The following is a 144,179-nucleotide window of genomic DNA, read 5'->3' as shown; positions in this document are numbered from 1 at the left end:
TGGGAGACAGCTGTGGTCAAGGCAGGACGTGGTGCGTCCTGCCCGCAGTGCCCTCATCGGTCCCTGGAGGCGCAGAGCCCCACCGACCCTCCCCCTCCTCCAGCTTCAAGCCTCTTCCAGGTCCCCAAATACCCATTACACTTACAGACTTGGGGGGGGGGGGAGGAAGGGGAATAAAGGAGAGGAGGAGCTAGGTCTTCCAGCCTTAGAGAACTTTCCGGATTTGAAAAGATCAACTTTTTCCCAGAAGAAATTTGGAAACTCATTATGAGGGTGGAAGCACTACTTCAAGATGAATGCAAAAAAGGAATGCACCTTTTACTTTAAATTAAAGGGGTTGAAAAGACCTCAACATACAACCCGAGTAGTAAATATAATTTGCCAGCTTGAGGAAATCCATATTAGTTACTAAGGCAACGCCTGGTAAAGTCTCAGCATGTCGGAGTTTGGTATGTCTCCCACACCCCCGCCCCCCCCCCCCCATACACACACCCAAGAAGTCAGGCTTACTGTAGATGTTCAGGGAGAAAGGGTGCAGATAAGGTAACTTGATGCCCGCGATGGAGGGTGGAGAGAGGGGGCGGAGGGGGCCCCTGCACCCGCCTAAATCGGGACCTTTGGCTTTGCACATTTCTAGAAAGGGAACGGAGGGGAGCTTCTGGGTAGCTCTTGCAGCGGTAGCTCAAGCTCTGCCTCCTTCAGAACCCTGGACAGTGCTCAGTCCAGCTGCGGAAACATTCCCCTGCAGGGCCTGGAGCCGACGCTTCGACCAGCGAGTTGCAATTCTTTGACACCCCCCCCACCCCACCCCCAACTTCGCTCTTTTAACCCTCCTCCCTGCGTTCTTTACACACACACAAACACACACACACACACACACACATACACACACACACACACCCCTTCCTTCGCCTCCCACCACCCCTCCATCCTCATTCTCTTTGCCTTGCAGCCAGTGCTCCTGCAGGTATATTCAAACCCGACCGCTTCGGGGGCAGAGGCGCCAAATCTCAGCCGCCTCTGGGGCTGAAGTTGGCTCCCTCTCGTTCCTCCCGGCTCCGTTTCTCAAGGTGAGAGTCGGACAAGAAAGGAGCTAAGGGAGCGGGCGGGGAGCGAGAGCATGAGGTGAGCCAGGCAGGAGGAAGGTAACCCAGGCATCCACGGGTCCCGACGCTTCCCGGGGATGCTGGACTAAAAGAAATAAATAAGCGGGGATGCCTCTGAGATCAAGAGGAAATCCCACAGACTGCAACTATGTCTGCCACTGTGGGTGGGTTTCACCGCCCAGAGGTGTCTGCTTACCTGGGTCTGCTTGGAGAATTGGACTTGAGACGTACCTGAGTCCGGATAGACAGCGCTATGGTCCTCGGGCCAGAACACCACTCGGGCCACGCTCGGTTCGCAGACGCCTCAGCTCTAAGCCAGACGGTGCAAGGATGCGATCTGGGCTGTACACTAGTGCCCTCTTTCTTCAGCACTATTTTACCGCAAGGAAAAAGAGGGAGGGGGAAGGGGGGAAAAAAACAGGTCACCCAAGGCTTGTCTATTATCTCATGCATAAAAATCAGTGTTTGATGGGGGGGGGGGGAACCTAGGGAGAAGTGAGAAATATTAATTCCTCTACTACCAGAGGGTTCTTATAGAAGCTGCCAGATATATGAATAGTCAGATCTGATGAAAGGAGTGGGGAGCCTCTTAGGATGCTTTAGGTGAATATTCTTTGTATATATTTCAAGGACCCAAATACATGTCCTTTCCCTAGAAGTAAAGCCCCTATGGAGGGAGACAGTTAATACATGTGTAGACATTTAGATAAAGTCTCTTAGTAGGTTGCAGGGGAAAGTCTGCATACGGTGAGAGTAGGGGAAAGAGGGGTATGCACATGATGAATCCAGGTAAGCCAAATGAACAGAGACAAACATTGGCTGCATTTTCCAGGTCAAGATGTAACTAAATTAAGAGGAGAGTCAAGTCACATGAAAACAGTGGAGTGAAAAACACTTATCCAAATTCCTCCCAGGCTGCTATCACCCTCCCGACAGGTCTCCAGTGTTGTTTCATTCTGTGTGAAAAGTGGAAGTTAAATCACATTCCTAGGGGAACATGTTGGCTGAGCAGAATGTGTCCCAGCTTCTTCAGAGGGGAAAGGCAAGTGACAGTGTGCCTTTCCACTCTGGCTCAAAGCTTTCTATCTGTGTCATCTGCAGAAAAGAAAGATCAACTTATGTGAGTCCCTTTATAATCACCTTGCTCATGTCATCATTTCCTATGGACTGGTGCCATGTCCATCTGTAAGTGGCAATTCCATGTGGCAGTTTTAAATACTCTTCTAGTGTGTTCCATGAAACTTAGGAAAGAAAACGATACTTCCTGTCAAGGACAGATCCTCTTTCTTGTTCTGGTTCTGGTCTTTTTCCCCAGGTGTCAGATTTTTCTGGACTTTAATTAGACAACATAAAGAGGATAGGATTTTTTTTTCTTTTTCCACAAATAACACACTGAACCAGGTAATAGCCTTTAGACCTATATGTTCTTGGTTCTGGAAGTAATAGTTTGTTTACTCAAGGAAGATAGGAAGAAGTTTCTATCTTCACACATAGAATAAAATGATTTTACTAAATGATTTAGTAAAAAGACCTGTGCTCTTAGGAAGATGTCTGCTCTAAGAAGAGCAAGACAAAGGTGTTCACAGAGCATCACAGTATCTCACTTCCTCTGATAGCCATTTAAGTTCCATTTTAGATAATGCTATTCTAGTAAGATAAGCCCTAAATATTATTTTCTTGGAAGATTTCATAGATACGGTGAATGTACAAAAATTCCTGTGCATATATAAAACATTAAACATGATTTGCAGGATTAGAGAAAGAAATGTCTCTGAAGTCCACATTTAGCCTCAATGTGCACTGCTCAAAGCTGAATATTTTTAATATTTACATAGCTTGGAAAAGAATCTGCTACTAAGAGAATAATTAAACATTCAGATTTATTTGTTTTCAATACAGTCTGAGTAAAAACTGCATTCAGGCTGGCTGAAACAAATCATTTTAAAGAGGAAAAACTTGGGGATTTTGACATAGGAGGTCTATACATATGTATAAAATATATAGCAGAGGTGTTATGAAAAAATTTTAGTTTCAAACATATCAATTAGATATTATCAATTAAATTCATTGATAATTATTTAAGACCAACTTTAGAAGGCACAAAGACAAAAATAAGGCAAAAGGAAGGCTTTGAGAAAGAAGAAACAAGATCAGCTAAATATGCTTTCTCTTTCTAGAAATTTAGACTTTACCAAGGCAGGGAGGATGTAATACATGTACAGACATCTAAGGGAAGTTTCCATTAGTAGGACTAAAAAAACTACTAATACTGATACTGATACAGGCATATATGGTAATCTATACAAGTTCAAAGTATGTTAAAGGTACATGAATCCAGAAATGTTGTCAGTATGAATATTTATTCAGTGCTGGTAGTGTAGAATATTACATTCAGCATGTGATTTGTAGCATGGGACAAAGTGTTATGAGCATTTTGGTTCAGAAAATCTATTTCATACAACATGCAATGGAGATCACACAACAGAATACTCAACATACTCTCTCAAGACAATGATTTAATGTGCTGCTGTAACAATAAACACAACAAAATGCTCATTGTTCTCCCATGGCAATAAAACAGTATTATCCATAAACAAAATTGTGATCATTTTTCTTAGGAATGTATGCACAGTTTTCATTGTTCTCCGATCATAAAGGACATCAGAGAGGAACTGGTCTATATTTTAAATGAGCAAAAGGCTATAAAATTTTCCACATATAATCAGTTAAAAATTCACACTTTTCAAAGTGAGCAAGTATAAGGTTTTTTTTTTTTTTAAAGAAAGAAATGGATAAGTCAGGCACATATTCCAAATTATCGTGTATTCTAGTGGGTGTTTTGAAAAGTAGAGTTTACACAGTGATTGGAATATGGAAGTGAGGCATACACAAGAGGTAACAGACTCATAATTGAAGAGATAGCATTGACTGAAAATAGAAATGGGATCAAAGAAGGCCTTTGTAGAAAATTGATTTATGGAAAATTGATATGTAATGTATTACTAAGGAAATATAATTATGTTCAAGTAGATCAATGTTGTGGAGAGCGAATTCCATGCTTTTTCATAAAATAGCATGTTCCATGGCAATTAATTTAATCTAATGTGACATTTCTTATATTCTTATATTTAACTCATGGGTTCAGCAAGATAACTCAAGTCACAGTGAAATTTTTCAGTTTCTTTATCCAATCTTGTTTGTACATTGCTTAAATCGAGAGAAATTGCTGTCTTCATAGAACGTTATGCTCTGAAGCAAAGGCAATAAAAATTATAAAGTAAAATCTCTTTCCTTTCAAAAACTCAAAATATTGTTACAAAACATGATTGATTATCAGAGTAAACAAAACATTTTAAAAGAACTAAAATAAGCCAAATTTAATGTACATTCAATTGTTTTATTGGTATGATTAATTAGGCTGTAACTATATATGCAGACATAGGACCAAAAGCATCAGTTTCCATGAGCAAATAGAAATCATCAAAGGCTTTGCAGACTCCTGCAGATAGACTAGAAAACATGCATTTTGCCACATATTGTTCTGTCACAACTGTCCAAACGTTTATTTTTAAAATATTAAAATGCAATTAAAGAGAATAAGGCAAACATGATTATTCTGGAAGCACATTTTTGGGCCACAATTATTCCGTTTCATACCCTGCTGTACCCCATTGTCTAAAACAATGTCTGGTTCATAATAGGGGCTAAAATATTTGTTGAATGAATGAATGGATATGTACTCCCTGAACACTAAAAATATCATCTTTTTTTATGCTTTTCTTCAGGAATATCAAAGCCAGGTAGTTTGTAGATATTTCTAATTTATTCTTCATATAATGTAACAGTAATTATTTTGCAACTATTTCTCAGTTCAAGTAACTAGCCTAATTAGTATTAAATCATTTGAAACATATTTATACAACAAACTTTCTTTCACTTGAAGCCCTGAAATTTGTTCCAAATGTGAAGAAACTATTCTCATTGCTCTATTGCATTTGCAGTAATAGCAAATGAAACTTTAAAATTTTTATAAAGGTAAAAAGAAGATAAAACATAAATGGAAGCTCACCTTTGCTGTTGTGGCTATATAATTTGAAAATAACCATTGGAAAGGATTCTCAGAACCATCATATGAGAAGTGTAAAATGGCATATTATCCTAGTCCTATAGAAGTTTTGGAAAATTGAGGCACCAAGAATCTGTTCCTTGCCTAAGTTTAACGAACAAATCAGGGGTAGTGCCACGTCATGCTACCTTTATTCCAATCCATTAGTTCATAAAAACCAATTATATGGACTGAGCTAAGTGTTACTTTTCATTCTTTCCTTAAGCCTTAAACTGATGCTGTCTTCTCAGAAAATGCTTAAGTAATAAAGAAAATGAATTTGAATTTCTTTCCTTTGGGTCTTTCATCAGTTGAGGGCATAAGCATTACAGGTGATCGCTCTATTTGCTTAAAATAGCCATCTTTTATAACAGTTCTAATAACAGCAGTAACCTACTTGCACAGGCTCACACTCAACTTTTGAACAATTAAGAAGGAAACGTATCTAAATTTTCACATCCGATAAAAGCCTTCATTAGAAAAGGCTTTATATTACTACAGTCTCATTTACACAGAAATTAAATGATTATTCCTGTTTAAAAAGCAGTATATTGTATTCCTACCTTCTCTGTAACAGAAAAGCTACAACATGATTATAAACCACCAAAACATTGATCTACCCAAAACACAGCCTTTCTCCTTTCAACTGCTTGGGTCAAAACCTACAATATATCACAGTTGCTAATAGAAGAATGTCTACATTCCTTAACCTGGAAACTAAAGTCCACTGACTGCCGAGGGGGGTTCATTCAAGCAAAACATGGTAACTACTTGTATCCACCCCTTCTCTTCCCTATAGCAAAGTCAGAGGTGAGCAGCTGACCAGAAAAAGAGAACTTTGTATCAAATAGGCCCAAGGAGTTATCAGAATAGCCCAAGGCATGTTTTTGAAAGTTTCCTAGGTAATTCTGATGTGACCCTTAATTGAAAACCACTGATAAAATTTCATCCCATTCTCCTATTCATACTTTCTGCTAACCAAATAAGCCTTGCATTTCCCACTTCAGCTCATACCTCTGACCTCCACGCGCGCGCGCGCGCACACACACACACACACACACACACACACACAGAAAAAAAAGAAAAATTTACCCATCGTTCATTTCTTTTCTATATATTTGTCCCTCTTCAAAATTCATTTCAAATTCAACTTATCCACAAAAGCTTCAGTTCTGAAGGAAATCATGAAAAAAGTGCTTATTTGGCACTTTTATGTGAGATCACACTGTAAAATAATATTGCTAATTTTCTTAACTGTGTATTTTACTTAGCTTCATTCACAATCGCTGTTGTCACTTTAAAAATAGTGACTTCTGCTAGGAATTTATCCAAGGGATACAGGAGTACTGATGCATAGGGGCACTTGTACCCCAATGTTTATAGCAGCACTCTCAACAATAGCCAAATTATGGAAAGAGCCTAAATGTCCATCAACTGATGAATGGATAAAGAAATTGTGGTTTATATACACAATGGAATACTACATGGCAATGAGAAAGAATGAAATAATGGCCTTTTGTAGCAACGTGGATGGAACTGGAGAGCGTGATGCTAAGTGAAATAAGCCATACAGAGAAAGACAGATACCATATGGTTTCACTCTTATGTGGATCCTGAGAAACTTAACAGAAACCCATGGGGGAGGGGAAGGAAAAAAAACAAAAAAAAAAAAGAGGTTAGAGTGGGAGAGAGCCAAAGCATAAGAGACTGTTAAAAACTGAGAACAAACTGAGGGTTGATGGGGGGTGGGAGGGAGGGGAGGGTGGGTGATGGGTATTGAGGAGGGCACCTTTTGGGATGAGCACTGGGTGTTGTATGGAAACCAATTTGACAATAAATTTCATATATTAAAAAAAATACAATAAAATCTCTTATTGAACACTTAAAAAAAAAAAGAATGCACAAACAAATAAAAAAACAAATAAATAAAATAGGTATTCAGTAGTGGAAAAAAAATAAAATAAAATAAATAAAAATAGTGACTTATTCCAACTATATATATATATATATATATATATATGTATATATACACATATATACATAAATATCTATATATGCCATTAATAAATGTATTTTGAAGGATTATGATAGTTATTTAATAAATAGTAATGTACTATTTTTAATATCATTAATCATAGCAAATAATCATCCTTTGAGTATGGATTTAATTTTCTGAGAGTGGACAATTATTACCAAAATTCTTAAATAATAAAAAGTAACCAAGAAGAGAGAGAACTGTGTCTTGTTCACAACTGACTCTCTAGAACCTTAAATAGTAGCTATAACTCAACAAGTATTTGTTGAATAAATGGATAAGTTTTGGATCAAAAATGAAGTGTGATTCTAAATAAATTATATTTCTTTGGCTCTGAAAATAATTCCAAAGAGTGGGCCCAAAAATGTTTCAGCAACTGCAAAATCATTAGCTTTCTGAGGGGAGTAATAATAATTTGGATATAAAAATATGAGTTTATGTATTTTAATTATCATTGTTTTTGGTCATATCTCATGTATGGATTTATTTGGGGGGTTATTTAGGATACAGTGATTAAAATTTAAAACTGTATATGCTATTCAATTTAAGTTCTATTTTTAAATAACATGTAAGGCAATTATACAACTAAAAATGACTGGAAGGAAATTACAACAAAATATTAACAGTTATTAGCTATAGAATGTAGTATAATGGATAATTTCATTTTTTTCTGTATTCTTTCCTAAAATTTCCATAATAAATATGTGTCCATGTATTAAAATGCTACACCAAGCAGTGCCTGGGTGGCTCAGTCAGTTAAGTGTCTGACTTTGGCTCAGGTCATGATCTTGCCGTTCCTGAGTTCAGCCCCCGAGTTGGGCTCTGTGCTGACAGCTGGGAGCCTGGAGCCTGCTTCAGATTCTGTGTCTCCCTCTCTCTCTGCCCCTCCTCTGCTCGTTCTCTCTCTCTCTCTCTCTCTCTCTCTCTCTCTCTCTCTCTGTCTCTCAAAAATAAACATTAAAAAAAAGTTTAATGTTATACCAAGATGGAAAGCAAATCAAACAGTTACCAAAAATCTTCTATAAATGATGGTGGGTTCAAGGAACCAAGTTTACTGGTCACAGCTGTTATCTTCACCTGCCTTACTCACCATCTAAGATATTCCATCACCCCTTCTATGTAATAAGAACTCCTCTGAGCACTGCAGACACCATAGTAAACAAGACATATCCCTGGCCTTCCAGGAACTTGGAGTGAGAAACACAGCTAGTACATAACCAGTACAGAATACTACAGAAATCCTAAAGCACTATGGAACCATGTGGGAAAGGCACCAGTCTTCAAAAATCATAAAGGCTTTCCAGGGAAAGTGACATTGAAATAAAGATTGAGAGACAAGTAGCAGTTACCTAGGTGAAGAGAGGAATAAACAGGCAAAAAGATAGTCCCAAAGAGAAACTGTAATAGTCCAGAAGTAAAGGAGAGTGTGGTGATTTGAGGAAACCATACATGGTTTGGGAAAGCTAATACAAAGTATTAGAGTATGAGGATAGAGGTAAGAATTTCCTTTGAGACAGAAAAACATGATGAAGTGATCTGTAAACCAAGTTAAGAGTTTGGAAAGATGATAGCAAATAGGCCTAATAAGGTTGAAATTGGTGGAGGAAGGATAAGTCACATCATTATATTTAAGATTTAAAAAAGTGACTCTGATAAAATTGAAATTATAGACGTCATCAATGTGAGAAGCCAAAAGAACAGTTTAAAAGATGCTGGACAATTAAGTTCTTTTTTAGAAGAAACCAGAGAAGAATATCTTTGTAAGTTTGTGGTATGAAAAGATATCTTACATACAAAATGCAATAACCATAAGCTTAAAAAATTGAGAAATTGGACTTCATCAAAATTTAAAACTTCTGTTCCTCAAAAGACATCAGTAAGAAAATGAAAATGCAAGTTATAGACAGTAAATATGTGACAGACATAGAGATAGAGATGTATGTGACAAAGGTCATATACCAAGACTATGTGCATAACTCCATATCTGGTTGAAAAAGATATATCTTTTGAGTATGAGTAATGTACTAATGCTCAGAATTTTCATGAAAAGAGTTGCTATGTATGCTTAATAATAAAGCTGTTTCCCATATTTGAATAAGCTCATTGAAGCCATTCAGATATATTGAACTTATACCAATATAGAAATCCTTCACATGGCCAAATCAGCCAATACAGTTCACCATGGAAGCACTTAACAATCAATACACCATGCTGTATCATTAATACAATTGGGACTATCATATTGATTCTGGTAGCTGGCCCCAGCAAACCAAACCAAAGATTTTGAAGATTGAAACATCATAATTTTTTAGATGTTGTCTGCATTTCTTGCAATTAACATTTTTTTCCTGCTTAAATCTCATTTTTCCTACCCCTGAAGTCATGAAATGCCTGTGGATTTGTTGATTGCTTGAACAGTTAGGAAATTTGTACAGTCTTGATTTTTCAAGCTTTATGTCATAAAAGTCCGAGATTCTAAAAGAGATGTGGGAGTTATAAAAACTATTTATATGGTGATAATGAATACAATTCAATACAAACAATAATAGTTGTTGGTAGTGAAGGTGATGATAACAAGGCAGCATAAAAGAGCCTGGGTACAAGCTCTAAGAAACTCCAAGTGACTGAAGGAGCAGAACCCATCAGAGAGGAAGAGCATCCAGGGAAATACAAGAAAAACTGGAAGGATAAGATGTTAAAGAAGCTAAGAAAGAAGAGGACCTCAAGGAGGAATGGGTGACTTGTACGGGATATTGCTGAAACACACAAATTATGATTAGAACAGAAAAGTGTCCCCTGGATTTAGCAACTTGGGAGGAAATTGGTGGCCCTAGTAAGAGCAATTTTAGTCAAGTGTTGGGAGTAGAAACCAGTCTGGAGTGATTTCTATGGTTAATTAGATATAGAACTACTTGAGAGAATTTACAGACTCATTTTTAGAATTAATAACAGAGTTCTGCAAAGATGTTACACCAAAACCAACTTCTTTCCTACATATTAACAAGTAAGAGAAAAAATCTAATTAAAAAATGTTCTTTAGATCTGGGTAAAGAAGGTAAATCGAACACACTCATTTACTTTTGTTCCCTCAATAAACCTCAGTAAAATGACAATAAAGAGATTTTTGAGGCATAAATCTTTAAGGCAATGAGAATAGGAAATGAGAAAATGGGGGAAGGGGAGAAATAAACTAAAAAAGCAACTCATTGACAAGATTCAAGCAAGTTAAATTTTAAATTGACAGTGAGAAAATCCATAGGCAATTTTCAGTTATACCACAGAACCCATATCCAGAAACTGGAGGCTCCAGCTACCTCTAAAAGTACAGATGAGGGTAAGGCTAAAAATAAGAGAAGTGGTTAAAGTTTAAGATTCAAAAAATCCTCAGACCCCCCCTCACTGACTCCACATAGCCAGTTAACGTAATCCTCCCTCATCCTGCACAGGAGAGAGGAAGGGAAATGGAGATCTGAATGACAGGACCCACTCCCCCTGCCCTCTACTCCTACTCATCTGTCTGAAAATTGGCATACAGGCTTATGCCTTCCATGCAGGAAATTAGAGGATGCTTCTCTGGGTAATCTTATGAGTGATGACTCCTAAAGGAAAGAGGGAAGTATTTTTATGTTAAAGGGCCCTAGGAGAGAAGCCAAGGCAAAGCACCCTGCACCCTGCAATACATGAAGCACGAAGGCTGTTGATTAGCTTTTAGCCATAAGGAGATGAAGTAATTTGCCCACATCATGCAGCTAATAACTGTCATGGCTAGGATATAACTTAAGGCTCTGATTCCTTAGACCATGCTCTTAACTGCTACACTATGCTACTCTCAAACGATTAAGGATGGAGGGAAATTATTGATCATGGATTCATAGTTCTAAAATGTATATTAGAAGAGTTTGAGAGGGTCGGGGGAGTTTGGGACAGTGTAGATGATATTCACAGCAATAATTCATGATAGAAAAGGCTTGCACTTTAGACAGAAGGTGACCATATGTCTGGTTTGCCCAGGACAGACCCAGGTTATTCTTCTTAAAGATTAATTAATGCCTGCTAATTTTTAGCAGCCCCTTTTACCTTTAAAAGTATCCTGGTTTGAATAATAAAGTACATGGTCAACCTGTCAATGACCAATACTCCCAAAAATAGAAGCAAAGCAGAATTTACTCCACAACAGTTTGGAGAAAGAGTAACAAACCTAACAGTCTTCTTCTGTGGCCCAAGGATTACAAGGTAAGGCTAGACCTCTTTTCCCTCCTGTTTAGTGGATGTCATCAAATTCAGTATATACAGCATGACTGTAACAGTGAGAAATCATAATTCATCTTCACAGGAGAGTAATCACCTTGAAGAAATATGGCCCATGCTTTCTGACAAATTTTTATTTCTGCTGGTTCAAATGTATCAGACCTCAAACGTCATAGAATATTCACATTTTAAATTTTGATTGAGATGAGGTTAAATTCTAAAGTGACCTTACTTTGAAAGAAAAAAAAAATCTGTAGCAGTTGTCCCTCACTCTTCCTTAGAATTACTGTCAAAAAGACAAACTCTTCTCATGTTCCTGAATCAATTCAAACTGTAGATGAAAATTGCTCCCTTGCAGCAGGAAACACTGAAAGGAAATGTACCAGGGACATTAACAGAGAAATTTTGGAGGCCATGATTCCCAGTTCAGGTCCTGCAATATCCAAGAATGTCTTTAACTACCTTTTGGAGATTTGTGGTGGGTTAGTGTACGGGAAACTAATTAATTAATTAATTAATTAATGGATTAATATATCAATTGACATTCCCACAAAGAATAAGAAAATATAAATGACAGTATAGTACATAATTAATAAGTAAATACCCACAATTAATTAAGTAAATAAATAATTTAAACATTGTAAGAGAGTGAGATTAAATGAATTTGGAGTGCACTGTAATGTCAAAAATGAATGTGCCACTCTCAATTCAATATGAGATATCTTAGTACCTGTACGGGGAAATTTGTGATATACATACTACAACTGAAAAATCTAAGTAGGCCTAATAATTTATTCCCAAAATTTTATAAATCTGAGGATTGGGTTTCATAAGGTATTTCCTGTTTCAAAGAACCATGAAGTTATTTCAGTTAGTAAAGAGCTCAAACTTCCCTGAGACTTTAAAAGATACAACGCTGAGGTCAAAGATGTTGTTGCCTGTTTTCTCCTCTACGGTTTTGATGGTTTCCTGTCTCACATTTAAGTCATTCATCCAGTTTGAGTTCATTTTTGTGTATGGTGTAAGAAAGTGGTCTAGTTTCATTCTTCTGCATGTTGCTGTCCAGTTCTCCCAGCACCATTTGCTAAAGAGACTGTATTTTTTTCCATTGGATACTCTTCCCTGCTTTGTCAAAGATTAGTTGGCCAGACATCTGTGGGCCCAATTCTGGGTTCTCTATTCTATTCCATTGGTCTATGTGTCTGTTTTTGTGCCAATACTATACTGTCTTGATGATTACAGCTTTGTAGTAGAGGCTAAACTCTGGAATTGTGATGCCTCCTGCTTTGCTTTTCTTTGTCAACATTATTTTGGCTATTCTGGGTCTTTTGTGGTTCCATACAAATTTTTGGGTTGTTTGTTCTAGCTTTGAGAAGAATTCCGGTGCAATTTTTATTGGGATTGCATTGAATGTGTAGATTGCTTTGGGTAATGCTGACATTTTAACAATATTGATTCTTCCAATCCATGAGCATGGAATGTTTTTCCATTTCTTTGTCTTCTTCAATTTCCTTCATAAGCTTTCTACAGATTTCAGCATATAGATCTTTTACATCTTCGGTTAGGTTTATTCCTAGGTAGTTTATGGTTCTTGGTGCAACTGTAAATGTGATCAATTTACTGATTTCTCTTTCTGTTGCTTCATTATTGGTGCATAGAAATGCAATTGATTTCTGTATATTGATCTTGTATCCAGTGACTTTGCTGAATCCATGTATCAGTTCTAGCAGCTTTTTAGTGGAGTCTTCCAGGTTTTCCATGTAGAGTATCATGTCGCCTGCAAAAAGTGAAAGTTTTACTTCTTCTTTGCCAATTTTGATGCCTTTTACTTCTTTTGTTGTCTGATTGCTGATGTTAGGACTTCCAACGCTATGTTAAACAACAGTGGTGTCTGTGGACATCCCTGTCGTGTTCGAGCAATTTCTTGTTTGACATGTCTCCAAAGGCAAGGGAATTAAAAGCAGAAATGAACTACTGGGGCCTCATCAACATAAAACGCTTCTGCACTGCAAAGGAAACAATCAACAAGACTAAAAGGCAACCAACAGAATGGGAAAACATATTTGCAAATGACATATCGATAAAGGGTTAGTCTCCAAAATCTATAAAGAACTTACTAAACTCAACACCTGAAATACAAATAATCCAGTGAAGAAATGGGAAGAAGACATGAATAGACACTTTTCCAAAGAAGACATACAGATGGCCAACAGACCCATGAAAAGATGCTCAACATCACTCCTCGTCAGGGAAATACAAATCAAAACCACACTGAGATGCCATTTCACACTGGTCAGAGTGGCTAAAATTAACAACTCAGGAAATAACAGATGTTGGTGAAGATGTGGAGAAATGGGAACCCCCTTGCACTGTTGGTGGGAATACAAACTGGTAGAGCCACTCTGGAAAACAGTGTGGAGGTTTCTCAAAAAATTAAAAATAGAACTACCCTAAGACCCAGCAGTGGCACTACTAGGAATTTATCCAAAGGATACAGGAGTGCTGATTCATAGGGCCACATGTACCCCAATGTTTATAGCAGTTCTTTCAACAATAGCCAAATTATGGAAAGAGACTAAATGTCCATCAACTGATGAATGGATAAAGAAATTGTGGTTTAAATATATAATGGAATACTACTTGGCAATGAGAAAGAATGAAACCCTGCCATTTGCAGCAATGTGGATGGACTGGCTGGTGTTATGCTAAGTGAAATAAGTAAATCAGAGAAACACAGATGTCATATATTTTTACTTATATGCGGAACTTGAGAAACTTAACAGAAGACCATGGGGGAAAGGAAGGGGGAAAAATAGTTACAAACAGAGAGAGAGGGAGGCAAACCATAAGAGACTCTTAAATACAGAGAAAAAACTGAGGGTTGATGGGGGGGGAGGGAAGAGGGGAAAATGGGTGTTAGGCATTAAGAAGGGCACTTGTTGGGATGAGCACTGGGTGTTGTATGCAAGCGATGAATCATGGGAATCTACCCCCAAAACCAAGAGCACACTGTATACATTGTATGTTAGCCAATTTGACAATAAATTATATTTAAAAATAAATAAATAAAAACAAAAGATACAACACTGTATTTCTAGGATGATTTAAATGCAGATCTCTCCAGCCTGACTCACACCCTATAGTTAATATTCACTTATCAATGTATCTCTCCGCTGTCCTCATGAATTCTACTCTTATTCTTGCCTCTTTATCTCATGCTTGTCTTCTCCCTGCCATGCCAATCTTATCCATCCCAGAAGGCCCAGCTCTGGTTTTATCTCCTGTTTGGAGACCTTCACAAAATATTGATCTGCACTGATTATTGTTTTTTCTCATCTCTTATAAACTGCATCACTCAGATTTACGCCAAGAAAGTATCTATATTGTACATGTCTTACATGATCAAGAAGAATACTACATGATCATGAATTTAAGAATCAGATCAAATTGTATTCTTGTGGCCAATGGTACAGATACATACATATAACAGATTTTTTTAATGTTTATTTATTTCTGAGAGACAGAGACAGAGCACAAGTCAGGGGGCGGGGGGAGGGGGCTGGACAGAGAGAGGAGACACAGCATCTGACAAAGGCTCCAGGCTCTGAGCCATCAGCACAGAGCCCAATGCAGTGCTCAAACTCACAAACTGTGAGATCATGACCTGAAAGGAAGTCGGATGCTTGACCAACTGAACGAGCCAGGTGCCTCATAACAGATTCTTAATAAAAATATGCTTTATTGAAAAATAGTGAGAAAATTCTGAGAACGGCATTGGAGAAAAGACCTAAATGTGGAATGCAAGGGATTTCTGGGTTTCCTTCCAGTTTAAGCTAGTGGAGTGGTTTTTAAGTGCTCCCAAAATTAAACAGCTTTTATAAAGATTCCTAATTTCTTTTCAAAACAACACTTGGCTTCACTCTGCAATTGGGTTCTCAACTTCTGACTCAAATTCAGCTAGTGATTTCACTTTTAGCCCTGATTCTATAACTATACTGACAATTCTATTTTCTTATCTCTGTGGGGATAATTACCTTGTAACAATTACCTTGTAAGTGATTTGATGAGTCAAAGTTCTAATAGCACTGTGAAAAAGGACCTATATAAAGGTGCATCTTCAATGATGCAAATAATGTATAAATAATATGTTTTGTTGGCTTTTAACTGCTTTCCTAACATGTGGATACACAAGTGTATATATACTGTCAACTGACTGATGTATTAGCATTTTACCATAACAGAAATACTGAAAATAGACAATGAGGGGGAAAGTAAATAATTTGAACTATATATAAGAAGAAAATCCATTTAAAAGTTGATTACAAATAATAAATTAGTTACGCATATTACAGCTGAGTTTGTCATTTATATAATAAATTTCATGTATTTTATATGTAACTATTTTTAACGTACCAACCTGAACACTTCAAATGATCAATACCTACTATTATAAAATATTTTCTGAAAAAAATTTAGTCTTGAAGCACATTCATTATCAAAGCATAAAAATTCAACTCTTAAGGCAACAAAATTTGTATACTATGAAAGTATCAATATAAATTCTTTTGCATAACCCTTTCACATTAGTTCCAATTTTGTCCCACAAATAAATGAAAGGAGGTAAATCTTTAAAGTCCTTTTAAACATCCTCAGTGTTAATAGTGTAGTAGCTTGCCGCATTTGAATTGAATTTTCCAGATTCAATCATAAGAACAGAAAATGACTGAAAGAAACCACCCAAAAGAGATAATGCATCTTAAAATTTTAAAGCTGAAAAGGCTTTAATCCCACTCTTATAGTATATTGATGAGTAAGCTAAGGACCAAAGTGGCATATGAAAAAGCTTTTATGTGTCAGAACCAAAAATAGTATGTTAATAATCCTACTCCAAGCAATGCTTGCCACGTCTCTTGATATTCTACTATGGTTCACTCATTCAATAAACACTGAGTACTACTGTAGGCCAGATAATATGTTAAGGGTGAAGGACAAAAGTGTTAAGTTCTTATACTGGACAAGTTTACAGCTGTTAGAGAAGATAAATATTTAAATACACAGGTTCAAGTGTAACATGGTAGATGTTATAATACAAAAGAGGAATGAGCAAATAATTTTGCCTGGGCATAGGGCAATCAGGTAACCTTTCATAACATGATATTTCATTCAGGGTCTTAAAGGATGAGGGCAGCCTTAACAAACTACTTCCAACGTTGGCTAGAAATGACGGAAATTTATTTTCTCACAGTTTTAGAGACCAGAAGTCTGAAATCAAGGTGTTGGCAAGCTCAGTTCCTTCTAGAGGTTCTGAGGGAGACTACATTCTATGCCTCAATCCTAGTTTCTGATGGCTTCTAGCTTATAGATGCATCACTCCAAACTCTGCCTCTGTCTTCACATCACCTCTTCTGTGTGTCTTTTCCCCTCCTCTCTTTTTGAAGGAAACTCACCATCGGATGAGGGTCTCCTCTCATACAGATATTATCTCAAAGTCCTCATCTTAACTACATATACAATGATCCTTTTTCCAAATAAAATCATCTTCACAAGTCCCAGATAAACATATTTCTTGGACAGCCACTATTCAACCCATTCCAGAGACAGCCAAATTTTCACAGGTGAAAAAGTTTGAAAGAATATTCTTAGAAATAATGGTATATGCCAATGCATAAACACCATGAAAGGGAAAGAGTAAGAAGTATAAAATAATTAGGGCGAATCTGGAGAAGGGATGGGAGATAAGGTTTAAACAGCAGGTTGAGGTCTGATTAAGAAGCACCTTGTAATCCAAATTAAGATTTTAAACAAATCAAAACAACTTTGGATGAGATTTCTGTAACAACTTAGGGGTTAGAAGATACAGAAAACTAGAGACTGGGATACTTTAAAACAGGGTTAGCAGGCAAGTTTTTGCTATAAAGGGCCATTGTAAATATTTTAGGCTGTAGAACTATCTCTGCCCAACTACTCAACTCTACCAATGTAGCATGAAAGCAGACATAGGCAACAGTTGAATGAATAAGCGTGGATATCTTCCAATAAATACTCATGGGCACTGAATTTGAATTTCATATAATTTCCATAGGCCATGAAATAGCATTATTTTGATTTTTAAAGGATTTTAAAATATAAACCCATTTGTAGAGATGATGTCAGCAAAAGTGGTGGAATAAGTAATTCCAAGGGCCCATCCTTCCACAGGAACAGCAAAAAAAAAAAAAAACAAACAAACAAAAACAAAAAGAAAAAAAAGAAAAAAACTGCCCAAATCAATTTTGTCAGAACTCTGAAAATTAATCAAAGATTTATAGCAATCTAGTAATACTGAATCAAGAAAAAAAGGAACTTTGGAATGGTAGGAAAGCTCTATGTCATTTATACTTGCTCTTGCCCTGTCCCCCCTCCCCAGCTTGACAGTGATATTGAAGATAGCCTACATCCCCACTATGGCACTTTGGCCCCTGGTTTGTGAAAGAGTCAAGAAGACCTCACTCTCATACAATTACATTTGTCTGTTTTGACCTGTCTGGGGGCTCCCAGAAGGGGTGATGCAAGGTGCTTGATTTTTGTTTCACTTAACTCAGAACTCCTTCAGGTGAAAAAGCAGCCAGCCACTCAGCTGAAAAACACTTGTTCAGAGGCTAAAACCAAACTGCAAGGCAAATGAACAACCCACTGCCACCAAAAGCAAGAGATTACAATAGAGAGGCAAACAATAGACCTACTGAATGCCTGGGAAGAAAAGCAGGGACGTTCTTTAAAATAATAGGGCATTGAAAAGCACCCATGCAAACAGGGAATACAGAAAGTTGCACAGCACACATACCTAGAGTAAAACTTAAGAAGACTTGAGGCCTTCACCTCAGACTGATCTTTAGACTTAGCACATACAGGAAGAAAAGGTGAAGGCTGAGTTGTAAACAGCCTTGTTGACTTGAAGGAGTACCCCCAACACAGAGCAAATCTGCAAGGACTCAAAGACTTTCTATTCTTTTCTTCCACTCTTTCTTTCTTTTACTTTTTTCTTCCTTCCTCCCCCCCTTTTTTTCTTGTTTTGTTCCTTCTTTTTTTTAGCTCCAGGAATTCAAGGAAAATTCTGCCAACACAGCGGCTAAATGTAAGCTAAACAGTACAGAGACTATACACATAAAAGAGTACAGATGTTACAAAAATACTTAAGAAAATTCATTCAACAGAGGCCGGGGACCCGATCTGAGGCTGCTAGCGTAGATTCAAGGTTGTCTGGTCTGGTGGTCGGCAGGGCCCAGCCCAGCATAGCACAGCCCAGAGCAGCCCAGCACAGCCCAGCACAGCAGCGGAGCCCGGGCTGGGAGGGCAGCAGACCCGCCGCTGAGCCGTATTGCAGACCTCTGCCCACACCTGGGGACCCTCTCCCCGCGGTGCCTGCCTCTACCTGGGGCGCCAACACTCTGTCGGCCCACCTCTCTGCGCTGTTCTTGTGCCTCTGCTTCTTTTCTTCCTTACCATCAGTACTTGATCAGAGGGAAAGGAAAGTTTTAAGAAATGCCGATTGCACAATTGCTGGAGCTATGGAAGAAGATCGCGGTGGAGCCCCTGGAAATAGAGACCACCGAGGAGGATCTTAACCTGGACTCGGAGCCCACCATATAAGACACCGTTGAAGAAGGCAAATGTGACTCCGCCTTGCCTGAGACAAAGTCACTAGAGGAGGAGGGCACCGTCAAGGAAATCGACGTCAGCCACCATGTGAGAAGGGTTTGAAAAGGCGGACCCTTTCCAGTTTGAACTGCTGAAAGTTTTAGGACAAGTGTCCTGTGGAAAGGTGTTCCTGGTGAGGAAGACCAAGGGGTCTGACACGGAACAGCTGTACACAATGAAAGTCCTTGAGAAAGCTACCTCGAAAGGAAGAAAAGCCATATTGTGTAAATACCATTTTCCCACATATGTTCTGCTGTGGTGTACTATTTGGGAAAAAGAACATGGAGGAGGAAAGCAGAAGCAGGTTGTATGGCTGCAGGTGGACCACGAGTCATTCTGAATCTTCAGTCACACAGGATTGCTCAGTTTCCATTAAAACGTGATTGGTGGCTGTATTACGTCCCAGTGGCTGGGTGTTAGAATAGAGTCCGATACCTGATGGTAGAACTCTGTACCCCTATCCCCAGGGAAGCGTAAGCACTAAACACAAGGTCAGAATAAAATTGCATCCAAGATTCCCCCCCCCAAAAAAAAATTCATTCAACAAATGAACAATTACAACCTATGGCAAACTATAAAAGCAAGCCCTAAGGAAGGGGAAATATCTGATTCCCAGAGGTATCACATTATAATATTTTAAATGTCCAGTTTGCAACAAAAATTACAATGTATGCAAAAACAAAAAGAAAGCATGACTTAGAAGAAGAATTAACTGATAGTGTCCCTGAGAAGTATAGACATTGGGCTTACAACAGTAAAACTTTAAATCAAGTAGTCTTAAATACCTTTAAAGAACTAAGGAACAGTTGAAAAAAAGGCAAAGGAAACCTTAATAACATTGTCTCAACAAATAGAGAATATTAATGGAGATGGAAATTTTCTAAAAAGGAACCAAAGAAATTCTGAAGCTAAAAAGTACAATAACAAATAAAAATTCACAAGAGGGTTTCCATAGCAGATTTGAGCAGCCAAAAGAAAGAATCAGCAAATCTAAAGTTAGGTCAGTTGAAATGATTTAGCCTGAGGAGCACGGAAGGAAAAAGGTAGGGAGGGAAGAAAGGAAGGAAGAAATGAAGGAAGGAAGGGAGGAAGGAAGGAAGGAAAGAGAATTAACAGAACCTCAGAGACCCGTGGAACACCATCGAGTGTACAGTCATATGAACAATAGGAGTCCCAGAAGGGAGACAAAGAGAGAAGGGCCAGAAAAAATTTTTGAAGAAATAGTGGTCAAAATTTTCCCTAATCGATAAAAGACACAAACCTACATATCCAAGAAGTTGAATGAATTCCAAGAAAGACAAACACAAGAAGATTCACGTGAAATCACATCAAGTATGAGATACTATTCTGAACTGAAGGATGGCAAATGTATGGTGCTATTGCTAAATCTGATCAGTTAATATCCATCACTGTTCTGAGAATTCTATGAGGTCAGTCACTATGTCTGATTACATCCTTAGTTTCGAGCAACATGTCTGGGAGGAAATGGTGAAGTAGAGCATAAGTAAAGTTGAAATACCACTGAGATCAATAGAGAAGGAGCTGGATATGGGAATTTAAAGACAAAATGGGGATTCAACTGAGGGTAAAATTTTTGAAATTTGTGGCACCAATAGACATATTTTTCTCTATTATTGGCCAACAATTTAAGTTAAGGTGATGAAAAGGAAAATAGTTAGAGAGGCAGATGGAGCAAAATGAAGAACTTTAAAATGTACAGGAATTAGGGCATAGGAAGTATAATCAATAATATTATAATAATGTTGTATGGTGACAGATGGTGACCGCATTGATCATGGTGAACACCGAGTTGTGTACAGAATTGTTGAATCACTATGTTGTACACCTGAAACTAAAATAACATTATATGTCAAGTACATTTCAATAAGTAATTAATTAATTGACTTCTAGTGTCTAATTTTACCAGAAGAATAAGATCTTGATAAGGACAAAAAGGCTAAGCACATGTAATTATTTATTATGATAATTTATACAATTTAAAGCTTCAAAAGGGGGAGAAAGAACTTGTAAAGAAACCAACTCTGTTAAAAGAAAGTTACATGTGGAAATATAGCCCCACTCCTGAAGCTTAGGTACACATAACCTAAGACTGAGGATGATCCAGGAGAACTGAAGAAAAATGGTTACTACTACCAAGAGCCTTGCATCAAGTAATGAGACAGCAGTGTTCTGCTGAGGAGGGAGCAGGGAGAGTGACCTCCTCAGAGGCAGAAGTGTTCCAGGCCTGCTGAAAGCTGAGGGCACAGCCGTAATACAGAGAAAAATGCTCCCTCATTCCAGGCCTCACAACAATCACAAGAAAAGACCAATCCCCCCTGAGCAATATGGAAACTGTAGTTCACTGAAGATAACTAGGGCAATAACAAAACCCAAATCTGGCTTAGCTCCTGACTAATTTAACTCAGTCTTCTGTTGACAGAAAAACAAGTGTGCCTGTTCTGGGTAAAAAATTACTTACCTTAATCTCTGCTGTTCTTTTACCTATAACGTCAAGTATTCAATAGAAAATTACTAGACACACACATAAAAGCAAGAATTACCCAGTGTCTGCCAATGAAACAGTAAAAAGAAAGGCAACATAGAACAAACAAATTAGAGCCTTGGTGGCTCAGTTGGTTAAGCATCCAAATTCAGCTCAGGTCATGATCTCATGAGTTCAAGCCCCACGTTGGGCTCTGTGCTGACAGCTCAGAGCCTGAGGCCTGCTTCAGATTCTGTGTCTCCCTCTCTCTCTGTCCCTCCCCCATTTGTGCTCTGTTTCTGTCTCTTAAAAATAAATAAATGTTAAGAACAAATTTTTTTAAAAGAACAAATTAGTATGCATTCTGTGTTTAGGCAGTTCTGTTTTTGAATCCTAGATTTTCTGCTGACTTACTAGGTAATGTTGAGCAAGTTACATGCATCCATTTCTCCAACCTTAAAACACAAATAAGAACAGAATGAAATGATTTTCAAGATTAATGAGACTGTGAGCGAACAGTGCCTCAGACTGCCTGTCATATAGAAGGCACTAAAGATGTGATCGTTGTTATAATAGAGAAAAAGTTTAAAGTTATATTTTATTCTTATGGTTATATTTATAGAAAACAATAATTAGATTGAAGTATTTTTAATATAAATTATCACATATGGAATACCTAAGTATAGAGTATCTTCTACCTTTAACAAAGTCCTAAAAAGGATCTATGCAAATCATAACCAATTCTTTCATAACCCAGAATGGTAACCAGTCCTTTTATATTCTCCTCATGGATGCAAAGAGTTGAAATGCTTTATTGACAACAATGCAAAATTATGCTGTTGAACTGATATAACCTAGGAAAAACCAAATAATAATAATGATGATGATGGTTTTATTAGCCTAGGTGGCCTTACTATAGGGAAACAAAATCCCATTAGACTTCCTTTAAAATATTAAATTTTCTAGTAGTCCTTGAAATAATCTTTGAGATCTTCTAGTGTTCCCCGGATCCCTGGTCAAGAACCACTGCTCTAATAAACTCTAAGGAGTATGCCTTGCAAAATCAAGTCATTTTAGTGCTAACCAAATGATAAGATAATCCTAGAAAACTAAATTATATAAGGGTGATACCATTACTCTGTTTAAAACTTTCGAGGTTTGCTATTCAAAAATAAGTAAAGACTCCAAATTTAAGAATGAAAGGTTTAAGAACAATGTGAGGGGACATCACCACGAATGGAACCACCACAAATAAGAACTGAGACGATACCTAAGAGTGGATTATGGTCAGTCAGAGACTACCTGAGAGGGAGAACAAAATTTGATCTTGGTTTGAAAGGATAAAAGGGACATGAATTAGTAAAAAGATATAACAGAAATGCCTTCCAGATGGGCCATAATATATCTGGGGGGCAAAGAGGCATTACAGAGCTGAAAAATAAGATTAGCTCAGAAGAAAAAGAAGACATATATTTGGGAATAAAACCAAGTGTTGGTATGACTGGATAGGTCATCAGTACTCTCTATTGCTTCCCAGAAAGTTTATACCTAAATCATCATAACTGCTTTTGTTTGTTTATTGTTCATTTGTTTACTGTTTAGGAGTTCCAAATCAGAAGTTTCACAATATGCTAGGAGCCTGCTCCAGGCTTTATAACAAAAAGGCAGTGAATGTCTCTGAGGTACAAAGGAGTTGCAGTTGGCTATTTTCCCCCACACGTGTAATTTTGTTCTGCTTTGTTTTTGCCAATTACAGATTTCAACACAGAAACAGCCTGCTAAAGAAAACAGCTTGGGGATATACGTTGTTCTTAATGACTGGTTACTAAGTATTTTCAGATCTTAATGTTGGGTCAGGTCCTTAATGTAATTATTGATTTCACTTTTAAGCTTAAAAATAAAAGGATTACTGTGCACTTACATATCCATCCTGTATCCAAGTTATTAAAAATCTTGTTATTTTATGAGCCATGTTTTAAAGCATTCTACTAATATTTATAAATGTCTGTTTCAATAGGAAATGTTCAAATTTTGTCTCAGACATAATAAGGCATACCACCAGAAATTTCAGGAATCAGTCCAGTAAATGACTAAAAGGAATATATTTATCCATTCATTTATTCTTTCAGCAAATATTTATTAAAGGCACACACACACACACACACACACACACAAACACACACACTCACACTTACACACACACACATGTATATTCAAAACTTTTGGCAGTGATCGTTGACTATCAAACCACGTTTTCAGTTTTAATATGCTGATCTTGAAGAACTAGAAATAGCAAATAAGTGGGTATTTAACTCTGACTAAAAGCCAGTTGATCTTCACTCTTTTCAAAATTAGGTTATACATTATATTAACAACATACATCATTCCCCTTCAAAACAGGAAACTACAATGGAAATGTCAACTTAACTTGTGACTGCATTATTCTCAGATAACCCTTACATTCAAACACAAAGTTAGGAACCATGAGAAAAATCCCAAGGGTACTTTGTAAAAAAAATAGTGTAATGTTTATCATAGATGATACTCTTCTTTTGGTAATCAAAATGGCTACTGTAACTTTATTTCATCCAAATTTTCATTTTTTATACAACCTCAGGAAACTTATCATTGGCTCTTCAGCAAGAATGTTGAGGATATTGTTGCTATAGTACACAGTGTTCTTTTGAGACACTCAGGGGACATCTCTTTATGGTTTTAGTATTCGTGATGGCCATATTTTTCAGCAACTACTTAACTTCTATATTATAATTCCTTTTCTTTAAAGTTTATTATTTGAGAGAGAGAGAGAGTGGGGGAGGGGCAAATAAAGAATAAGAAAGAAACCCAAGCAGATTCCATGTTGTTAGTACACAGAGCCCAATGTGGGGCTCAGTCCCATGAACCATGAGATCAGGACCTAAGCTGATACCAAGCATTAGACGCTTAACCAACTGAGCCACCCGAGCACCCCCATATTATATTTCCTTGAATCACAAACAGAAATATGCTTCTGCTTCGCACTGGCTTCTAGAAAACTCAAAGTTAAATCTGTTATTGACTCATAGCAAGTATATAAGGAGAATATATGCTCCATAAGAATAATGCTTACTTCATGAGTAACGTTCTAGAGTATTTGGCTAAACATTGGTATCCTACTAACTACATCAATTCTCCGTAGTTAAATTCTCTGGTGCCTTGCTTTTACCATTGACCCTTACTGGTTTTAAATAATTTGCTGTACTTTACTATCAGTTTTCTATTTTCTATTTGAGCTCATAGCTAAAAATAAATTAATTCATATGTATCTAAATACTTTCATAAATACACACACACACACATACTATAGTGCAGACATGACAACTGTGTACTTGATATACAGTCACAAACATATCTATGAGACTAGTTTATTAGACAGTTCACTGAGTTACAAGATGACATAGTTGTTTTGTTTGTTTTTCCAAAAAGCTATACCAAATCTCTCCCTCTAGGCTTCCTTTTTCTTCTGAGGAACTACTCCCTCACCATAATAACCAGATTATATAATTTTTTAGCTACTTTAGTTACTAGAAGAGTCTAATCTCAGGGTTTTTGAATTTTATTTTTTTTTTTTTATTTTAGAAAGAGAGAGCACATAAATGGGGGAGATGGTCAGAGGGAGAGAGAGAGATTGAGAATCTTGAGCAGGCTCTGTGCTCTGCACAGAGCCCAATGCAGGGCTTGATCCTACAATCCTGGGATCATGACCTGAGCCAAAATCTAGAGTGGGACATTCAATTGACTAAGCCATCCATGCACCCCTCTAATCTCAGCTTTGTTGACTTAGTCTTCTTAGTTTTAAATTTTTAATTACATATCTGATTCAAAGACCTTCTTATACCCTCATCCTAACCCAAGTTAGAGCTATGACTCTAGAGGCTTAGATTTGGAGCAGAAGTATCTGCTTTTCACAAGCCTCTCACTTCTCTTGGCCTTTTCACTATTCTGATTCTTCCATCATTGAATATACATGAACTAGGTGAGGAGTGGAGCCAAACCGCATAGGGTCACTGCTTAGGGCTTGAGTCTAAGATACATGTTCCAATTGTACTTTACCAGGAGTTATTGAAAACCTGTATGATCATTGATAATGTGGTTCTTGGATGCTTATTCTGCTAATGTTTCTTAGATGTATCTGTTACTTGCACAGACACCTAGGGAAGGGCGGGGGGGGGGAGGTGAAAAGAGATAATCTGGATTTTTTGAGGCTCCTAGCTGAAGGACCACCAAAATAGCACCATTAACCTCTAACAATGTTCATACAACTATTCAGAACCATTGGGTACAGGAGTCTACAAAACCGACCTCCATAATAAGAATGTATGCAACAAGAGCCAAGAATAAGTAAATAATGACAAGTAGTTTCTGTGAGTTCACCTGATCATTTGTGCACATGCTACCAAATAATTCAAGAATTCAAAGAAGCAGATGTGAATGGATATCATTCAGGAAACCAAATGCCAAGCTCCTTCTTGCCGCCATCACAATCTTCAGGCATTCTCTCTCCCCGCCCCCACCCACCTTTCCTTAGCCTTGAGGAGAATGAAGGATAGTCTTTCTTCACAAACACTGCATTTTTCCAAATCCCACTTCCTACTTCCTTATAATGACTATGAGTGATAGGACAGGTGGGGGCATCAGAGCCTCTTCTCAGAACTGGCACATATCAACAAGCCCTAAAGAACGACAGCTAGCCCCAACTGCTGATGAGTATGGATTGTAATAGGTGGAATACTTTTTGTTTTTATTGCCAGCTTTGGGTCTTAGCCATAATTCCAGGACAGCAGAAAAAAATATTTCTCAGTATCATCTCAGGTCTTCCCTAACAGAATCTTAGTTGTATTCAGATAGCTGGTTAAGATTCCTTAATTTCAGGAATGATAGGCCTTTTTGCTAACCTTAGAAAATGTCTCATGATTAATATAAACTTGTCACAGAAATCCCATTATTCCATTCTCCTTCATTGGGTACTCTTCCCTATATTCCTTGGAGATAGAGGTGGCCATATGACAACAGTCATATTTAATGAAGCGTAAGATAAAATCTTCTGGAAAGCTTTGACATAAAATGTTGTTCCCAGTGGTGCCTGGGTGGCTCAGTCAGTTAAGCATCTGACTCTTTATTTCAGCTAAGGTCATGATCTCACAGTTCATGGGATTGAGCCCAGGGTTGGGCTCCATGTGCTAACAGCATGGCGCCTGCTTGGTATTCTCTCTCTCTCTCTCTCTCTCTCTCTCTCTCCCCCTCTCTCTTTCTAGCCCTCCCCAGCTCCCTCTCTCTCTCTCTCTCTCTCTCTCTCTCTCTCTCTCTCTCTCTCAAAAAAAAAAAAAATGTTGCTCCCAGATGAAAAGATAGTCCTTACAAGAAGTTTGCATCCCAGCCCCTTCCTTTCTACCCAGGATACTGGTTGTGTGGCCCTGCTTCCTAAAGCAGTGGCAACCATCTTGAGATCATGAAAGGAAGGCCAATGGAAGCATGGAGATGCTCACAAAGTGCAAGGTTACCCTTGGGCTGTTGTAGCTGCTATAGCCAACCTGTAATCATCTTTTCCAGATTTCTTGCCTTTATTATTTAACCTAGGCTACAATCCATCAGGAATTGTTAATTGCATATCAAACCCCTGATATCTGATAAAATTTATATTTTAAAAATGTACAAATTGTTAATGGCCATGAATTTTTATTAAAAAAAAATTATATTTACCTCCGGACAATTTCCTCCCAGATATTAGGACAGCCTGTCTTGACGACAATCTCTCTACCAGTGTGAGGGGCTTTTAAATACTGCTTTCTAGAATAATTATTCATTGGTCTCATTATTTTTAATAGCTATGATTTCAAAAGATTGGGAATAAAGTATTATTTTTCTTTAAAAAAAAAACTAAACAGGGCCACCTGGGTGGCTCAGTCAGTTGAGCGTCTGACTTCGGCTCAGGTCATGATCTCGCGGTCTGTGAGTTCAAGCCCCGCATCAGGTTCTGTGCTGACAGTTCAGAGCCTGGAGCCTCCTTCAGATTGTGTGTCTCCTTCTCTCTCTGCCCCCACTCCTCCTCTCTCTCTCTCTCTCTCTCTCTCTCAAAAATAAATAAACATTAAAAAAATTAAAAAAAAAAAAAACAAACTAAACAGTTTCTTGTCAACTTATTAGACATCTAGTTCCTATGGTTGGAGCTAGATATGCAATGAAAAAAATGAAGCAAAATTTAAAGGGTGTTACAAATAGAAAAATTAGAGATAAACATTATAGATTCATTCATTCACTCATTCATTCATTCATTTATCTTTTTTAGGTAGGCTCCATGCCCAACACGGGGCTTCAACTCTTGACCCTGAGATCAAGAGTCACACATTCCACCACCTGAGCCAGTCAGGTACCCCAGAGCTAGACTAACTTTTAGATAAACATATCACATTTTTAAAATCCTGTAATTTGAACATCTGTCCTTGCAGATATATATAGATGGTTAAACTTGGGAGAAACTGCTACATGGCATTAATTGCTGTTATTATTTGCTGAACAGGTAAACTTAACAACAAAGTCTTTTAGAATAGCTTATAAGAACAGTTTCATGCCATGTATACTTGTGCAAGGAAAAGCTTTTTTTAAAAATAAATGTAGTCCATCATATATGTGAAGAGAACAATAGAGTTGTTAATTTGTTATAGTGATGATATATTTTCAGCTTATGTTATTTTCCATGTTCTCAGTGATTATTTAAATATATAATTAATATCTTTCTGGCAAACAATACATCTTCTATATCCAGATTTACTTTAGAAACAGAGGAGCATATTCCTATAGCCTGAAATCTAATTCTTTTATATTTAATCTTCCATTTACTACACACGTTTCAGATACAAATGAGGTTTATTTGATTTTCTTAAGCTGATTAAATGTTATAGATGACCATAGTTGAATTTACAAAACACAGCTTTCTTCTCTTTCTGCCCAAGGGAGATATCTATGTCCTTCAGTTGTTCCATAGTCTAGTCTAGTTATTGTAGCTAAAAGTAAACCGTTATTGCATGGTGGGAGATTTAATCTATTCAGGGAGAAATAAAATATTTCTTTGCTTACACAGGTTCAAATAGCTTTGTTTCCACAGATTTATAGGACAGATATTTTTGATGCTATTAATCTCATGCTAAATTTGCTGATATTTCAAAAACAAAATTGGTTTGGTATTTTCTTCTATTACCACTAAGGAATCATTAGGCTGTGCATCACAGGATAAACGTGCACATTCCAAAAAAATGCCCCTAGTCTTCTAGTATATCTATTCCCATTCATTGTCATTCTCAAATTGCTTGCATGAGATTTTCGCTATTGGACACTCAATGAATAAACCTCATATACACAAATCTGGGCATGACTTAAAAAGTAAACCAATTTTTCTCTTCCTTAAGTGATGCCTAACCAATCAAACACTATGTTCTCTGATTATAATGATCAAAAAAGGAACAGACATAAATTGTGACTTAAGGCAATGCTCATTTTTCAATGCCTCCTTTATCTCATCTCTGAAATCATTCTTTCTATTTTCTATAGCCCCAACCAACAAATCACTAATACAACTGGTCACTTGCACAAACACACCTGAGTATAATGGATTTTTCAGGGTCACTGATCATCAAATATGTATCCCTTCTCTCCCAGTCCCTTAGGGTTCTACTGTCCCTGGAGAATCTCTTAACACTGGTTATGGAAGAGCTCCCGGGCCATTTCCATATTATTAGAACCTCCTAAAAACAAAGTAAGTGTATTTTAAAAACTCTAAGTTGTTATGGAAATATAAGCAGCCATTGTCTTATTCTGTTGGCTTTCTGTAACAAACTACAAGAGACTAGGTAGCCTATGAACCATAGAAATTTATTTCTCTTAGTTCTGTAGGCTGGAATTCCAAAATCAGGGTGCCAGCACAGCCAGGTGAGGGCCCTCTCCCAGGTCACAGACTTGTGATTGTATCCTCACATGGCAGGAGCAGTGAGAGATCTAAGTGGAGCCCCATCTATCCCTCCGTGAGGTCTTCACCCTCATGACCTAATCACCTCCCAAAGGCCCCACTTCCTAATATCATCACCTTGGGGGTTAGGTTTCAACACATGAATTTTGAGGTCATACAAACATTCAGACCATAGCAGCCACTGTTGTTCTTAATTCAACAACAATCAGTATTTACTGAGTGACTACTATGTGCCAGTCACTTTTCTAAGTGATTAGAATACGTCAGTGAACTAACTACACACAAAAATCTCTGATTTTACCTTGCCATTTTGCAACAACATGGATGAACCTTGAATAAGTCAGACAGAGAAAGACAAGTACTATATGATTTCACTTACATGTGGAGTCTAAAACACAAAACAAAAGAATAAAGAAACTAATAAAAAATAGAAACATATCCATAAATACAGAGAACAAACTGATGGCTGCCAGAGGGGTGGGGGAATGGGCCAAATGGGTGAAAGGGAGTGGGAAATACAAGATTCCAGTTATGGAATGAATAAATCACAAGGGTGAAAGGTACAACACAGGGAATATAGTCAGTGATATTGAAATAGCATTGAATGGTATACACCTGTGGTAAGCATAGTATAACATATCAACCCGTTGAGTCACTATGTTGTACATCAGAAGGTAATGGAACATTGTGTGTCAACTACACTTCAATTTAAAAAAATAAAATAAAATAATTTTTTAAATCTGATTTTTTTTTACCAGGAAGAAACAAAATAAATATTAAACACAGTAAGCAAGTAACTTATACACATCACAAGTGCCCTGGTGAAAATAAGAACAGCAGATTAGGGAACAGAAGTGTAAACTGAAAATAAAGAGTGAGATTTAATTTTAAATGGGATAGTCAGGGGTGCCTGGGTAGCTCAGTTGGTAAAGCATCTGACTCTTGATTTCAGCTCAGGTCACAATCTCACAGTTCATGAGATCGAGCCCCATATCAGGCTCTGCACTGATGGTGGAGACTGCTTAGGATTCTCTCTCACTCTCACTCTCACTCTCTCTCTCTCTCAAAAATAAGTAAACTTTTTTTAAAAAATGGGATAGTCAGGCGTCATTGTAAAGATGACATTTAAACAACGGTTTCAAGGAGATGAGCCCTGAAGATACATAGGAGTATTACAAGCAGAGGAAGCGTCCAGCAAAGGCCCTAAGGTTTGAGAGTTCTCAGTATGATTGAAGACACATAAGGACATAAGGCTGGAAAAAAAGTGAATGAGGGAGAGATAAGTAGCAGATGAGGTCAGAGAACAAACAGAGAACCAGTTTATATACAGCCTGAGAGGACCTTATAAGGAATTTGGTTTTAATTCTGCATGAAATGGGGAGTCATTGAACAGTTTTGAGCAGAGAAGTAGCATGACCCGACTTATGATTTAATAAGATTACTGTAGCTACTTTGAGAAGGAGTAGGGAGGCAAGAGTGGAAGCACTGAGACTAGCTAAGAGACTACTGCAATAATACAGACAAAATACAGTGGTGGCTGAATAGGCCAGGCTGGTAGCAACAGAGATGGCAAGAAATGATCAGCCTCTTAATGTATGTAGAGGCAATATGATTTTCTGAGGGAATGAATGGAGGGTGGAATTAAAAAAAAAAAAAAGAATCAAGGACGAGCCTAAGATTTTTGGCTTGACAAGCAATTCTTGAAAGGATGGAGTTGTTATCAATAGTGACTCCCAGCAGGCTTCAAAAGTTGCCTCATTACCAGGGTTTGGAACAACTTTTGGCTATTGTTTCTTATCTAGCTTCTCATCTCAAACAACATATGGAAGAGTCAATTCTACACATGGAAAATGTAAAAACATGGAATAATTTCTAGAGTGACAGGAAGGTACAGTGCCCTCCAAAATCCCCCACCTATTGTTTGTATCTGGAATCTACACTGTTAGAACCCTTCTTAAAGGTTTTGAATACTATTACAACACAAATGACCACAAAGACAGATGCCATTTAAGTTATCAATCAACAAATATGTTTATAGCTTTGTATGCAAGAGTTATCAAAGAAATACGGGAAAAAAACACTGGAAGGGGCCTTCTCAACTGTTATAGTTTTAAAATAACTAACCTGAAAGACAAATTATGGGACTTGTATAGGTTCATAAAACTTGCTGGGACAAGACATGAGACTAGAATCCAAGTCTCCTTGTTCCTAGTTCAGTGCTTGTTCTGGGTAGATTTGTTCGAGGAACAGAATGAGTAGTGCAGAATGGATCCCTATTTGGGAAGACAGTGGTGCTGAAGGCAGGGATGGGCACCAAACGCAAGACAAAAATTATTACAAGTTGTACACTTTGAATATACACAATGCATATATGTCAATCATACCTCAATAAAGCCATTAAAAATAAACAATAAGAGGAAATAAAAATCCCTCCATCTCTTAGTGTATCTCTCCACTTACAAAGAACTCCTAAAAATAAATTACACTGGATGATCATTTCTCATCACTGTATTAACTCTTCAGCCCACTGAGAGCAAGTTCCCCTTTCACCACTACTTAAATTCCTCAAGCAAAGTCACTAAAGATCCCTGAAAAGATCCAGGGGATCTTTTTAGCTCTCGGCATATTTGATCTCTCTCCAGCATTTCAGTGCTGCTAACTCCTCCCCCAACAATAAAACTCTGTCCTCCCTTGGTTTCTGTGACTTTAAGCTTTCTGGGCTCCCCATCTTACCACTCAGCCCACATATTCTCAGTCTCCTTTGCAGCTCTTGCTCCTACACTTGCTCTTTAAACAGTGGAGTTCCCCAGAGTTCTAATCTTGATCTTTATCTCTTCCTCCTTTACAAGCTACCTTGGAGTGATTCCATCCTTTCCCTTGATTTCATCTACCACCTATGTGCTCATTTCTGTCTCCAGGCCAGACTTTTTCTCTAGCCCCATGCTCATGTGGCCATTCATTTAATCATTCAACTCATCTAAATTAAGTGCCCCTTATGTGCATATCTATCCACAGACATCTGAAACTCAACAACTGAAACTGAAATCATCTTCCTCTTCAAACTGTACTTGCTGATGTACTCCTTATCTTTATAAAAGACACTACCCAACTCACAGATACTCCCCTCCTCTCCATTCCTACTGATATTGCCTTAGTCCAAGGCCTTACCATATCTGAACTCACCAGCTGCAGTGGTGTTCTAATGGTCTCTCTACCTCAAGTCTCCCATCCATTCCATTCTAAATAGCATGACTAAAATTACCCAGTACACAAACCTGACCATATCATTTCCCTGACTGCAATCATTATATGCCCCCCATGTTGATAATGTAATAAATTCCAAATGCCTTATCCAGGTACAAAATGTGACCGATAATCAAACTCTTGGCTACTCCCCCATTTTATTTCACTTCTTGTTCTTCCCTCATCACGTCTTCACTTTCTCTTTTCATCCCATCTATGGCCAACAGTCTGCAATTTCTTCAAATAACCAAATCTGCTTTACATTTCCAGGACTTGATACTTAAGGGGCTCCTTTTACTTGAGGATACTTTATCTCTTTGTCTACCTGGGACATATCCATTAATTCTTCAACACTCTATTATCCTTTCCTCTATGAAGCAATTTCTAACCGTCCCAACAAGTAGAGTTTGTCATTCATTCACTTGTGCCCTCACAATAATCTACACTCTATCATAGTACATGCAAAAGTTCATCACACTATTTTTAACATATGTCTGTCTTTTCTTACTAGACAGTGAGAATATTGGCAAGGATTCTACGTCATTCATTTTTATATTTCCAACAGTTTAAAAATCTTTTGACCCACAATTCTGTAAAATTTTCACTAAGCAAAATTTATCATATGTAAAATTTTTTAAAAAACAAGGATTCCTGCATATGTAGCATCTTTTTCCAAAGAAATAAATACTGAATTATATACTCTTAAGAACCAAGACAGATATGAGAAGATATTTCAGACATGGAGGAGTTGGGGTGGGAGGTGGTGATTTCTATACCCTTTAAGTTATTCTCACATTACCAGTGCTCCTACTGTGTCTGCCCAGGATATATCTGCCTCATGGACTTCATAAATTTTCCTTCACATTATATTGGCAGTAATGTGGCAGGCGAGAGAAGTCAACTCTGTACAGAAATTGGCCTCTGTTCTGACCTTTTCTGTGGATTATTTGAAACCTCATTCAAAGTAGCAAAGCTTCCTATAACTTTCAGGCAGGGTCTCTACGAAGCCACAGCATTTTCCTTCAAAGTGTGGGTGAGGACAATTTTCCTATGACTTGATCCCACAATAGCAAGGCACTCAAGTTATTAAATTGTAGGAATTTAGACTGTTAGAAAACCTGTCGAGACTGACTTTTTGATAACTGCCACAAATGATTTTAATGCCTTTAAAAAACACTCTGAAACAGCAAAAGAACCCATAAAGAGATAACGCAATTAAACACTTTTTGTTGCTTCCATGTTGTTATATTTATCTCTAATTAGAGAATAAAGCATATGATACAGAGAATCTAGAAGCAAGGTTTATTTACATCTTCAAACATAGTTTTTTTTCCCAACATTCATTTCCATATCTTGGATTTTCTAATGACTGTCACTATAGAAATATTCCATTATATTTCCTGTAAGTGTGCACCATAAAAAGGATGAAGACGATGAAAAACCTATTAACTAAAACTGGTCCTTTAGAGCAGAGGAACTTCAATAAACCTGAAGAGTTTTCTAAATGCATATCTGTACTCAAAATGATTGAAAACACACGTCCATAAATTTCTATTTTACATAAGAGGATGCCTCTTTTGTAATCAGGGCAATAAGCACTAATGATTTAAATTTATCTTAAATACTTGATTAAATATCTCACTTCTGCAAACACATACATTATAAATTACCCTCCTCGATGATAAAAAAAAAATTGTACTTTTCAGTTTGATTTTAACATGAAAAATTAAAATCACACTCATCTGGAAAGAAATTGAAGAAATATTCTGCACAGGAGAAAAAAGACATTAAAGTAATAGGACTCCTTCATTGGTTTCTGTAAAAACAGAGAAAACACTACTTACCATCCCTTTGTCAAACAAAACATAGAAAACAGCTTCTTGTTCAAAATATTAGGGGCAGGCAATGCATTATTGCTATTGTCATACTGTTTGGCTAAAAATTTCTTCTGCATAGAAAATTATCTTTCAAAGGATCAAAATATAATGAAATATATAATACCTAGTTGATTACAAATGAATCATTTTTTATAAGAACAGTTCAAATTGTTAAAATTTCTCAATGATCAGTCTTTTTCTTCAGTTTTATTGAAGTGTTGACAAATTTAGCGTATGTATTTAAGGTGTACAACCTAATCATTTACTATACATATACATTGTAAAATTATTACTACAATCAATTTAATTAACATAGTTACATAGTTACTATATTTGGGAGCAGTGAGAACAACTTAAGATCAACTTTCTCAGCAAATTTCAAGTATACAATATATTACTCATTAAAATGACCATGCTCTACACTAGATCTCTAGAACTAATTCATCCTGCATAACTGAATCTGTAAACTCTTTGAACATCTCCCCATTTTCCCCATCCCCCAGTTCCTGGAAAACACCTTTCTACTCTCTGCTTTTAAGAGTTCAAATGTTTTAGATTCTGTGTATAAGTAAGATTATGCAGTATTTGTCTGTGTCTGGCTTATTTCACTTACCATAATATATTTCAGGTTCACCCATGTTGTTGCAAATGGCAAGATTATTTTCCATTTTAAAGCTGTGTATACACACTTAGGTTGTTTTCGTACATCAAATATTGTGCATAACTGTGCAATGAATGTAGGGATGCAGATGTCTCTTGGAGACACTAGTTACATTTCTTTTGGATATATACCCAGAAATAGTATTGCTGGATCATATGGTCGTTCTGTTTTACGTTTTTTGAGCAACCACCATACTGTTTTCCATAATGGTTGTACTAATTTACATTCCTATCAACAGTGTACCAGGGTTCCTTTTTCTCCATATCCTTGCCAGCACTTGTTATCTTTTATCTTTTTGATAATAACCATTCTAACAAATGTAAGATAATATTTTATTGTGGGTTCAATTTGCATTAATCTTATGAATTGTGATGTTGAGCACCTTTTCATATACCTGTTGGACATTTGTATGTCCTTTTGAGAAATAAGGTCCTATTCAGGTCCTTAGCCCATTTTAAATTGGGTTATTTGGGTTTTTTGCTGTTGAGTTGTTTGAGCTCCTTATATATTTTGGATATTAATCTCTTATCAGATAGATGGTATGTAAATATTGTCTCCTATTCTGCAGGTTTCTTTTCCACTCTTGATCATTTCCTTTGCTGTGCAGAAACTTCTTAGTTTAATGCAGTCTTATCTATTTTATTTTTGTTACATGTGCTTTTGGTGCCATATTTTTTTTAAAAAGTCATTGCCCAAACCAATACCAACAAAAATTTTCCCTATGTTTTTATCTAGTAGTCTTACAGTTTCAGGTCCTATGTTTAATTCTTTAATCCACTAAAGTTGATTTTTTTACATGGTGTGAGAGAGGGGTCCGGTTTAGATCTTTTCCATGTGAACACCCAGTTTTCCCAACACCATTTATTGAAGAAACTATCTTTTCATCATTATGTGTTCTTAGCACCTTTGTCAAAGATCAGTTGACCATAAATTCATGGATTTACTTTGGGCTGTCTATCCTGTTACATTAGTCTATATGTCTTTTTTATGCCAATACTATACTGTTTTAATATAACTTTGTAATATATTTTGTAATCAGGAAATGTGATGCCTCCAGCTTTGTTATTCTTGTTCAAGATTGCTTTGGATATCCAGGGTGTTTTGTGGTCCCATATGAATTTTAGGATTGTTTTTACTATTTCTGTAAAGAATGTCATTGGGATTTTTATAGGGATTACATTGAATCTATAGATGGCTTTGGGTAGAATGGACATTTTAGCAAAGTTCAATCCATGAACCCACAATGTCTTTCAATTTACTTGTGTCTTCTTTAATTTCCTGCATCAGTGTTTCATACTTTTCAGTTTACAAGGCTCTACCTCTTTGATTAAGTTTACTCCTAAATATTTCATTCTTCGTCTTGCTGTTGCAAATGGAATTTATTCTTTCATTTCCTCTTTGGATGGCTTATTATTTTGTGTACAGAAATGTGATTGCTTTTTGTATGTTGATTTTGTATCCTTCACTTTACTAAATTCATTTACTAGTTCTAATAGTCTTTTGCTGTTGAGTCTTTAGGGTTTTCTACATATATGGATCATGTCATCTACAAGGAGAGATCATTTTACTAATTCCTTTCCAATTTGGATGCCTTTTATTTCTCTTTTCTTGTCTCATTGCTCTGGAAAGGATTTCTAATACTACATTAAATAGAAGTGGTGAGAGTGGGCATTCTTGCCTTGTGCTGGATTTTCAAGGGAAAGCTTTATTAAATATGGTGTTAACTATTGGCTTTTTCAGCTGGCCTTTTTGTGTTGAAGTAAATTTCTTCTGTATTTATTTCCTTGAGAGCTTTAATCATAAATGGATGTTGACTTTGTGAAATGCTTTTTCTGCATCTATTGAGAACATCAAATTATATTATATATTTATTATATTATTAGCAGTAGTGTTCTATATTGTTATTAGGTTATTTGAGGATTTTCTTGTTTCTTAATGTAGGCACTTATTACTATGAACTTCTCTCTTAGAATTGCTCTTGATGCATCCCATAAATTTTGGTTTGTTGCATTTCCATTGTCAATGTCTCAAGATATTTTTTTATTTGTCTTTCGATTTCTTCTTTAAACCATTTGTGGTCAATAACATGTGACATATTTGTGAATTTTCTGGTTTTCTTCTCTTATACTATCGTGGTTAAAAAAAAATGTTTGATATGATTTCAATCTCCTTAAATTTATTAAGATTTCTTTTGTGGCATAATATATGATCTGTCCTGGAGAATGTTCCATGAGCACTTGAGAAGAAGGTATCTTTTGTTGCTTTTGGATGGAATGTTCCTGTATATATCTGTTAAGTTCATCTGGTATAAGGTGTCATTTAAGGCCAATATTTTCTTATTGATTTTCTGTCTACATGATCTATTCATTGATGTAAGTGGGGTATTAAAGTTCCTTACTATATTTTACCGTCATTTCTCCCTTTAGGTCTGTTAATATTTGCTTTCTATATTTAGGTGCTTCTATGTTGGGTACATATTTATAAATGTTATATTCTCTTGTTGGATTGACCTCTTTAGTCATCATGGAATGCTCTTCCTTGTCTCTTATTACAGTCTTTGTTTTTAAGTCTATTTTGTCTGATATAAATATAACTACCCAATTTTTTGGTTTCCATCCACAAATAAGATCTTTTTCCATACCTTCACTTTCAGTCTGTGCGTGTTCTTACATCTGAAGTGAATCTTTCTTGTAGGCATCATATAGATGAACCTTATATTTTCATCCATTCAGTCACTCTATGTGACTTGATTGGAGAATTTAGTTTATTTAAATTAAAGTAATTATTGGGGTGCCTGGGTGGCTCAGTCAGTTGAGCATCTTACTTCAGCTCAGGTCATGGTCTCACAGTTCATGAGTTCAAGCCCCGCATCAGGCTCTGTGCTAACAGAGAACTCAGAGTCTGAGCCTGCTTCAGATTCTGTGTCTCCCTCTTGCTCTCCCCCTCCCCTGCTCATGCTGTGCCTCTCTCTGTCTCTCAAAAATAAATAAATGTTAAAAGAAAGAAAGAGAGAGAGAGAGAGAGAGAAATTATTGACAGCTATGTACTTATTGTCATTTTGTTAGTTGCTTTCTTCGTTTGTGATTTGATTACTTTCTTTAGTGATCTCCTTATTTCTTGTGTACCTACTATAGGTTTTTGTTCTGTGGTTCCCATGAGGCTTATATATAACAACTTACAGCTATAACAGTCTATTTTAAGTTGATAACAACTTAAGTTTGATCACATTCTAAAGTTCTAGTTTTACTCTGTGCCCCCCCATGTTTTACATTTTTGATGTCATATCTTATATCTTTTTATCTTGTGCATCCTTTAACTAATTGTTGTAGTTACAGTACTTTATCAGATGGGTCTATTGCAAATATTTTTTCCCAAGCTATGGCCTGTCTTCTAATTCTCTAGATATGTTATTTTGCAGAGCAGAAGGTTTTAATTTTAATGAAGTCTGGCTTATCAACTATTTGTTTCATGTACGTGCCTTTGGTGTAGAATCTAAAAAGTCATCATCATATCCAGCATTATCTAGGTTTTCTCCTGTTATCTTCTAGGGGTTTTATACTTTTGTATTTTACATTTAAGTCTATGATTCATAGAGAGTTAATTTTTATAAAAGTAATTTTGGTATTTCTTTTTTGTTTTTTTTCAATTTTCTTTTTTTTAATATTTATTTTTGAGAGAGAGAGAGAGACAGAGTATGAGCGGGGAAGGGACAGAGAGAGGAACATAGAATCTGAAGCAGGCTCCAGGCTCTGAACTGTTAGCCTGATGCAGGGCTCGAACTCCCAGCCCAGAGACTGTGACCTGAGCAGAAGTCGGACGCTTAACCAACTTAGCCACCCCGGCACCCTGACTTTGGTATTTCTAAGGTATAAAATGGGTTTCAGTTTATAACATCATGGCTATAGGAAGTAAGGGTTTGATTTATGTGAGCTTGCTTTTTAATCATCCAGAAATCAATTAGGTCATACGTTGGAGTTTATCTACTCAAGTGGTTCCTAAATATCTCTCTTTATTTAAATTAGTTTCACTACAATTATATGAGATGGTTGGATGGATTGGTTTGTTGTTTAAAAATTAACTCTCAGGAGCAAACAGTCAACACAGGAGCAAACAGTTAACAGTTACAGCATGTGGATATGATTGATCATTATATACTATTACTGTGTAGTATTTAAGGTTTTAATTATATAAATTTATTTAAGGGCTCAAAGAATAAATAAAAAATTCAACAGAGTTTAAAGGAGGTGAAACTCAGATCTATTTTCGACATTACCTCAAGAACTGACCTAACCAATACACCAGTGGTAAGGTCTGAGCATGGTGCTACCCTTCTGGTGGATGGAAGCTTTGGAAAGACTCTATTCTCTGTTAAGTATCATTTTATGCTACTATGACCAAGGTTGAGATTTTAGATTCATTCTGAAAGTGTTTCATAACTATTTTTGTACTTTACAATGACACCTGATAGTAACCCTTGAAATATTCAAAAGACATTTATTTGTATTTTTCCAAACCTGCATAATAAATATTACTTGTCATAAGCATCAGTAGAATCATCTACAATATTCCTGTTGCTTAATGCCTAGAGGCCGTATTGAAAAAAATCAATTGGAAAAGAATATTAGAACAAAAGTAACAGTTGGGAATGGAGAGTGGAAAGGGCCATGAAAGGGATCAATGGTACTGATTATGTCATCCTCATTGAGAAACACTGAATATAATCTCACATCTTTCCTTACCTAACAGACTCAGCTTCAGCCTTGCTTTTACTGCTCCTTGCTTTTACTTAATTTATAAGCATTGCTTTATTGACAACAAAGACAAACAGAAAGAAATGATGAATTACCTTCTCCTTAAGTCACAAGTTCATGTCCAGTGCAGCTTTTTGTGTACAGTTTACGAATTTTGTTTTACAAATTATGAGAGGCAGAAGGGACACAGCTTGAGTTTTCATTTTTCAGGTTGAGTTTTCAGCAGGGGAGACAGGACAAACTTTGCAGTTTGAAATAAATCCAACCTGCAAATCATTGTGGGAAAATTAAATTGAAAGTTAATAATTAGACTTATCCACAGCCAGCCTGAGGAAAAGCTGTGAGGTTCTACACATGAAGATTTGTGTTCAGGTCACACACCGCCTGCCCTTCAACATATCCTGTTCACACTACAGCAAAGCATGCATAATCCCTCTGATACCAGTTTTTGTTTGTTTGACCTGGCATCACTCCCTTGGTCACAGCTGATCACCCCTGCCAGAGCCAATTTTGCAAGACTGTGTTTCTTTCACTCTCTGTTAAAACTACACACATTTTTAACAATGGCCTTCGGCCCTTGCAATTCACTCTGGAATAGTTACTTTGACCCTAATACTCTCATTTGGTCAGGAGGAGAAAAAGTAGTCTGAAGACAGGCTGGTAGTGGAGGAAATGGCAAAAAAAGAGTCATCTTTGGCAAGCCTCAGTCATACTGAGTGGCCATTATCTTCACTTCCAGAGAGCAGGCAACGGTGAGCAGAATAAGGAATAAAGTTCTCAAGCAATTTTATTAATGATCTATTAAGGAGAAACAGTCCTGGACCCGAATGATCCTTATTGTTGATATACATAGCCCTGTGTCAGCAAATAATTACAAACTTTTTGCCTTCATTTTTTGCAGGCCAACCCAGGAAGTCTGGTGATAATTGCTTATTTTTATCTGATAGCCAAATACATGACTTAGTAATAAGAGGCAACGGCCTACACAGAATAGTCAAGGGAGCTCTATATCCTCTTGTCTCTCAGAGCTAAACGGTGGCAAATCACCAAATTTCTCTGACTCTCAGATTCCTCTTCTGTAAAATGAGAATTTTAAATATTTTAAATATTTTAAATTTTAAATTAATTTTAAATATTCCAAAATTCATGAAATTTTAAGTATTTCATAGAAAAACGAACATGAAAGAGCCTTGCAAAATAGAAAGTTCTACTCAAAAATCATCAGTTACCTTGTTTCTACCCAGAAAGGGAGTTAAATTTGCTTTAACTCATCTATTCTCTCTCAACCAGTCTTCCTCCTTAAGACCAACTTATTCAGGGGCTCCTGGGTGGCCCAGTCAGTTAAGCATCCAAATTCAGTTCAGGTCATGATCTCAAGATTGGAGTTCCAGCCCTGCATAAGGCTCTCAGCTGTCAGCACAGAGCCTGCTTCAGATCCTCTCTCTCCCTCTCCCTCTCTCTCTCTCTCTCTGCATCTCCCCTGCTTGTGCTTTCCCTCTCAAAAATAAATAAACGCTCTCTCTCTCTCTCTCCAAAAATTAATTAGCATTTTATTTAAAAAAAGGGGGGGGGGCATCTGGGTGGCTCAGTTGGTTGAGCATCCAACTTTGGCTCAGGTCATGATCTCACCTTTGTAAGTTGGAGCCCTACTTGGGGCTCTCTCCTATCAGCACAGAGCCAGCTTTGGATCCTGTCTCCCTCTCTCTCTGTACCTCCCCCACTTGTGCTTTCCCTCTCAAAAATAAACATTTTTTTTTAAAAAGAACATTAATTTCCAAAAAGATGACTTTAATTAAGGATATGGCTATAATAAAGCTACTGTCCCCAAAAGGAACTTGATGTATAGCTTTGGTCTAGTGAGACCACACAGGAAGCAAATGATCTGACTGCCATCACATTTATAGTTTTAAGAAGTAGTTGAACTCTACAAACACTGGGTAGTTCACTTATTGGTTTGTATCTGGGTTATACTTGTGAAATGGCATTAGATCATTAGTATCTGAAGGGTGGATGAACTCAGTTTTGTAAGGGGTAAAAAGGTGTCTCACAGCTGGGAACTTCCAGATACCTAAGTGCAAAAATGAACCATATTTTCTAAAATTAGCTCTGGTGATTCTGATATTGCAACACATTACTCCATAGAGAACATTTTTCAAAGAATATACAGGACACTCTGCAAATATAGGATTGAATACACCATTGGAATATTCAATAGGAAGAATTTTGTTTAACTGTAACTACTGAGTGATAGTGCATAGATTCCACCTCTATAGTTAAAACTGCATTTCTGCACACTTACAACTGAATCTCTGTAGTTTAATATTTGTACAGGCTAACAATAATTATGTCTGTAGAGATTCATTACCCCAATTAAGGTGAACAAAGATGAAATGATGCTGTGTTTATTTTCACATGTTTATGTCTGGCACCAGTTGGACTTAGCCAAAGTATGAGCTTAATTCTCTGCTCCAACGGTAAGAAGTGACATAAAAATACCAAAGATAACCTTTTACAGCTCAATATACATCTAAACGTGAGTTTCAGCTTGCACGTCCAAAAGAAAGGGCCCATCTTTTTGTACTTAGTAAAATGATCGGTTCTCCAAAGAAGTCTGCTTGCCAGTACAAACGCTCCAGCATTTGTACTCCTTTTTCAACTTGCCTCATGAAGCCTGGGAGAAGGTAACTGATTTCCACCTAATTTTACCGGGTTTACTTTATGTAAATGGCTTCTTTCAGGCTTAGAAGTCTGTGATGAAGTTCTGTATTGTGTAGGATACGACCACTCTGAACTGTCTGCAACCACAACAGATGTTTTCTTAGACAAGAACTTACTTCTGTGCTTCTGACCACACATGCCGAGACTCCCCTTTTTGAGCATTATGCTGAACCCTCATTAGTACTCACTAGTCATTGAGTGCCTGATGTTTCCTGACGGTCATGTTACAAGCTCTTGGCCCTGAAGCCTCTCAGAGTTATTCCAGTTAACTAAACGTACGCCTTCACTCATGAGAAAGAGGCTACCTCTCGGAGAGAAAAAGAAAAAAAAAGAAAAAAAAAAAAAAAAAAAAACTAAGATATTGGAAGGCCTGCTTCAGTACAATACATGTAGTTTTTCTCTCCTCTTAAACTACTTACTCACTTTTCCTGAGAAGCCTTTTAAAATAACTTTTCTGACAGAGATAAGGTTCATCCATACCTAGATAGCAGCTGCTTTCTAGAAGCAATAGCAAAGGTGCATTTGCAGAACTCTCTTCTGCCTTTTTATTAAATCCACCAATCACTCCCATCACTTGCTTCAAGCGGAGTACCGCCCCTTCAGCGGGGAGCCCCGCCCACATCTAATATCTGCTTAGAGCCTCGCCCCCTCCTTAGAGGTTCCAGCCAATCCTGTACTCCTAATATCTTGGGGCAAAGCTATCGCGAGATCCCAACGTATCCTCTGCGAGACTTTAATCGTGTGGACTTGCGCAGAAGCGACGTATGAAGCTATTGCTGGAGAAAAGGGGCGGGGCGCTCCGACGTGCGCGTTCACCTTGACCCTACGCTCCAGCGCGCACCCGGTAGCTGGGACCTCTGGTTTCTGGGCCCCCCGGGAACCCCAACACAAACCAGCGTAAAGCGCGCGTGCCCATCTCAGACGGGTGTTCGGTGGGTGGTGAATGCTTGCCCGGGACTTGTGGGGGGCTTTAGTGGAGCCCCGAGCCTTGGTGCAGAGTGTCTCAAGAGGCTTGGAGAACCAGGTAGGCTCTTGGATGATGGGGGGTCAGGGGTCAGAGGTTGGGGACGGAAGACGTCTCCAAACGGAGACGGAGGTCCCTGGGAGAGAAGAAGTAGTTGTCTGGAGTCTAGGAAGCTAAAGGGCTGAGAGAGAACCGCAGCGCGAGTCTCCCCGACCCTTTCCCATCCCAGACTTGGGGGCCTCTGGACCGCCACGGCCCCCCAGGGAGAAGGTAGGGCCGTGGGAAAGGAGGCTGTGCTTCTCCCCGGGGGCTGGGGCCCGCGGTGTTTAGATCGAGCGCCCGAGGGGCTGTCGCGCTCCTCGGCCTCGCGGTAGCTTGTTTGCCGGGCCTGCTGGGAGCGATCTGGCGCTGACAGCCCAGCTTTGATTCCTTGAACCGCTTTTGAGTTTTGGAGGAAAACGGAGTAGGTATCGCCATTCCTAACACAAACGCCCCTGGAGGCTGCAACTGGGCAGCTGACTACCTAGCTTCTAGGTGCGCGGGGTTGTAATGTGGTAAACGGGAGGCGAGGCTTCTAAGTTAGTCAGAAAGTTCTCAGCTACCTTTAGAGTCAGATTAATTACATTCGCACTCACAACCACCCTTGCACGTTGTACATTTTGGCTCCGTGGTCGCTGCTAGGTTTATGAACAGAGATTTGTTATCTGATGATTGACTGTCATTGTCAGATATACAGTGTTTTAAAATAATGGCATTAATCTCGTGACTTTTTTCTAAGTGACTGGACATTAGCCAGGAGTTAGAAATCCTAGATGTTGGTTTATGATCAGAAACCATGCTGGAAGCTGAGTACTATTGAGCATTAGCGAGATAAGTGTGCCTGTACTGGATAACCTGCTCTTTCTAGAGCTCCCCAGGTCGAGTTAACCAATAAGCTAACAGTTGAGAATAAAATAGTTTACTTTTGAAAGATGCTATTGTGTATATGTCCTCTTTTTGCCCAAGCCTAAAAGAACTGCACTTGTAGAATTATTAAAACAAATCTTTTATTAAGAGTTCAGCCTACAAAGATTTGTGGGAACAGAGTGTGCTGGTGAAAAAGCTTCTTACCGGGGCATTTTTTAAGTTTATGTGACATATATTTTGGGGTTCGGTAGATTAAAATACTCTCATCTTGTTGGAGTTATAACTACAGAAGGATCGTGGTAATGCTAGATCATTAAGAGCTTTTCACTAATCAGCAATGATTGGGCTTTGCTTACGTAAGGCTTACCTTGGGCAGCAGGGTGACAGATGTATACTTTTTGCTCCTTATAGCCTAAACCTGGGTCTACCACGGATTTGTCGTAATTTAGGATTTGTAGGTGTCTTTTAATAGAGAGATAATAATTCGGAGAGGAAAAAAATCTGAATTTAAGTTTAATTGGTAATCGTTTGTTACAATGTCATAGTAACTTAACATTTTATGCTTATTTTTCTAACAGCTGTCTTTGTTTTCTGTCGAAGATATGGGTCAGTCAGTTTTCTCTGTCTCATTCAGGGCCAGAAATAGTAAAGAATAGTTTCACATTACCTATAATCTTCTAGAACGTGGTTAAGAGACTCTTGTCCAAAAAGAAACATGGCACTTTAAAAAGAGGGAGGATATTCGGTATTCAGGGAGTTCAAGATAACTTGTTTCACCTTGTTTTGGAATATCATTTCCATTCTGGCACTGACCTGGCATTGGGTGTACAATGGGGAATAGGATACTGTTTCTGCCCAGCTTTCAAGTCCTTCAAGCTAGAGCACTGTAGCAGTTGGGATCAAGGAGGAAAGGCCCTTAACTCAGCATGCCCACTCATGGAAAGTTTTCTGGGGAAGATTGGGACAGCAACAGACAGCAAAGTGTAAAAGGGCATTTCAAGCAACAGGCTTTTTACATTTAAATGCAGGACTATTGTATAAAGCGTGGTCCGTATTTAAAAAACTGTATATAGGGGCGCCTGGGTGGCGCAGTCGGTTAAGCGTCCGACTTCAGCCAGGTCACGATCTCGCGGTCCGTGAGTTCGAGCCCCGCGTCGGGCTCTGGGCTGATGGCTCAGAGCCTGGAGCCTGTTTCCGATTCTGTGTCTCCCTCTCTCTCTGCCCCTCCCCCGTTCATGCTCTGTCTCTCTCTGTCCCAAAAATAAATAAAAAACATTGAAAAAAAAATTTAAAAAATAAAAAAATAAAAAAATAAAAAACTGTATATAATGTTTTACCCAAACGCTGATATTTAAGAGGAAGCAATAAGAAATACAACGACCAAAAATGGGATTCATGTGGTATGAAGAAAACCAGAAGTATTTGGAATATGACTAGAGATTTATAGAATTTTACCAGTACTTGACTTCTTGGCTTCCAGTTAACATTATGGTTGTAAGTAGTTTCATCAAATAACATCTTCTTTGGTTCAAGAAATTATCCCTGGATAGAAATCCCTTAGAAAAAGAGTCGACCAAAACAATTTTTTTTTTTTTTTTTAAATCATGAATGTGTGCTGGGTTCTGGTTTAACGGGCTGGGGTATACATGGGCATCAGTATTTTTTTTTAAGTTCCCCAAATGATTCTAACGTGTAAAGTTTGAGACACACAGATCTATGGTCCCTGCCACGTTAAAGTTGGATTATTGTAATGTATAGCTTATAGTTCTGAGGGTGATGATAATAGCAGCTACCATTCACTGAATATATGCCAGATTTCCGTTAACTATACTATTGCATTTACAGTATTTTTTTTATATTTATTTATTTATTTTGAGAGAGAGAGAGAGAGAGAGAGAGGGAATGAGAATCGCAAGCAGGCTTTGCACTGCCAGTGCCGAGCCCAGTGTAGGGCTCAAATTCACAAACCACGAGATCGTAACTTGAGCCAAAATCAAGAGTGGGACGCTTAACTGACTAAGCCATCCAGGCACCCCAATATTATTTCTAAGCACAGTCCTGTCATCCCCATTTTACAAATGAGAAAACTGGCACAGAGCGGTTAGATAACTATTCCTCTGCCACACAGTCACTCAATGCCAAAGCTAGAATTAGACTCTTTTCTCCTGTAAGCCACATCGTTTTACAGATGTGAGACTCTATAGCCATTTGTTTTGGGGCTTTCAGGGTTAACAATTCCATAATTACCATGTTATTAATATTAGAGTTGGTGTCATAGATCATGTAACCCCTACCTCATATCCACACTCTTTGTCATGAGCGGTTCTACCCAGTAAAGAAGTACGGTACATTTCCCCACCCCTTGACTTTGGGTCCATTCGTGTGCCTTGCTTTAGCTCGTGGAACCTTGTGCTTTTGCTATGACCACACTTTGAAGAGTACTTGTGTGTTTGGATTTACACTGTTACACCTCACCCATGGCCTTATGCACATTTGTGGGTTGCTTTGCTGGTCCTAAGAGGATTCAAGCCGAGCTGAACTGCTCCTCCAGAAACCTAGCCTAGGTCAGCCAACCCTCAGCTAACCTGCAAATCTAAGAGAATAAGTGATTGCTCTCTCGAAGCATTGAGCTTTGAGATGGTGTGTTATACAGCATATTTGTGGTCATAGTTAACTAATAAGCTGATGAGCAGAACTTTTCAAACTTCCAGAATGACCAAATTCCAGTATTCTAGCCTGTGTTCTGATGAGAATTGGGCAAAGATAAACATACAGGTTATTAGGGGCTTCCTGTATTGTTCTTCCAAGATAATAGAGGAGATATGATGCTTATAGTTAACCATAGTAAGAGATTGATTTTTAGTCTATTACCTGCACATTCATAAAGCAGTCAGTGCTAAGGAAATGGAATTCTCATGATTGACTTAGACCAACAATACTTGATAGCCTTTTTGCAGTTTTGTGAAGGTTTTATATTTGCCCTGTCCAGTGTAGTAGCCGCTAGTCACATATGGCTATTGAGCTCTTAAAGTGTGGTTGGTGAGACTGAGCAGCTGAGTTTATGGTATTACTTAATTTTATTTAAAGTTAAAAAGCCATATGCAGCGTGGCTACTAAGAAAATAAATTTTATTCATTTATATTTTGTTAGTAAATTGCTCACTTTATGTAGACTTTTCAAGTTTATTAGAATAAAGCTGTTCTTAATAATCTCTTATAATTTTAAATCTTTCCTGTATTTACTTTTTGTGCTTTTAAAATCAGATTTATTAAGGGGTGACTGGGTGGCTTAATTGATTAAACTTCTGACTCTTGATTTTGGCTCAGGTCATGATCTCATGGTTTTTCCTGAGTTTGAGCCCTGAGTCAGGCTCTGCACTGGTAAGGCAGAGCCTGCTTGGGATTCTCTCTCTTTCTCTCTCTCTCTCTCTCTGTCAATAAATAAATAAACTTAAAAAAAATGTAAGTGCAATAGTATGGTTAACAGAAATTTGGCATATATTCAATGAGTGGTAGCTCTCAGAAGTATAAATTATATATTACAGTAATCCAACTTTAATGTGGCAGGATGGGGACCAGAGATCTGAGGCACTTCCTAGCCTCTAGTAACCACTAACCTGCTTTCTATCAGTAGGTGTTTGCCTTTTCTAGAATTTCATGTAAATAGAATCATACAGTATATGGTCTTACACATCTGACTTCCTTTGCTTAGCATGATGCTTTAAAAATTCATCTATGTTTTATCAGTAGTTGATCACAGAGTAGTATTCCACCGGTTTATCCATTTACCACGTAATGGACAATTGTGTTGTTTCCAATATTGACTGCTAATAATTGACTGCTATTAACATTCAAATTTAAATCTCTTTTGTGAATCTATGTTTTTAATTCTCTTGGTAGATATCGAGGGGCAAGATTACTAGACTGCGCAGAACAGAACGTTTGTGTTTAATTTTATAAGAAATTGACAAATTTGTCCTTTTAGAATGTTTGAGAGTTCAGTTCTGGCTGCTGTACATCCTGTCTTTTAAATTTTAACCATTCTAGTGGATACATGGTTTCCTATCGTGGTTTGTAGGTTGAATTTGCATTGGCTTAATGACTGATGATGGTGAAGATGTTTTCATGTACTTATTTGCCACTTGTAGATCATCTTTGGTGAAGTGTGTGTCATTTTTTCATAAGGTTGTCTTATGGCTGATTTGTAAAAGTTCTTTTTCTATTCCATATACAAATCCTTCATCAGATGGTATTTTACAAATACTGTGCCCTGTCTGGCTCCCCTCTCATTTTTATAACAGTATCTTTTGAAGTGCCAAAATAATTTTGTTGAAGCTTACTTTATCAATTTTTTTATATTCTCTGCTTTTTGTAACCTATTTAAATTATATTTTTTTGCCTAATCTAATGTCACTTAGATTTTCTCCTGTTTTCTTCTAGAAGTTTTATAGTTTTAGCTTTTGTGGTTCAGTTTTTGATGTATTTCAAGTTAATTTTGACATGTATAAGGTAAAGGTCCAGGTTCACTTTTTTTTTTGCATATGGCTGTTTATTGAAAAGGATATTTTTTGCCTGTTGACTGCCTTTGAATTTCTTTCAAAAATCATTGACCATATGTGTTTGGGTCTATTCCAGAACACTTTATTTTGTTACATTGCTCTATATATCTATCATATACTATTACCATACTGTTTTGATTACCATGTCTGTGTACCGTTACCACACTGTTTTGATTACCATCATTGTAAGTCCTGGAGTCGGTGTAAGTCTTTCAACTTTATTCTTTTTCAAAATTATTTTGACTTTTCTAGATCTTGGGCATTTTAATATAAATTTTGGAATCACTTGTCAGCTTCTGCAAAAATTAAAAAATAAAAAAATAAAAAGCCTACTGGGATTTTGAATGGGATTACTTTGTGGATCAGTATCTAGGAATTGACATCTTGAATCTTCCAGTCCATAAACATTCCAAATTGAAAATATTTCTTAAACTATCCTGAAGCCAAATTTTAATTGTTTATACATCCTTTTCTTTTTCCCCAACTACATTGTTAGAATAGGTGGAATAGGCATCAGCCATCATTACAACTTTATGATTTTTTTTTTAATTTTTTTAACGTTTATTTATTTTTGAGACAGAGAGAGACAGAGCATGAACGGGGGAGGGCAGAGAGAGAGGGAGACACAGAATTGGAAGCAGGCTCCAGGCTCTGAGCCATCAGCCCAGAGCCTGACGCGGGGCTCAAACTCACAGACCGCGAGATCGTGACCGGAGCTGAAGTGGGACGCTTAACCGACTGAGCCACCCAGGCGCCCCACAACTTTATGATTTAATCTCTGTGAGTTCGTTTGTGTTTCATATAGGAATTGGCTATTATTTTGGGAAAAGTTTAGTTTGGGCCTACATAATACAGGCTGCTGTCAGACCAGTTCCTCTTCTGAGATGACAAAGCTTTCTTTTTCTTTTTCTTCCTACATTTTTTTTTCTCTTCTTCCTTTATTGTCTCTGCTCCATTTCCTCTGGTTGCCATCACCACCTTATTCCTTCCCAGCTATTCCTGTTACCTTTTTATCTGCTGATCCACAAAAAGAAATACATTCTGGATTTTCATCTTCCTCTTTTAAAAGAGAAAATATATTTTTCAGAATTTTTAAAAATTCTATAAACTCCTTGGAATTATAAAACAAAAATGAACTTTTGTTGTGATGATTATGAGTTCCTAGAACTCTTCAACTATGCATTTCCAGGATATTTGAGAGATTTACCTTACTGTCTTACTGTTCATTAAATGTATTTTATTTTATGTAGCATGTTAACTTTATTAAATGTATCCATTAAAGTACTGTTATGACCATTAGAATTTCTATGATGCGTGAGATTGTGGTCAATGTGGTCCTTACCTGTATTTGACTTATTAAAAAAAAAAAATTATCCATTGCTTTATCTCTCCGAAGAGTTCATATTGTGTATGTGGGCTGTTAGTTTGTGGTGAATTCTTCATCTGGGAGCACTTTAATACTAAAATCCTCTGTTGGAATGCTTACTTGTTGCCTTTGTCTTCTAGAGTTCACAGTTGCCAACCAAGAAAACTTGAAAATGAGCAGCCGACGGAAACGTGCTCCCCCAGTGAGAGTTGATGAAGCAAAGCAACAGCAGCTTCGCTGGAATATGCATGAAGACAGAAGGAATGAGCCTCTCATCCTAACTGATGAGGAGCACCCCTGCTCAGGTTCAGATTTCTCTTCTGCTCACTGCATCATCCTCGGTGATAGCCTACAAGAAGAAGTGGCTCACAGAGATAAGAAGAGGTGTTTGGAAGCAGTGAGCATCGCAAAATCGGTTGATAAAGAAGAGACCAGTGGCATTCTTTCTCCTCTGTCTGTAAAGCTGAATATTGTGATTTCTCCCTATCACTTTGATAATTCTTGGAGGGCATTTCTAGGAGAATTCACTCTTCAGCTCCTTCCCGAACAGAGTTTAACTGAAGATTTTTCAGAAAGGAGTTTTACACTGATGAGTTCAGAGTCAAGCGGTCAGTTCCTGATTTATGTTAATTCAGAAAGTGAAGATGCAGAGAAACAAGAAAAAGGACTCAACAAGCCAGTCAGTATTTGTGATAATGGTATTCGAGTGGAATCATCTTTCAGTGGTGAAATGCTTGAAGATTTGGGGTGGCTACAAAAGAAGAGAAGAATAAAACTTTACCAAAAACCAGAAGGGAATCACATTATTAAGGTACTCAATTTCTGTGGTGTCTTTTAAGGTTCTTCTGCATTGGGCAGTCCCATTTTGAAGTTGACATAGAAGGAAGGTGTAAAAAGCCAGCAATAAGCCTTTCATCATTAAGTTTCAAAGTGTACTTTATTTTGGGCTTTCAGTAGCTATAAGAAATATATACTTCTAGCTGATCGTTTCCAGGCTGTCCTTCTTCAAGACATCCCGGATTCCTCCCTTCCAGCTCTACTCTCAGTGTCTTCTTTTGGTCTTCCTCATCTCTCCCTCTTCCTGTAGCCGTTCTTTATTGCCCTGCTGGCCTTTTCAACTCCATCTGCTTTGTCTCTGGGATGGTATAATATGAATGAAATGAAATTCTGTTATTTACTGCCTACAGAATTAAGTGTAATCTTGTGTGTAACTCCTTTCTTTGATAGACGCTTGTGTACTCTCCAGCCTTATCCTTTATCACTCTGGTTTTTATTTTGTTCCAGAAATTCCGAATTGATTTGTGTCCTGCACATTTTCTGGCTCTATTTCTGCATCTGTGCTTTTGCTTTCACACTTCCCTCGGCCTGGGTTGTTCCCTTCCTGTTCCCTAATAACTCCTGGACATTCTTTAATATTCAGCTCAGAGTTTACTTCTCGAGGGAGATCTTTTCTTAAACTTCATGGATGGTATTACATGCCCTTCCTCCACAACACTGTACAGATGTTTATTTTTGCCTTGGCCACTTGTAGTGTACTTAGATTTAAAATTTTTCTCCTTCAGTAGACTATGAAGTCATTTTTTCTTCACAGCCTAGTAAAATGCCCCATACTGAACAGATTTTCAGCAAATGAATGAGTAAATTTGTAATTCATTTCAGGCTCTTCTATTTACTAGCCAAGTAACTTTATGTGAATCATTTAATTTCAGCATCTTTCTGTATAAAATGTAAATAATAATCATTCCTTTTACCTCATACAATTGTGTTGGCAATCCGGTGAGACAATGTAAGTAGATGTACTTTATAAACTGTGAAGCAGGTTAATATGCCTTCATGCCAAAACTTGAAAGGATAAGAAATTCTAAAATGTTAAATTCAGGGACACCTGGGTGGCTTAGTCAGTTAAGTGTCCGACTTCAGCTCAGATCATGATCTGATGGTTCACGTGTTCAAGCCCTGTGTAAGGCTCTGTGCTGACAACTCAAAACCTATAGCCTGCTTTGGATTCTGTGTCTCCCTTTCTCTCTGCTCCTCCCCCACTTGCATGAGCTTGCTCTCTCTCTCTCTCTCTGTCTCTCAAAAATAAATGAACATAAAGATTAAAATTATTAAATTCACCTTTGTTAGATTGAAAACTGTGTCTTTTTTGTCTTTCTCACGTTAAAAAACAATTGTATTGTAGCCCTATCTGTAGTTTCAGAATTGACAAAAGGAAAGGAAAAAAGTTGGAAGCATTAGATTGTAATTAATTCTTCCCTGGGCAATGAAACTTTGCAACCACGTATTCCCTCTCCTGGTTGATCATGAAAGCCCAAATTGTGGCTCGGTGATAGGAAGTATGTAAGAATTCATGGCTTGTTTATCTGTGTTCTGTCTATGTTCCCCATAGACTTGATCTCTTCTGTCTTCTTATCCCAATTTGTATAAATATTTAAACATTTCTTGCTGCTATAGTAAGCTAACTCTAGGTGTATACAAGGCAGAGTACAAATATATACAAAAATACATTCTTTGTTACTTATTCCCATATAATGCTGGTTTGGATTCTTGTTCTTTAGTAAAAGAATATGAGACTCTGCATGATTATGGAATCAGGTCCAGGATAATTTAGGGAAAAGAAAGAAAATGCATTTAGTGAGTATATACCATTAGGAAGTTTAAAACTGTATTACCTAGGCTATCTCATAATAGTCTTCTCTCCATTTTGCAAATGACAGTGCTTGGGTCAAAATAAATCGATTACTTTGCCTGTTTTTTTTTAGCTCCTAAATACCAGTGCTAGTATTCAACTTCAAGTCTTTTGACTATGGAACTTCATGCTGCATTGTTTTACCAGAATTAAGCTATCTTACATCAATCAAGATCTGTTTTCCTATACATTGTAGTGTTTGATCTAGTAATGGCAATTCCCACACCAAACTGTGCTTAAGAATCCTGGCATGTGCATCAGAATCTTCTGGGGCAATCTGCATTTTTAACCAATTTAACTGATTATTTTGATACTCATCAAATTTGGAAATCTTTGGCTTGGTAGGTGGAATGGGTGTTCTTATCACCTTATCTCAGGTTTGGTTCCAGGTTGGGAAGTATTTTTTTCTAGCAACTTGAATGGTGCCTTACACATAGTAGGCACTGCATTTGTACAATGAATTTGTTATTGAAAGTAAAAATTTGTGACGGAGATTTGGTAGGTATATATTTAACGATTGTGGGGCATATACTGTGAATACCTTTAAAAACAGTATTAAAAAACTTTTTTTATGTCCTCATGAAGAATGTAATAGTACAATTAATACTATTTTTGTGTTGATTAATCCTTTGTAGGTTGGAATTTATCTTTTGGAAGGTGGCCTAGCAAAACTAGACTTTTTGAGTGATGCAAATTCAAGAATGAAGAAGTTTAATCAGCTTATGAAAAGAGTGATGGAAAAGTTGTACAATTTTATTATTCCAGGTAAACTTAAAAGTTGCTATTACTTAGGACACCTGGGGCTCAGTCGGTTGGGTATCCAACTCTGGATTTTGGCTCAGGTCATGATCTCATGGTTCTCAAGATCAAGCCCCACCATAGGGCTCTGCACTGACAATGCAGAGCCTGCTTGGGATTCCCTCTCCCTCTCTCTCTCTCTACCCTTCCCATGCTTGTGCATGTGCACACGTGCTCTCTTTCTCTCTCTCTCAAAATAAATAAATAAACTTTAAAAATTTGACATTACTTGAGAGTTGTGGGTTTTTCCCAAGTCCTATACATAATAATCAGAAAAACAATAAAACCATCATAAAATTAAACAGCCTCTATAAAATCACTGTGTGACAAAACTACACGTATCTGAAATGCCCCCACTAATTTGTGTCTTTATTTGCTAAATACCGTGCTTAGCCCAGACTAGGTTCTCAAGAAATGTTTGCAGAGTCCATAGAGTCCAAAGGGATCTGAGCTGATTGGAATTTTTGCATTATTCTTGTGCTTTTATTTTGTTATGGCCAGAGATTCTTGGCTGGCCTTATTCCACCTCTCCTTTGCAGTCTGACAAATAATCTCAAGAGCCTGCTTCCCATAAAGACCAGTTAACTTTGCTACTGTTTCTTGCCAAGATGTTGCATCCTTGGTCAGGACTGCAGCTTCAGAGTTATCTGCCATTGGTTCCCAAGGGGAGAGTGTGGATGGCTTGGTGCAGCCCATCAACACTACTGGAAAAACGGCTCAAATTCTCCAAGCCCTGCTCATGGTGGGTCAGCATTATTTCAGATGCAAATTGTAGAACATACTGGAATATTTGGGAAATCACTTTCTAAGCTTGACTGTTGAGTCGTTTCTGTAGTACATTCTTTGCAAAGCTTCATAATACTAATGAAAGTAGGGGCGCCTGGCTGGCTCAGTCAATAGAGCCTGCAACTCTTGATCTCAGGGTCATGAATTCAAGCCCAGTGTTGGGGGTGAAGCCTACGTAATTAAAAAAATAATAAATTACTAATAAAAGTAAATCATTTTGCATGTTGAAGACTTTAAAAGGAGGACAGTCTCTGGCTTCATGATTGGAAGGGATGCTTTTAAGTACATCTAGAATTTTTAAGGGTACGGTAAGAATTATTCTGCTTTTTTAAAAATACTACAAGTTGAACTGTTCAAAGGAAAACATCAAAGGATTTCAAAGGAAAACTTCCAGTTTAGTTATCAATACTAGATTACACAAGAATAGTAAGAATAAATCTCACATGGAGTATTTTTTATTGAAAAAAGTAAATTAAGTATTTTGTGGTACAATCTTCATTCTAGGGCATATGAGGTATGTTCTTTAAAAGTGTATAGGTCTTTTGAAAGAGTTCAGAAATAAATCATAAGCTAAAATGGGTTTGTACATTTATTCAAGATTTTGAGGGGTTTTTTTTTCATGTTCTAGTAGGCACAAAAGTCTCACAGGGCAGTTGTGCCCAACAAATGAATCTGATGTCATTACAAATTTGTATTAATGGCTTACGCCCTTCTCTCTTAGTTGGCTCCTGCTGCTACCAAATGCCTGTCCTTTTTTAGCATAAGAAATAAAATGGGAACCCTTGTCTTACTAGACAGAAAAATTATGTCTGCATATGGAGTTTTTTTATGTCAAGATGTAAAAGTGAAATAGATTATCCTTTTATAAACTGTAAAAGATATTCACATTCAAATGTTTATTAAATATCTGCACTGAGCAAAGCATATGCCAGCTACTCTGAGGAGATATAAAAACAAAAGACAGCCTTTGCATTACAGTTCAGTGCACAAGGAAAGAATACACATAAATGATTGCACTACCAGACAGATTGCAATATATTGCTATATCCAAATAGAAGGGTATTACATGAACACAGGGGAATACATTGATTCTAACCAGGGACAACAAAAGAAAATGCCATGGAAAAAGTTGAACTATCTTGAAGGATAGATGGGTAGGTTTTCGATCAGTGAAGAATTAACGATAGGGCCTTCTACTCCCAAAACACACTGAGCAGGACCCCAGAGTTTGGAAAATGCATAGTATGTTCTTAGAATAAGAATTGCTTATAGTTAGAAAAAGTGGGTTGTTTTGAGTACATTTGTTGTTGGATGTACAGATGTGTTGGAAGAGGATGAAGAAGATTCAGAGAGTGAGCCAGAGGGACAGGACATCGATGAGCTCTATCAGTTTGTGAAGCAGACACATCAGCAAGAAACGCAGTCCATCCAAGTGGATGTCCAGCATCCTGCGTTGATTCCTGTGCTGAGACCATACCAAAGAGAGGCTGTCAATTGGATGCTACAACAAGAGCATTTCAGAAGCGCTCCTGCTAGTGGCAAGTATAAGATGCTCAAAGACAAATTGATCTGAGGGATTTCATGAAAGATAATTAGGAATTAATTATAATTGAATGAATTTTCCTGTGAACAAAATGGTAGTCTAAGAAATTCTTTAAAATTGAAAGGCAGAGAAATTCATTTGTAAGTTCCCTCAACTATAAGCGTTTAATTTTTCCTGCCGAATAAAGACTGCCTTGATTGGAATTTTTTAAAACCAATAAATTTTTTACATGCCTTTCTAACTAAGAATTGCTTTTGGAACATGATCAAATGGGAATCTTGCTAATCATCTGCGAGAAGCTTCACAATTTAATGATGAATATTAGCAACAGAAAGCAAATTTACAGAAGTGGGAGACTGGTATATGACTAATTCTCCTAGGTTTGCATTTATTTTCTTTACTCCACAAAATAAATAATAAAATAAAATGTTATCGATTAAGTGTTTTTGTGAAAGTAAGTTTATCGGAGTCATTTATGCCTTTTTATCACTATCTTTAAAGGAATGGGCAGAAGATGAGATTTTTGCATGATTCTAGGAAGTGAAGTGTTGACCATTTCTCTTCCATTCCGTATAGATTTATTTTAATGAGGTATAGCTCTTACTTGTTTCTCCCGTAGATTCCAGTTTATACTTTTTTAATCCAGCAAATGTCACTTTTTAATTTTTAATTTTAGAAAATATTCATTTATAACCAACATTATTTCTTCCTACTTCTCATCCGTACTCTAAATTATATTGAAGTAATAATTTCACATATCATATCATTTAATCTGGTAATGTCACAGTTTATTTCAATGAAAGAAAGGGTTGCTTTAAACAGATATAAAATATATATGTTATGATGGATTTTTAAACCCAGTAATTCTTTAATACTGCCAAATCTCTCTCCTCTCTTCCTTCTTTTTTTCTCCCTTTCTCTCTCTCTGTTTCTCTTTCTGTCTTGCAGTTGATTCAGATTTGAAACCAACTAGCATTCATACATTGGAATTGTTGTCACTTAAGTTTCTTTAATCCATAGATTTTATCTCTTCACATTCTGTATTTTTTTCTTATAATTTAGTCATTGAGGAAATTGTTAGCTCTGTAGTTTCCTACAGACTGGATTATTTTTTCTCCAAAATGCAGTAACTTTTCTTTGCATAATTTTATTAAGGTATAACTTACTTAGGGTAAAATGCACAGCTCTTAAGGGCACAATTTGATATATTAGGCTAAATCTATGCATCTGTGTTACCAATGACCCAATTAAGACATAGAACTAGATTTTCTCAGAAGGTACTAGCCACACGTGCCTCTTGAGACTTCAAATGACTGCCCAGATTATGTGTTGTAAATTTAAAATATATACCAGATTTCAAATAGTACAAAAAGAGAGGCCAAGTATCTCATTCATAATTTTATATTGATTACATATGGAAATGATAAGGTTTTGTTTATGTTAAGCTAAATAAAATTGTTAAAATTGATTTTGTCTTTTTATATCTATGATACAGTGCTAACATGAAATATTTCCCTCACCTCAGAAAGTTCCCTCATGGCCCAGTCAATTCTCCTACTTCAACCCCTTCAGGAGGCAACTACTGCCACCATAAGTTAGTTTTGCCTGTTTTTGAAACAATTAATAGAATGGCAAAACGCGGACACTTGAGGCGGGGGAGAAGTTGGCCTCTTTGAACATAATGTTTTTTGAGATTCATCCATGCTGCATATAGCAGTATTTTATTCTTTTTTATCCACAGAATGGATTTTGTTGATTAAATCCCATGTGCCATTTAATAGTTATGCTCCCTGTGGTTCCCATAAATTGAAGCTTTTTAATCTTTTAATTTTTTTCATTTTATAAACCCTATGTATCTATATTCCTACTTCACCTGTTAATCCCTAAAGCAGGCAGCAAAATTACTTGCCATTTCACTGGTAGATACAGACATTCTTCCTAATTTGGCAGTTGGTTTAAACAACTTAAAATATTAAGGGAAAGAAATATGGAAGACTCTGGTTGAAATACACAATACTTCAGTGTTTAAGATATTTTTTCTTCAGTTAAATAAGATTTTCCTCCTGCTATCAGACCCCTCTAAAAGGTTAGGTCTGATTTGAGTTAACGTATTAGCCCACAAGCATATGTCTGTTGAGTTATTTAAAGGTTTTCGGCAACTTTTTGAAGGAATTATAGAGGATAAGCTATTTTCCTTCATTGGGTAGGAGTTGTTTTCCTGTATTCATTTTCTTTTCCTGTTAATTCTCTGTGATATGCTGTACTTCGTTTTTCTGCATAACACTTATGTGGAAAATATTGGTGCCCAAAGCAAAGGAAGAATAATTACAAGAATAATACCTGAAAAAAAGAATGAGATCCTAGCCTTTTTCCATGTGTATGTGGCTTCCCGGAGTATATTGACTATTAACTTATTTTTATTTTAACGTGATTTTCTGGCAGAAAGGAAAACAAGCAAAAACTTGTTCTTATGGTTATATTTTTTTTTAGAAAATACCCTGCATTTCTTATGGCAAGAGATTGTTACATCTGAGGGTTTGAAACTCTACTACAATCCGTACACAGGCTGGTAAGGCAAACTTTATGTGCTAGATATTAAAAGTAAATGTTACAAAAACCTGTATGACATTGGTCGCATATGTCTTTAGCCTTGGCAGTACCTTAGGAAGGAATACTAAGTCGAAGTCTTACTAGACTTTATATTTTTATCATTTTTATAGGTAAGACAAATATGAAATTAATAGTACTTGTCATTTTTCTATAATGAATGGAAAATAATGGATTTAAGAAGCTTAGTTACTCATATTTAAAGAGATTATAATTTTAAATAAAAATGTCATCTTTCTATGGACCAGTTCTCATATTTTCATTAGATTTGTTAATTTCTATTATTAAAGTCATAGGAGTCATTAAACATAGCAACATCATAGGTGAATCAGTAGTTATTATCCTCGTTTTTTTCTTCACAGACACAGAAAGAAGGCAGACACACCTCCTTTTATTTAAAGAAGAGAAAAGAACGATGTTATTTACCAGTACCACTCCTGTTTCTGCAGACTCACTTGTCAGCTCAGGCAGTTTTTTGATTATCATGGTTCTTTATTCAGTGACCTAGCATTTCAGATTGTTTCACACTAAAATGTAGTTTAAAAAAACTTTGACTTTTATGGATTTCTTCCAGTTTTCTTTAGGAATAGTATAATTTTTACTTGCCTTCCTGTGATACGTTTTTCTTGTTTTTTCCTTCAGCATCATCCGTGATTACCCAAATGCTGGGCCACAGTTGCTTGGCGGAATCTTAGCAGATGAGATGGGTCTTGGAAAGACAGTGGAGGTTTTGGCTCTGATTCTGACACATACCCGACAAGATGTCAAACAAGATGCTCTCACTCTTCCTGAGGTAGGAGTAGTACCATAGGGCCAAGAAAGCAGGGGACATATGTTCTCAAAAAGCATCATATATTGAACATTTGCTTGGCACTTAAGCCAACACTTTTAGTCTCCTCTGAGGCTAATTAATTGTACTAGTTACTCGTTAACCTCAAGCGGGCACAGAGAATAGGATGTTTGTGACCTGGCAGGGTTTTTGTTAAGTGATGTTGGCCAACTAGGAAAGGGGATATGCTGTCACCAAGATTCCTTCTCGTTGGCAGAGAAACTCATAGGAAAGTACTGTTACCCCCTCAAATGTTTTGTCACTACTACAAGCCTCCATATTACCAGTAAATATTTTTGAAAGTAATTTTTTTTAATTGTACAAATCTCAGGTATGTAAGTCATAGAATCTAATACTTCAAACTTTGTTAAAGGCTAAATAGCTTTGTAATTACATTGCTAAATGAATCAAACTCTGAGTCCTTGTTCTAAAATATATAATTGTGTTTAGAAATACAAATTTTAGAGTTTATGGAGGAAAAAAAGAAACAGCTCCACTGAAGCACATGCAGCTCATAGTTCATAATTTCCGGTAATAAAACCTAAAATCAACACACTAGGTAAGAGTATCATTACGTGTAGGGCTCACTGTGCCCACAACTTTAGGGATAATGTGATCTTCTGGTAGGGTCAAGTTTGCAAAGTTAACCTCGTAGATTTGAGTAGGGAATAGAAAATATCTATTTCGTTGTTAAAAAACAAATGAGTTGGAATATATAGTTTTACAGTAACTTTTTTTGTTTTAATGTTTATTTATTTTTGAGAGAGAGAGAGTTCAGGCAAGGCAGGGGCAGAGAGAGGGGAACAAAGGATCCAAAGCAGGGTCTATGCTGACAGCAGCAGATGATGGGGGCTCGAGCTCATGAACTGCAAGCTCATGACCTGAGTTGGACACTCAACCAACTGAGCCACTCAGGTGCCCCAGTGTTACAGTAACTTCTATATTAACTATATGATTTAACTCTCGGTAACTTCTATGTTAATTCCATATTTAAACAAGCCTTTGAAAAGTTAATTTCAGAAGGGGCACCTGGGTGGCTCAGTCTGTTAAGTGTCTGACTTTGGCTTGGGTCATGATCTCACGGTTTGTGGGTTTGAGCCCCCCGTCAGGCTCTGTGCTGACAGCTTTGAGCCTGGAGCTTGCTTCAGATTCTGTGCCTCCCTGTCTCTCTGCCCACTCACACTCTGTCTCTCTCTCCCTCTCAAAAATAAATAAAGATTAAAAAAAATTTTTTTTTAAGTTAATTTCAGAAGTTTCACACTTAACATTTAGGTAACTTAAGATAATATGCACAGTTTTCAAGTGATAGCTAGCAGTAGCCCTGAAATAAAACATAAGGTTTGTATATGTGAATAGCATATTTAGCTCTTTCTTTCATCATTTTTTTACAACTCTTTTGCATCTCCTAATAGAAGGGTTAATTTTAACAAGCAGCTCCAATTACTGAAAGCAAAGCACTGGGTGACTGTTGAATGTTGTTTATATCAGGGAAAAGTGGTGAATTATTTCATTCCATCACATCAGTCTGGAGGAAAAGTAAAAAACACAGAAACCCCAAATACGGAATTTGAACCAAAAGAAAAAGTTCAGTGTCCCCGTAAGTATGAAATCTCTGAAAGAAAATACCTTTTTGCAGTCATCTTTGTCATAGTTCTTGCATTTCTTATAGGGAGAGATCTTGTAGTTGTTATGAATAGTTGTTTTCATGGTTTATACTTTGTATAAATGGGATCAATTACAAGTCATATTACCTTAACAAAAGTAAAGATTTATTCTTTCATTTGATCGATTCATTCTTTCTCGGTATAGATCTTGTTCAGTCTGTTGTATTTAAATTTCTTGAGCTTACAGCTTACACCAGGCTTGTTTATTCTCCAGCATAGCCACTTCAAATTCTGCTAACCAACAAATGTTTCCTTTACTGATGGTAGCATATACATGGACAATTGTGATAAGTTTTTTTTTCCCCGAATATAATTTTAAATGATAGTTGCTTTGGTAGATTAACAAATTAATGAGCAATTCTTCTTTAGGTTATTTCCATCATAGTATATTATTAATATATTGAGATAATTTTTATTACATATTCTTCAAAATGATATACAGACAACATATCTTCAATAAAAATCTTTTTTTGTCTTAGTTCTCAGTGCATATTATTCTTAATATGTTTGTTTTTTTTCTAATTTCAATTATTCTAAGTTAGCATATCCTTTTGCATATAGCTACACGTGTGATGATCCTGACGGCTGTGAAAGAAATGAATGGAAAAAAAGGAGTTTCCATCCTTTCCATCTATAAGTATGTCAGTTCTATATATAGATACGATGTTCAGCGGAACAGGAGTCTTCTGAAACGGATGCTGAAATGTTTAATTTTTGAAGGTCTTGTGAAACAGATCAAAGGGCATGGTTTTTCTGGGACTTTTACATTGGGGAAGAATTACAAGGAAGAAGATACATATGATAAAACAAAAAAGCAGGTAACAGAACATTTATTAAGTTGCTCTGTGTGATGCCTTATAGAGGGAGTGGACAGATCCCACTTGACACTAAGGCTTTTAGAGACTGAAGATAAAAAACAAACTAGGAAAATCACATGTGCCTGTATCATCTCTTTTCTACCTCCTGAGTGGAAGTTTCATCAGAGTAGAAACTGTATTTTACTAGTCCCAGAGAAGAGTGCTTGGCACATAGCAAGTACTCAATAAATATTTGAATGAATTATTTTGGTGGGTTGAGCATATTGATTTTTTAACGTTTATTTATTATTATTGGGAAAGAGAGAGCATGAGCATAGGAGGGGCAGAGAGAGAGGGAGACACAGAATCTGAAGCAGGCTCCAGTCTCTGAGCTGTTAGCACAGACCCTGATGTGGGGATCAAACTCACAAACTGTGAGATCATGACCTGAGCCAAAGTCGGATGCTTAACCAACAGCCACCCAGGCACCCCCCCGGTGGGTTAAGCATATTAAAGAGTTTAAAATAACACACAAAAAAATCTTTTTTTAAAAAAGAGAAGAAAGTAGGGGTGCCTGGGTGGCTAGTCAGTTGAGCGTCTTACTCTTGATTTTGGCTCAGGTCTTGATCTCAAAGTTCATGCTCAAAGATCCAGCTCTGCACTGGGCTCTGCACAGAAGCCTACTTGGGATTCTCTCTCACCTTTCTCTCTTCCTTCTTCCATTCGTGCGCCAGCACTCTTGCTCTCTCTCAAAAAAATAAACGTTAAGAAAAGAGAGAGAAAAAAAATAAAACGACTCTCTCCTTATCCTAATGTTGTCAGCAGTTAAAAATCTGTTCTGTAGTTTAAAAATATTAATGATACCTTACATTTGCTTAGCTTTTTATATACATTTTCAATCTTTTATGTAAGTTCTCATTTTTCCCATGTCATCTTATAAAATTTTTACATTTTGTTATAAAACTGCTTTTGGGGGGCTATTAATTTCAAGCTTGCTTTAAAAAAAATAATTACATAGCTATGCAAACATAAATCAGGTAAATGGGACACCTGACTGGCTTAGTCAGATGAGATTCTTGATCTCGGGGTTGTGAGTTTGAGCCCCAGGTTGGGTATAGAGATTACTTAAAATAAATAAATAGACTTTAAAATCAATCCATTAATCCAGTAAAGACTAATAACAGTAAATCAAAGTGTGGAGCTACTAGCTTGTCTACTGTGAAGGAAATGACAGATAAAAAAGTTCATTTTCTGGAGTAGGGAGTCTCCCAACATTTTTCCCCAACCAGGGTAGAAAGCTGCATTGAACTTCTATGCTTCTCATAATCCTTCTGTCACCAAAAAAGGAAAATCTTCAATTAGTGCCATTCATGGCAAGTGTCCCAACTCATCTGTTCAACCTCAGGTCTGACATCACTTCTAGGAAGCTCATGCTGCCACCTACCTCCCCATCCCAGCCCCTGTCTGTTTTGTACTCCTCTTAGGCATTCTTGTACCATTGTTTCACTTTTTATTGTTCTTTCTTTTCCAATAGACCTCGTGGAGACCAGGAACTAAATATTCCTCATATTTGTATTGCCAGCATCTAACACTATGCCTGGCACAGAATTGTTATCCAGTAAATAATTTCAGGAGGGGTACAGGTAGAAAGCAGAAAGAAAGAAGGAGTTTATTTGCTAATCGCAGTAACTAATAGATTTTCACTTTCTTTAAATGCTGTATTTTTGTACTTGATATGTTAATTGCCCGAGTTTGTATATTTATGTATTATAAACTATTAGTCTTTTATTGATTTAGACAAAATATGAATTATAAGAGGTTAATGTCAAAATATTAGTAGCTTCCTATCTAATTTTTATTCTCTTCAGCTTTTACTTATACAATAGTAGAGCCTTCCTTTTTAGACCTGTAGACCACAGAGAGGCTTCTTACAGAGGGCAGATTGAAAGCCAGTGATCAGGAGTGATTCTTCTAGTGGGAAAATGGTAGCAAGAGTGGCTATTGGATTTTTATGGAAAGCTTATAAATAAGGTTGGGGATTTAATTTCAGTATTGTAATTATATTGATATAAATTAATTAAATAATATTTTTCATAGGCAATAGGGAGTCCAAGGAAAATTCAGAAAGAATCCAGAAAATCAGGGAACAAAGACACAGATTCTGAATACTTGCCATCAAACACATCTGATGATGATGATGATCCTTATTATTATTACTATAAGCCTCGGAAAAATCGTAGTAAATTCAAGAAAAAGCCTGTTCTATCCACAAAAAAGGGAAAAGGTCAGCCTAATATCAATCTCAGTTCACAAGATCACTGTCCAGCTACCAGTGACTCTGGAATTACTGATGTTACCACATCTAAAAGTACATGTATCTTTGAAATCAAGGAAGAACGTGGAGCAAAGGACCAAGCTGAATCTTTAAACCCTACCGACGGTGATGTGCCACAATCTAATATCAGGAGTCCCTGTAATTCCTCAGATTATCGCTTTGAGTGCATATGTGGTGAGCTTGATCAGGTAGACCGTAAACCTCGTGTTCAGTGCCTGAAATGCCACCTATGGCAACATGCAAAATGTGTGAATTATGAAGAGAAGAATCTGAAGATTAAGCCTTTTTACTGCCCCCATTGCCTTGTTGCAATGGAGCCAGTATCAACACGAGCAACTCTGATCATCTCGCCCAGTTCCATTTGTCATCAGTGGGTGGATGAAATCAACAGGCACGTGAGGTCATCATCTCTTCGAGTCTTGGTAAGGCAGTTTGGACTCTTTAAATGAATAGGAAAATCCCAATTTTTGCTTCCCTGTGGTAATTTTTACAACCTTTATCACTTTGTTGTTTATCCCAAAAATTAATAAGATAGTTATGAAATCAGAATTTGAAGAGGAAATTGAGAATGGGAAATGAAACAGTAGACTCTGTATTCTTTTCTGACATCAGAAGTTCAGAAGTTAAAGCGCTTTGAGTTAAAAGATGTGGAAGCTTTTGAAAAAATCCATCATGTAAATGAAAAAGACTTCATATACACATTTCCACTCTCAGACAGAAAGGCAGCATTGTGTAATAGTAGCTGCCTGTCTCATCTCTACCTCTTAGATCCAGAGTCATCCTTTGAGGCCTCAGTTACATTATCTGTAAAATAAGAATTTACTCATTCAGCAAATATTTACTGAGTACCTGTAACGTGCCAGGAACTGTGCTAAGTTCTAAAATTAATACCCCTTCATAGACTTACTGCGAAGGTTAAATGAATTGATAAAGTGCTGGCACATAGTTCATTGTAACTTACTAATGTTAGTATTTTGTTTTTAATTGAAGTATAGTTGGCATACAATGTTATATTAATTTCAGGTGTATAACAATGAATCGACAATTCTGTACATTATGCTATGCTCACCAAGACAAGTGTAGTTACCATCTGTTACCATGCAATGTTAGGACAGTATTATTGACAACCTATGCTGTACTTTTCATCCTTGTGACTTATTTATCTTATAACTAGAAGTCTGTATTTCTTAATCCCCTTCACCTATTTCACGCACTCACCCCCTCAATTCCCTCCCCTCTGGCAACCACTATTTGTTCTCTGTATTTATGATACTGTTTTATGTTTTATGTTTGGTTGGTTGGTTGGTTGGTTTTTTTAGGGTTCCACATATAAGTGGAATCATATGGGATTTATCTTTCTCTGTCTGACATCTTTCATTTAGCATAATGCCTCTAGGTTCATCCATGTTGTCACAAATAACAAGATCTCATTATTTTTTGTAACTAATATTCCACTGTTTATATATACCACATTTTTTTTATCCATCATCTATCAGTGGACACAGGTTGCTTCCATAACTTGGCTGTTGTAAATAATGCTGCAGTAAAAATGGGTGACTATATTTTTGAGTTAGCATTTCCATTTTCTTTGGGTAAATACTCAGTAGTGGAATTATTGGATCATATAGTATTTCTATTTTTAATGTTTTTGGGAACTTCCATACTGTTCTCCACAGTGGTTGCATCAGTTTACATTCCCACAAACGGTGCATAAGAGTTTCCTTTTTTTCCACATCCTCACCAACACTTGTTTTTGTCTTTTTGATACTAGCCATGCTAACTGGTGTGAGGTGATATATCACTGTGGTTTGATTTGCATTTGTCATTAGTGCTGGTGAGCATTTTTTTTATGTGTCTGTTGGCCATCGGTTTGTCTTCTTAAAAAAATCCCCATTTTTTAATCGATTTTTTTTTTTTTTTTTGGTGTTGAGCTCTGTAAGTTCTTTATATATTTTGAATATTGGCTAATATCCCCTAAATGGATAGATCACTTGCATATGTCTTTTCCCATCTACTAGATTGCCTTTTAATTTTGATGGTGTTCTTTGCTATGCAAAATCTTTTTTATTTTCACTGGTCCTAGCAGTTTACTTCTGTTTTTGTTTCCTTTGCCCAAGGAGATATATCTGTAAATATTTGGCTAAGGCCAGCATCTGAAAGTTGACTGCCTATGTTTTCTTTTAGGAATTTTATGGCTTCAGATCTCACATTTAGACTTTTATTCCATTTTGAGTTAATTTTTGTATGGTGTAAGAAAGTGGCTCACTTTTATTCTTTGGCATATAGTTGTCCAGTTTTCCCAGCACCATTTGTTATCTTTTCTCCATTGTACATTCTTGCCTTCTTTGTCATAGATTAATTAACTATATAAGCATCAGTTTATTTCTGGACTCTATCCTGTTCCATAGATCTGTGTATCTATTTTTGTGCTAGTGCCATATACTTGATTAGTACAGGCTTTGTAGTGTATCTTGATATCTGGGATTGTGATATTTCCAGTTCTGTTCTTCTTTTTTTTTTTTTTTTTTAATTATTTTTTTTTAATGTTTATTTATTTTTGAGACAGAGAGAGACAGAGCATGAACGGGAGAGGGTCAGAGAGAGGGAGACACAGAGTCTGAAACAGGCTCCAGGCTCTGAGCTGTCAGCACAGAGCCCGACGCGGGGCTCGAACTCACGGACCGCGAGATCATGACCTGAGCTGAAGTCGGTCGCTTAACCGACTGAGCCACCCAGGCGCCCCTCCAGTTCTGTTCTTCTTAAGATGGCTTTGGCTATTCAAGGTCTTCAGTGGTTCCATACCAATTTTAGGAATATATGTTCTCGTTCTATGAAAAAATGCTAATGGTATTGATAGGAATTGCATTGAATCTGTAGATTACTTTGGGTTCTATGGACATTTTAGCAATATTAATTTCTCCAGTTCATGAGCATGTTTTATCTTTCTATTTGTCATCTTCAATTTCTGTCACCAATTTCTTACAGTTTTCAGAGTATAGGTCTTTCACCTCCTTGGTTAAATTTATTCCTAGGTATTTTATTCTTTTTGGTATAACTGTAAATGGGATGATTTTCCTAATTTCTCTTTTTTATTAGTGTATAGAAGTATAACAGATTTCTGTACATTAATGTTATGTCCTACAACTTTACTAAATTCACTACTGGTTCTGATAGTTTTTAGGTAGAATATTTAGGGTTTTCTTTATATACTATTATGTCATCTGGTAATAGTGACAGGTTTTTCTTACCAATTTGGGTACCTTTTATTTCTTTTTCTTATCTGATTGTTGCAGCTAGGACTATTCAACTATGTTGCATAAAAGTGGTGAGAGTAGACATCCTTATCTTGTTCTTGACCCTAGAGGGAAAGCTTTCAGTTTTTCACTGTTGAGTACGATGTTAGCTATGGGTTTGTCATATATGGCCTTTACTATGTTGAGGTATGTTCCCTCTAAATCCATTTTGTTGAGTAATGTTAGTATTCTTCACTCCCTTTGTTCTTCCTTCCTTCTTTCCATACAAATATTATTTAAGGTGTTCAATATTTCATCTACTACCATAGACAGGGAGAGAGAACACAGTAATAAGTGAAACCTCCTCTTGGCCATTGAGGAGCTCAGTTTTGTTGGGTAGATAAACCTTGATTTGAATCTAGGCTCTGCAAGTTCTGAGCAAGTCACTTCATGTTTCTTATGTGTGGGATAGGAATAAAAGTAACCACTAATGAGATTGTTGCTGAAGATAGGAGATATAAAGTACAGCATAGTGTCTGAAATATAAAAGGCATTCAGGAAATTATAGCTCTTCTTGTTCTACTTCTTCATACCTCTGTGCTTTTGTACCTACCTACCTACCTACCTACCTACGTACCCTTAAGTCCTTTTCCCCTTTCTCCACCTGTGAGAACTCCTAAATGTTCTTTAAGAGCCAGCTCAAATTTTAACTCCTCTGAATTTACCTTCTCAGCCATAGCATTGGTCTTTCCACTGTGCTATCACTTTCACTTCTCTTACATGTCCCTTCATGATGCTTATGTTACCGGTCTTCTACCCTAACGTGGCTTTCTCTAGACACGTATCTAGACACGTGAGTCTAGATACACATGGAGTGTATCTCATGGCATGTTTTGTACTAAACTAAACAATGGAAAGAACTCAGTAAGGGTGTAAGAATGAATATTTCCATTATCTTTAATGAGCCTTTCTGCAGTAACTGTGTGATTGTTTCCTAGGTATATCAAGGAGTGAAGAAAGATGGTTTTTTACAGCCTCACTTTTTGGCTGAACAGGATATAGTTATCATTACCTATGATGTCCTTCGTTCAGAACTTAACTATGTAGATATCCCACATAGCAACAGTGAGGATGGGCGTCGTTTACGGAACCAGAAGCGCTATATGGCCATTCCCAGCCCCCTAGTAGCTGTGGAGTGGTGGAGGATCTGCCTTGATGAAGCCCAGATGGTTGAATGTCCTGCTGTAAAAGTGAGAATTTCTGCAGAATCTTCTGAGGGCTGGGGAGTAAAAAGAGGAAAGAGATTGAGGAAGTTGTCCATAAAAATATTAATAATCTAAGTGTAATTAACCTACAGTGTTGACATTGGCCAAAAGTTTGTTGCTAAACATAGTAATTTGCTTTTCTCTTGTGCTCTGAACTACATAACCCTCAGGAGTTATTTTGGTACCGTAGGAATTACTGCTTTATATGCAATGCCCATATGTATTTGAATAAGATGGCAGTTTATGTGTGATGCAGATCAAAGTAAACTCTGTTTAGGGACTTCTGCTAGCATTTCTGCTAAGTGGAAAGTTCATCGTGTAGGCTCTGATAACTTTGGGCCAAAGTTGACCTTTTTATCGGAGAGATCATATCATAACAGAAAATACTACTTTAGAAGATAGAGTTTGATTTAGCATTTGTTCATATGTCTTTATTCCATTTTCTTTGGCCACTTTGTAATCTGCACTCAATTTATGAATCTTATCTGTTAGTACATTGGTTCACATCTTAAGGATGGGTGGCGTTGGGGATGTCTCAGTCATTCAGGGAGCCTTTTCATTCTATACATACTTGAACTATTCTTCCTCTTTTGGGGAGGGCTCATAGCAGCCTTCTGCTAATGAGAACCACTGTACTAGAAGATGGCCCATTGAATATGACCTTCAACTTTGAGTGTGATAACTGTGAATAAGAGAGAGTGTGTCTGACCTGAAGCATAGCTTTTCACGGGCTATTCTCAGGAGTAAACATTCCTAATTTCCCCTGCCTTTTTTTCCTTCTCTTTTTATTGCATATTTCTCTCTCATTAGGCTGCAGAAATGGCTCAGCGCTTGAGTGGGATTAATCGCTGGTGTATCAGTGGCACTCCAGTACAGAGAGGATTGGAGGGTAATGTATGGTTTCTTCACATTTTGCCTATATTTGAAAAGCTTGCTTGTTTTTAGGAACAAGTATTTTCAGCCTTTGTTGAAATCCTTACGTAAGTGATTGTACATATATTTCACTCCTAGTAGTTTTAAGCGTTCATCTTTTTAAATGGAATTGGATGGTTTTTGTTTTTATGAGAATGGATAGATGGTGAGTAGTCCCATTGTCCTAAGGTGAACAGTCATTGTGCCCTCCTGAGCAGTGTAGATGCAGGTCTAAACTGAACTCAGAGCTCCAAAATGGTAGGTAGAAAACAGAAAGAAGGTAGCAAGAGAGAGAGAGGAGAAGGAAAAGATGCATAGTCACGATGTTGTAGTTGAAAATGAAAGTCTCATTGGTTTTCTTTTCGTGTTAGAGCAGGATTACTCAACCTTGGCCCCATTGACATTTGGGCCTGGATACTTCTTTTTTGTTGGGAGCTGTCCTCTGCGTCTTGGGATATTTAGCTTCTCCCACTAGATGGCAGTAGCACTGCTAAAACACAAATGTGTTTTAGACATTGCCTATTATCCCCTGGGGGACAAAATCATACCACTCCACCTCCACCTCCATTGAGAACCACTGTGCTAGACTGATAGAGATAAACCAGATTTGATGATTTACTAATTAGCAACAACCAGAGATCTTGTGAATCCCAGGTTGACTACACACTGAGCAAGGACATGAGGCTAGGATATTTTCATTCCATAATTTGTGAGGCCTTTAGTATGTTTCTACAGGCAGGCTGAAATAAAGCCAGGTAGCAAGAACGCCTCCCTCTCCTCCCATCCTCCCCACTCCATGTCTATGTAATATACTTCTTTGTATAGTATACAAAGCACTGGTTTTCAGGATATACGAACCATGGTGACATACTGACTTTTCAGTTGTATGTCCATAAAGAAATGACATAAACATTCAAATTTTTATTTTCCTTATTTGCGAAGTAAGATGTTTTAAGATTAGTTATAATAAAGTATGCAAGCATTTAGCATGGCACCTGGCAGGTATTAAATATTCAGTGAGTGGTAGCTGCTTCCACTGCTGCTTTTGTTGTTCTTATTTCCCATTTATATATTTGTGTATTCATTTTAGCTTCTTCGAAAGTGTTGACTCTAAATTACTTAAGTACTTTGTAGTACATTTATTGGTTCATTTATTCTTTGTGAAGTATAATAAAAAAAAAAAAAAAAAAGACTCGGTTCCTGACCTTCTTGAGCTTACAGCTTAGAAGGGAAGATGTATTTATTAAGTACTTAAGACAAATGTTAAGACTGTAGTCAAGGTAACTTTAATGTATAAGATAAATGTAAAATTCAAACTATAATAGGCTTCAGAAAAGATGTCTCATTCTGTGACATCACATAATAGGGATGTCGAAGGAAGGGACAGCTGAGCCAGGATCTGAAATATTAATATGAGTTAAGTAAATAGGGAAGAATTCTCTATCGTAAAGGAAACAGAAAATACAAAGATGATCTGGCAGGAGGAGCATGGAAGGATATTAGTGTGGCTAGAATACAGAGAGCTGGAAAACTGGAAAACCCAGTAGATTGAATAGGTGGATATAGATCAGACCATGGAGGACTCTGTAGGCCATGATGAATAATTTTATTTGTTTATTTTCTTAAGAATAGTAGGAGCTATTGGAAAGATTTAAACAAAGTGGTTGGGTATCATCTCGTGGTTATATTTGGATTTCAAAAACTCAATCTATTTGCAGTGTAGAGAATGGTTTAGAAGTGGGACAGAGTGGATACTAGGATCTCAGTTGGCTACAATAAGTAATCTAGGCAAGTTGATACTGACACCCTGAGTTTTAACTAGGATTGTCCTGAAGAAATGCAAAAAAGTGGATAAGAAAAAAATTAATAAGGCTTATTCAGTGATGGGGAGATGCCAGGACTTCGAAGTAGCATAACTCCATGTACAGTGACTGTATTTCCTAGTGAATAACACTAGAGGAGAAGCATGTTTGGGCAAAAAGAGTATGAATTTGATTTTGGCAAGTTGAGCTTGAGGCACTTTTGGGACCTCAAAGAAGAGATAGCACATAGGCAAATGGATTGATTTAACAGAAGTACAACTCCATTGATATCTGCATGTAGGCAGTATTTCTTTTTAGATGTTAATGGACTCTCAGAAAGTGTCAAAGTAACTTAATTCAACCTAAATATTTGTTAGGCATCTTCAGAATAAATGTTGTGGGTAGGGACATCACGTTTTTGGAAAAAAAATTTCATGGTTTCTAAAGAGAATATAGCCCAATGTGAACATGTTTAATGCAGAAAAATATTTAAAAAATTACACTGAGCCATAATCTTCATTTAAAGACATAACCACTATCCCAATCTTTTTTATATAAATGTTTGCATGTTTGTCCTCATACTGCATGCATAATTTTATACCTTTTTTTTCACTTAACATTATATTCTAAGCAATTTTTCATGTTTTAAAAATCCATCATAAATGCAAACACTGTAAGGTATAATGTTAAGTGAGCAAAACATGGACTATAATATTGGTTCCCCAATCATAAAACATACAAGTACAACGAAGTAAATCTAACAAACACAAGGCCTGTTGGATTAGAAGAAGATCAGTTTTATCTTAAATACCATACAATTTCCCTCATATGTGGAATTTGAGAAACAAAACAGATGAACATAGGGGAAGGAGGGAAACTAAGGAAGGGCTGAAGCAAACCATAACTATAGAGAACAAACTGAGGGTCGAGGGAGGGAGGGAGGGAGGTGAGGAGATGGGCTAGATGAGTGATGCACATTAAGGAGGGCCCCTGTTGTGATGAACACCAGGTGTTATATGTAAGTGAATCACTAAATTCTCCTAAAACGAGTATTTTTTGCTAACTAGAATTTAAATAAAAATTTGAAAAAAAAAGGAAAAGAAAGGTTTTGTCTTACGGAGAGTACTATATGATTTATTTAATCATTTCTTTATTTGAGTCATTTTTATTCTATATGTTGTTGGCATGAATGTCACTGTGTGGATTAATCTTGTCTCTAGTTTTTTATTATGGTTTTAGTCTTATTTCCCAAAAGTAGAATTACTAGACCAAAAAATGTAATGAATATTGGATCAGTGAATATTCTTCATATCACCTATGTCATTCAGACTTCTTTCCTAATCCAGCAAGCCTTAAATCCAGTAGTCTCATGAGAGTGCCTGATTCTTCTTATGTATCTCTTGATCAGGTGCACACAAGTGAGTCATTTTCTAGTTTTACTTCTGATGGAAATTTCAGACTTTTGGATTAAATACGAGGTTTGTAGAATGGTTACACATTTTAGCTCCTAACACAAAACCTAGTGCAATATCAACAAACGTAAGTCAAAGTGGAATTAACTTTCAGATTCAAGAGTCTATACAATCTGCGTTTTAATTCATGGAAAGTACTATGTGCTGTGTAATATCTATGAAAGCGGTTATTCAAAATAGTAATGTAGAAATATAGAAACAGTTATTCTCAATGTGTTGTTGTTTTTTTTTTCTTCTCAGATCTTTTTGGGTTGGTGGTCTTTCTTGGTATTGAACCTTACTGTGTCAAACACTGGTGGGTTCGACTTCTCTATCGCCCTTACTGCAGGAAGAATCCTCAGCTCCTCTACAGCTTTATTGCCAAGATACTATGGAGGTCTGCAAAGAAAGATGTGATTGACCAAGTCAGTAGCATAAGTTTTTACTGATTAAGGACATTACAAGAAAAGGGAAGCGAGAGCTGGGATGGAAAGTTAAATTTTCAGGTGAAATCCTTTTTTTCTTCTCCCTACAGATCCAGATACCCCCTCAGACAGAAGAAGTCCACTGGCTTCACTTTTCTCCAGTGGAAAGACATTTCTATCACCGCCAGCATGAAGTGTGCTGCCAGGATGCAGTAGTAAAGCTCAGGAAGATTTCTGACTGGGCACTGAAGCTCAGCAGCCTGGACCGAAGGACGGTCACCTCCATTCTATATCCACTGCTGAGGCTCAGGCAGGCCTGCTGCCACCCACAGGCCGTTCGTGGGGAGTTTTTGCCACTCCAGAAAAGGTTTTGTTTTCAATTTCCTTACACTGCAATTGACACTATATTAGTGATAGACAGTGTTTAAGCTATTAGCTTTCTAGCCCCCAGTTTCATTCAGGGTCTTATAAATGAGCTGTTGTCAGTTATTTTTAGCAGTGAGGTTTTTCTTTGGCATGAACCCCATTTATGAAAGAGAGCCACATTCTCAAAATTATTTTCATGGTTTTAAACATTTCTTTTAAAGTTAGGACTATTTGGGGGTTTTATTGTTTTATTCTGTTTTTTTGTTTTGTTTTGTGTATTTTTTGCTGCACTTCAGATATGAAAGGCTTTTGTTCTTGTTCTAATTTTTTGTTCCTACATCAGGGACTTAACTGAATTAGATTACTATATTTTCTTTGTAATTTGTGTCCACAGTATCTAGTCCACTGTTATCCCAGAAATTGTTTGTTCATCAGTCTGTGACTCAGCAACTGGTGTGTTTTGTTTTGTTTTGTTTTGTTTTGTTTTGTTTTGTTTTAGCACCTGGTGTTAAAAAGATAAGGTGTTATTAAAAATATATAGAAAGAGGAATTATATTTTTGTCTTTGCCTTTAAGCAGTTTATAGACAAATAAGGGAAATGACAAAGATTAGTGATTCCTATAAAATAAGGCAAACCTACTTCATAAGAGGTACTTATACATGGCTGTAGACAGTTAGAATATGGAAATAATTTCTATATAAATGGTTAACGTTAGACAGCCTTTTGGCAGCAATGGCATTTGATCTGATCCTTGAAGAATCCTCATTTTTTTTACAGATAAAAAAAAATTCAGGCTTATGGAGATTCATTAAATTATAATGCTAGAGATTCAGACTTAATCTTATCTTCTAACACCCATACTGTTTCAAACATATCGTGTTGGTACTTCATATTTTGGGAAGATTTTTCTACTTCGCTTCTCCATTGACCTAACTGGGAAAAAGTAAAGGAGGATGGGATCAGGTAATAGAATGCTTGCCAGAATAGTAAGAGGCAATTGAGTTGAAAGTGACAGTGGTAAAATGGAAGTGGAAAGAAAGATCCCGAAGATATACAAAGACTCTGTAAGAGTCTGATACTCTTGATCTTATGTGATGTAATATTGGCACTTAGGATTTTCTCTTCAGGAACAATCTACCTTTTCTTTTAGCACCATGACAATGGAAGAGCTGCTAACATCTCTACAGAAGAAATGTGGAACAGAGTGTGAAGAAGCACATCGGCAACTAGTCTGCGCTCTCAATGGCTTAGCAGGCATCCACATCATTAAAGGTAGAAGGTGATTGTTTTGTTATCTCTGATTCTTCTAAATACTTAATGAGGCAGATTAGGTAGAGTAGAAATTAAAATCCCCCAAGGAAGGCATTCTTATACACTACTGATCTTAGTTTAGGTAGGCTCGACCTAATGGAGAGCACTTGTGCAGAACATTTGAAACACCGTCAAAGTTTGCATATGCTTTCACCATACATTTCCACTTGTAGAAGTTTGTTGTTGTTTGGGAAAGGATGTAAACAAAGATTTGGCAATAAATTATTCACCTTAGTCTATAGTAGTGAACAACTGAAAATGAGTAAAATACCTAGAAATAGAAGAATGGTTGAATTCTGACATTCAAGGGAATGCTAGTCATCAATTGACAAAATAAAATTATTTGTAAATTCATTCTTTCATCAAATATTAGCATGTCTGCTCTGCACCAGGTATGATCTCAGTACTAAAGATAATAGAGTAAAGCAAAGTAAGTCTTTGATCTTTTGGACCTTAAATTCTTAGCAAGGAGAGATAGACAAATACACACACACAATGTATATGGATACAGTTATGGTGTTATACATTATACACAAAATTTAAGCACATTAATAGAGAATCTTTTATTTCTTTTCTTTTTTTAATTTTTTTGTTTAACGTTTATTTATTTTTTTGAGACAGAGAGAGACAGAGCATGAACGGGGGAGGGTCAGAGAGAGGGAGACACAGAATCTGAAACAGGCTCCAGGCTCTGAGCTGTCAGCACAGAGCCCGACGCGGGGCTCGAACTCACGGACCACGAGATCATGACCTGAGCCGAAGTCGGTCACTCAACCGACTGAGCCACCCAGGCGCCCCGAGAATCTTTTATTTCATGGAAAGATATTTAATTGGTATTTCCCATCTCTGAGGGATAGTTTTTTATTGCCTAACATCCGGTGTCTTATAGTCTATTATTTCATATATTTTGTACGTTTCAGAAAGGAGGGTAAATTCATTCTCTCATTTTGTAATGGCCAGAAGCAGCATATCAGTGGTTACATTAAATGCAATGGTCTAAATGCCCCAATTAGAGATTTTCAAGATGGATATTTAAAAAAAACAGTATCTAATAATACACTATCTACATGAAACCCTCTTTTTATTTAAAGATACAAATGTAACAGGATGAAAAATGATATGCTATATTAACACTAATCAAAAAAAGCTGGAGTGATTATATTACTGCCAGGCAAAGAGTATTACCAAGGATATAGTGTTATTTTATCACTGGAAAATAAACCTAAATGTTTATGCACTTAAAAGCAAGGCTTAGGGGCTCCTGGGTAGTTGCTCAGTGTATTGAACATCTGACTTCGGCTCAGGTCATGATCTCACGGTTCATGAGTTCAGGCTCCACTTCGGGCTCTGACAGCTCAAAGCCTGGAGCCTGCTTCAGATTCTGTGTCTCCCTCTCTCTCTCTCTGCCCCTCCCCTGCTCATGCTCGCTCGCTCGCTCTCTCTCTCTCTCTCTCAAAAATGAATAAACTTAAAAAAAATTTTTTTAAGAAAACAAAAAGCAAGGCTTAAAAGTAAATAAAACACAAACTGATACAACTATAATTGGAAATAGACAAATTCATTACTATAGTCCAAGATTTCAACATCCTTCTTCCAATTATTGATAGAACAAGAAGACAGAAAATAAGAGGCATGGAAAACTCAACAGTAGCAACTAATTGACATAGTCAACAGTTATAGAACACTGTACCCCACCAAAGAATACACATTCTTTTCAAGTGCACATGGTATGTTTACCGAGACAGAGCATGTTCTGGGCTATAAAACAATTCAGTCAATTTGAGAGCATTCAAGTTTTGAGGTGCCTGAGTGACTTAGTCAGTTAAGCATCCATCTCTTGATTTTTGGCTCAGGTCATGATCTCACGGCTCATGAGTTTGAGCCCCGCATTGCATTGAGCCCTCTTGGGATTCTCTTTCTCTTTCTCTTTCTCTCTCTCTCTCACTCTCACTCTCACTCTCTAACTCTCTCCTCTCTTCACTCTTCTCTCTCTATCTGCCCCTCCCCTGCTCACTCTCTCTCACACTCCCTTTCAAAATAAATAAACATTAAAAAAAATTAAAAGGATTCAAGTCTTAAAAAGTACATTCTCTGACCATAATGGAATTAAATTAGGTATCAAAGATAACTGGAAAGTCCCCAAATAATTTGAAACTAATTAAAATAATTCTGAGTAACCCTTGGGTTAAAGAATAAATCAAAAGGGAAACTGGCAAATATTTTCAAGTGAATTAAAATGAAAACATCAAGAGCTGTGGAATCTTGATCAGTGATTAAAGAGAAATTTATAGGACTGAACACTAACTTAGGAAAAAAGTTGTACGTCATTGACCTCAGCTGATACCTAATTAAGAAACTAAAAAAAGAAAAGCAAATGAAATACCAAGTCAGGAAAAGACAGAAAATAATATATTAATATCAATGCAGGAATCAATTAAAAAGAAAACAAAACCAGTAAAAAGAGACCATGAAATCAAAAGCTGATTATTTGAGATCAGTGGGAAGTTATAATCCTCTAGTCAAACTGTTTAGGAAAAAAGAAAAGACGCAGATTACTGTTAGGAGGAATCGGGAATGAGACAGGTAACATCACTACAGAGTCTACAGATCTTTAAAAAATTGTGAAGGAATCTTATGTACAACTTTATGCCAGAAATTTGACAACTTACATATATGAACAAGTGCTTTAGAAGACACAAATTCCCAAAACCAACTCAATAAGAAATAGATAACCTAGGTAACCTGCATAGCCCTGTATCTATTCAAGAAATTAATTTTACTGTTAAAAAACTTAACCACAAAGTGAATTCTAGATGACTAGAAGCCCAGGTGACTTCCTTGGTGAATTCTACCAAATATTTAAGGAAGAAATAATATCAAATCCATATAAGCTCTTCTATAATATTAAAAAGGAAAAAATAATTTTCAACTTACTTTGAGGCACCAGTATCCTGATTACAAAACTAGAGACCAGTGTCACTCAAGAACATAGATAGAAAATTCTTTAAAAATTTTTAACAAAGTGAATCTAACAATATATTAAAAAAAAATAATACTTTATGACAAAGTAGAATTTATTCTGGGAATGCAAGACTGGTTTACTATTTAAAAATTAATTACCGTTCCCTATCAAAGTAACACCAGCATTCTTCACAGAGCTAGAACAAATAATCCTAAAATTTGTATGGAACCAGAAAAGACCCCAAATAGCCAAAGCAATCTTGAAAAAGAAAACCAAAGCAGGAGGCATCACAATCCCAGACTTCAGGCTATACTACAAAGCTGTAATCATCAAGACAGTATGATACTGGCACAAGAACAGACACTCAGATCAATGGAACAGAATAGAAAACTAGAAATGGACCCACAAACGTATGGCCAACTAATCTTTGACAAAGCAGGAAAGAATATCCAGTGGAATAAAGACAGTCTCTTCAGCAAGTGATGCTGGGAAAACTGGACAGCAACATACAGAAGAATGAACCTGGACCACTTTCTTACACCAGACACACAAAAAAAACCTCAAAATGGATGAAAGACCTCAGTGTAAGACAGAAAGCCATCAAAATCCTTGAGAAAGCAGGCAAAAACCTCTTTGATCTTGGCCACAGCAACTTCTTACTCAACACGTCTCCGTAAGCAAGGGAAACAAAAGCAAAAATGAACTACTGGGACCTCATCAAAATAAGCTTCTGCACAGCAAAGGAAACAATTAGCAAAACTAAAAGGCAACCGACAGAATGGGAAAAGATATTTGCAAATGACATATCAGATAAAGGGTTAGTATCTAAAATCTATAAAGAACTTATCAAACTCAACACCCAAAAAACAAATAATCCAGTGAACAAATGGGCAAAAGACATGAATAGACACTTCTCCAAGGAAGACATCCAGATGGCCAACTGACACATGAAAAAATGCTCAACACCACTCGTCATCAGGGAAATACAAATCAAATCCACAATGAGATACCACCTTATACCTGTCAGAATGGCTAACATTAACAACTCAGGCAACAACAGATGTTGGCGAGGATGCGGAGAAAGAGGATCTCTTTTGCATTGTTGGTGGCAATGCAAGCTGGTGCAGCCACTCTGGAAAACAGTATGGAGGTTCCTCAAAAATCTAAAAATAGAACTACCCTACGACCCAGCAATTGCACTACTAGACATTTATCCATGGGATACAGGTGTGCTGTTTCGTAGGGACACATGCACCCCCATGTTTATTGCAGCACTATCAATAATAGCCAAAGTATGGAAGGAGCCCAAATGTCCATCCATGGATGAATGGATAAAGAAGATGTGGCATATCTATACAATGGAGTATTACTCAGCAATCAAAAGGAATGAAATCTTGCCATTTGCAACTACATGGATAGAACTGGAGGGTATTCCGCTAAGTGAAATTAGAGAAAGACAAAAATCATATGACTTCACTCATATGAGGACTTTAAGATACAAAACAGATGAACATAAGGGAAGGGAGACAAAAATAAAAACAGGGAGGGGGACAAAACAGAAGAGACTCATAAACATGGAGAACAAACTGAGGGTTACTGGAGGGATTGTGGGAGGGGGATGGGCTCAATGGGTAAGGGGCATTAAGGAATCTCCTGAAATCATTGTTTCACTATATGCTAATTAATTTGGATGTAAAATTTTAAAAATTAAAAATAAAACTTAAAAAAATTAACATGATTCACGAAATTAACGGAGAAGGAAAAACTTTGTGAGCCTCTCAATAAATGTAGGAAAGAATTTGATAAAATGCAACATCCATTCCTGAAAAAACTTTCTGCAACCTAGAAATCAAAGATAACTTTCTCACTTTGTTAAAAGACATCTCTGAAAAAATCTATAACTAATGTTATACTTAAAGGTTGAAAACTGAATGTTTTCTAAGATCATGAACAAGTCAAGAATGTCCCATCACCATTTCTGTTCAACACATTACCTGAATTCTCTCCAGTGCTGCAAGACAAAAGAAATAAAAGTTACCAGTTTGAATAGGAAAAGTAAATCAAACTGTCTTTATTTGCTAATATGATTATCCATGTAGGAAAATTACTAGAACTAATAAGTGAGTTCTGCAAAGTTGCATTATACAAGATTAGTATATAAAAACTGATTTTATTCCTATATGCTAGGAATGAATAATTAGAAATTACGATGATACTGTTCATAGTAGTATCAAAAAAATATGAGATACTTAAGCATCAGCTTGAAAAGAGATGTGTAAGATGTTTACAAAAGTCACGAAAACACTGAAAATTACAAACATTGCTGAGAGAAATTAAAGAACACCTAATTATACCATGTTTGTGGATCAGAAAACTCTTTATTGTTAAGGCTAATTCATCCTAAATTGATACATAGTTAATGCAATCAGAATTTTCCAGTCAAAATTTTAACAGGCTATTTTATAGCAGGTGACAGGATGATTCTGAAATTCACCTAGCCAGAACAACTTGAGAAAAGAAAAAAGTTTGAAGATTTATGCTACCTGAGTCAAGACATATTTTAAAACTACAATAATCAAGACAGTGTGACATAGGCATAAAGATAGGCAAGTAGACCAATGGACCAGAATAGAGTCCAGAAATAGTCCCACTTATTTATGTTCATTTGATTTTTCCACAAAGATGCAAAGGTATTTCAGTGGAGAAAAGTTAATATTTTCAGTAAATAGTGCTGGAACAATTAGATATCCATACTCAAAAAATAAAACTTTAACGTTGCATTGTATAAACAGTTCATAATACAGAAGATATGAAAGAAATTAAAAATTCAAACTATAAAACTTAGAGAAAAACACAAAGGATAAAAAAATTATGACTTGGGATTAGGTAAAGATTGATAGATTGGTAAACACCAAAAGTACAATCCATAAAAGAAAACATTGATATATTTATCTTCATCAAAATTAATAAACTCAACTCCTCAAAATGCATTTTTTTTTTATAAAAATTTTTTTTTAATGTTTGTTTATTTTAGAGACAGAGAGAGCCAGAGACAGAATCTGAAGTAGGTTGCAGGCTCTGACTGTCAGCACAGAGCCTGACACGGGGCTCGAACCCACGAACCATGAGATCATGACCTTAGCCAAAGTTGGACACTTAATGGACAGAGCCACCCAGGCACCCCACAAAAGGCATTCTTAAGAAAATAAAAAGATAGGGGCTCCTGGGTAGCCCAGTTGGTTAAGCAACCGACTTTGGCTCATGTCATGATCTCATGATTCAGTTCCTGATTTAGAGCCCCACATTGGGCTCTTTGCTGTCAGCATAGAATCTGCTTCGGATCATCTGTCCCTGTCCCTCTGTTTGCCCCTTCCCCGTGCTTGCTGTCTCTCTCTCAAAAATAAATCAAAATAAAGATTAAAAAAAAGAAAGAAAAAGAAAGAAAGAAAAGATAAGGCATTGAATAGAGAAAATATTTGCAAATCACATATCTGAGAAAGGACTTCTATTCTGAATATGAAAAGAACTCTTAAAAACCAATAATAGAAAGCAGCCCAATGCAAATAGACAAAGTGTTTGAACAGAGACTTCAGTGAATATATAGAGATGCCAAATAAAACATAGGAAAAGGTAGATATTCATCATCATTAGTCATTAGGTACATGCACATTCAAACCACAAGAACACCCTTATATGCCTTTATTAAGATGGCTTAAATTAAACAGATCACATGTTGGCAAGGATGTAGAAACAAGTGGAATTCTCATTCATACAGTGCTCTTGAGAATATAAAATTGTAAAATCAGCGTTCTATTTCAGTTACTCACTAGCCTCATTTCCATGACCTCAGCTTTTATACTAAACTTGCACTAAGCACAGTGCCTCTATTGTTGGAAGCATTCATTCTTTGAGAAATTTATTCTAAATTTTTATGGTAATTTTTCTGGCTATCTAAACTAAAGTGTTATTTTTTTGCACCTGTAGTGAATCACTGAATATTCTGTTCAACAGAGTCTATTGTTATTAATCTGTTACTGTATTTGTAATATAAGATTGCATAGTTTTATAGCTTTTATACCATGACGTTTAAGAGCTTTCTTGTAAGTAATGAGAAAATTACTGATGTAAATGTGCCTTTTTACAAAACTACCTTTAAAACCTCTCTTATAGCTTTGGTTTAGATCATTTGATTTTATTCTCTCCAAAACTAAGTAGAATATAGTTCTTAAAATCATACAAGTATTTCATAATGGTCAGGTACAGTTTTAAGCACTTTTATAATTGAAGATATGTAAATGCTTCTTTATTTCTACCTTCCTCACAAAAGTCATGTATATAGCTCTTCACTGTTAGAACTAAAAAGGCATATTGGAATAAATTCCAATTCTTTTGACCTTCCCACAAAGATTGCTAATCAGTTAGTCTCTTTGAGTACACAGTCATGGAGAGAATTTACTATTTTTCTTGTTTACCTAATAAGACCTTAAAGAAATTAGTTGCCCAGAGAAATTTGTTTCTGTCTAATACAAGGAAATGTTCTAAGCCTCTTTGAACTGAGTGGTCTGTCTTTGGTTATTAGTTTTTCAGCATAACAGAACCAGCACTAGAAAGTGTCCCTTGTCCTGAATACTTGCGTAAAGTTCAGAAGACTCACAGAGGATGAGTAGAAGTAGCTCTAGACAAGAACTGTGAAAAAGATGGGCCTTCTTACTTGCTATAGTTTTTGCACTCTGAACTTAGGTATATTGTGCAAAGTTTATGGATCTCAGTTTCCTTATCGATAAAATACAGGTAGTACCACTCACTTAGCCCCCCTTGAAGTATTATTATTCTTAATGTGAAGTGTTGATGTACATTGGAAACTCGATAGAAACATAAATGAAGAGTGGTGTTAGTAACCATGGTAATATGAAGTAACCTCAGATTCTTACCGCTTCTCAACCTGTTCATATGCAGATTTTTATTATCAATAACTAATAACAGAAAAAAGACATTATTACATATTTCTTAAAAATTGTACAAATATACTACATGCAACTTTATGTACAAATCTTCTCTCAAGGACATTGCCTGAGAAATACTTAATTTAGCTAGCAGTGTTTGCAAATCTGGATTTTCTCAAATTATTAATCATCACCATTATTGTCGTTGCCCTCTCAATTACTAAGTGTGCTTGTGATTATAGTTTTCCGGAATCGATCTAAAATCTTAAAACGATCAGTCCTTTAAAATGTGTAGTGAAAGAGTATCAGGCAGCGTTTTTGTTTTATTTTGTTCTTTTTAATTGAACCATAGTTGAAGCATGATGTTACACTAGTTTCAGGTGTATAACATAGTAATAGGATGGCTCTATATGTTATGCTGTGACCATCACAAGTGTAGCTACCATCTGTCACCATACGACTTTTTAATAGAAAAAAATTTTTTTCAAAAAATTTAACTTTCCTTTATTTCAGCTTAGAAGTAATTAGGCAAAAATTGGGAAATTATGTGTCCTACCTAATAATATTCTGTCACAGTCCCAAATTATTTGAGTGGGATAATTGTGACTAAAATCTACAGAATACTTGAGTGTCACATAAATACATAGGCCTCTTCTTAGAGATATGTGAATAATCAATGTACTATTTAAAATATTTTCAAGTCTTGGGGCGCCTGGGTGGCTCAGTCGGTTGAGCGTCCGACTTCAGCTCAGGTCATGATCTCGCCGTTCGTGAGTTCAAGCCCCGCGTCGGGCTCTGGGCTGATGGCTCAGAGCCTGGAGCCTGCTTCGGATTCTGTGTCTCCCTCTCTCTCTGCCCCTCCCCCATTCATGCTCTGTCTCTCTCTGTCCCAAAAATAAATAAACGTTAAAAAAATTTAAAAAATAAATAAATAAATAAATAAAATAAAATATTTTCAAGTCTTTAAAATCTAGCATCATATCTGAGAAATGATCACTTTCTATAAGCATTTTGTATTATACCTAACATCTTTAAGTATATATTGTTTTATCCTCATTATTGCCCAATGATTAAAGTATTATTCCCATTTCACATAAGAAAACTGGTATTCAGAAGGCTTAGGTGGTTTCTCAAGATTATGGCTAATAAACGACAGAGAATTTGCCCTGAATCTTTTGACTAAAAATTAATTTTTTATTATACTATGTCTTCTTGTTTATCAAATGGACATTTTAAACCTCAATATTATGCTATCTACAGTAAGTTGAAGCTCTTCATCAAAGATTTCTAAAGTCACTAATATATTACTTGCAGATTATCACAATAATAGAAATAAATTTCGTTTTCCCATCTTGATTCTAAAACTGCAATCATCATTTTATTCTATTTTTTTATGACTCAAGCTCAGAGAGTGAATGGATTTCTTCCCTTGGCCTCTTTTCTAGTTTCCTTTTCAGATTTATTACCTTCTTTTCCCTGCTATGAAGTTATGTGTGGTAGAGGATTGTAAAAGGAATGATTCATCTGATTGTTTCTAAGCACTTATATGTAGCATTCTGGAAGGCTCAGTGTGCAGTGGGCTGTGAGGCAAAATACCAAGCTGAGGCCTAACGGGAGGTGTCTTACTGCTCTTTTCAAAAAGCTTCGACTGCATTCCCATTAGAGTTCTTTGTCTTTCTGTGCATGAAAACTTGGTTGATGAAGAGAAATTCCTATCAGAAAGTGCATTAATAAAGGTTATGTCCATTCTTAATTTAATTGTAATTAGTAATTACATTTACTACTTGTAGTTTCCGTTGCTTAATAGTAGTATATTAACCATTTTTGGAGGTAACATTACATATTTGACTTAGAGATTTAATATTTTCCAATATAGAAATCAGACAGTGGAGATCTGACTTCTAAAAGAAATCTGAAATTAAGTGCAAATTTGAGGGATTTGCTTATATTATATACAAATATGTATGATATACAGTGCATATTCTAAGGCCCTCACTGATCGTGCTATTAAAAACGTGTTATTCCAACTTTGTACAGTATGTTTTCTGGACATATTTTTTGGAGAAAATTAGCTTGGCAAGTATCAAATTCAGTACTATTTAGTTTACTTAGAAAAGTTAGTGCCATCAAGTGGCAAAGAATGGGTATTTCTAAATTTGGTTTAAACTTGTATAACTTCTTGAACGTGCATATTTTTGGGTCTTTCCTAGAAAGCATTTTTTTTTTTTAAGTTTATTTATTTTGAGACAGAGAGAGCAGGAGAGAGGCAGAGAGAGGGAGAGAGAGAATCCCAACCAGGCTCCGCACTGCCAGCACAGAGCCCATTGTGGGGCTTGAACTCATGAACCATGAGATCATGACCCGAGCTGACCAAGAGCAGACACTTAATGACTGAGCCACTCAAGCGCCCGAAAGCATATATTTTTTAAATGAACATTTTAAAAAGTATTATAGTGAATAGTTAAAATTCAACTGCTTGTATTATAGGCTAGCCACCTTTAAAAAGTATAGTAATTAAGAAAGAATTAAGTGAATTATTCTTTATAAATAATAGTATAAATACTAATAGAATCTTTTGCAGTCTTTTGAAAAGCTTCACAAGAATCTTCAAAACTAAAAAGAGAGAGCTTCTTGTGTGAAGATAATTGAGTGTTACTCCTACATTATAATGTGATAGTAATTTTGCAAAAATAATATTCTCCTTTATCAAAGTCAATAGAAATTGACTGTAAAATACTGTGAAATGTATGCTTTAGAAAACTTTGTATTTGGTAGCTTGTAGAACTAAGTATAAAGCAATGGTATAAAAGCAAATGTCTTGCACAACAATGTGAATGTACCTAATGCCACTAAACTGCATACTTAAAAATGGTTGATATGGTAAGTTTTATGTTAGGAATATTTTATCATAATAAGTATATATATTTATGTATATAATCAGATTTAACAAAAAGAGAACCAACATAATTTGTATATATATATAATATAAATATAATATGAAATATAATGTAAATATAGTATTTATATATAATAATTTATATATATATATATATAAATATCTTACTGTGGCTGTGAACAAAGTCCTAAATCCATGATATTAATAAAACTAGTTTGCAGTGAAAAGAAAAGAATGTATGTGATGATTATGAAAAAAGTTTTCTCAGCAAACAAAAGCAAAATCCTCTTCTTTTTTTTTGTATCTTGTGATTTTCCTGTTAGATTTTTATTTTATGTCTCAATAATCAGTTTTGAGGTTTTCCTCAGGCAGCAAATAGGATAAGTTCTATTATTCAAGCCATTTAAAATGTTTCCTGTCTCCTTTTATTGAAGCGTCAGAAAATTTTTACTGAAAGAACCAGATAATAAATATTTTAGGCTAGGGACGCCTGGGTGGCTCAGTCAGTTGAGCGTCCGACTTCGGCTCAAGTCATGATCTCACGGTTCTTGGGTTCAAGTCCCGCATCAGGCTCTGTGCTGACAGTTTAAAGCCTGGAGCCTGCTTTGGATTCTGTGTCTCCCTCTCTCTGTGTCCCTCCCATGCTCATTCTCTGTCCCTCTCTGTCTCTGAAACATAAATAAACATTAAAAAAAATTTAGTAAAAAAAAATCTTTTAGGCTTTGAGCCAGAAGGTCTGTTGCAACCTCTCAGCTCTACTGTTGTAATGCAAACGCTGCTATGCTGCTACAGACTGTACATAAACAAATGAGCATGACTGAGTTCCGATACCCTACAAAAATGCAGAGGGTTAGATATGACCTATGGGCCTGTACTTTACTTGATACTTTTAAGTTACTTTATTTGAGTGAGTTGCTACTTATGAATAATAATTTAAAAAATCATTAATTTCAGACTGATTGAGATTCATGTGACCAGAAATGGAAAGAATCCCTAAGTTTTGGAAATGTGGTTTTTCATTGCAAATCATTTGGCCACCAAGAAGAACAATACCTATTAAGAAGAATATATGATTTATCTGAGAATTATGTGCAGGTTGATCATAGTGTTTTGAATATTTATAAATTTATCCTTAATTTCAAACATCAAAATGACTACTAATTGGCACCCTTTAACTTTAGTAAGAGGAAAATCATTTGTCTAAATTGAAAGTTAATTTAGTTTGTTTTTCAGTATAATTTTAAAACATAAATATTTCTGATTGGTGTTCTCTGCAATGGAGTGAACAAGAGCAGCTATCGTCAGCTTTTTTATTGGGATGTTCATATTAAGTGAAGTTTCTTTTCTTTAAAAAGTAGTGAGTTTTAATCATTGTTACATTTTTATAGTAGATCTTTTCAGATACTAGATAACCAGATCACATTGGGAGCGAAATAGATGACTTTCTTGTGCTTTAAATCACCTTAATTCATCAGGTGAGTATGCCGTGGCAGCAGAACTGTACAGAGAAGTGTTGCGTTCATCTGAGGAACACAAAGGAAAGCTCAAAACCGATTCACTCCAAGTGAGTAAAAACTAAACAATTTCAAGTATATCATCCATTTGTTTTTTACAAAATAATTTTTCGGAATATTTAAGAAGATAAAGGGTAACAAAATGGATGGACTGAGCCATAATCTCTGAGGATGAAGTTTTGGATTCAGTGCTTTCAACAATAAGCACTCAAGGTGATTTGTAGATAGATGAAAGTTTGAAAATCACTACTGTTCCGTATGTTCAGGCCATTATTGGCACAAGGCTGACTAGATAAATCTAACCAACATTAGAAAAACAGGTTAAAGTATTTGTGCTTAAAAGAACGGGGTGAGGTTTATCACTTTTGCATATAAATGTTAACACAGTGGCATAGTTTTGACTGAAAGAAGAAAAATGCTGTAAACTAAGCAGTGGAACTTAGTAATAAAACCTTCCCACTGATCTTCTGATTTAATTTTTAGAGGTTTTTTAGGAAGAGTTGAATATTTGAATTTCAACATTTATTTAAATTTTGAATCTCTTCCCTTTCTTATTTCTGTCCAGTGGGTCATATAGACAAGGCTCTCTAGCTAAATGGTAAATAAGGACTACTTTTATTAGTCTTAGTAAGTTTAGATTTGAGTCCCTAATGGGACTTCTTTATCATTCAGAATCTAGACCTTGGGACCCACATGTTCACATGTGCCTCAGTATTAGGAAGAGTTTGGGGGGAAAGAGGAGAAAATTAAATACAAGCCTTCTGTATGGATAAGGATTATAGAATTCAGACCTTGGGTCAGAAGCAAACGTGTTTGCCTCGTGGAAGAAGGAAGAAGTACAAAGAGAACATGCTCCTGAATAAAGGAAATAAAAGTAGAAAAGTGGGCAAGAAGACAGTTAAGTCCAGTGTGCCTGATGGTTCAAGAGTGAAGAGTAATCAGTCAGCCTGTTTCTTCCTTTTGGTCTTAATAATCCCATCTACTGGGAAACCGTGGCCCACTGAATGTTTTGCTCTATTCAGTCAGATTAGCCACTCTGCTCCCTTGGGATAAAATGTGGAAGGGGGTGGAAAGAGGTATTCTTCCCAGTCCACTCCTCCACCTTGTTCAGGAAGCAGTAGAAGTCCTCTTCCACAGACACACACAGAGAAGAGGAGCTGAGTTGCTACCACTTTGTTTCCGTAATGTTATTTACAGGTTTGTTGTTACTACTAAATCGGATAGTGTTGCTGATTGTATTATTCATGTGGCCATGCTGAAAAGACCTAAGACATTTGAAGTGACTCTTCAGAGATGAACTCTACAAAGATCTCTACCATGGCCTGTAATCTGTAGCCAGACACAATAAACCTTTATAGTCTCGAATCACTGGCACCAAGTCAGATGTTACCAGGACTCTTTCTGATAATTCTTTAGCCCTTAGCTGTCTTCCCAAGTAAAGAGTCAAGTTAACAGATAGAAATTACTTTCACTTTATTTCTTCTCACAGCCCTTGCTTGACTCCAGGGGGAGCCTTTAACCAGCTGCAAACTCAGTATCATAGTGAGAAGCCTGGTTTATACTGAATACAGAGATAAAAGATACAGTTTTCTCCTTCTTCCAATAGTCTTTACCTCCAGCTTCTCCCCTTTCCAGCCCTTCAGTTCAACAGATCTAGGTCACAGCTGTGTTTTCCTATGTATTTCATTATGATAATATCATAATATAATTGGTAGGTTCATGCAGACTCATTTCCCAGAAGAGGAGTCAAGTCTGCGCAGTCAGCCTTTCTACTTTACTGGACTTACTTGGCATAATCATATGTAGTTCCATATGTAGACATATGCACGTATAATAGAAGACATGTACCTGTATCAGACATCCTGCTAAATGCATAGGTATATTTCATAAGACTGCATATTTTTAAATGAAGAAAATTTATGCCATTATGAACTAAGACCTTTACTATGAAACTGATTTTGGTTTTCTCTGAGGAAGTTGGTGCTCAAATTGTGTTAGAGGAATCAAGTTTTCAGTGATCTGATCTTAATGTGTTAGTAATCTATATGCTGTATTAATAGTGGATTCGCCCTTTAGAGTCCACTGCATTGGCTCTCAAAATTACTGCCTTTTGTGTGTTTGTAGAGACTTCATGCTACCCATAACTTGATGGAATTGTTGGTAGCCAAGCATCCAGGAATACCTCCTACCTTACGAGATGGCAGACTTGAAGAAGAGGTAATTAATTTTTTATTCAGTCTATAAAAGAATTTTTTTCAGACTTTATCCATCTCAACATTTATCCATCTCATGTAATGTTAATAATCCATCTCATTAACATTTTCTAGGGCATACCACATCTAAATAAAAGTAATGATATTTTTTTTCTGCTGCTTTTATGTTCCAAATTTTGCCTCGGTTGGTAGAGAATTGCATAGAGATTTTGGATGGTAGACAGTTGCAGTACTCCGTATTATGTTGTTTCTCTTGTAATCCACTTGCAGTTATATGGTAACTGCTTTTGTAGATAAGGTTGCTGGTAGCCAGCAGCACATGGAAAGCAAAAGGGAAGAAGGAAGGAAAGGAAGGAAGACGTTGTTGATCTCGTGACAGATCTGCAAAAGATGTGGTTTAGTAAAAATAAAAAGCTTTGCACTTCCTCCACCTTTCTGTGTATTACCTAGGCATAAATAAATTCAATATTTCGGTGGTGTTTCTTGTGTGCTCTCAAAGAAGTTACTTCTGTAGTGAGTCTTGCTTCATTGGAAAGAATGGTACAGATTATTTCACTGTAAATTGTTAATGAGCCTGATATGCTAGTGGCCCCATGGATTTTTACCTTTTTAAAAGTCAGAGACAGCAAAGCTAAAATCAAAAGAGTAGTAGATACTTTTGAAATGAATTGAACCTGTAAGTGGGACCTTTTTTATTTGAATTAAAATACAAAGTGAGATTGTAGAAGTGTGTACAGGCCTTTCTTGATGTTAGATGGCAAATCTAAGTGTTGGAGATTTTGGAGTGAAATCTTCTTCCCTGTGTAGGCGTCTCACCTTACATACATCAGGAATTCTTTGCTTAAATGCCTTCAGCGACAGGAAGCTCTGGGAGGCCGTCGAGTCTGTTGGTAGATAGCTGTGATGATCAAATAATTATAGCCAAGGAATTTTAACAGAAATTAATTGGAAGGTTGTGACAGGAACAAGAAAAATGCATCATGAGAGAAGGAAGAAGAAAAGCGTATCGCACTGTATAGATATATTTCCAAGGAGACCATAGTATCAGTTTTGCCTGACTCCTATAGAATGTGAAACCACAGATCCAAGAAATTATCTACTTCAACCTCCAGCTCTTGCAAATGAAATAACAGAAGCCCAGGGAAGTGGCTAATCCAAAGACATGTATCTGTTCAGTGGAACCTCATGAAATTGCCATCTTTGTAAGTCCAAAGGTCTAGTGTTGACAACTTCACATGGCTCAACCCACTTCTAAGTGGAAACGTTTGGATTTCCTGTTCAGTAGTCTTTCTGGTTTTCCTCCCACTATCCCATATCACCTTTGATCCCCTCTCTTTTTTCATAAAGTAGTTTCAAGAACCAGTTAAATATTTCAGTTAAATGGAAGAGAGTAGAGAACTGTATAAGTTTCCTAGTGGGAATTAATAAGGGCAAAATTTTTCAGTATTTCTTTTGCTTGCAAGTAATGTGATCCTTCTTACCTGGGAAAGTTGAAAGGGGAAGAATTTGTAAATCCTTTTGTATTAGTCAGCTAGGGCTGCCTTAACAAAATACCACAGGCTAGGTGGCTTAAACAAGAAGAATTTATTTCTCACCCTTGTGGAGGCTGTGAGTCCAAGACCAAAGCGTCAGCAGCAGTGGTTTCTCCTGAGGCCCCTCTCCTCAGCTTGCAGATGGCTGCCTTCATTTGTGTCCTCACATGACATGTCCTGTGTGTGCTTGCATCCGTGATGTCTCTCCTTTTTTTCTTCTTTTTTCTTAAGGACACTAGTCATATTGGATTAGGACTCTACCTTTATGATCTCATTTAACTGCATTTACTAATTTAATTACCTCCGTAAAGGGCCCTGTCTTCAATTTGGGGGTTAAGGCTTCACCGTATGGTTTTTGAGGGAACACAGTTTAGTCCATAACGCCTATGTTACTGTATATTCTCAAGTGTTATTTCTAAGCTGAAGTAATTCCAAGAAATTGGAATAAGTAAGTCAGACAAATTCTAAAATGTTGTTTTGTCTCATTTTGAACTACTACTGTTCTTCCCATTCCCCCCCCCCCCCCGCTTTTTTTTTCTGGTTAAAAACTTAGATAGAAATTTGGGAAGCAGACCTTGGGATTTCTTAAATTTTGTGACTTACAGGTAGATGTGATCTCTTTCATATATATCCTAGGAATTACTAGCATGGTTTTTATGTCCTTGACAGCATACTTGGAAGTTTTGTGCTTAAACTGTGTTAAGTAACTTTACATATATAAAATAACCACGTTGTTCTTGCAGCATTATACTGAATTCTTTTCTAGGCCTGGAATGAAAGTTTATATTTGTTTCCTGATTCAACACAGGCCAAACAGCTGCGAGAGCATTACATGAGCAAGTGTAACACGGAAGTTGCAGAAGCACAGCAGGCTGTGCAGCCGGTGCAGCAGACCGTCCGGGAGCTCCAGAGAAAGGTGCGTCCCCAGAAGGCCTCCCCTTACCTGTGCTTGTCTCCGGGAGCGTTTCGGGTTGTGTCTTGCTTTGGAGAAGAACTTGAACTTTCTTATTCATCTTGGAATTCTTAGCACCTAGGATGATGCCTATCCCATAATAAACATATGTTTGCTGTTAGCAGTGTTTGTTGATTGAGTAGATGCGTAGAGTCTACGGCCATACCACCCTGAACGCGCCCGATCTCGTCTGATCTCGGAAGCTAAGCAGGGTCCGGCCTGGTTAGTACTCGGATGGGAGCAGATGCGTAGATAAATCATCCATTTGGAAGTTGTTCTCTTTCATTTTTTTTTTAAGCTCTGATGGGTTTTCTCTTATCTGGTGAGATAACAAGTTGTCTTTTGAAGAAAGTAAAGACTTGCCTCACCTCCTTCTGATCTTAGTGTGTATATTTACAAAATCTTTTCTTTTAAGATGTCAGAACATTAGAAACATGGGTATTTTTCTTATGGAACACGTGCCACTTGTCATTTCTAAATTTTTTTTTTTTTTTAATTTATTTTTGGGACAGAGAGAGACAGAGCGTGAACGGGGGAGGGGCAGAGAGAGAGGGAGACACAGAATCGGAAACAGGCTCCAGGCTCCGAGCCATCAGCCCAGAGCCTGACGCGGGGCTCGAACTCACGGACCGCGAGATCGTGACCTGGCTGAAGTCGGACGCTTAACCGACTGCGCCACCCAGGCGCCCCTAAATTTTTTTATGAAATCAGTAGCAAACCTGAAGAGGAGTCTACACAGAACACACAGTCTTTTTTATTCTAACCAGTTACTCCACATTTTATTCTTCCTAGTGCATTAATTATTTAGTATTCAGGCATATAATTTTGCCAGTTATCGGAGTATTATGGAGTAGAATCTAGTTCAGTTGGTTGAGGATTAGCAGGATGTCTTTATTATGCTGAGAAAGAGACCTGCCACCTTTTCAAATATATACAGTGAATGCTGAGTTTTCATTTTGATAATGTATTTTGTTAGCACAACTTTGTTACACAAGTATATATACAGTAAGTTCTCATTTATCCACAGTAGTCAGGAAACAGGTGGGTATTCTCTTTATGTATGCAAAGGTAGTACACACCCATTATATATAGAGTATACAGTCTATATATATTTCCTTATAATTCCTTGGAAAGTAGCATGCTATTGTTTCCTTTGATTTTTTTCACAGCACCTTTCCCAGTGATAGAAACATAGTGAGTAATGGGACGCCTGGGTGACTCAGTCGGTTAAGCGTCCGACTTGGGTTCAGGTCATGATCTCACGGTTTGTGGGTGCAAGCCCCACATCAGGCTCTTTGCTAACAGCTCAGAGCCTGGAGCCTGCTTCAGATTCTGTGTCTCTCTTGCTCTCGCTCTCTGCCCCTCCCCCACTAGTGCTCTGTCTCTGCCTTTCCAAAATAAATAAACGTTAAAAAAAATTTTTAAAAAACAAAAACATAGTACTGAAAAAACATGAACCGATCAGCTGTTGTCTTTTTTACAGATTTATTCAAATTCTCCTTGGTGGCTGAATGTGATCCACAGAGCAATAGAATTCTCTATTGACGAGGAACTTGTTCAGCGAGTGCGAAATGAAATAACCAGCCACTACAAGCAACAAACTGGGAAGCTTTCTATGTCAGAGAAGTAAGGAAATAGTACAGAATAGAATAACTTTATGAGTAGTGACCCCAAATATTCAGATCATTTGATGTTAAGAGGTGCAATTAAATATCAGAACATACTGTGGTTACGAACATCTGGATTTTACATATTGTTAAGAGTAGATTTCAAACTAAAACGTTAGATATAAGTCTGAAAAAGGAAACCTGTTTTCTATATATGAGTCATCTTAAAATATTCCCCTTTTAGTGCTTTTTTTTTTTTTTTTAATATACTTAAAGTATATTCTTTGTATCTTCATTGGACACACCCAAAGCCAACTCTAAGCAAAGTCTTGAAATAGACTTTGTTTTGGAGAATTGAGGTAAGGCATTCATGCTTCCACTGTGTAACTCAGCCCCAGAGACTAATAACCATCATAGCACCAGAGGGGCCCAGGTTTTGTGTTCTAGAGTTTCCTGCGGTCTCCCCCATCTTTCTCTCTTCTCATCAACGCTCACCATTCTTCAGAGTCTTTGTAGGTAAGTTGGATTATTGCTCTTGATGTAGAAATGGTGAATAATTCTTTCCAAAGACCAAAGTTATTATTTTTTTTTTTTTTTTTCAAAAATAATTCAGTGGTTTAACCCAAAGGAATGTCATTCTAATGTGAGGAATTGAGATGTTGTGGCAGGACTGTTGATTCTAGGGAGGGGAAAGAGAGAGGATCTTTTATTGCTTCTCAGATCATATCCCAGTATAAGGTCAGCCTTGGGATTAGTGTTAGTTTTCAGCATAAGAATATCTTTAAAACATTTTAAAGTGTTTTCTTTTACTCTTTTAAAAGCCCTTCCAAATGTCTACTACATTTTCCACGTGCCATTACTAATTCAGAGGTATAGTCATCCTCCTTTTCACCATACAGAACTTGAAGGCTTCGTTTCTGAGATATATGCAGGACATTATACTCTTTAGTGCACTTCATTTTTCTCTCTTAAACCCAAGAGTCACCATTCCAGGATAAGTTGTCATTTAAGTCGTGATTCATTTTATCCAGTTTTAGAGCTGTATGCTAATGTGTTCTGCCAGCGTTGTGGAATTAGCTGATAAGAAAATATTAAAATTATTTTGAAGGTTTTTTTCTTAAATCACATAGAAACTATTTAAAAGTTGCAAATTCTTGTATATGTGAACATAGTCCTGTTAAAAGTAGGTCCCAGGGCTGTAATGGGACCTATAGGTAATGTAAAACATACCATTTATTACACATTTTTCTCAGAAACATTAGATGTCAATAGAAAGTAAGAAAACACTTCCAAATGTGTAACTTATACTGTATGCTAACTATACTGGAAATAAAATTAAAAAATTTTTAAATGTATAACTTACATTACCTCTAGGTAAGTTAATATTTTCTATATTAAATATACATTCAAAGATTATTTTAGCACTGCTGCTGTGTTTTTCAGTGAGATCAGAGTCTCAGAAGCCAAATTATCCATGTTTGTTTCTTAACACTTCTTAGGAAAGGAAAATTTTAGTGATTAAGAGCACAGGTGGATTCTTGAGTCAGGGTGCCTGTGTTCATATCCCAACTCCCCCACGTACTAGCTCTGTGACCTTGGGAAAGTTATTTAAGCTCTTTGTGCCTTAGTTTCCTCATCTATAAAACCACACAGCATAATCGTGAGGATTAGTAAATTAATATCTGCAAGGTGCTTGCATACTTAAAACAGTGCATACCATTTAGTATAATGTTATTATTATGTGTTCTTTTTAACTTAAAGGATTTACGAGAGAGAATATTGCTAACACTGTTAAATGCTGATCTGTGATCATTTTTTAGTCCCTAGTCGCATAATTTGTGAATACTGATACCTAACCTAATTGTGTTCTTGTATCCCTGTGCAAATTCTTTTAGAAATTATTGAGCACCTGTTCTGTGTCTATTACATATTTTTTAAAAATTTTTTTTAATTTTGTTTTTAACATTCATTTTTGTGAGACAGAGTGTGAGTGGGGGAGGGACAGAGAGAGAGGGAGACACAGCATCCAAAGCAGGCTCCAGGCTCTGAGCTGTCAGTACACAGCTTGATGCGAGGCTCAAACTCACAAACTCTGAGATCATGACCTGAGCTGAAGTCTGACTCTTAACCAACTGAGCCACCCAGGCGCCCCAGTATTACATATTTTTTAAAGATACGATCTAATTCTATCTTCTAAATATTATCTTAATGAGAAGACCAACCCGTGAACAATTTGAGAAATATGATTATGTGTAAAAACTTGAAGATGACAAAGGACTAATATGAATGATATTCTCAATAAACTTCATGGACAGAAAGAAATATTGATTAGTGTTGTAAAATACTGAGGAAGCCTTCAGAAAGGAGAGTGGACTCTTTTGAACAATTTGGAGAAAAGTGTCTATGGCATTTTAGGAAGGAGAAGGATATACTCTTAAGCCAACAAATCCCATTTGTATTTTCATTTTCTGATTTATTATTCTAGGCTTTCTTTCTTGTTTCATAAACCCATTCATACACACCCATACATTTCTTTCCTTAGCACATTTTACTCAGTTTATTAAAAACAGTTAAGAGCATTGTGTTTGGGTTTAACTCCTAACTGCTACATGATAACTTTTAACTTTAATTAAATCATTTTGATTCATTAGGCTTCATCCATAACATGAGCACAATAGTATCTGTTGAGATTATATAGGGAAAGAGCTTGGCAAAGTGCCTGACATCATATAGTGAATGCTTAATAAAATGTATATATATGTAAATAATATAAATATATGTGATAACATACATATATACACATATCACATATATATGTGTGTACGTATTTGTAAACTCTTTGTAGCAAGGAATAGAACTCTTGGCGGTTTTTCTTCTTTTCAATTTTTCTCTTTATTTTTCATCCTATAATTCCCTCTCCATATATAAAACAAGAATTTCAGGAGGGACATTTGTAGTAAATCAGCATTAAAAAAGAAAAAAATGTGGCAATCTTGGTCTTTCAAAGACACCTGAGCCAGAGACAGATTTTGCAGACTCTGTTTTAGGTCCTGAGGACAGGGACTATCGGAATTTTGGTATCTTTTACAGTAAATAACCCAATGTTGTTATACCTTGTCTCCTAGTAGATTGAACATACTACTAAAGTAAATTCACTCAAGGTAGGCTACGTAGAATGTTGCACAATTTCTTTGACACTTTACTTGATGATCATTTTGTGAATTTGAGGAAATTGACCCATTGTTCTTTGTTTGCCTTGTGTGGTGATGCTGGTGATGTGAATCAGGTTCCATGACTGCAGAGGTCTTCAGTTCTTACTTACAACACAAATGGAAGAGCTGAATAAATTCCAGAAGCTAGTAAGAGAGGCTGTAAAAAACCTGGAGGGACCTCCATCTCGTAATGTTATTGAATCAGCAACAATCTGCCACCTCCGACCAACCAGACTTCCTCTCAACTGGTAGGTGACAGGAGAGGTCATGCAGTGAAATGGCATCACTCCATTATGCTAGCGTTCTTCTGAGAGAAGGAACAGTGGCTCATCTAATAAAAGTTTCTTCATTTAAACTCAGACAAAAGTGGAAAGAGATGTATTATTAATGTACTTTTTAAAAAATTCTCAAGAATCACATACTGAAAACTATGTAATATTTTTTAACGTTTATTTTTGAGAGAGAGACGGGGTGGGCGGAGGGGGGCGCAGGCAGAGAGAGAGGGAGACACAGAATCTGAAGCTCGACTGCGAGATCATGACCTGAGCTAAGTCGGACTCTTAACCGACTAGGGCACCCAGGCGCTTCTGTAATTTTTTTTCTTAAATGGCCTATTTGTTGTAAAGAAAAAGTGAAATATAAAATACTAATAAGCCTCTTTTAGAAATTACCTTGTTGTTATGTTTGCAAGTATCTCTCTGATCATTTTTTTTCTTTTTCAGTTGTGTCTTTTGTAAGGCGGATGAATTGTTCACAGAGTATGAATCAAAGCTGTTTTCCCACACGTGAGTTCTCTGATTACCATCAGGAAAGTGAAACCATTATAAGACTTGGTGTTTCGATTTATAAGACTGTGTTTTCCTCATGGAACCTTCCTGTGTTTTTTTTTTTTCTTTAATTACATCAATTCAGTGAACTTTGGCATGTGATCATTTAACATGCTCAGTTTTACTTACATAAAAGTTATTTCCAGGGGCGCCTGGGTGGCTTGGTCGGTTAAGCGTCCGACTTCGGCTCAGGTCATGATCTCACGGTCTGTGAGTTCGAGCCCCGCGTCGGGCTCTGTGCTGACAGCTCAGAGCCTGGAGCCTGTTTCAGATTCTGTGTCTCCCTCTCTCTCTGCCCCTCCCCTGTTCATGCTCTGTCTCTCTCTGTCTCAAAAATAAACGTTAAAAAAAAAAATTTTTTTTTTAAAAAGTTATTTCCAAATACTCATGTCATCTAATAATGTGTAATGGAGGGACAGTTTAGAGGAGTGACAGATTCTCAAGTCCAACACATTGTAACTCAGATCCCTCCCCACTATTGTGGGCGGATTACCTCTCTAAGCCTCAGTATCCTCATTCATGAAATGATAATAAAAACAACACTTACCTCATTGAGTTGTTTATGAATATTAAATTTTAAAATGCACATAATTGCTTAGCATAGTACATGGTAGGAGTTCTATAAAAGGTTAGTTTTCAATATACTTTCTCCAACACAAATTTGAAGTTTTCATCCTGTGTCAAGGATTAAGGTACCCAGTGAATCATAATAGCTATGGTATAGCAAAATTATTCCTATTTTACAAACAGAAATTGAGAAAAGGCTAAGTTCTGGTCACCTTAAATAAACAGATCAACAGTGTACCTTGAGATCATCTTATCATTTTGTTGTGTTTGTTTTTCCATGGTTGGTGGTGGTGGTAGTTTGTGTTTTATATTATGGTAATTCTCATAGCTAGATTTTAGCCTGAACTTTATAGCCATTTTTTATGATGTCAGACTGCTGGTCAAGACACTGGACAAATTTATTATTATGCCTCCAGCGTTTTCAGAATTGCTGCAGTTTTCCAAAGACTTGAAGGCATGATCTTGTAGACATGATATTGAAAGTTATTGATGAAAAGTTACTGACCTTGCTACTCGATTGGCTCTGCCACTAGGACTTTTACCATGCTTGTTACCCACTGACAGTAGTTACTGTTGTTTTGTTCTCGTTTGTTTTCAGAGTCAAAGGCCAGACTGCAATATTTGAGGAGATGATAGAAGATGAAGAAGGACTGGTGGATGATCGAATACCCACCACCAGCCGGGGTTTGTGGGCAGTAAGTGAGACAGAGCGATCTATGAAAGCATTGCTATCATTTGCAAAATCACATAGATTTGATGTTGAATTCATTGATGAAGGAAGTACTTCAATGGATCTTTTTGAAGCATGGAAAAAGGAATATAAGGTATAGTATTTTAATATTTTTTCCAATATTAAGAATTTTTCTTCTTTATATTATTACTATTTTTCTCTCTTCAGTTTTTAAAAATCTGCTTTAGAGACTTGAGGTATCATAATTTCTCTTTCCCTAAAATGTAATGGTTGTTATGAAGAATAATAAATACAATAGTACTGAACAAATAAGGAACTTCTATATATTAAATTACTAAAAGAAAGTCATTATTAAAATGAAATTGAGGGGCGCCTGGGTAGCTCGGTCGGTTAAGCATCCGACTTCGGCTCAGGTCATGATCTCACGGTCCGTGAGTTCGAGCCCCGCGTCAGGCTCTGTGCTGGCAGCTCAGAGCCTGGAGCCTATTTCAGATTCTGTGTCTGCCTCTCTCTCTGCCTCTCCCCTGTTCATGCTCTGTCTCTCTCTGTCTCAAAAATAAATAAACGTTAAAAAAAAAAAAATTTTTTTTAATGAAATTGATATGAAGCCTTTTAATTTAGCTGTGAAAGTGTTTCATTCTTCTTAGCTTGATCTTACACTGCAATTCTGTGAAAGTAGAGTTTTGTTTGTTTTTGCTGTTTTGTTTTGCTTTTGCTCTGTGAGTAATAACCAAACACCAATAATTTTGAAGATTGAAGAACACAGTAAATATTTCTCACCCTACACCACTGGAAACCATTGCAGTTGATAAAGTAGAAAGTGACCCTTTATGTTTATATTTTGATAATTTTATCATATTACAACTTTGCTTGAAATGAGATTCCAAAATTCATTGATTTTGAATTATTCTTTATATTTGGATTTGTTATCCATTATCCTGCTTTGAAGGTGAAATCTGTGAGGAAATGAAAGAACAGTTTTATTTATAATATTATAATTCCTTTTATATATTTCTTTAAAAATCTGAAGGTCTTGACTTTTAAAGCAAGATAATAATTTCTATCCAGAAAGAGAAAATATGTGGTCTGTAGTATCATTTCATATATTTGATAAATTGGGGGATAATACCTTTATAGTTGAAATCATTGATTCATAGTAAATTGTTTCTTCTCACATTACTATTCTAAATGCAAAAGCACATTAACATAGTTAATTACAGCAAGTGATTGGAAGAAGACAGTACTCTGTACAGTATCCAGTTGCCCCTGCATTTTTCCTCTGCGCTTGTTTTGATGACCTCCTGTGTCTGTTTTCTCAGATCCTTGTGAATTTTTTCTCTGTAACACTGCAGACTGAACTCTCGTACAGCAATGCAAATTAATAAGCTACTGTTATGCACGTCAGTTGGGGTCTACCTCAAAGCATAATGTTAGTGAAGAAAGCATATGAAAGATTTTACACTGATACATTTCCATAAATTTGAGAAAAATGTATAACCAAATTATTAAGAATGCGTAGATTAGCATAGCTCCAGTGAAAAGTACAGAAGAGGGAGTCCAGTTCAGAACAGTGGTTAGTCCACTGTAGGGATGAGGGAAGAATATGTGAGGGAAGAGTGATACAGTTGGGGAGGAGCACAGAGGCTCGCCAAGGCATTGGTATTGCTCTTTCTTAAATTGGATGTTGAGTACTCAGTTGTGTATTTTAGTAGTCTCATTATCTCATATATATATATATATACACATATATATACATATACATATACGTATATATATATATATATGTACATACACACACACACACACACACATATGTATGTATATACATATATAATATATGATTTTGAAAATGTGAAATAGTTTATAATGAAAATATTTCTTAAAAAAATAAAGATTCCACCAGGCTTACAATGACCTACGAAGATCTATGGTGCCACCAAGGTATCTTTGGGTGTTCTGTTTCTAAGATTCTAAAGACACCATATTATTCTGTGGCCTATGGAGGTTATTCCGTCATATGTCCTCATCTTTAAAAATGGCCCCAAAATTGCTTGTGTCTTAGACACAATTTAACGAAAAAATGTGTATGTCTTAGACTTCACTGAAGACTTTTGATCATGGCACTTTTCGGTGGTTTTAACCAATCTTAATTATGTGCATTAAATACCACTGTCTTCTTGTTTTCTTTCAGTTGCTTCATGAATATTGGATGGCTCTAAGGAATCGTGTATCTGCTATTGATGAACTTGCAATGGCTACAGAACGACTGAGAGTGCGTCATCCTAGGGAGCCAAAGCCCAACCCACCTGTTCTTCATATCATTGAACCACATGAGGTAATTTGCAAGTAAATCACAGAAAAGAGCACAGCCAATAAGTGTCACAAAAATCCAAGGCCCATAGAAGAGAGAGTCAAGGCAGTGATCTCTTCTTTAAGAATGTGTTTAATCTCTGCTCTTAGTTTAAACCATATAAAAGTGATTGGTTTTGTAGGTTAAAATAGACAAGGAGAGAAATATCCTATCTAACATATGCGTAGAATTTACTATTTTGGTTTGTTTCTCTCCAGATCGCATATTTGTGTTTTTTTTGAGCACCTTCTGTATGTCAGAATCTTAAGGTGGTCTCAGTCAGTTTTTAGACCTGTGTCCTTGCCTCAGTTTTTTCAGAAATAGAAAAAGCTTCTGTAAGAACAATCAAAAACTTTTCTTTTGCGGGGCACCTGGGTGGTTCAGTCAGTTAAGCGTGCAGCTTCAGCTTAAGTCTTGATATCATGGTTCGTGAGTTCAAGCCACCATCAGACTTTCTGCTGTTAGCACAGAACCCGCTTCAGATCTTCGGTCTCCCTGTCTCTCTGCCCCTCCCCTGCTCACATGTGTGCAGGCATGAGCACATGCATATGCGCTTTCTCAAAAATAAATGAACATTTAAAAAAAACCTCTTTTTGCAGTTTTCCTTTGTTAATGATGAACAGATAGTAATAACGTATCTTCTAATAAATCTCTCTTTATATCCCAGGAATAAAAAATGACTCTTCCAACCTTTTCTCTCCCATATTTAAAATATAATTTCCTTTATAATTTTATTCCTTGTATGTGTTTTATCTTTTAAATCTTTTTACTTTTCTAAAGCTTGGAGACTATACTTTAGTTAAACTTAGAAATACTCATTTTTTTCTGTGTCAGCCTTTAAACCATGAATTGTAATTTTTTCCTGTGTAACCAAATTCCTCTTATTTTTATAATCTTCTGTCTGTTATTTTCTACTGGGCAAAAGAAGGACGGGGTGGCGGTGGGGATATGAGTGTGTGTGTGTGCAGGGAGAGGCTGCCTGGGTTTCATAAAATCGCTCTGACCAAAGCAGCAAATTACTTAGTTTTTCTTTATCTCATGGGTATTACTGAAAAATGGTACATAAATAGAATTTGGGTTGATTTTTATCCAACTTCAAGTTTATGGGGAAACTTCGTATTTATTGAAGTTTGTCTTTTGTAGAGCAACATATATAGAGAGAGAGATTCCCTTTTGAAATATCTAGTATCCGTTTTTGCAAATTTGAGTTTTCATATGTCAATGGATTTGCTTAAATAGGACACCCTTAAATTATTGAGGAAGAATTGTGCATGTTTAATAGAATAAAATCTTTCTAAGAGACAGTAAAGAAGTTGTTTTGTTTTGTTTTGTTTTGTTTTTAGGTAGAACAAAATCGTATAAAACTACTAAATGATAAAGCTGTTGCTACATCACAACTTCAGAAGAAACTTGGGCAGCTTCTTTACCTAACTAACTTGGAGAAGGTATTGTGTTTAAAAGATGCTACTTTTTCCCATGCTGTATACCTGTAAACCTTAGTGACTCTTTCCTTTTAATCTGTTAGTCCCACAATTAATGGTACAGCGTTTTGTTTTTAATCAGTCTTTTTTGTGTGTGTTAATTGTATCAGTCAGAACACAAGTTATATCTACACTAGCTACACAGATCACAACAGATGATATTGTGTTATACAGATTCTATAAAGGATGTGTACTGTAGAGTATAGAAGAATGTAAACAGATTGTAGTTCAAAACCTTGAATAGTGGAACTATTACAACATACCTCTAGGCAAAGATTACATTGTATAATCTCTCTCCCTCTCCTCTCTTTCTCTCTCTCTCTCTCTCTCTCTCTCTCTCTCTCTCTCTCTCTCTCTCTCTCTACCTATATATATACGTCTATATATAGATGTATATATATGTCTATATATAGATATATATATATACACACGCATTCCTTAATACATAAATAGACTTTTAATTTGTTATTTGGAATTATAAAATGTTTGGAAGGCTACTAAATCAGAAAATATAACAATGAATTATTTAATGTAATTCAAAACACATTTTCTGAGTTGTGAGCAACATACTGTGTTGGACATTGATGAATGTAATTCCATTTGATTGTGAGAATAAATAGCTTTTGACAGTACCTTCCAGAAAGAGATACAGTAGATTTTTGGATAGGACAAGTGAAGGAAAGCAGTAGACTAGAGTTGGTCCTGAAAACTGATACAAAATACATTTAAGTGGGTCTGTAAATCCCAGTGGTGATAAAATGAAAAGTTGAACATTCATTATAAGTAAAACAGCACGGTGGCTAAGAAGATAGTCTTGGGATCCAGACAGTTCAGGTTTGGTTCTTGACACCACTATTTTCTACATGTAGGTCTTTATTTAAGTTATTGACCTCTCTTTGCCCCATCGTAAAATGAGAATAATAACATTATCTTGCAGGACTTTCTTGAGGACTGTGTAAATTAATATAGGAAGAGTGCTAGAGCAGTTCCTAATTTATTAAGCACTTACTAGGTCTTTGCTATTAATATTATTATATTATTACTAATATTACTATGATGACTGCTGTTATCCTGGCAGGAGAAAAAAGATGGGAGAAAACTTAAAAGTCGGTCTCATGCAAAATGCTAGCACTAGAGAAATAACATTTGGAAAAAATTTCCTCTTATTCCTAAATGTGAGTTTTTTTAATGTTAGATTTCTACACTTTACATGTGAAAGTCAAAACAAAGAAATAGGTAATTGTTAGTTATAGGATATAAATCAGGATATCGATTTGTTGAATGTTTTTTTTTTTTAATTAAAGTTCTAAGTAAGAATATATAATCTGCCTAGAAAACCCAATTCAGCTAATAATATAAGAAAAAAACATTTAATCTGTAAGTGAAGAAAAATCAAATTAAGCTCATACCATTTCCTGCCACCAAATAGGGAAAGATTATTAAAATAACATTCCACGGGGGCACCTGGAATGGCTCAGTTGGGTAAGTGTCAGCTCTCGGTTTTGGCTCAGGTCATGATCTCATGACTCATGGGTTCAAGCCCTACATCGAGCTCTGTGCTGCCAGCACACAGCCTGCTTGAGATTCTCTGTCTCCCTTTCTCTCTGCCTGTCCCCCACTCATGCTCTTTCTCGGTCTCTCTCAAAAATAAATAAACCAAAAAAAAATCTTTAACACTCCACAGTGGTGAAAGGGCAGTGAATGGATATTTTGTGTATTACCAATGGGAATATAAATTTATACAGCCCTTTCCCGAAAATACTTGGACATATATGAACAATTTTAGATAATTCATATCTTTTGACTCAGTAATTCTTAGAACTTTTCCTGAAACAGAAATTTGGGGGGTAAATTAGATATGAGGATATTTATTGCAACATTACACTCACTCTCTCTCTCATAATAAGAAAGTTGAGAGAAAAAAATAACAAAATTAAACAAAAAATAAAACTATAAATGGAGTATAATCCCAATTATATGTGACTGTGTTTAGTTAAAGTAAATAAAAATAGTAAACTAAACAAATTTTTAAAATTTTCTGGCAGTCAGCAGGGACTTACTGAGCACCATTTGACGTATATGCATTATAGTAGGAGTTTGAGATAGAGTTGGTCCTTGACCTCAAGGAACTTAATGTGATTTGATGTAATTTGATGTAGACAGATCATAAGCACTGATCAAATAGTGATTTAATAAGATGTTAGTTAGCAAGTCAACTAAACTTGGGAAATAAAATATAAATTAATCACTTAAAGCAGAGCGGTATACATTTAAGAGCTCTGAAGAAATTTAAAGATGAACGTGTTACACTGTTAATCAGCAGTTTTCAGTATCAGGTAAAAGAAAACTGGTAAATTTCCAATAAGATTTCAAAGCATAAAGAAGGTCTCCAGTACATAAATATTGAGTCACTGTGTTGTACACCTTAAATTAATATGTGTCAGTTATCTCAGTTAAAAAAATAAGTTCAGAAGAAATTGTCTGAATACTAAGCAACCACATGATATCTTTAGTACTCTATTTTAATTTGAGGACTGCTACTTCTATATGGGAATAGCAGTGATGTCTTGCCATTACCTTAGTAACATTTTGTTTTTAAAGACAGTAGAGACCTATAGAAGCAAAAAGGTTGAGGTGAAATGACGTTCTAGGAAAAGAAGAGCTCTTTCTAGGTTAGCTGAGATTGCTGGCCATTGTCTTGCCTGAAAACATTTGCCATACCTGGGTACAGACTGAGATTAAGGTCAGTATTGCAGAGGGACTCAAACAGGAGAAAGAGAAATCAGTAGTACTTCTGATGGCCAGGTGAGTTAGTATTATATTTTGAACCTAGAGGAGCCTCAGATGCACAACAAACTTTACTCGTTTGCTAAGTGACACTTGACAGTTAGGCCTAAAGTAGAAATACACAGTGAACTCTTAGTTTCACAGCACTCAGGAAACAGTTCGTCCCCAAGAGAGCAAGGAGCCAACAATGAACATAACAGGTCTCACCACTGAGACATTTGAAACCATAGTGGCCTGCGTTTTTAACTAAACTTAAAACAGATCCCCAAAACCAGCTCAGTTTTTTATTGGATTGATTAGCCACTCACCCCTTAACCTAACTGCCTACTGGGGTAGGGGTAATCCCTGTGAAGGAAAATAACAATCTAATTTTGTCAATTTGTTGTATCTCAGTTTGTTGTGTATAAACAAACTAGGAAATAAGAAATTCCAAGAAATGTGCAAGGCAGGAGAATGTGACCAGTAATTAAAAGGTAATAAGTGGACAGTCAGAGCAGATCTATAAATAATTCAGATTGTGGACATAGCAGGAAAGGACTTTAAAGTAATTATGATTAATACATTAAAGAGAGGAAAAGCTAGACAACATAGATAAAATGAATTGGAATATATACAGTAGAATCAAATGGACATTTTAGAATGGCAAAATCCAGTACCTGAAATTAAATACTCGTTGGATGGTGACCAGACACAAAATGACAGAAGTAGTGAAATCAAGGATTGTTCAACAAATAATACAGTTTGAAGAAGCATATAAATAAAAGTAAAGAGCCGCATAAAGTGAAAGATGTGGGACACCAGTCATATGATTGGCATACATGTAATTGACGCTCCAGGAGAGAAAGAGATGAAATGGTACTAGAGCAACATGAAGAAATAATGGCTAAGAATTTTCCAAAACTGGAAGATAATATGATAATATCTTACAGATTCAAGAAGCTCAGAAAACCCCAAACAGAATAAATAATTTTTTAAACACCTACGAGTATCTTAATCAATCTGCTAAAAACCAAAAATAATGAAAAAAAAAAATAAGCAACTAGAACTGGGAGAAAAAAAGAATAATACTTTCAAAGTAGCACCATAAAAATGGTGACTGTATACCTTCTCCTTGTCGACTACACAGGGAAACTGTTTTCTTTTAGCATTTTAAAGATGTCATTCCACTGTTACCACATTTCCATAGCTTTGCTGTGTAACCAGATAACAGTGGAAGAACATCTTTAAAATACTGTTTTAAAAAGTGAAACAAAGGGGTGCCTGGGTGGCTCATTGGGTTAAGCATCCGACTTCGGCTCAGGTCATGATCTCACGGTTTGTGAGTTTGAGCCCCGTGTCAGGCTCTGTGCTGACAGCTCGGAGCCTGGAACCTGCTTCAGATTCTGTGTCTTCGTCTTTCTCTGGCCTTACCCCACTTGTGCTCTGTCTCTCTCTGTCTCTCAAAGATAAATAAATGTAAAAAAAACAAAAAAAAAATTATGTTAAGTAAACAAAAAGTAAAATAAAGATGTTTCTAGATAAAGACTGAAAGAATTCCTTCCCAGTAGACTCACACCACAACCAATATTAAAGGGAGTTCTTTGGACTGAAGGGAAATTATCCCAGTTTGAAGGGAACTACAGGAAGGAACACAGGTTAAGAGAAAGCATAAATATGTAGGTAAATAAAAAAGAATATTGACTCTGCAAAGCAATAGTACTGTTGTATAGGATATACATCATATACAGAACTCTGAAAGCTATAACTGTAACACAGAGGAAGAAGGTAAGCAGAGCTAAACTATTACAAGATTCTTCCATATGTTAGAAAAATGGACAAAAAAGTCAGTAAGGATATCTAACATTTGAACACTGAACAACCATGACCTAAATGACACAGACCAGTAATACCCAGCAAATACAAAATACACTTTTCTTAGGAGTACATGGAACACTCACCAGAATAGACCTTCTGCTGATTCAAAGAACAACTCTTAGGATTCTTAAAGGATTAAGATTATACAAGATTATGTTTTCTAACTAAAGAGGAATTAAACTAGAAATCAATATGGAAAGATAACCAGGTAAAGAACCAAATATTCAGAGATTAACAACACACTCCTAAATAACCCATGAGTTAAATAAGTCACAATGGAAAGTAGAAAACGTTCTGAACAAAAATAAAAAATAAAAATTATGTGACAATGTGCAGCTAAGGTGTGCTTAGAGGAAATTTATAACTTTAAGTCAGTATCTGCAACGTACCATACGTGGGACAAATCCAGCTCACTGCCTGTTTTGTAAATAAAGTTTTGTTGGAACCCAGCCACACTCATTCCTTTACATATTGTTTATGGCTGCTTTCATGCTACAATAGCAGAGTTGAGTAGTTGCAACAGAAACCACATGGCCACAAAGCCTACAGTATTTACACCCAGGCCCTTTTTCTTTTTTTAGAGGGAGAAGGATCATGCATGAGAGGGGGAGAGGGGCAGAGAGAAAGAGAGAATCTTAAGCAGGCTCCACGCTCAGTACAGAGAGTGATGCAGGGCTCAATCCCACAACCCTGGGATCATGACCTAAGCCAAAATCAAGAGTCAGACTCTCAACCAGCTGAACCAACCAGGCCCTTTATGGAAAAATAGTAATCGTACTTCAAATCTAAAGAGGAGATGTTGTAAATTATGATAAATTATTTACAGAATGCTACATAATGCCCTTTATTATATGCATGCCTGTGGATAAACTCCCGCACTGACTTTTGGCCATGTGACACAAGCGTAGAGATTTGCAAAGTATGTGCACATTAGAGTTTTCCCAACCTTGTTGCTCTTTGGAACTCTGAACCTATGTGAAGTAGCACTAGTTATCTTTGTTGAGGAGCAGAAACCTCAGCTCAGCCCTCTCTCCAGACTAGCTAGTCTTCTGGCTTCTAGACATCAACATGGCGCCATAGTGCACCATCCAGTCCCAGAGCACACAGCTGACCTATGGAATCATGAGAAGTTCATGTTTGTTTTAGCCACTCAGATTTTAGGTGGTTTGTTATATGTTGTCTGAAACCAAAATCAACAAATAGAAAAAAAGAATAATTCAGCTTTTTTAAAAAATACTTATATTTTAGTTAAAGGAATCGTTTTGAACACATTCAGTTGCTGAATCTATGCACAATTTACCTTTTTTTTTTTTTTAACTACTTACAAAAGTCAAAGGATAATCAAAAATAATTTTTTTTTAATGTTTATTTGGTCAGTGAAACCACAGACTTACAACTTCAGTGATCTGTGAGTCATTTACTTTCTTTTATGGTTTCCTCAGCATTAAAACCTGACAATTTGGTGACCTTTTTGAAGCTCAAAAATTTTTGAAATAGTTATAAAGAGATTTTGAAGAGAACTATTATACTTCAATATAATTTCCAGGCGAAATAAGTCTCAAATCAAAGATATTTTGCTTTGCCCTAATGAGATTACAAAAGATACTGAAAAGAAACCTAAGGAGACCTGTAAATAAATGCTGCCTCTTCCCAAGTCTATGATCACAAACCCAGTGGATGTACAGAATAAATACTATCTTTCCAGTTTTTAAGGAGCCTTTATTTCAGACTTCCAAATTACATTTTTTTTAAATAATACATATTTATTTATAACAAAATTTAGCTTGAAAATAAAATTTTGAGAATTTACCTTTTATATCACATTGTGCTTTTCATTTTGCCTGCTATAATAGTCACATATATAGTAATATGATAACTCTTAACAAACTTTAATGCAATTTATTTCCTTTTTGTTGTTGTTGTTCCTTGAATGTTATTTGTAAAACCTGGGAATATTAGTATTAATTTTTTTTAATGTTTATTAATTTTTGAGAGAGAGAGTGTGAGCTAGGGAGGAGCAGAGAGGGAGAGAGAGAGACAGAATCTGAAGCAGTCTCCAGGCTCTAAGCTGTCAGCACAGAGCCTGACACGGGGTTTGAACTCAGGAACCCTGAGATCATGACCTGTGCTGAAGTCAGTGCTCACCCACTGCACCAGTGCACTGAGCCACCCAGGCACCTATAATAATATATTATTAAATCACCTTAATTACTAGATCGTTTAAATAGAAATTGCCAGCATCTACTTTTATAAATGAGTTATAAAATGCATATCAGGTTTTAAAATGCAACTAACCTAGTTTTTATTTTTTTGAACAGTCTCAAGATAAAACATCAGGAGGCATTAATCCAGAACCTTGTCCAATCTGTGCTCGGCAGCTGGGAAAACAGGTGAAATAATAATAAATATCATATGCATTTATAAAACACTTTACACTTTCAAAGGCATTTACCTACAATCTCTCTTTTTTTCTCATAACAGTTTTACGTCCAAGGCAAAAATTCCCTCCATCTTAAGATAGGGCCAAAGGTTAGGTGATATGCTTTAGTGCTACATATGCTTGAGCAGTGTTCCTCCTTAAGTGATAGGTAAAAACATGTTTCTAGAATAACCCCATGTTTTTCGTTAAAGGTGCATAGTTTTGCTTATTGTTTCCAGTCACAAGATCAAGTCTAAGTAATTTGACTTTGTCAGTTTAACATGTTTATTTGGTAATCGTACAGAAATATAGCATATATAGATTTATGTAAGGTATTACAAGGGTATAGTAGCATGGCATTTACTTGGGATTATTAATATCTAGTAATACCAGGCTTTAAAGTATAAATAATATCTCTCCTGGGGGAATTTAGATGTGATTTTTACAAGCCCATTATGTCAGTTAAGAATATTTCTTTTTGAATGTTGGTGTACAAATGTCTATAAACTTAATGGCACCGTATTAGCTTTCCTCAGATTCTTTTATCCTACCAACTGTGATTTTTGGAAGTATAAATTTCTACTTTGTATGATAAATCAATGTATACAATGTTAATTTTAATTGCTCCTCAAAATTGGAAATGAGTAAAAGTATTCGTGGCTGTTTTTTCTATGAACTGAGAGTAGAAAGTTAAATATATGAGCTCCACATTTTCTGACCAGCAATAATCAGGAAAAAAAGTACCTTTTAGTTTACACAAGTTATGCAGAAAGTGATATTTTTTAAAGGACATTTTATTGATAATAAATCTTAAATAGATAGATGCTACTTTTTAAACTGAGACTAGAAATGTACAGACCCTGGTGATTTCTGAGAAAAGTCACTGGTGAAAATGTGATAAAAGTGATAAAAATGGAAAGAATCATGATGTAAGTAGTATCTTTTTTACTTTTAGTTTTGATGAGATTCATGCAACTGGATGAATCAGAAATTTTGTTTAATTTATGTCTTAAACATTTCCAGTTTTTAAAGTTCTTTCATATACATTATTTCATTAATTTTAGTACAGCCCATATTGTAGTATAACCTGTATTTCCTACACTTAGGAGAACATTCTGGATTATAATAAGAGTAACAAAACTTTACTTTTTTAACTCTGTTCCTAGCCACAATCTGTAGGAAATCTAGATTAGCTTCCTGGTTCTCCTGTTCCCCTCCTGATTTAGAGAATCGGTCAGAGATAACTGGCTATCCAGATAATCTTTGGTTATCCAGAGATAATCCCTGGAGCCATTGCCAATTGTCTGGTCTTGGGTTTGGGCTGGTTCAGTCAACTTCCAGTCACCCCTGAGGCCCCAGGGCCATGTGTCTCTGGTGTCTCCTGATTTGCAGATATAGGTGAATTTATCTTGTTCAGCTGTCCATGCAAAGCTGTCATGAGCCACAAAAGCTCTCTTATTGGAGGAAGTGCGGAGGAAGTGCCCTTCACCCCCAGTGGCAGTGGAGGCACACAGGTACAGCAGAGTGCTGCTGTGTCTACAGAAATGCACATGAAACAGCTCTTTAATTTTACTGCAGCTTCAACTCCTGACAAATGACACGAGTCCCTGAGAGCACGTGTGCAGCTGAACAACAGCATGAACAGCATCAGCCAGTAAAGCCCCAAACAGCCCCTCCCCCTTGGCAAAAACTATTTTAAAAACAAGTTGATATGCCTCATTTTTCTCTTCCCTGACTGTGAATTCTTTCCTAAGGGGCTTCTTAGTCTGTCCTGCAAAATTCCTCAGGTGGACCCACCCATGCACCTTCTTTCCATGCACGTCCATATGTGTCCAAACCCTAGAAAAATACAGCTTAGTGCTTAGGGACCTAGTCACTCATAACACTGCTCAGTTGTTGTTGTTGTTCACCAGGGGAGAAAGTTAAATAACTTGCATAAGATGTACAGCTTTCAGAACTGACATCTCACCTAAAACCAATAGACTTCTGCATCCCTCATTGCCTAACACAGGGTGTCTCCATGGTATATTCCAAGAGTCAGAATTATTGTACTTTTCTTGAAATAGGGCAAAGGGGTATCAAAAATGTCTTTTTATTTATTTATTACGTTTTTTTAATGTATCCAGAACCACTTTTATTTTATTTTTTAAATGTTTTCTTTATTTTTGAGGAAGTGCAAGTGGGGAGGGGCAGAGAGAGAGAGAAAGGGACAGAGGATCTGGCGTAGGCTCTGCACTGACAGCAGAGAGCCCCGTGTGGGACTTGAACTCACGAGCTGCAAGGTCATGACCTGAGCCAAAGTCGGATGCTCAACCAACTGAGCCACCCAGGTGCCCCCCAGAACCACTTTTAAAATAAATGTGAGATACTAGCCCATCTCATTATCAATATAATGATTACTGTAACATGTGAAGTTGTAAATCCATTTAATGAGTTATATAGAATATACTGATGATGATGATATCTCCAAATTAATGTTGTTCTCAGTCCTTCCATTATATCTGCTGTTACAGTGCTAAAAGAGTAATTTGCAGAGGCGCCTGGGTGGCTCAGATGGTTAAGCGTCCAACTTTGGCTCAGGTCATAATCTCACAGCTCGTGAGTTCAAGCCCCACATGGGGCTCTGTGCTAACAGCTCAGAGCCTAGAGCCTGCTTCCAGTTCTGTGTCTCCCTCTCTCTCTCTCTCTGCCCCTCTCCCGCGCTGTTTCTCTCAAAAATAAATAAACATTTAAAAAAAATTTTTTAAGAGTAATTTGCCTTCTTCCTAAATACTGAAATGAGAACACCAACTTAGAAAATAATGGTTGGCTGGCTGTTATGCTCACAGTTAGTGTGAGTGGAACTAAAGACTATGGAAGCTTACTCTTGTTGGACTAAAAAATAGTTAATTTTAAAGTACAACTTAGCATTTATGACTTAAAGAATATTAATGTCATAAAACATTTAGGAAGTGAAATGACTCCCTTCTCCTTTTAATATGTTTATACATTGGAAGGCATCTTTGATAGCATCTCACTGAGGTGTGTTCCGTGTGTTTTCTTTTCCAGTGGGCAGTACTGACCTGTGGACACTGCTTCTGTAATGAATGCATCTCAATTATTATTGAACAGTACAGCGTAGGGTCTCACAGAAGCTCCATTAAGTGTGCCATCTGCCGCCAGACCACATCTCACAAAGAAATCTCGTACGTCTTCACCTCAGAGAAAGCCAGCCAGGAAGAGGACATCCCTGTGAAGGTACAGTACGTTAAGAACGTGCAGAAGCATAGTCAGAGCAATGCAATAGGAATCCGTAACTAGCAGTGAGAGCATCAAAATCAGAACAAGGCTGGCACCGTGACCGTGTGGAAACCACTGTTCCTGTCCGTAGGAACACTGCCCAAAAGCCTCAGCTTTACCATCTTTCCTTTCTGTGTGGGAGAAACACAAGAACACTTTTCAAACATGGCTGGCCATCGTCAGGTCCACTGTGGCAAGCAAGTAACATTTTAGAATTTCAGTTCTCCATCATCTTCAATAATATTTCTGTCTACTACAAATATAGCTCTGATTAAATTAGAGATTTACTTAAAGAAAGCTTCTTCCTCATTCTTTCATTTACCCTACATAGCAGGGAAAAGGGGTGAGCCCAACCTAATTGGAAGAAAAAATACAGTGGTTGCTAAAATTAAGACTGTCACAAGAAGGAGATAGTATACTTTTTTTTTTCTTTTTCATGTTTATTTACTTATTGGGGGACAGGAGTGGGCAGAGGGGGAGAGAGAGAATCCCAAGCAGGCTCCTTGCTCAGCACAGAGCCCCATGCCAGGCTCGATCCCACGACCCTTGATCATGGAAGCCTCTTGGGGGCTCAGTCGTGACTTGAGCCAAAATCAGGAGTCAGATGCTTAACCAACTGAGCCACTCAGGTAACCCAAAAGGGAGATAGTATACTTTCAAATGACATGGATTGGTATTTCATGATATAGCCAAAATTTGGCTTTATTTTCCTAATTTCTCCCATGCTTCATCTAAAATTTTAAGAAAGTGACTAGAATTTGAAATCCAAATAGGATCTGTACTTGGATTTTCTGTCTAAGGGGCATCTATTTGGTAACAAACCTTTACTAGAATTCTTTGTTCTTTGTCTTCCTTAAACATGCTTTTTTTTCTTCCCTAACCAAACTTAGACAAAGAACAAATCAATATATGATAGTAGCAGGGAATATAGGCCTGAAGGAGTAGTTGAGAGTTAAAAATCCTTATTTTTAAGGATTGTATTTTTTGAAGAAAATTAACTACAGGTTGAAACTATCAGGAGTCAGGCAGGTGATAGGATTCCCCCACGTGAAAAAAGTGTGGTTGAATTAAAGAATATGTAATTGCTGTTTATTCCTACTATTATTTGAGTAAAACCTGAAAATGTCAGTCACATTGCTCTCTAGTGTGTTGAGATAAACAGAATCCCGACGTTGAAATGAACTTCCTTTCATTCATTCATTGATTCATTCATTCATACCATATGTGTTTATTGGATGCATTGTGTGTGCCAGGCAGTGTACTGAGCCTCGCTGATACAAAGTACATTTCTGAATAAAACGGACATGAGTGCTGCCCCCGTGGATTTTACGGTTTGGCAATGTTGGGGAAAGAATTTGAGTTGGAGCAGGAAGCACAGACAGTACACAGATAATTAATATATTAGAATCATGATCAGCCCTACAAAAGAAAATCAAACCTGGCTCCTCTGAGGGAATGACAGTTAAATAGATGTCCAAAGAATGAATGAATGAACCCAGCTGGGGTGAGGAGAGAAGTGAATTAGTGGGGAGGAGGCTGCAGCCAGAAAGAAACCAGCAAAAAACAATACATAGAACGTCTATACACAGAATTCTATACATAGAATACATAGAATGTCTGAGACAAGAAAGAACTCGGTGGAACTCAGTGGCTGCAGTGTAGAAGGCACAAGGGAATGAAATGCGTCTGGAAACCAAAAAGGGGCCAGAGGCTGAGGGGCCATCTGAAGATTTGAGAATTTTCTTTTCATATGAACAGAAAGGCATTACATGTTATAAGCAGAGAACTATCATGATTAGATTTGAATCTTTAAAAGATCCCTTTCCTTGTAGTGTGGAAATTAGATTAGCAGGAATAGACAGGAATGAAAAAACTTTGGAGAGACCGGTTCAGGAGGCTGCGGCAGTAGCCATGGTGGCTTTGACTAGGTTTCTGGTCGTGGAGACAGAAGGAAGCAGATCTAGTCATGAGATATTTAAAGTAAGGTGAATGGTAAGGTAGAATGCTGGAGGAGTTGATGAGGCAGACTTTGTAGGTGACCCCCTGGTTTCTGAAGTGAAAAATCAGGTGGATAATAAGTAGTACAGTTGCCAGTAGATGGTATTTGGAAGAAGGTATATTTAAACATGCTGTGTTTGAAATGCTAAGATACTCAAGTACAGCTGTGCAGCACAGCCACTGGCATAAGTGATGTTGGAGGCTGTAGAAGTGGATGAGATTACCCGAGAAGAGACACAGAAGTTAGCTTCAGACCAGGTCCCGTAGGACTCCAGGGCTGTTTGAAAGTTGAGTAAAAAGGGAGGAGCAGAAAAGGAGACCAGGAAGGAACAGCTGGGGCCATGGGCAGCTGAGGAGCGAATGCTGTCCACAGGGGCCACAGGAGGACTGCTTCAGTGAGGAGGCAGCTATCAGCTGTATCTGTGATGTTGAAGGGGGCTCAGCCACTGGGGACCATTTTGGCTAATGAAGGTCATTGACAACCTCAGAAGGAGCTCTTTCCCTGGAAACGTAGAGGCAGAAAACAGTTTAGGAGGGAATGAGGAGTGAACAAAAAATGAGTAATAGAGAAAATGCCCAGATATTTTATAATAAATTTAGCTATGAGGTAGAAAAGAGAGAATTATAACCAGCAGGAGATACAAAGTGCAGAAAGGGGGATTGTTTTGTTTTAGAGTTTTTTGGGTTTTTTTTAAGATAGATGTTCTGCAGTATGTTTAATCTCTGGCAAAGAAGGATAGTTTGAAGATATAAGAGAGAGAAGGGATAATCTGCAGTGTAAGTTTCTTGAAAAGACAGTGTTGACATAAAGAGAAAGTGGAAATCCCACTGAAATCAAATAACAGAGAGGTTGGGCTACTGAGCAAATAAGCTGTAAGGGCACTTGTCAGAGGATGGGATATTTTAGTCATTTCAGAAAGGACAGGTATTCAGTACTCCAGATGTGGCTGCAGAAGTAGGTGACCCAAGTGAGGTGGAGGAGAAAAGGTGCTAGAAATGAAGAGGTAACTCGAATGTTGAAGGGGTTATCCACATGGACAGTGTACCCTATCTAGAGCTGAGGTATAGAGTTAACGATTTTGAGATAGGCCGCTGAATCCTTTCGTGAATGAGAGATCGTGTTCAGTAAATGATGGCAGCAAAGGGTAGAATTAGGGGATAACTGGGCTTCATGAGGCCCAAAAGAATGGAAATTTTTACAAAAATGAGAGAGAATGATCTGAAACCTGCATCAGGGACCAGAGGATACCAGAGCTCGTAGTGTAAGGAATATTAGAGTGGCTGTCTCCATCGAGAGGCCTGCTGAGATAATGGTGTGCTCCAAGGACAGCCATGTTCTAGTTAAAGCAAGGAAGTGGAGACCAGCATTTCCACAAAAGGTTAAAGGTGTAGAAGAGTTTGTTGGCCATAAAGCCCTCATTCCTGGGGAACCACCAGAGTTCGGGAGTAGAAAGAGAAAAGGCAGGGCGGGGAGTGGGAGGGAACTGCAGAGCAGTAGGGGAGTCACAGAATGGGGCAGACTGAGTGATGAGAGGATCATGACTCAAAGGGGTCATGTAGACCTGATCCTTGTGAATCCCCTGGATAAATGTGTATTTTTAAGCCACATGCCAAAGGGTTACTGAGTGAAGGAAGACTAAGGTGGTCTGTGGTGCAATCTGCTGACCAGCCCTGAGGCATTTGATGGTTAGACCTGATCTTCCTCCCCACCCAAAGAAGTGCTTTCTGGGGCACCTGGGTGGCTCAGTTAAGCGTCCAACTTCAGCTCAGGTCATGATCTCGCGGTTCATGGGTTCGAGCCCCACGTCAGGCTCTGTGCCGACAGCTCGGAGCCTGGAGCCTGCCTTGAATTCTGTGTCTCCCTCTCTCTCTGTTCCTCCCTCTCTCTCTCTGTTCCTCCCCTGCTCGCTCTCTCTCTCTCTCTCAAAAATAAAGATTTAAAAAAAAAAATTTTTTTTTTTAAAAGTGCTTTCTTCCCACGTTCCCTCTCTCCCTTTCTTCCCAATCCTGCAGTTTCCTTCTCCTTCCCTTAAAAAAGTCTTTCTTAGCCCTTGTTTCTCTTCTAATCCTTTCTTTGGCCTTAGACATCCCAAGGCCACAGATGGCATTCGTGGCTAAGAAGGGCTGCTGACCCTTATTGGATAAAAGCGTTCATCACAGTATAAGGAATGAGTGTGAGAAAGAAGTGCTGTGTCAGGCTTCCTGCCGTGAAGTTTAGGAAGTGATTGCTCTAGCTACCAGTAAACAGCACGGCCTCTGTGAAACTGAGTCATTGAGCCCATCAAACCCAAACACCTGTTCGTTTTATGGCATCTTTCCTAGATACACAGGAGAGAGATCAAGGCAGTTAGATTTGCTGTCCTGTTGGGACGGGAATATCGGTGTACAAATGCTGTTTATTATGCTCTGACTTCTTCCTGTCTTACCTCGGTACTGATGAACACACGAATTAATTGGAGCATCTCATAAAAAGTTGTCAGATTACAGAATTTACTAAAGTTAACTTTTCTTTTGTCACAGATGCGTCAATACTTGTATTCCCTTTTTATTAAGCACAGTGACTGAATGAATATTGGACCTGATAGGCTTGCAGGTTTTGCTTCTTGCCACATTTACTTTTGCTTCTCACCGCCTTTTCTGTCACCATTTCTGTCTGCCACTTCTGCCTTCTGCTGCCCGCCCCCTTTTCTGACTGTTGTCACATTTCTGCCCTACTGTCTGCCACCTTCTCTTTGAAGCATCTGCCTATTGTTTTTTCAGACTCCCTGCATCTGAAACTATCCTACTGAATAGTCACATCATCAGTTGTGAAGTTGAGGGAGTATTCATATATAAAATAAAGATGACTCTATGTAAATAATTACGGCATTATTTTGAAATTTTGTTAAGTATTACATCAAACTATTGCTAAACCTAGGGATTTTTTATTTTATTGTGGATTATCAAATCTCTGGCCTTTATTACACAAGACTGAGAAATAAATTTTTTATTTCATTGAAGTTTTTGTATTACCTGAAATGTTTACTTCACTCTTAAGTATTCATGTCAAGACTCTCAGAGCAGACAGTATATATCATACATAGTGCTTAATCATGTAGCTGGTCTTAGATAAGAGATATTTGACAAACAAAAATAGTATTAAATAACATGACCTGTTTTCTACTGGTATTTCACAATATGAGGAATCCTTTTGATGGACCATAGAAACAAACTGAATCGGTGTTCCCTTTAGTGGATGCACTTAAGTTAAAGACTGTATCTACCCTAACGGCTTTGTGACAGTATTCCTAAATGACCCTTGGAACCTACTGGGCATTTCACAAAGTAAACAAAATTCCCCTTGCAAGTTCTGACAACTGCCAGGCATTTTGGATGGTGAAGTAGGCTTCCTGGCAGAACATATGCCCCACGTGGCATGTTCCCTGTGTTCTAAGTTTGGAGAGGTTTCATACAAAGCATTTTTGTCAGTGGAAACCCTGTCCCTATGATGGGCAAGGTTTTTATGTCATGCGAAGTTTCTACCCAGGAGAAAATACACTACATGGGTATTAGCCATAGCAAAACGGCAGCCTTCCCACCATCCTGCACAGGTGCACAACCGTTTCAGCTTCTCAAACATTTGAGTGTCTAATAATTGGCCTCCTTCTTAAAAAAAAAAAAAAAAAAAAAAGACATATTTATCCTGCCCCATTCCCATTTAAATTTTAACTCATTAGATCTGGAATCTGGTCCAGAAATCTGCATCTTTAACAAGTAAATTTATTGATAATAGAGATGTCTTTACACAGCCTCTTTGTAGAGAAAACAAAAATAACTATATTTCTACATTCAGACTCCCAGAGTATTTTAGCGATATCATGTGTGAAACTGTATGTGTAGAATTCTGTTGTTTGTTTTCTTCTCTCTTCTTTTTTTCTTTTTTGAGAGGGAGAGAGAGCCTGCGTGAGCAGGGAAGGAGCAGATGGAGACAGAGAGAATCTTAAGCAGGCTCCATACCCAACACAGCCTGACACCTGACACGGGGCTTGATCCCATGACTGTAAGATCATGACCTGAGCCGAAATCAAGTATCAGACACTTAACCAGCTGACTGAGCCACGCAGGCACCCCTCTTTTCTTTTCTTTTTTTTTTTTTTTTTTTGAGTTTTTGTTCAGTTGATTCAAGGATGAGTTGTAAAGTCTATCTTACATTTTCTTAATATAATTAAACATCTGGATGGGAAAAAACTGATTCCAGAATTCTGGCTGATCCTAAAATAATTTGGTGAATATAATCCGCAAGCAATTATATTTCAATATACTTACCTAAATACTTTTACATAAGATTCTTTTATATGAACACTAACTGATAATTTTAGAGGGCATTCATTTATTTTTGTTAGAAAATGTCATGAGTAAGTATAATTATGGTCACAAAAAGCAATTTATATTCACTGGCCAAGTTAGCATTTGTAATTCTGAACTGTTAGTGAGTCTTGTGTTAAAGTTAGCAATAGCTTACAAACATCAAGCACATAATAGAGACTTCTAAGATACAAATTATAAATTATCTTTATGAGATTACTGTTCTGAAAAACTTAACACTTTGTGGGGTATACACTTCATTAAAATGTGGAAAGGACACTGTTCATGAGGTAAGGACTTTTGGTTTATTCACTACTGTATCCCCAGCATCTAGAACAATGCCTGGTATGTTAACAGGTACTGAGTATGTAGGTGGATAGTGGGATGAATAGACTGATGGATGGACAGACAGATGGACATAAATAGTTGAATAGTATTTACATATAATATCCCTAAAAGCCTTTGGATATAACAAAATTCGTAACTTTTTTAAAAAAATGGTTTTTTTTGAGAGAGTGAGTGAGCAAGCATGAGCAGGGGAAGGGCAGAAAGAGAGGAGGACAGAGGAGGATCTGAAGCGGGCTCTGTGCTGACTACAGAGAGCCCAATGCGGGGCTCAAACTCATGTACTGTGAGATCATGACCTGAGCCAAAGTCGGATGCTTAACCGACTAAGCCACCCAGGAGCACCCAAATTTTTAACTTTTTTGCAGTTGCTAACCTATGTCTTTGAAATCCTTATGCAAAGTACTTAAAGGGACAGAATGATATTTTGGTGGCCTAGTGCACTTGTAAGCTTTCCCACAGCATAGGTGGTGTTTCCATTGAACTTTATTGTAATATGTGAATGCTTGAAGAACCCAACATTTGCCCCAGACATGTGCTTGAGAAACACTCCTACTTCATGAGACCAATCAGACCAAGCTGTATAACTGCACTAAATTATATCTGCCACTACCAGCATGGGTTTTTAGCATGGTGAACAGGTGCAGACAGAAATAAAACAATGTTAACTGATCTTACTCAGCAGAAACTACTATGGACAGCACAGGTGCATTCAAAGAATTAGTTCTCTTTTAAAAAGAAACGTCCAGAATAAAAGTACTCAATGTCAGGCAATACCAAGACAGAAATGACTTTCTTTGTACGGAATATTCAGGTTATTTGCAAGTTACAAGCCCACCATGGAAACCTAAAGAAAAAAAATGTATTATTTGTCACCATAACCATGTTGTAATCCTAGTTGGTCATATTACTGATTAGAGAACATAGTTCTTTTTCATGGGTGGTGGGGGTTGGCTAAGTAGTGTAAATCTGTCTTCTTTAAAGTGGTGTTTTTCAGTCAGATGAAATCTTCAAAAAATCTCTAATCTTAAGATTGACTCTTGCATGTAGAATGTTTCAAAGATTGCAAAAATCAATCCATCTAATAACTGAGAGATGAAAATAAAATCTGTGCTCCGTTTAGACGTGATTGTCTCACCTCTCCCAAAGCCGAAACCCCTCATCTGTGGCAGACAGCACAGGCTGGGCATCCATTTGGCCCTCGGGCAGGAAGAGGCCTGCAGGTGCAGTAGCACGCCGCACTAGAGTAATCACATTCAGAGAGCCCATTCGTTTGGATAAGCACAGTGCTGATCGTACTGTGGAGCGAACTAGTTAAAAAGGTCCCAGAATTACAGCTCTTCATCCAGCCCCCTAAATCTCTTGTCCATCTGTAAGATAAGGGTAGGAAAGAAAGAAAAATCTATTCAGAATCAAGTGGAATGGCACACGGTGAAAAGCAGTGCTGTCCTCCCTTCTCCCCTCTTTGTCTTACCACAGAGATCAGTTCCTGTTGTTCGTTGTAAAGGTCACCTATATGACTTCTGGTAACACACATAGATTTTCTTACTTAGAATACTAGCCGGAGACCGTAGACAGTATATGCTCTCTCCTCACTTTACAGTATGCGGAAATTAGCGCATCTCTTCCTCTTTCAATGTTTCTTCTCTGTTCCACATCCTAATTTCTGTTACAGTATCATAAACCTTTTATTACCTAATTGTAGATATGTCTTCCATATCAAAGAAAGTCAGTAAATAGTGAACAATACTTTCACTGTGGAACCAGGTAGAGTGATTGAAGACATGTGGAAAGGAATATAATTCTAATCCTGTAGATTTAAAATTTGCTTTTCAAAGAAAAACCTTCCAAGCACCCCAGTCTAATGAAACTTCGAACTTTTTTCTAGAAATCTTCCTTAATTTCTGTGTCAACTTCATCTGGCACCAATATCCATGTAATCATTGTAATATTCTTTTTTTCACTGTGCTATACTGCTTCAAGAAATTTTAGCAGGATGAGTGTGTAAATGGCAAATTTCAAAAAATGACTTCAATTTTACTTCACTATAAAGTGATAAGTGACTGACAGCACCCTTTGATGTAAGACATGATTGCAAATGTTTCACATAAACCAGTGTGTATGTATTTCACATATATGGAATACATATAATACATGTAAAATCTCTAAAGATATGCCCTGTGTGTTGACATAAAGTAGTCTCTAAACATGAATATTCTCTCTAATGTTTGATGAGAAATAAGACTGAGTGCATTCATCATCTCCACTGTTCGACTTTTTTCTGATGTTCTTCAGGACCCAGCAGCCACTTTAGCCCTTAATTCTACTAATGGAGCAAACCGTGACCATGAGAATCCATAGATATTGCAGAGAAAAGTGGGAGATGAATGTGGAGAGATTACATAAATAGAATATAGAGGGGCTCAAGGGAGAAAGGCAAGACTGATGACAAAGGAATATAATACAAAGCAATAATAACTCTCCAGTCATAGAACACTAGTTTTATTTATATTAAATCAAGTGCAAGTAGCACGTTGCTGCTGTACTAGGGAGATCTCCTGTCTGTTCTCCTTCCTTTCCTACCTTCCCTAAATAAGGATTCTCAGCAACAGGAAATGGATGTGAAGGGAATAGACTAAAGCCAACCACTGCATATGTTCTACACCATACTCAAGAATTTTACCTGTTCCCGCCCCTTTCCCCAGTAATAAGACTTCAGACAATGAAAAGCAGTATTTCACTCTAAGAATGACTTGGTGAGATATTTAATCACATTCTTGAGGGGAAGGGTTGATCAAAGTCTAAGTCAGATACTCCTTGGTTACTTTATTATTAGAATTCTTTCAGGGCACCTGGGTGGCTCAGTCGATTAAGTGTCCAAGTTCAGCTCAGGTCATGATCTCACAGTTCGCAAGTTCAAGCCACGCCTCAGGCTTTGCTGATACCTTGGAGCCGCATTCTGTGTCTCCCTGTCTCCCTGCCCCTCTCCTCACACTATCTCTCAAAAATCAACATCAAAAAGAAAAAAAAAAAAAAAAGAATTCTTTCAATCTAGTGAATATATGATAAAGAAACAAAAGTGAGTTTTCCATCCTTTTAACACATGTAACAAATTTTAATTCAAACTTTAGGTTCTCAGAATTTTAAAACAGGAACCTAAGACTATAGGGCTTCCTTACTCCATTGAATTTTAACTCTGTGATGAAAATAAGCTAGTTGCACCTACTTAGAGTAGATAAGAGGTACATGACATTTCTGATCTTTAGTTATGCTACTAGACAACTTCTAAGCCAGACTTCATAAGAAATAGTCTTTGTTGGCCTTTGGTGCAAATGGGTATCTACTATGTTTTCATTGCCTTGACATCCTACCCAAAGTCTAGAACTTTTAACTTTGCAGTTTATTTTCCAGAAAGTGAAAGTCCTCCTGTATATGTAGTTTAGAGACCTTATTTGATTTTGTTGATTAAATTACAAGCAAGGGAACAAAGATTTTCATAAAGAACATTTTGTGATTCTTTTGCTGTAAAGAAGAAAAATCCCATCCTTTTTCTTCATTAACTGTTATAATACTCTTGGCTGCTTATCTCATGAGTGGAACACCAGGAAAGGTACTGACTTGATCTGACTGGTGGTACTTTGTATGTCTCCCATCCTGGCTCTCCAGTTGATCTTAGAACTAGTGCCTTAGGGAGAGCAACCACGAAGATAAGGTCAAGGGAAGGCAGGGGACAGACGATGTATCTTTACTCCAAAGCTGGGCCTTCATCACTGATGTTTCAGAAACTTGATCAAAGCCAAGCATTGATCACAAAGTCAGGTTTGGTGGATATGTATCTGGAAAAACCGAAGAGACTATCAAGAAAGAATGGTAATGAGAAAAGGGACAAAAATTTCCAAAGAGGACAAAGGTGCTTATAATGTAACTTTATCAACCTAATATATTAAGTGATCTAGTAGTCTTGCAGGATTTCTCTCTCCATGTACCCTCCTCAAGAATACATATTCCAACCTATCTTTGCATCTGTATATTTACTGATATAGCTAAAAAATAATAAAATAAAAATAAAAAATAAGCCAAGTTAGATTGAGGCTGCCATTTTACCTGGCTTGAGAATATTCATACTTTGTTAACACCTTGTGTAAGGATAGATTGGTGTCCACATCGCCTCATCCTTATCTCTTTTGTGCCTCTTCTGTGATCCCCTCCAGGCTTGCCTGTCATATAACCCATCCCCTTCTTTTTGTTTTTACCTTTTTTAACAGATTTATTTTCTGTAGCTGTGGCAACATTGAATAGTCTTCTCAGAAACTGACAGATTTGAGCCAAAGTTCATTTATGCATTTGAGACAGAAACATTAAAAAGAGTAGTAGAGGGTCGACTGGGTGGCTCAGTCGGGTAAGCATCCGACTTTGTCTCAGGTCATGATCCAGTCATGGGTTTGAGCTCTGCATCAGTCTCTGTGCTGATAGCTCAGAGCCTGGAGCCTGCTTCGGATTCTGTCTCCCTCTCTCTCTGCCCCTTCCCCACTCATTCTCTGTCTGTCCCTCTCTCTCAAAAATAATCATTTTAAATAAATAAACAAATAAATAAGTAGTAGAATATGTGTAGTACTCATTAAGACAGTATAATAAAACATTCACTTAAATTGCACCCAGGCCAAACCAGCAGTATAAACCATCTTTTTTGTTTTCCTCTGTATTCTGTAACTTGCATTAGACTGTATATTTGGGAGAGTAACAGAGTGTATCTTTTGATCTTTGTATATCCAGTGCCTAATATAGTTCTTGGAATTTTTGTTGAATAAATAAATGAATGATTTGAATAATCAATATGAACTGACTTTAAATGTTGGAGGGACTTGAGTTACGAGGAAAATGCAGAAGAAAGTCTGCCCTGTCTCTTTGTTCACTTCCATTGACTTTGCTCTAAGAACAACCATGGTCTTTTCAGTATTATTTTGGGACTCTTGCTTTTTCATTTGGAAGTAAAAAGCACAAGCAGGAAAGAGAAGAAAAGTTCACGAATCAGGGCATAATGTAGTGGGAATCTGAGATTCTAAAGATTGAAAATAAAAGCCTACTGGGGTTGCCAACTTTATTAACCTCTCCTGTAGCTCCTGATAGTTCGGTTAAAAAAAAAAAAATTTTTTTTAGTGTTTATCAACCTATATAATGAAATGGTACCACCCTCCAGTTGCAGGCTTCTTTTTTAAGACCAGTTCCAGTGATTTCATTACCTAGTATCTAATACAGAATCCACCTAGAGCCTGCTTTGTGCTAGATCAAATCCCCCCTGTCTTTCTTGACTGCTCTTGTCTGAGTCTCTAGCTAGTATAGGTGGGAAAGCCAGAGATTAATCGCAAGATTTGATTTGCCTATTGTTGATCATTCTGAACCAATAAAAACTACGTTGGGAGTTTTAAATTGTATTCTAACCCCCTTTTAATTTTATTTACTCATTTTTTTACTCAGCATATTTGGGATTGAGAAGCCTATATGTAAATTTTTTTTTTTTTTTTTTTTTGCATTAAATAAGCTGACTGAGTGTATACTGTTTACAAAGGATGATGCCAGGCTCTAGGTGATATAAAAGTAAATGCCATTTGGTCCTTGTCTTCAAACAGTATATTGACTGATACTGACAAGTGTTCTATACTCTGAGATATGATATAATATCATATGAAGTCGTATTATATAGAACCATGACAATGTCACCTGGCTGGTAAGCATGTGACTCATAATCTCAGGGTCATTAGTTCAAGCCCCACATTGTGCATGGAGCCTACTTAAAATAAAAAATAAAAAAAGAACCATGACAGGGCAATTAATTGAGGAAAAAGCTGCTCTTCTCCAAATAAAATCTCTCATCTTTCCCTTATGAAAGACTAAGTAAATGTCAAGCATAGAAGAATCTAATAAAAGAATAAATCAAAGAACACCTCGTTTTTAAATCCAGTGGTCATTCATCAAACATTTGTGAGTTACTGTAACTAATGTGTATTAATATAGCACTTTTGTTGACATTAGTGCATTTAACACAACTGTGAACTACATACAGAGAGGTTGGAAAACATTTACAACATAAATTTAGCATGTACAATATATGAGAGGTCGTACAAATCAGTAAGAAATGAAAACTTCGTTTTTTTTTAATTGGCAAAGGATATGAGTACAGTTCACAGAAGAGGAGTTCTAAATAGCCAATTAATGATATTCAAATTCACCCTTGGGAAATGTAGACTAAATAAAAATTTGACCCCTCATCTCACCTATCAGACTGGCAAAAAATTAAATTTTAACAAGCATGCAAAGAAGGAAGTATTTTTAACTGTTGGTTGTTAAAACTTCCAGCATTTTTAGAGGGCAATTTGATATACCAAAATCTACCGAAATCCAAGTATCTAATTAAAGTTCTTTGAGCCTCTGACCAACAATTAATTCTGCTTTGAAATGCCTATCCAACAAAGTACTCGCACATGTACCCAAAGCTGTAAGCACAAGGATCATTAAAGTACTGTTTATAATAGCCAGAAAGAATGCATTAAATGTGAAGCCTAATGTGTACTGAACAAGAACCCTAAATGTATACTGATAAGCAAATGTTTAATAAATTGTTGTACCCTAAATATTGTGCAGCCATTGAGGTCAGGTAAATATAAAGGTCCTACGTGAATAGATTGCTAAGATACAATGTTAAGTGAAAATGCCATTTTATAAGACATATATACAAATATTTTGGAGTATGTATGCATTTTTATGTAGGCTTCTAAAATGCCTAAGTCTAAATTATCTAAAATGTGCCTGTGATAAATCTAGTAGGTAAGGTAGAAACCAGATCCTTATCTAACTTCTATTCAGTTTTTCTCCTACAGTTTATTGCGTTTCTCTGTTAACTTTTTAGCTCAGTAATCCTTCATTGTTCATAGTATTTTCTTTTCATTTAGCAACAAATTAGGAATTGTTATTGAAATAAACTCAACATATCCTCTTGTGACTTGAGGCAACATTTTCAGTGACCATTTATGATAAATGTCTTCAAGTAGTCTAAAACATGAATCTTTCATCTTGACAGAAACTACCTTAACATATTGGCCTCACATAAGGATTTTGCATTTATTGGATTTGGGTTTTTTTCATTATGCAGGACCTGCATGCTCAAACCAAAACCTGCCAATATATGTGGGCCACCCACTTCTTCCTCTATTGTTCTCATTCTCAGTAGCCACTTTCTATCCATCTGGAAGGTAAGGGTATTAAGGTAGTCTCACTTCCCATGTAGCTTTTTGCCAAGCAGAGTTTTGGATTTCTTAGACTTCCTTATTATTCTTCTTTAATAGTGGAAGTAACTGGACTAGGACCAAATGGTTCCGAGCTGTGACATTTGCAAGGGCTCATTGAGAGCTACCACTGAACTGGCCAAACTTTGATCAAAGCGAATGTTCTGGTCTTTTCCTTCAGAGAGTTAGCACTCCGGTTTAGAATGTTGCTTATAGAAAATTATTATGTTTTCTTTTGAACTTTTCATAAAAAGCAGCTTAATAGATGGAAGGTTTCATAGTTATCATGATATTTCACTTGAAAATATTTTTGAACACGAGACCTTGCAAGGATATGGATTTTTCTGTCTAAGCTCGTTAAACACTCACTTTATGCTGATTTCCTGTTTTCTCATATTTGAGATAATTTTGCTCTTGTTTAAGACAGTTTTTAGACTGAAACAGATCCCTTCTATTTTTTAACCCTTCGAGTATAATTGACAATCTGCAAACTTTTAAGTATAATTGAAAATCTGCATATGTAGACTTGGGATTTTAATACTAGAATTTTAAAACTTCTCTAATTCTGTCTTGCTGACTTAAAAATGCTATGCCTTTCTTTCTTGATCTGTTCATATATTTTACCTTTGAGTGTCTCTGTGTAAAAGCGGTGAGTAGAGTCGGTTTACTCTTTTTGGTTAGCTCTGCGCCCTTATGGGATTATCTGTGTCATTATAGTGCTCATATGTAATGTCTTAGAAAGATAATAAGGTATTGAGTGCTCTTTGCCAGGTTTGAGTTCAATGTTATACATGTATTTTCTCATGTAACCATCACAGCAATCTTTGGAAATAGGTAAAATTATTCCTGCTTGACAGATGATGAAACTATGGCTCAGAAAGGGTAGTCTGTATAACTAGCGAGATGCAGAACTGGCTCTTGAATTTAGATTTACCACGTCCAGAATCCCGTGCCCTTAATTTCTTCATGTCATGCCATCTCCCAGAGCATTCCAGGAGGAAGTTTCTCTATGAAGGCCATAAAAACACTGGCTCATTTCCTCATTTTGTTATTTCCCCATTTTTACTTTTGCATTTTTATACTTTTATGATGGAAATGGTTCCAGAAGATGCAAAAACCACTTGTTGAGTGTTTATCTAGCTTTGTGGAAATCTGCTGTCCAGGTGGCTGTCATTTGTACCTCTGTCCCTGTCCTTTGTAATTCCCTTGCAAGAAAGGATTCTTTGCAGTTTGCTTGCATTGGAATTTGATTCATTGTATTCTTAACATTTCTAATGCTGTAATATCTGTATAAATATATATATTTACATAAAGTATATATTTAAATATGTATATTTATATATATATATACCTTATATCCATGTAAATATAGAGTGTTTTCTATATCAATTCTGCTTATCTAAAATAACAAAATCTTGCAACTACAAAACCTAACGACTTTAACCTAAGAATCTTCTCTTTAGGATCGTATCACTTATAACTTCCTGGTGTGTTTCATATTCGAATTTTCCCTGGGTGTAAATTCTATAACTTCTACAATTTGAGGCTAAAGAAAACTTCCAGCAAATATAGAATAAAGAAGAGTAGACACATATGTACCTGATAGTTTGTTTTGATGCACCTGTAGTTTTGGTAATAAAAGTGTCTTATATTGGTTTTCCTTTCCATTATAAACTAGATTTAATTTGGCGGTGACGTGTTTTCTTCTTTGTGTTCAAAGGGCAGCCATTCTACCAAAGTGGAAGCTGTGGTCAGAACTCTGATGAGAATCCAGCTCAGAGACCCGGGCGCTAAAGCACTGGTCTTCTCAACGGTACAGTCAACCATGTTCTTCCTTGGTCTTGGCTCACACTGGCTTTCTGGCTCTTATATCAGCTTATATCTGAGAGTTCATGTTTAGTGTTTACCCTCATATAGTAGAGATTTAGAATTACTGTTAGATTTTCCATGTTCATGTTTTATTTTCCCATGTCCATAGGATAGAATTATTTTTAGAGGAATTTGGTGATGCTTCACAAGGCAATTTCTACAGCTACACGTCCTGTTTGTGGCTTATGGGGATATTCTGGTATTAATATGTTAAAAATGAGAACCTATAACCTTGAAAGTCTCATTTCACAAATGAAATTGGTTGTTTAAGAAAAAATCTGCTGAATAAAATATTGAGTAAAGGGGCATTCACTTTTGAATGTCCCCTCTCTGTAAAAAGAGCATTCATACTATTCTTCCTTTCTGTTCTTATATTCTAATAATTAAATTTTTGCCTGCTGCTCATTAAAAAAAATATATCATGAGTAAAAATTCTAGTTTTCATTTCTAAAAGGTAAGCAACTACATCCGTTAAGCACTCCCATTATTTATTTCATATTATTTCTCTTTATCTTAACTTCATTTCCCAAAGGCAGTCATGTTTTTTACCCTGTTTTTAACCAGCATTTGATCTCAAACAAACAAACAAACAAACAACCAAAAACGCTACCATTTTGATAGAACTAAATACTATTGATGGTACTACATTTGAAGATTTTTTTTTCTGAATTCTGAGGTACAAAAGTTATTTTCATTTAGTCCCTTTTCAACTCCTTTTTATGTGAAAGCTATGTGTAAATATTTGTTTTCTTATTGTTTTATGCGTTCTAGTGGCAAGATGTATTAGATATTATTTCAAAAGCCCTCACTGACAACAACATGGAATTTGCTCAGATCAGCCGTGTTAAGACATTTCAGGTATGTCAGGAAGATTTTACTTGCGTTTGGGGAGGTGGGGATTTAGTTGCAAATTTAAACTGCTGCGAACTAGGTTACTTCCATTTATTGTCTTCTGTAAGGGTTTGAGTTATTGATTATAAAATTAACATTCAAAAGCAAAGTGGAGAAACTAATTAATTTTCTATCTGTTCAGTTATACCTATAGCAAGATCATTTTTTTCTTTTTTAAGATCTTCTGACTTGAGGGTGTTGGCTTTAATAGAGGAGACAGCCTGTGATTCACCTTTTGAATGGACAGGGCCATCGTACCAGGATTAAGTTCTCAAGACACTGCATCAGGCAAACTATATGGCCCAAGTACCTTACATGACACTCAGCATGACAGGCACACACCCTGAGAGTCAAAAAACAAAAAGACCAAGTGAAAATGTAGCAGATTTCATACCTCTGACCTCATCCTCACTCTTAACACATTCCTTCTCTCTCTCTTTCCTGGAAGCTCATGTAGTTTAATCTGTATCCATCACATACATGTATCTTTTGCCTCCACCGTATCGCAGTGAACAAGAGGGCTTATGTGATACTTTTCCTCATGAAGTCAAACAACAAGTTTACATTTTCTAAAATTAATAATTTTACATTTACTTGTCTTAATTATGACATTTCACAATGACCTGGATACCACTAGTCTTCTTTAATATGAGCTATAATATACCGCTCTTATTTTTAACTGATGCAGCTAAAATTTAAATGTACCTTTCTTTTTTTAGGAGAACCTCTCAGCATTTAAACATGATCCCCAAATCAATATTTTGCTGCTGCCCCTGCACACAGGTTCTAACGGATTAACTATCATTGAAGCAACTCATGTTCTCTTGGTGGAGCCCATTTTGAACCCTGCCCACGAGCTTCAGGCCATTGGGAGGGTACACCGAATTGGACAGACCAAGTAAGGACTAAAATTAACATCACTTACTTTTGCTTCGAGTTTTTAAGATACAAATCAGTGTTTAAGCTCTTCATTTATGTTCATTAAACCTATTCATTAATTATTTCCTTATGTATTAAATTTTCCAAGTATCATTATATGACCAACAGACGTCTTGCGATTTCCAGCCCTCCCTACTCGAGCAAATCCCAAATTCTCCCAGATTTTTGTCTTCAAACTCTACCCTGATCACTTTACCAAAACAGTTTCTTAAAATATTTAAGACAGCTGCAGAGTTGAAGATATCCATTGTGACTTTGAGAAGAATTGATTTTTGATTGTCTAAAGTAGCCTGTATTTAAAAGAAGGCAGATCTCATTCATGACCCCTTTTTAAATTCTTCCCCTTAAGGGGGCGCCTGGGTGGCTTAGTCGGTTGGGCGTCCCACTTCGGCTCAGGACATGATCTCGCGGTCTGTGAGTTCGAGCCCCACGTCGGGCTCTGTGCTGACAGTTCAGATCCTGGAGCCTGTTTCAGATTCTGTGTCTCCCTCTCTCTCTGACCTTCCCCCGTTCATGCTCTGTCTCTCTCTGTCTCAAAAATGAATAAATGTTAAAAACAAAAATTTTTTTTTTTTAAATTCTTCCCCTTAGGGAAAGACAGTCCCATAGGTCCACTCTGAGAAATAATTATATTTAGTTTAGACCCAAAGCAAACCTAATAGTGAATACTATGTAATATCTACTACTTTTATTCAAATATTAGAATAGAAAACTATCCTTCATAAGACCTCTTAGATGTATTACCTCCTAGATATTAGATGCCTTGAATGTTTAGAAAAAAATCCATACTGAGTACTCATTAAATAAATGTTGATTGAGCAGCAACTATATGTCATGCATTATTCTAGATACTGAAGACTCAAACTGAGTAAGACATAACCTACTCCCCCAAGGAAATCACTGTGTAGTACCAGAAACAGAAGATTCGACATACTGCAGTAGAGTGTGCAAAAATACATTAGAAGTACCGTGTAACAAAAGGGGCTGATCGGCTGTGCCTAGAAAGTCACAGAAGGCTTCATTGGGTTGAGTCTTGAAGAAATAATTATTTCAACGTTGGGCTAGAAAAGGCTGATCTCACAACCAAAGAGAGTTGCATGTGCAGGAACACAGAGCAGATAAACGCCATGATATTCCTAGGAACTGGAAGGAGTTTGGGATTGCTGGAGTATAGAGCCTGCGGAGAGGAGTGGCAGGGGATCTGATCTTATGTGCCCTACTCAAAACGCTGAAGGGCCTTGTAAGCAATAGCCAAGAGAGCAAATGAGGGCTTTTAACTTTTAGCAGGCAAGAGACATGTTCATCAAATAAACCCTTAGTAAAATATGGCAAGGTAACATAACTGATAAATGCATGCTTGTTCTAAGCCCTGTTGAGTATCATTTAAAATGCAGTTATGTCTTATTATGTTGTTTTTTTGGTTTGTTTTTTCTTACACTTTTAAACATTGACTTCTCGTGTTTTCAGTGTTTTCCAAGGCATAGACTAGACGCAGCTCATATGTAAGACCACAGTCTAAAAAGACTGTTCAACACTACTTGACTCATCTTACTATGCTTCCCTAGTAAATAGATTTTTCCACTTTCTGAAGAGATGGTCTTAAAAGTCTTCTGTATCTTCCTGCTCCCCACTGATGGCAGCCTTGCCTCACATGTGCAAAACAGATACCTCAGATTTGAAGCATCTCATCTTTCCATCACCAACCTGAGCAGTCTGCCTGCATCGGTACCCACATACCTCCTTCAGCAAATTGTCATTGAGCACCTTCTGTGTGCCAGGCACTGTTCTAAGTATTTGAGATGCCCTTGTGGAACTTAAATTCTAGTTATAAACAGCCGGTAGAGAGATGGTAAACAATAAGCAGAAGTAAAACATCTACTAAGTTAGGAGCTGGAAAAGTAAAGCAGGGTAAGGAGGATTAAGAGGGCATTGGCTGGGCAGGATGGCATGCAATATTTTTATGGAGAAGTTAACATCTGAACAAAGAGTTGAAAGAGATGTGAAAGTCATGCAGGTGTCATGGAGAGTAATATTCACGTAGAAAGCACACTCAGTGCAAAGACCCTAAGTCAGAGGTGTGCTGGGTACATTTGAGGAATAGCGAGGAGCCAGGGTTGCTAAAAAGTAGAATAAGCAAAGAGGAGAGAAGTAGGAGATGAAGTCAGAGAGCCGGTAGGGGAGGAGATGGTCTGATTTGAGTGTAAGAGAGAATAGGGTTTTATTTATTTATGAACAAACACTTATCTAACACAGAGGGGTTAAGTCACTTGTCCAAGGTCACATAGCTAGCAAAAGTGGTGGCGGGTTTCAAACAGCTGCTCTGCCTCCCCAGTCCGTGCTTGTAAGCACAGCACACAGCTGCCTCTGCATTGCTGGTAGGACTTGCAGCAACGTTTATTTATTAGAGAAACAGAGAGAGACAGAGCATGAGCATGGGAGGGACAGAGAGAGAGAGGGAGACACAGAATCTGAAGCAGGCTCCAGGCTCTGAGCTGTCAGCACAGAGCCTGATGCGGGCTCGAACTCACAAACCTCGAGATTATGACCTGAGCTGAAGTTGGAAGCTTAACCAACTGAGCCACCCAGGCACCCTGGTAGGACTCGTATTTTGAGCAGTTTTGCTGCAAAGAGCAGAGGAAAGGAAGAGTATGAGATCAAGAGGGGTTTTTTGTTGTTGTTGTTTTTCCTTTCATATGGGAGAAATAAAGGAATGGTTCATTAAAGACAGAAACAACTAGTAAAGCAAGAGAGGAGAGAGTGTAAAACAACGCTCAAGTGCAGCATTGGTCGTAGGTGGGCATTGGGATGTTTCCTCAGTAGCAAAAAGCAGGAAGGCACGGTATGTTCCCTCCCTTCTGTCACAGCCAGAGGAGTATCCCTTTTCTTTCAAAAGCCAGCCTTTCCACTTGTCATGGGTGCCATCCGTTCTCCTACTCTCTCAAGGGCATTCCTCTTGTAACACATGACCACATAAATATGTCTTAGTATCACCCATCTGTAGAAACACTCCCCTGCATTCCACCTCCATCCACTTCCTTACCCCTCCGCTCTCGGCCTTTCTGGTGGGGTTTTGGTCCTCACCGTGCCACCAAAATAAGGTTTCAAAATGCTATTAATGACCTACTTCTTGCCAGTGGTCCCTGAGGGCTCTTTTTTTCTCATCTATGCTTCCTAAATGAGTTCATCCAGTCGTAGAGCTCTAAGTAGCACTTATGTGCTGATGACTCTCAGACGCATGTCCCCGGTCCAGACATGCCCCTTCAGCTCCCGTCTCAGACCCACACACCCAGTTCTGCCACTTCACACATATCTGGACTCCACCTCCCCTTGGATACCTAGCTTATGGAAAACTCCAGTTTCCCATAGGCTGCGCTCCCACCCACCCCAAGCCCTCCCCATCTTATAGTCTGCCTCTCTCATGTGTAGTTTCTCAGACCAGAGGTCTAGGACTCTTCCAGATTTGTTTCTTTGTCCACACGTCCACACCATCACTGAAGTCTTGCCAGCTCTATCTGCCAGCTCTGTCTTGCCAGATACTCCAAATCTTCTGCTACATACTGTTGCCACTGACCCAACCAGCGTACAGCCCACCCCTTACCTGGACTCTTACAGAACTCCTTAACTTTTGCTACCTAATAGTTCATCCCCCATGCAGGAGCCAAAGAGATGTCTAAAGTATAAGCGAGTACAAATGAAATCACGCCTAAAACCCATGGATGGCTTCCCCCCATAACCACAATAAAAATCCAGATTCCTGCCATGTCCCTCCAGACCCTACACGATCTGGTCCCTGCCTACCTCTGCAATCTCACTTCCACTCTCTACCCCGACATTACAGTACCCTTCCGCCACGCCAGCCTTCTTTGTGCCCTTCAGACGTTTTAGGCTTGTTTCAAGCGTGTTTCAAGAGCTTGCATTTACTTATTGTTTCTTCTGTTTGGATGCTCTTCCTGCTTCTCCTTTGCTGAGTGGCCTCCTTCCCATCGGTCATATTTTAACTCATATGTCTCAGCTGCCTTGTGTCATTATCTGTACCATCTGATTTATGTGTTTATTGTGTGTCTCCCCTTGTTCGAATGTCAGTTCATTAAGGCTAGTTTGTTTTATTCACCACTGACCGCCACCCCCCCCCCCAGCACACTGATGAGTACCTGCCAGGTGGCACTAAGTGACTGATGAATGTAGCATATAATATGTGAAATCTTGTTTGTCCTAATTAGTTTTAAGATGTTTTTGAATGTATCATTGTTATGTACCTTCTAGACCTACTATTGTACACAGATTCTTAATTAAGGCAACAATAGAAGAAAGAATGCAAGCCATGCTGAAAACTGCTGAGAAGAGGTAGGTAACGCTTTATCCAAGCCCCTGGGCATTTCCTGTTTACATGATGTCCTGTGAGTGTTTGGGACTTCTTCACTTAGATGACCACCTAGTCAACCAAAAAATATTAAGTGCAAATACTTTTTAAAAGCAAGATGGGACATTTTACCCCGTGTAAAATGTCCCAGTTAATGCTCTGGCATCCTATATTTGATTTAATTTGTTAATAGGGATTGTAATGTATAAAAATATTTAAACGTCCTACTTTTCTTTGCCGTATTGGATTACTTTTTAAGGAAATCTATCTTTATGCCCCACCTGACAGCCTTAGTCTGGTATCTGTGAAAGGAAACTTACAGTGTTTCTTTATACATCACACATCTTAGTTACATACACACAGGAAGATCTGGACTTAAAACTCAGCTGGGAATTGGGAGATTAGTTCCAAAGGCACAACGGAAGCAGAGAGACCCGGGTAGCCTTAATTTTAAAAACTTAACTTTAGAATTATAAAACTTTCTAATATTGATTCTATAATTTCCTATAAACTCATTTTGAAAATACAAACCAGTGGCTTACTACATCCTTATGAAATAGGTATGGTTGGAAGATACAAAAGAATAATTGCCCTAGAAGGGATGTCTCTACAGAGGTAGTGTGCATAGCAAAGAAACCATTTGAAACCAGAAGTTTCCTTCCATCTGTGGTTTAATGGGAAGGGAAGATTCTGCCATGAAAGCTGTTTGCATCAGACATGAAGGCTTTTTGTTCATGTTTCCATGTGGAACAGAATTCAGTGATTATAGTTAAGCCACTTAAATGACATACCAGTTAGAAGAGCTGTTGAAATTCTCTTGAAATACACTAACTTTTGATAGTAAGAAGGTAAATTGTAAGGTGAGAGACTTCGTAGCTGTTGGCATGGGTTTTATTTCTTTGTTTTATTAATCATGGAGAGAAAAGACATTTTATAACAAAGCCTGAAAATACTGTATGGAAGTCTTCCCGAATTTTGACAAGAAGTAATAATGATCCTGTCACCAACCTTCTACTCAGAGTTTCTGGCTCACTTACAAACACTTATCAACAAATACGGTTTTACATTATAAGGATATTATATTCTTATCTCATAATGTCTTAGATTATTACAGGACTAGAGCAAAATATAAGGCAAATATAATCATTTATTCCTTGGTTTCTTTCTGACTCTACTCACTTGGAAAATCCTGCAGTCACACGAACTCATCGGTGAAGCATCCAGAGGCCTCTGTCTTAACCTTGGCTGATCTGGCAGACCTGTTTACCAAAGAAACTGAAGAACTTGAATGAAGTACACTTGATTCAATCCACAGACTTTAATGTATTTAAATTTTTTCATAGCTTATAGAGCAAAGTTATAAGTAAAAACTCCAGTAGATGTCAGTAAATACACTGTTCTTCATTGAATGAATTTCTTTCTTTTTTTTAGTTGTACAGTGTCCTAGTAGTTACTGAGTCCTTTCCAATATCTTGTTTCCAAAAGATCTATAAAGATTTTTAATTTTACACTCCTAATAAAACATGTATTTTTTGCCCCAAAGAATATCTGTATCTGATAAGGCAAGGGAATTAAGAGAGGTAACGTGTACTCTTTTTTTTTTTTTTTTTTTTTTTTTGATAGGATCAATCTTAAAAAGAGTTGGAGGAAGGGAAAAAAGTAAACTGATCTGGTTTTATATGACCTAGAATATCTGACCCACATAAATCTCAGTTTTGGAAGGGCCTTCGGTATCTTTAGCACATGATTCACCAATATCTTGCTAGTAGTATTTAAAGTACATGGTGAATTATATTACCTCCTAGTTATTTTAGTAGTTTTAGACTGTAACTCCATGCATAGTAACTTTACAGTAATACAACTCCTAACAAGTTAATATTAGGCAAGTAATTCCTTTCTCTGTGTGTTGCTACTAACAATTGAAACATTGAACACTTCTTATTTCTATGATGTGTTAGGTAGTGTCAGCGTAAGCAGTGAACTTTAGCATTTTAAGTATATTCATATTTACCGTAAAATGATCTAAACTGCTTTCTCTACTTTTAATTTGTCTTATCGTTAAGTTTTTACTTGTTTTAAGATCGATGTGTCTGTAAATATTGCAAGTTTTATAATTTTAGTTCTTAATCATTATAACATGGAAATTATGGCAGGGTTTTGTGGGGGTTTTTTAGTTTTTTTTGTTTTGTTTTTTATCATTATTATACTGATGTTTTGGGTTCTTTTCCTTTCCCGTGTTCTTGGGAAACTAGACTTTTAACCACTGGTATCTAACTTTGTGATAATTTGTTATTTTATTTCACTAGGACTTCTCTCAAGGACTAGTATTTGATCTTTGGAACAAGAGAATGTCATATTTACATAAGCAAATAATTGCAACTGATAACAACTGAGTGTTTCTTCTTCTGTGAAGAATTAATGGACTTTGAAGTCACTAAAGAAGGAGTAGCTTGTTTTATCCTAGCCATTTGATGTAATACAGAGGTTCTTGTTTTGTTTTCTTTGAGCCTTCAGAGTTTTAAATGACCCTCAGGACTCATTAGCTCCTACTCAGCTGCCCAGAAAACTGTAATAGAAATATCCCTTATATCATATTTGTCCAAGAAGCTTTGGTGCTTAGTTAAGGTGCATTTTCTTATTCTAGGTTTATAGGGTGACATAATTCAACTGAAGAAAACACACACATGTTTTTGGTGCTTATTCCTCAGTCGAAGGAAGATATGCATCAATTCTTTTATATGAAATTAAACAAAACTATTATTTTTGTAGCTCTTTACATATTACAAAGAGCTTTCCTATACATTCACATTCAGCTTTAATTTGCCCAATAATCCTGTGAAGTTGATGTAACTATTATCATTCCTGTTTTGAAGTTGGAGAACCAAGGTTCAGAAATACAGAGAGCCATGCTTGTGACACGTAGCAAGGAAGCAGTGGAACCCAGGTCCCCTACTCCAAATCTCATGGTCTTTCTGTAAATCCTGTGTCATACTGAGATTCAGAAGGCCCATGGTTGTAATTTAATGATGAGCATGTTTCAGTATTTCTGTTTGTTTCCTAGTATTCCTTTTTGAGCTAAAGTTTTAGGGAAAACAATTTGATATGCTTCAATTTTGTAAAAAAAGAAAAAATATATATATATAAATATACCTATCTGTATTAGAAAAAAAAAAAAACGTTCTTATTTATTTCTGTAAGATATCATTAATTAAATAAATATTTTAGTGGAAATTGAAACTTGGGGATTTATTAATTTCCGAGCCGCAGAACATACACTATGTTTTTTGTTTTGGTCTCTCAACAAAAGATGTCAAAATTGTTTATACTATAGAATTCCATATTTTATAGACATTTATTTCCTCAAAACAGTTGTGGAAATTCTTCCAGACAGTTGTTCAAAAGAAATACATATTTAATCCCCACGTCTTCTTGGCTGCAAGCAAAGGGCTTTTTTGCTTCCATCCTCTTTCATTTTATATTTTCTAAACTATCACTGTGCTCACAATAGTTGTTCTTTAGTGGGTGCTGTACTAATGAACCAGTGAGAAAAAATGAGATAGTACCAATCCTTAAAGAGCTTAAACGTATTTGGATCTGAGGAAGCATGAATCCAAGTGAGCTTGTTAGGACTGAAAAGATAGAGTTACATACAGTGCCTAATTCCATAATCTTTTGTTCAAACCCAGATAGCTTTGCTATGTTTATTGCAGCTTCAGCTTTTCTCTTTGCACGTGATTTTAGCAGAATGATTCTTGCATTTGTTTTTTTAGGAATTCATCCTTTTCATGTCATATTAATAATAACAGACTAAAAACTATTGACATGAGAATTCAACACATAACCACAAATACTTTACAAATAGTTATCAAACTAACACTACTCATCAAAATATTTAGGAATGGAATTTAACAATGCAAGATTAATTAGTCATCAACTTAAGCAACCCTTTCAAGTGGACAAAGGAACATAATGTCTTTTAAATCTTCTCTCATCTATTAGATTTAGTATATTAAAGATTTAGCGTGCTTGAATTCTTAATGTTTATTAAACTACAGAATAAACTTTGTGAAATGCAAAAATCACCTATGCTGAATGACCTCAGGCTTAAATAAACTGAATAAAAAGTGTCTTTCAGGGGCATCTGGCTGGTTCAGTCAGTAGAGCATGCAACTCTTGATCTTAGGGTCTTGAGTTTGAGCCCCATATTAGGTGTGGAGCCTACTTTAAAAAAAAAAAAAAAAGTGTCTTTCAATTTTTCTAGAATTTAAACAAAATCCCCCAGTAATATGTCAATTCATAATTTTTAACTGGCATACCAATATAAAAATGAAAAGTCATTAAAACAGTGCAGTGCAAGAAATGCATCTTGAACCTATCTATTCTGATAATCTAATCTTTCATAAAATTTCTTCAAAGTGGGATCAATTAACTATATTTTATAAAATTTATGAGAATCTCCATGTACCTCTGTTACATCGTGAAGCCCACAAGAGTGCTATCACATTAAGGGTTGAATATGAACCAGTCACAAGCCTTTCGTTAAAGGAGGGCTTTGTGGATAATTGATAACCCCAGGGGAACTCCGGATCTCAGGATAGGTGTGCAGTGTTGCGTCTGAGTTAGAGAACACGCAGTATCACGTACAGAAAATACGGGAACTTAAGTCTTCCCTTCAGCCAGCCTTTCAGGGACACACATATCTTGTCTTTGAAGGTCCCACACCATCCTGCGGACCCTATCCCGTTATTTAGTATCAGTGACTCAAAACTGACTTCTTTAAATTGAAACTGAATCCTTTGTGCTGCCGCCTATGTATGCAGGCTCTTTTTCTGGCAAGCTGGAAATAAAATTTAGCCTCCATTATCTGTATGATGATCTTTTGTACAGGTGTCTATTGTTACTAAGTTGTTCAGTAACCTTTTCTTTCTTCCTCTCAACCCGTCCCTTCAGTATTTTCTTAGTCTTTCTCCAACGCCCATTGGCTGTTTCTCCAAAGCCCGGAAACCTGTTCTTACTTGTGCTCCACACCCCAGATAGAGCCTGGTCAAGGAACAGTTTTGTCCAAGGACCAATTTTGTACGTGTGAAGTCTTTTCAGATCTGTGATTCGTATGCCAGTACAAAACTGATCACTGACAACCCCTCCGGTGCCTTCTGGAGAAAACATTTTGCCCAAATTTCCTTAGAAATCTAGTTCCCCGTCGCTTTATTAATAATTTATTTAGAGTATGTCTACTGAGATTACCCATGTTTACCTTCCTTCAAGACCATTTAGTTTATATTTACCACTTCCCTAATTCTGTACTCGGAACTACAAAGGCACCTTATGCCCTTCTGTTTCCCAGCTTCCTATAATCAAATGAGTGCTACAGCCAGTTATCTTTTCAGATTCTTCTTAAAAATTTCCATTGACTGGGGCACCTGGGTGGCTCAGTCGGTTAAACGTCCAACTCAATCTTGGCTCAGGATGCGGTCTCACAGTTCATGGGATCAAGCCCCATATCAGGCTCTGCACTGAGCATGGGGCCTGCTTGGGTTTCTCTCTCTCCCTCTCTCTCTACCCCTCTGCCTGCCTCTCTCTCTCTCTCTCTCTCTCTCTCAAAATAAATAAACTTTAAAAAAAAATGTCCATTGATTAAGATGAGAGCATTGTTCCCTGTTGACTGTGTTGAAAAGATTTTCCTTTGTCTGTCACAAAATGATATCTTTGGTAAATGCAAACCTATGTTTAAGAAGAGAATGTACTTCAATGCCTGATCTCACTTTATTGTATCAGAAGTTTATCAGCAATTAGTATAAACTGTTAAGCATCATTGTGGAATGCCGTACTTACTTAAAACTCCTCAATGCTTCTCACTTTTTAAGTCTCTAACTGATAACAGGTTACTGCTTTTATTCTGCAGGTGACCGTTTCCACCCCGCTCCCACATGATTGCTTACCGGCGTGATAGGATACAAATAAATACATAGCACTTCTGTCTTCCTATTGCAGACATCTAATTTATGCAATAAGTTCTTTTAAAGGGTTGATTCTTTTACTTACAATCTTTATGCATACAGCAAAAGATTAGCAAGTTTCCCTCTTAAATGGTTTTGGTCTTTCAAGCATTAAGATGAAGATCTTTACTAAGTAAACCACTGTTTAATTCTCTCCTTCCTTCCTTCCACGGTTCCTACCTTTTTTCCTATCTGTTCTGTTCTTATGTCTTAGTATCAGAAAAGCCGTTTATCCACTGCTACATAAAAGGGTACTGATCAGACCCCTGCCCAACCACTCCTAAGCTGGAGTCCGTGCACTTCCAGGGTGGGAGAAGCTCCTCAGATGAGCTTCCAAGGGCAAACGCCCCTCCCCGAATGGTACACAGTCTGCAGCTCCCTGGAGAGAGTTCAGTGCACCTATAGCAGCCCAAACTAAGGACACAACCCATAGAAACAAAAGCCCTAACTAAGGTCCTCGGTAATTTTGATGCATATGAAGGTCCTGAGACCAAAAAGTTTGAGAACTACAGTAGCCTATTTTTAAAGTATCTTTGGGGCGCCTGGGTGGCTCAGTCGGTTAAGCATCCGACTTCGGCTCAGGTCATGATCTCACGATGAGGGGGTTCGAGCCCCACATCCGGCTCTCTCAAGTCAGCACAGAGCCTACTTCAGATCCTCTGTCTTCCTCTCTCTCTCTACCCCTCCCCCGCTTGCACGTGCTTTCTCTCTCTCTCTCTCTCTCTCTCTCAAAATAAATAAGCTTAAAAAAAATAAAATGTCTTCAATGTCTTGTTAAGAACAAGGCAGGGAATGGGCCAAATTTTCCTAGCCATGCTTGGAGTGAGTTTGCTCTATGTACCTTTTCATGGAGCATAGTCAAAGTGCCTGGTAGAGACCTACCCCCACAGCAGCAGCAGCAGCAGTGTTTGCAAGTTTGGTGGGCCTTGTATAACAAGATCTTCCATTTAATTTTGCATCATGCACTGTTTAAAAAAAAAAAAAAATGGTTGATTTGCATACAGCCGCTGACTTTTAAGCCAAATGCTGTCTCCATAGGAATATGAAATAAACAGTGATACTCTGTGATCACAGAGGTAATTCTCACCTGTGATGTTGAGCTTTATGAGTCACCTCTGCTAGGCCATCGTCTGTTATTCAATCAAATATGGATCTCTGTGGGGCGCCTGGGTGGCGCAGTCGGTTAAGCGTCCGACTTCAGCCAGGTCATGATCTCGCAGTCCGTGAGTTCGAGCCCCGCGTCAGGCTCTGGGCTGACGGCTCGGAGCCTGGAGCCTGTTTCCGATTCTGTGTCTCCCTCTCTCTCTGCCCCTCCCCCGTTCATGCTCTGTCTCTCTCTGTCCCAAAAATAAATTAAAAAATATATATATATATATGGATCTCTGTGTTGCTACAAAAGTATTTTGTAGATATGATTAAAGTCTATAATTCGCCAACCTAAAGGGAGATTATTCTGGATGACTTGGATGGGCTTGATTCCATCAGTAAAAGGGCCTTTAGAGGGGGTGCCTGGGTGGCTCAGTCATTTGGGTGTCCAACTTCAGCTCAGGTCATGATCTCACGGCTTGTGCCTTCGAGCCCCTCCTCTCGGGCTCTGTGCTGATGGCTCAGAGCCTGGAGCCTGCTTCGGATTCTCTGTCTTCCTCTTTCTCTCTACCCCTCCCCCGCTCATGCCCTGTCTCTCTCTTCTCAAAAATAAAAACATTTTTAAAAATTTTAACATCGGGGCGCCTGGGTGGCTCAGTCGGTTAAGCGTCCGACTTCGGCTCAGGTCACGATCTCACGGTCCGTGAGTTCGAGCCCGCGTCGGGCTCTGGGCTGATGGCTCAGAGCCTGGAGCCTGCTTCCGATTCTGTGTCTCCGTCTCTCTCTGCCCCTGCCCCGTTCATGCTCTATCTCTCTCTGTCTCACAAATAAATAAAACGTTAAAAAAAATTTTTTTTTTTTAATTTTAACAAAAAAGGAGGGAGCCTTCAGAGAAGAAGTGAAACTTCCAGGGGCACCTGAGTGGCTCAGACCGTTAAGCATCCAACATCGGCTCACACGGTTTGTGGGTTCGAGCCCCGCATCGGCTCTGTGCCGATGGCTCAGAGCCTGGATCCTGTTTCCTGCTTCGGATTCTGTGTCTCCCTCTCTCTCTGCCCCTCCCCCGTTCATGCTCTGTCTCTCTCTGTCTCAAAAATAAATAAAACGTTAAAAAAAAAAAAATTAAAGGGGCGCCTGGGTGGCGCAGTCGGTTAAGCGTCCGACTTCAGCCAGGTCACGATCTCGCGGTCTGTGAGTTCGAGCCCTGCGTCAGGCTCTGGGCTGATGGCTCGGAGCCTGGAGCCTGTTTCCGATTCTGTGTCTCCTTCTCTCTCTGCCCCTCCCCCGTTCATGCTCTGTCTCTCTCTGTCCCAAAAATAAATAAAAAACATTGAAAAAAATTTAAAAAAAAAATTAAAATTAAAATAAAAAAAATAAAAAATAAATAAATAAATAAACAGTAAAAAAAAATTTTTAATAAAAATAAGTGCAACTCCCCGCCCCCCCCCCAAATTCTGTCTGTGGACAGCAGCTTC

General features: G+C 37.0%; 1 protein-coding gene across 4 annotated transcripts; it reads left to right on the top strand.

Moving 5' to 3' along the window:
* The first annotated feature begins 43,715 nt into the window (after positions 1-43,715).
* SHPRH (SNF2 histone linker PHD RING helicase) lies at positions 43,716-138,865 on the top strand. Of its 4 annotated transcripts, XM_049654485.1 has the most exons (31): positions 43,716-43,926; positions 50,837-51,507; positions 54,021-54,150; positions 56,289-56,507; positions 59,003-59,081; positions 59,762-59,912; positions 61,437-61,545; positions 62,174-62,430; positions 64,507-65,166; positions 68,976-69,227; positions 70,053-70,131; positions 73,669-73,832; positions 73,943-74,199; positions 75,350-75,471; positions 87,787-87,875; positions 89,950-90,042; positions 92,379-92,486; positions 94,006-94,148; positions 97,416-97,589; positions 98,064-98,126; positions 99,334-99,559; positions 101,618-101,761; positions 103,120-103,221; positions 110,217-110,288; positions 113,366-113,554; positions 129,284-129,376; positions 130,204-130,290; positions 131,043-131,221; positions 135,526-135,606; positions 136,818-136,945; positions 137,929-138,865. In XM_049654485.1, exons 2-30 carry the CDS (start codon positions 50,869-50,871, stop codon positions 136,912-136,914), a joined length of 5,058 nt encoding a protein of 1,685 aa, XP_049510442.1. In that variant the 5' UTR covers positions 43,716-43,926; positions 50,837-50,868; the 3' UTR covers positions 136,915-136,945; positions 137,929-138,865. The 4 variants fall into 4 exon arrangements, with proteins under 4 accessions (XP_049510442.1, XP_049510441.1, XP_049510443.1 ...); XM_049654484.1 differs by lacking the exon at positions 137,929-138,865 and having other exon boundaries at positions 136,818-137,240; XM_049654486.1 differs by lacking the exons at positions 43,716-43,926; positions 137,929-138,865 and adding an exon at positions 43,961-44,136 and having other exon boundaries at positions 136,818-137,240.
* The last annotated feature ends 5,314 nt before the right edge of the window (positions 138,866-144,179 follow it).

Source organism: Panthera uncia (genome assembly GCF_023721935.1).
Source record: "Panthera uncia isolate 11264 chromosome B2 unlocalized genomic scaffold, Puncia_PCG_1.0 HiC_scaffold_24, whole genome shotgun sequence".
Classification (NCBI taxonomy): Eukaryota; Metazoa; Chordata; class Mammalia; order Carnivora; family Felidae; genus Panthera; species Panthera uncia.
The sequence above is the reverse complement of the archived record's forward strand: the minus strand, read 5'-3'. Positions and strand labels throughout refer to the sequence as shown.

Bases quoted from the DNA above. Each gene is read 5' to 3' on its own strand.
- SHPRH (XM_049654485.1), top strand. From the start codon at position 50,869: ATGAGCAGCCGACGGAAACGTGCTCCCCCAGTGAGAGTTGATGAAGCA. The intron at 103,222-110,216 runs GTATTGTGTTTA...TTTTTTGAACAG, and splicing joins ACCTAACTAACTTGGAGAAG to TCTCAAGATAAAACATCAGG. The intron at 110,289-113,365 runs GTGAAATAATAA...TTTCTTTTCCAG, and splicing joins CTCGGCAGCTGGGAAAACAG to TGGGCAGTACTGACCTGTGG.